Source organism: Ornithorhynchus anatinus, chromosome 4 (assembly GCF_004115215.2).
Source record: "Ornithorhynchus anatinus isolate Pmale09 chromosome 4, mOrnAna1.pri.v4, whole genome shotgun sequence".
NCBI classification, from domain to species: Eukaryota; Metazoa; Chordata; class Mammalia; order Monotremata; family Ornithorhynchidae; genus Ornithorhynchus; species Ornithorhynchus anatinus.
The window spans coordinates 109,921,333-110,043,228 of record NC_041731.1 but is presented as its reverse complement, the minus strand read 5'-3'; the positions used below and the strand labels follow the sequence as shown (position 1 = coordinate 110,043,228).

At 43.8% G+C, this 121,896-nt stretch overlaps 1 protein-coding gene across 1 annotated transcript; it reads left to right on the top strand.

Annotated features, from left to right (window-relative positions):
* The first annotated feature begins 752 nt into the window (after positions 1–752).
* GIPC2 (GIPC PDZ domain containing family member 2) lies at positions 753–79,661 on the top strand. The gene is made up of 6 exons (XM_029062027.1): positions 753–1,076; positions 22,760–22,945; positions 40,989–41,169; positions 64,344–64,450; positions 65,452–65,533; positions 78,823–79,661. Exons 1-6 carry the CDS (start codon positions 774–776, stop codon positions 78,975–78,977), a joined length of 1,014 nt encoding a protein of 337 aa, XP_028917860.1. The 5' UTR covers positions 753–773; the 3' UTR covers positions 78,978–79,661.
* The last annotated feature ends 42,235 nt before the right edge of the window (positions 79,662–121,896 follow it).

The following is a 121,896-nucleotide window of genomic DNA, read 5'->3' as shown; positions in this document are numbered from 1 at the left end:
CGTCATCTTCCTCCTCCTCCTCTTGATCCATCGAGTGGACGTACTGAGTGTTTAGCGTGCGCCGAGCACTGTACCGAGCGCTTCCCTCCTCCTCCCTTTCGTCGTCTTCCTCCTCTTGATTAATCAAGTGGACGTACTGAGTGTTTAGCGTGCTCCAAGCACCGTACCGAGGGCTTCCCTCCTCCTTGTCCCCCCCACCCCCGATCAATGGAGTGGACGTACTGAGCGCTTCCCTCCTCCTCCCCCCCTCCTCCTGATCAATGGAGTGGACGTACTGAGCGCTTCCCTCCTCCTCCTCCACCCTCCCACCCCTTGATCAGTGGAGTGGACGTACTGAGGATTTAGCGTGCTCCGAGCACCCTACCGAGGGCTTCCCTCCTCCTCCCCCCCCATCAATAGAGTGGACGTCCTGAGCGCTTCCCTCTTCCTCGTCCATCGCCCCTTGATCAATGGAGTGGACGTACGGAGCGCTTCCCTCCTCCTCGTCCCCCCCCCCCTCCTCTTGATCACTGGAGTGGACGAACTGAGCGTTTAGCGTGCGCCGAGCACCGTACTGAGCGCTTCCCTCCTCCTCCTCCTCCTCTTCCCTGCGGCCCCTCCTCCCCCCCTTCCTCCTCCTCCTCCTCCTCGTCGTCGTCCTCCTCCCCTTCCCCTTCCCCTTCCTCCGGCTCCCGGGTGAGCGAAGGGTCAGTCCTGAGCGTGGAGGTGGGGCCTCGGCCCGTAGGTAGCTGTTGGGGGCGGAGGGGCTTGTGGCGGGGGTGGGCAGGGGCAGGATGCCCTTGGGGCTGCTGGCCAGGAAGAAAGGGCGGGCCAAGGACCGGGCCCGGCTGGTGGGGTCGGGGCCGGGGTCGGGGCCGGGGTCAGGGCCGGGGTCAGGACCGGGGTCAGGACCGGGGTCAGGACCGGGGTCAGGACCGGGGTCAGGGCCCGGGGCCCCTCCGGGCCCGGGGCAGCGGCCGCTGGTGTTCCACGGGCAGCTGGCCCACGGCAGCGCCACCGCCCGCCTCCACCCCTTCGACAACATCCAGCAGCTCTACTGCAGCATCGCCCAAGCCTTCCACATCGACCCCTCCCAGGTAAGCCACGGACACGCCGACACCCCCACCCCCCACCCCTTCCCCCCCGGGACATTCACTCTTTCACTCGTTCGAGAGTGTTTATTGAGCGCTTACTAGGTGCAGAGCACTGGACTGAGCGCTTGGAGTGGACTAATCCCTGCCCAGTTGAGGAACAAATGATTCGTATATAGAAGAAAGGTTAAGAAGGGCTGTAATAGCTAAGACAGTGGCTATAATTACGTTGTCAGGTTTAATTAATTCTTGGATTACTAATCATTTTGGAGCAAACCCTGTAAGTGGAGGGCGGGCTCACGGTCCAATCGGACATCCAGGCCGGAGGGGACGGAGTCCGGCCACCCGGTCACTCCGGACAACCCAACCACCCCGGCCGGAGGGAAGGGAGTCTGGCCACCCCGGACACCCAGGCCGGAGGGGACAAAGTCCGGTCACCCGGACATCCCGGACACCCCGGACACCCCGGACACCCCGGCCGGAGGGGACAAAGGCCGGCCACCCGGACACCCCGTCATCGCGGCGGGCAGAGCTTTGCTAAGGACAAGAAGAAGAAGAAGAGTGCTTCATTCATTCATTCATTCATTCATTCATTCATTCATTCATTCATTCATTCATTCATATTTACTGAGCGCCTACTATGTGCAGAGTACTGGACTAAGCGCTTGGAAAGTTCAGTCCATTCATTCAGTTGTATTTACTGAGCGCTTCCTATGTGCAGAGCGCTGGACTAAGAGCTTGGAAAGAACAATCCATTCATTCATTCACTCAGTCGTATTTATTGAGTGCTTACTTTGTGCAGAGTACTGGACTAAGCGCTTGGAAAGTTCAGTCCATTCATTCAGTTGTATTTACTGAGCGCTTCCTATGTGCAGAGCACTGGACTAAGAGCTTGGAAAGTACAATCCATTCATTCATTCACTCAGTCATATTTATTGAGCGCTTACTATGTGCAGACCACTGGACCAAGCGCTTGGAAAGGACAATCCATTCATTCATTCATTCATTCATTCATTCATTCATTCATTCATTCATTCAATCGCATTTATGGAACACTTACTGTGTGCAGAGCACTGGACTAAACGCTTGGAAAGGACAGTCCATTCATTCATTCACTCATTCATTCAATCACATTTATGGAGCACTTACTATGTGCAGAGCACCTGACTAAGCGCTTAGAAAGAAGAATTCATTCATTCAATCGTATTTATTGAGTGCTTACTATTGTACAGAGCACTCTACTAAGCCTTTGGAATGTCAGCGCTTAGAACAGTGCTTTGCACATGCTAAGCGCTTAACAAATACCATCATTATTATTACAGTTCGGCAACAGATAGAGACAATCCCTGCCCAACAATGGGCTCACAGTCTAAAAGGAGGAGACAGACAGAAAAACAAAATAAATAGACAGGCATCGATACCATCAAAATAGATGAATAGAATCATAGATAGATACACCATCATTATTTCTTCAGTGCTTCCTATAATAATAACAATGATGGTGGTATTTCTTAAGTGCTTACTATGTGCCAACCACTGTTCTAAGCGCATGTGCCAGGCACTGTACTAAGCGCTGAGGCACTGTGCTAAGTGCTTTCTATCTCTCCTGTGGTTTCGGGCCAGGGCTGGGTGGAGAGGAGTCCGTCCGTTCCCCCCCCTTCCCTCCTCTCCCTCTCCCTGCACCCCGTGCCCACGCACTGGACGGTCCGAGCGCTTCCAGGAAGTTCCTGATGCCCAGGGAGTGGGAACTCGGGGAAGTGAAAGTTAGCAACAAGTGCCCCGGTTATTAACAACGTATAGATGCACAGGGACAACCTGCTCCAAATTGTGGAGTATTGAAGGAAAGGAGGCCGATATTTTCAGCAGAAAGTGGCAGTAATTAGGTTGGCAAAATGAGCCCTTGGCATTGAGGTTGACACACTTGTTTGGGTTGAGTCTTTGCCTTCAATGTCTCCACAGAGTGGGCGATGCATTTGTTGGAGTACGGAACTGGCCAACTGGAAATCGAATCACTAGTCCATTACTTGGAAAGATCAGAGAGGCTTTGACATTGACTTAGAGATTCTTTAGGAAAATAGGAGACTTACTGAAAGAAAGTTTGCCAAGAACTTTAACCTTATTCCAAGTTTTATTAAACTAGGGGAGGAGAGATCTGGGTCACAACTATAATGCCCACATCCCTTCTTTCTCGTTGTTTAATACTTTTGTTCAAGGTCAAGGCAAATTTCCAAAAAATAAGGAGTCAAAGAATGACAAGCCTCAGGGTTTATGTTAAAAATTAATTTGCAAATTTATAAACTCAGAATTGCTAACTCTATGATCCGTTTATGTGCAGCGCTGTAGTTTCGTAGTCACATTATCGACATAAACTGGTATCCCTCCAGTTTTGTTTATCAGTCTGTACTAAAGTAACTTTAATGGATGCAATTTCCATTTTTTCTAAAACAAAGATACTTTACCTTTAAGGAAGCAATTGGCAATTTTAGTGCTTAGTAAGTAACTGTAATTTAAAAGCATGGGGTATTTATTTTGTTTGTTTTGTGGCATTTAAGTGCTTACTATGGGTCCAACACTGTTAAACTCTGGGGTAAATGCATCTCAGTTAGGTGGCCACAGTCCCCATCCCACATGGAGCTCACAGTCTAAGAAGGAGGGAGAACTGTAACCTCCTTGTGGGAAGGGAATGTCACTGTTATTGTTGTATTGTACCCTCCCAAGCGCTTAGTACAGTGCTCTGCACATAGTAAGCGCTCAATAAATATGATTGAATGAATGAATCAATCAATACGATTGAATTAATGAAAAGGAGAACTGAGACACAGAGACGTTAAGTGACTTGCCCAAGGTCACACAGCAAACAGCTGGGAGTTCTGGAATTGGAACCCAGGTCCTCTGACTCGCAGACCTGTGCTCTTTCCCCCAGGCCCTTTTGCTTCTCGTTGGCCATGCTGCTTCTCATATTCCCATTTATTTAAGGAATGCACAGCAGGGGCCTCGCCTCCCATCTTCTTCCCCTGAGAGAATTCAGGAATTGCACTGGAGATGAAGCCTTTTTCTTGGGATTATACAATCAGTCGTTCAAGCGGAGGCCTAGTTTTTCTTCCCAGGGTGGTTGTCTATAAGTGCAAATAGATCCGTCTAGACTGTAAGCTCGCTGTGGGCAGGGAGTGTGTCTGTTTATTGTTATATGGTACTCTCACAAGCACTTACTACAGTACTCTGAACACAGTAAGCCCTAAGTAAATATGATTGAATGAATAAATGAATCTATCAATGATCTCATAATAGCTTAGACCTTTTACCAAATTTTCCCTTGTAAGGAACATTTAAAATGAGAACATAATAATAATAATGACATTTCTGAGGTGCTTACCAGATGCCAAGCACTGCACTGAATTCTGGGGTAGATACAAAATAAATCACTAGTTCATACCATTGGTCACCATTTTACAGATCTAGAAATTGAGGTCCAGAAAAGGTGTGACCTTCGTGAAGTAACACAGTTGGCCAGTGCTCCTGATACAAAATGCACCCTCTTCCCACTGAACCAACTTACTCTGTCTCCTGGTGTCCCCTATGCTTGCTATTTTCCCATCTTCTTTTACCTCTAGATGGTAAGCTCCTTGTGGACAGCGAATGTGTCTGTTCTCTTGTACTCTCCCAAGCGCTCAGTATAGTGCCCTGTACACAGTAAGAGCTCAATAAATATGATTAATTGATAGATACCTCTCCTCCTATCCTCTTTGCCTTGCACACGTGTCCTTTTTTGGCCTGGGCCCACGTGCTTCTGGCTTTTAATTCATTCACTCATTCAATCATATTTGTTGAGCACTTACTTTGCGCAGAGCACTGAACTAAATGCTTGGGAAGTACAGTTCAGCAACAAATAGAGACAATCCCTGCCCACAATGGTCTCACAGTTTAGAAGGTGGGAGACAGACATCAAAACAAGTAAACAGGCATCAGTAGCATTATTATAAATAAATAGAATTATAGATATATACACATCATTAATATAAGTAAATAGAATTATAAACATGTACATAAATATAAGTGCTGTGGGAGGGAAGGGGGTAGAGCAAAGGGAGAGAGTCGGAGTGATAGGGAGGGGAGGGGGCAGCAGAGGAAAAGGGGAGCTTAGTCTGGGAAGGCTTACTGGAGGAGGTAAGCCTTCAGTAGGGCTTTGAAGGGGGAAAGTGTGATTATTTGGCAGATTTGAGGAGGGAGGGGATTCCAGGCCAGAGGTAGGACGTGGGCCAGGGGGTCGATGGCAGGACAGTTGAGAACGAGGCACAGTGAGTAGGTTAGCACTAGAGGAGCAGCGGGCTGGGATGTTGAAGGAGAGAAGGGAGGTGAGATAAGAAGGGGCAGGGTGATGGAGACCTTTGAAGCCAATGGTGAGGAGGTTTTGCTTGATATGGAATTTGATAGGCAACCACTGGAGTTTTTTTTGGGGGGGGTGGCATGGGGGGATCACATGGGGGGAAGTGAGGGAGGTGACATGGGGAGTAAAATTAATCAAATTTACCAGTAACATACAGTTTATATTCTTCCTTTAATCCTAAGGACAGAGTTATTCTTGTGCCACCTGAAGGCACTAGGCTTATTAAACTTCCTTTGTGTCATGCCTGGTGGTTACATTAAGTCAAGCTAGCAAGGAAGGGAACTGGAAAACCATACCCTTCTTTTTTCTCCTAATTTTCTCCCTATTTTCCTCCTTACCCCATGCTAGTTTTTCCTCAGGGTTTATGCTGGCTTGTATAGTTTGAAAGGAAATATGCCAGCACATGGGGTCTATAGGTAATCCAATCCTGCATTGTCAGAATCTTGACAACATCTGTTATTACCAGTAAACATTCTTGTGTCTTTCAAGAAGACATGGCAAGGGCAAAACGTTTTTTTCAAAAAGATGCTTCTGCAGTGTGACTATATTTTTACTATATATATATATATGTGTATATATATTCTATTTTATTAAGTTCCTACCATGTGCAGAGTGCTTGGGGAGTACAATAAAAGTGGAAGATCCTGTCCCCCCCCGCCTCCAGGGAGCATGCAATCTAGTCCATGAGAGTGATTTTGACTCAGTAGAACTATAAATCATCTCAATTTCTTATGTTGAAGTAAGGCAAATCCAAAGGTTGAGGAAACATCATCAATCTCAAAATATGGACTTTATAATGTCTCTATCTTAAAAATAATTTGGATATAATTTTGGTATTTTCACACTTATTCTTGAAAATGCATGTAAGCAATCAAATCTTGTTTTGTACGTGAACCTTTAAGAATCATATTTATTTAAAATCTGTTACCCTGAGCCCTGTATTCTTGCCCGGAATCTTGAGGACGCTATAAGTCTGTGTGGGAGCTGCAGAGAGGAGAACAGCTTTTCTCTGAATCTTTCCTTTTTCTCCTCCTGAAGTATCTGCCTGATTCAAGTGGAGAATCATTTCCGGAAGGCAGTAGCAACACCGCTGTCTTTCAGTCATGCTAACAGGATGTCCAAACAGGAGGAGCTTGGCAGCAACCACACCCCTTCTTTGGTTCTTCTTCCCTCCTTTGCCCCTCTTGGTGCGCCTCTTCTCTTCCTCCCTTCAGCCATAAGAATGGCCCTCGTGCCCAAATAGAAACTCTCTGGTGACCATAAAGGTCATGGTGGTACACTCTTTTCTCCTCCGCCTAAATGAGTGCTCTCTCTTCTGTTTTTCTTTGCTCCTCTCCCACTACAACCCAGTTCTCACCCTTTGCTCCTGTCAAGCCACTCTATTTGCTGTGCCTTGTTTTCATGTCTCCCCCCTGACCTCTGGCTTCCACCCTCCTGTCTGGCTGGAATTCCTTTTTGCTTCACATCCATCAGGTAACTGCTCTGTTTATCATCCAGGTCCTTCTGAAATCACATCTCTTTCAGGAAGCCTCCCATGATTGAGCTCTAGTTCTTCCACCCTATTTCTCCTCTTTTGCTACTTCACCACTTCTGTGTCACCTAAGCACTTGCTAACTCAACACCTCCCCCCAACACCCTGCAGCACTTATGTCACATAAAGAATCCTTATACTCTGTTGTTTTGCCCTACCTGTAATTATTTTAGTGTCCCCCACTAGTTTGCAGGCTCCTTGAAGGCAGGGATCATGTCTAAAAATGTGGGAAAGTACAGTAAATAATAATATTGGTGGCATTTCATTAGTTAATAATAATAATAATAATTCGTATTTGTTAAGCGCTTACTATGTGCAGAACACTGTTTTAAGCGCTGGGGTAGATACAGGATAATCAGGTTGTCCCACGTGAGGATCACAGTTAATCCCCATTTTACAGATGAGGGAACCAAGGCACAGAGCAGTTAAGTGCCTTGTCCACAGTCACACAGCTGACAAGTGGCAGAGCTGGGATTCGAACTCATGACCTCTGACTCCCAAGCCCGTGCTCTTTCCACTGAGCCATGCTGCTTCTCAATTCATTAATTCAATAGTATTTATTGAGCACTTACTATGTGCAGAGCACTGTACTAAGAGATTGGAATGTACAATTCAGCAACAGATAGAGACAATCCCTGCCCTATAAAGAGCTCACAGTCTAAACGGGGGGAGACAGTTGGAATGTACAATTCAGCAACAGATAGAGACAATCCCTGCCCTATAAAGGGCTCACAGTCTAAACGGGGGAGACAGATGGCAAAGCAAAACAAAACAAAACAAAACAACATCATGAGGATCAGTAGAATCATGGAGATATGCACCTCATTAATAAAATAAATAGGGTAATAAATAATATATACAAATATGCACAGTGCTGAGAGGAGGGGAAGGGGGAAGAGCAGAGGGATGGAGAGGGGGGAAGGGGAGGGAAGGAGGAGCAAAGGGTGGGGGGGGCTCAGTCTGAGGGGTATTTCTTAGGCGCTTACTACCTGCCAAGCACTGTTCTAAGCTCTGGAGTAGATAGAAGGTAATCAGGTTGTACATAGTCCCTGTCCCACATGAGGCTCACTCTTAATCCCCATTTTCCAGATGAGGGAACTGAGGCACAAAGTAAAGTGCCCAAGGTCGGACAGCAGAAAAGTGGCAGAGCTGGGATTAGAACCCAGGTCCTTTTGACTCCGAGGCCTGTGCTCTATCCACTAGACCATGCTGCTTCTTCAAGTTAAAGAAACTTTCAAGGTAAAGGAGTTAATAAAGTTAGTAGACATGATCTCTATTAACTTTATTGTAGTTTCTCAAGCTCTTAGGACAGTGTTCTGCACAGAGTAAGCCCTCAATAAATACTGTTACTGATGGTCAATTTAGTAAGTTCTCTGCATACAGTAAACGCTCAGTAAATTCCATTTGTTGATTGGTCTGTATACCTGTTCCTGTTGCCATTAGCATCGTGGTAAGGAACTCTGCACTACCAAGCACTGCTTGCTAACTTTTAATCTGATTGAGATGGTTGTTGCATTCTTGTGGATGTGGTGTTTTGGTAAGTAAAGAGGTGGGACTGCTAAGTGATGACATTAGTAATGATTAAAGGAGGATCTGCCTCTGATTTATCATGGATCAGAAATCAGGGAAGGTGTTTTAGAGCTGGTGATTGTTGGCAAAATCATTTAGAAAACCTGGAAAGAGACCTGAGCTGTACTAGGAAAGATAAAAAGTGGATGGAAGAGGTCAAGCAGCCTGAGAATATATTTGCCATGTGTTAAAGCAAAATAACCAACAAAACAAAACCCCACCCTTTCAGGAGATAAATCAAGACACATGCATAGAAGCAGTTCCAACTTATTTTGAGGTCTGTGGCATAAATCCAGTAATCTGTTGTTTGTCCTGTAAAAGTCTACTTGCTACTGCCTGAAGTTCTAAGGTTATGGTTTTCAATTGTCCTGAAACAGACTCATGGAGGAAATTCAACAGGAAATGTCTGTTCGGCACAAGATCTTCTGGATTTGCACACTCCATTTCTATTACTGGGGATGTGGTGTGGACCCCTTTGATTTTTAACTTCAGGAGACAGTCCCGAGGAGAGAAAGTATAAATCCTTTTCACTCAGTGTCAGAAACAAACTTTTGGTACATGAATCTCTTCATAGCAGAGGTGCCGACTTTTTGTTTTCAAACACCAGTGCAAACATGGGGTGGGCTTTAGGAGGGGGCATGGTGGTGGGGCTCTGACTGGGAGAAGGGGGAAAAGATGGGGGAAGGAAGGTAAAAGGGGGAGGAAAAGACAAGGAAAGGGAGCAGGGGTGAAAATAATATCTAACCCGAATGCCCCACTGTTTATTCATTCATTTAATTGTATTTATTGAGCACTCACTGTGTGCAGAGCAATGTACTAAGCACCTGGAGTACAATATAACAATAAACAGACACATTCCCTGCTCACACAGAGTTTACAGTCTAGAGGGGGAGACAGGCATTAATGTAAATCAAGAAATTATTCATTCATTCAATAGTATTTATTGAGCGCTTACTATGTGCAGAGCACTTTACTAAGCGCTTGGAATGAACAAGTCGGCAACAGATAGAGACAGTCCCTGCCGTTTGACGGGTTTACAGTCTAATCGGGGGAGACGGACAGACAAGAACAATGGCAATAAATAGAGTCGAGGGGAAGAATATCTCGTAAAAACAATGGCAACTAAATAGAATCAAGGCGATGTACATTTCATTAACAAAATTAACAAAATAAATAGGGTAATGAAAATATATACAGTTGAGCGGACGAGTACAGTGCTGAGGGGATGGGAAGGGAGAGGGGGAGGAGCAGAGGGAAATGGGGGGAAAAGAGGGTTAAGCTGCGGAGAGGTGAAGGGGGGCGGCAGAGGGAGTAGAGGGAGAAGAGGAGCTCAGTCTGGGAAGGCCTCTTGGAGGAGGTGAGTTTTCAGTAGGGTTTTGGAGAGGGGAAGAGAATCAGTTTGGCGGAGGTGAGGAGGGAGGGCGTTCCAGGACCGCGGGAGGACGTGACCCAGGGGTCGACGGCGGGATCGGCGAGACCGAGGGAGGGTGAGGAGGTGGGCGGCAGAGGAGCGGAGCGTGCGGGGTGGGCGGCAGAAAGAGAGAAGGGAGGAGAGGTAGGAAGGGGCGAGGGGATGGAGAGCCTTGAAGCCTAGAGTGAGGAGTTTTTGTTTGGAGCGGAGCCTAAAGAGAAGCAGCGTGGCTCAGTGGAAAGAGCCTGGGCTTTGGAGTCAGAGGTCATGGGTTCGAATTCCGGCTCGGCCACTTGTCAGCTGTGTGACTTTGGGCAAGTCACTTAACTTCTCGGTGCCTCAGTTCCCTCATCTGTAAAATGGGGATTAAGACTGTGAGCCCCACGTGGGACAACCTGATTCCCCTGTGTCTACCCCAGCGCTTAGAACAGTGCTCGGCACATAGCAAGCGCTTAACAAATACCAACATTATTATTATTATTATTAGGTTGATAGGCAACCACTGGAGGTGCTTAAGAAGGGGAGTGACATGCCCAGATCGTTTCTGCAGGAAGATGAGCCGGGCAGCAGAGTGAAGAATAGACTGGAGCAGGGAGAGACAGGAGGAAGGGAGGTCAGAGAGAAGGCTGACACAGTAGTCTAGCCGGGATATAAGGAGAGCCCGTAGCGGTAAGGTAGTCGTTTGGGTGGAGAGGAAAGGGCGGATCTTGGCGATATTGTAAATTACAGATATATACATGAGTGCTGTGAGGCTGGGTGAGGCAGGAACAAAGGGAGCAAGTCAAGGTGACCCAGAAGGGAGTGGGAGAAGAGGAAAGGAGGAGGGAAGTGGGTGTTTAGTGGGTGGCGTAAGGGAAGAGGGCATACCAGCCATATAGCCCAGGCACTCCAGGCAGCGGAAAATTGGTCTTTGCAGCAGGGTCTGGGGCTGAGGCCTGGCACTCTGCAGCCCCTCCATGCCCTTGACCACCACCCATGTTCCTGCCACTACAGTAAAATCATTTTCATGTCATAATGGGCCTTCTGAGACTTTTTTTTTCTTTCTTAACAGAAATGGAGTGCATCCTATTCTCGGTCACTTTGAGCGCTGGAAGGGAGCAAGATGGGGGAAAATGGAGAAAAAGGAGCAGAACTAGTAGAGGGATGAGGTGGGGAGAAGAAGATCGGTTGGGGGGGGGAAGAGGAAGAAAAGGAATGAAGAGGCTTTGACTCTTCCTGCTGCATCCTCTCTGCTGCTGCCAGAGCTGTTGAAGGGGTTTCTCCTGGCCTCACCAGGGTTCAGGACCGTGTAAAGGATCTTCTCACCCGCAAATCTGGAGGCCCATGAGGATGAGCTGTTCACCCACCTCACCCCTGGCCCATCAAGTCAGGCATGGGGCATCCCCTGGGGATAAGTTTGGGGTTAGGCTTTTGGAGTCCTGCAGTGGCAGTTGAAACCCCCAGGGGTTCTCAGTTGTGCTTCCTCGTGACCGAGCTTCCACCGCTGGCTTGTTCATTCGGGATTCCCTTCCCCGCCCCACCCTCTCCCCTTTGCAGTATTGTGGATTTGGGGCAGTAATCCGAGCAGGGAGGAAGAGGTGGAGACAAGGAGCAGGAGGTGGGGACCTGCGATCAGTGATACATTCCCCCCCACACAAACACGCACACTATGACAGTGCCTCTCAGAAGTGCATCTCCTTTCCGAACACTCTGATTAAACAAACAAAAAGCTTACTTGATGCTTGGCTGTGCTAGTCAGTTTTCTCAGCACCCTCGGACAAAGGGACAGAACCTGGGATTGTTCCGGGAAAACCAGGAGATGTGCTCTCCTGAAGCTGTTAGCTTGCTACTACTGATGAAAATTGAGTTGCTTACTCACAGCTGTGATCCTTGGAATCACTGCTGCTTAGGAGATATTAGGGATGCAATTTCCGGGTATGTCCAAGAACAGTGGACTCAATGTTCAGTTCTATATCTGTGCACGGAATGAAATTGACCTGTGGCATTACTTTGTCCCAGCGTGTTAGTCTGCCAGAGTTGGCGAAAATATCTTTTGGTCTCTCTGAAAGAGAAGCAGCTTGGGCTAGTGAATGGAGCATGGACCTGGGAGTCTGAAGGATCTGAGTTCTAATCCCAACTCCATCTCTTTTCTACTCTATGATCTTGGGCAAGTCACTTAGCTTCTCTGTGCTTCATTTACCTCATTTGTAAAACGGGGATTAAGACCCTGAGCCTCATGTGGGACGTGGATTGTGTTCAGTCTGATTAGCTTGTATCTACCCCAGCAATTAGTACAGTGCTTGGCACATAGTAAGCACTTAACAAATAGCATAAAAAATGTCTTTCAACTGCCTAGAAAGACATAATCCAGTACCCTTGATTTTTCCTCTACTTGGGGACCTTTGAAACTTCTGACCTGAATAATCCTTTGGTGAGTTTTTCAGTGACTTTCAGGTGCCCCCAGTTAAACTATTCCAGAAGTCAGCAGTCACCAACACGGGTGCCCAAGGGTGCAGTCATTGCTGAAGCAGGCCAGCCTGTAGCCTGGCACGGCCTTGGGTTGCCTGGGTTCTGTACCACTTTTTGAACTGGGCCATGTCTCTGGAGTCCCCGGCTCCAACACTCTTTGGTCTCTGCTTGTTTAGTCTCCTGCTCTCAGGTTGCAAACAGTGACAAATGACCTTAGCAAGTTGTCAAAACCTCCATGGTTCTGCATGTTCTGCCCTGAATATCCTCTGGGTAGGCCTTTTTTTCCCCTCTCTTCAGTCCTATCCAGACCCTTAAGGCAAATAATAACAATAATAATGAGGGTATTTGTTAAGAATTTACTTTGTGCCAGGCACTGTACTAAGCTCTGGGGTGAGAAGCGGCATGGCATAGTAGATAGAACATGGGCCTGGAAGTCAGAAGGTCGTGGGTTCTAATTCTGGGTCTGCCACTTGTCTGCTGTGTGACCTTGGACAGGTCATTTCATTTCTCTGGGCCTCAATTACCTCATCTGTAAAATGGGGATTAAGATTGTGCCTCTCATGTAAGACATGGACTGTGACCAACCTGATTATCTTGTATCTACCCCAGCCCTTAGTACAGTGCCTGGCACTTGGAAAGCACTTAACAAATTCTGTTATTATTATTATTATTATACAAGCAAATTGAGTTAGATGCAGTCACTGCCCCATTTGGGGCTCGCAGTCTAATTCTCCATTTTATAGATGAGATAATTGAGGTACAGAGAAGAGAAGTGACCTGCCTAAGGTTTTACAGCAGACAAGTGGCAGAGCCGGGACAGGAACCCATGTCCTTCTGACTCCCAGACCTGTACTCTACTCACTACTCCATGCTGCTTCCCTACGACCTTCTGACTCTGCTCTATCCACTATGCCATGTAGCTGACTGTTCCCTGGGTGAATTACAGCCAACGAAAAGGATTTGCATTGCAGGGAGCAGTACTTATATGTATGTATACAGCTATAGCTCCCAGCCCTGCCTTGGGCCTTCTGCCCTGTTGGGAGCTATAATAATAATGTTGGTATTTGTTAAGTGCTTACTATGTGCTGAGCACTGTTCTAAGAACTGGGGTAGATACAAGGTAATCAGGTTGTCCCAAGTGGGGCTCACATTCTTCATTCCCACTTTCCAGATGAAGTAACTCAGGCCCAGAGAAGGGAAGTGACTTGCCCAAAGTCCCACAGCTGACAAGAGGCGGAGCAGGGATTAGAACCCATGACCTCTGACTCCAAAGCCCAGACTCTTTCCTCTGAGCCATTCTGCTTCTCTATGCAGTTTCCATTCCCTATGCTTCTTTAAAGGGGGGTTTCTCTCTCCCTGCATCTTCTCCTGGCAAGTGGCTTCACTAGTAATAGTAATTATGATAATTAAGGCATATATTAAGCATTTACTTTGTGGTAAGCATTGGAGTCGGTACAAGGTTGTAATAAGAATAGTGGTAATAAGTGGTAATAAGAATCTGTTAAATGGTTAGTTTGGGCTGAGCACCGGGGTAGTTACAGGTCAATCGGATCTGTCACAGCTTCTGTCCCATATTCTTTCATTCAGTCATTCAGTCATATTTATTGAGCTCTAAGTGTGTGAAGAGCACTGTACTAAGTGTTTGGGAGAGTACAATATAACAGTAAACAGACATAATTCCTGACCACAATGAGCCTACAGTCTATGGGCCCACAGTCTAATGGGGAGGGAGATCAGGTATTCCCCATTTTACAGATGAGGAAACTGGGGCCCAGAGAGCTTAAGTGACTTGCCCAAGGTCACACATCAGACCAGTGGCGGAGCTGGGACTTGACCCTGGGTTTTTTGACTACCAGTCCTGTGTCCTTTCTTTGAGTAGCACACTCCTTCCGTTTCCCTTCAGTTTCATTTATTGGTGTTTCAAGGAAAAAAAACCACCCAAACCTACAAGTTGCCTTTTGCATATTTTTTTCCATCTTTTCTCTAGCCTTATGTTGCAGGAGGACAAAGATGAGCAGGCAGGGAAAAGCAGTGTGGCCCAGTGAAAAGATAAAAAGAGCACAGACCTGGGAGTAAGAGGACCTGGGTTCTAATTCTGGCTCCACCACTTACCTGCTGTGTGACCTTGGGCAAGTCACATAACTTCTCTGTGCTTCAATTCTCTCATCTACAAAATGAGTATTCAGTACTTGTTCTTTCTAATTAGGTTGTGAGCTCCGCGAAAGACCTGATTATCTTATATCTGCCCCAGCCCTTAGTATAGTGCTTGGCATATAGTAAGCTTAGAACAGTGCTTGGCACACAGTAAGCCTTTAACAAATACCATAATTAATTATTATTACTAACCATTGTAAACTCGTTGTGGGTGGGGAACATACTGTATTTCTCTACTGTATTCTCCCAAGCACTTAGGACAGTGCTCTGCACAATGTACGTGCTCATTAAATACCACTGATTAATTAACAAATACCACAATTATTATTAATATAATTAATATTAATGATCTACAGAAAAAACTTATAATATGAAAATAGCAGATATTTCAAATATGCTGTTCTTCATCCATGATTACAAATATCCAGAACAAATATATGCTGCTGGAACACTATGTAAAATAATTCACCTTTACATATTCTGTTGTAAGACAGAACTGTTTAGAGTTAAGTGGCCATAAGATTATGATCCCATTGAGAACTGGACTGAATTTTAGTTATCCTTTATTGTATTCTTCCCATTGCTTAGTATGCATGATGAGAAGCAGCGTGGCTCAGTGGAAAGAGCACGGGCTTTGGAGTCAGGGCTCATGAGTTCGAATCCCAGCTCTGCCACTTGTCGGCTGTGTGACTGTGGGCAAGTCACTTAACTTCTCTGTGCCTCAGTTCCCTCATCTGTAAAATGGGGATGAAGACTGTGAGCCCCACGTGGGACAACCTGATTCCCCTGTGTCTACCCCAGCGCTTAGAACAGTGCTCGGCACATAGTAAGCGCTTAACAAATACCAACCTTATTAGACAAAAAATTCACTTGAATGAAATCCTACCTTACATTTTGCTATCAAGTTTAAATACACTTTTCCACTGTTGAAAACTTAGAGAATGACTCTTTGGAGGGTTGCAAAGTATAAAAAATGATCATGTTATGGTTCTTATGAGCTTCAATCATTGGTATTTATTGAGGACAGCCTGGGTGTAGAGCACTGTACTAAGCAGTTTGAGAAAGTACCATAGTGCAGGTTGACACGATCACAGTCCTCACTGAGTTTCTAACCTACATGGGAAGGCAGACATAAAAGTAAATTCTGGGTGTGGGGTAAAATAATTGTGGTATTTGTTAAGCACTTACTAGAGAAGCAGCGTGGCTTAGTGGAAAGAGCACGGACTTGGGAGTCAGAGGATGCGGGTTCCTCTTGTCTTCTGTGTGACCTTGGGCAAGCCACTTAACTTCTTTGAGCCTCAGTTACCTCATCTTAAAATGGGGATTAAGACTATGAGCGCCACGTGGAGCAACCTGATTACCTTATATCTACCCCAGCATTTAGAACAGTGCTTGTCATAGTAAGCACTTAAATACCATTATTATTATTATTATTATTATGTGTCAATTACTTTCTGAGCGGTGGAGTAGATGCAAGCTAATCAGATCAGATGTAGTCCCTGGCTCACAGGGGGCCTACCTAGTAGTCTAAGTAGGAGGGAGAACAAGCATTGAATCCCCATTGTGCAGATGAGGAAACAGGCCCAGAGAAATGAAATCATTTGCCCAAGGTTACACACAGAAGACGAGTGTCAGAGTTCTGACTGGAACCCAAATCCTTTGACTTCCAGGCCTGTGTTCTTTCCACTGGACCTTGCCACTTCCCCTAGAAGCAGTCAGGCAGCGAGTCTGTCATAAAGAGGAGGAGGAGGAGATGTGAGGAGGAATCGAGAGGAATGAGGAGTGCGAGCTGGAATGGAGTGGGAGAAAAGTAGGAGGGGGAGAACTGATTGCTTGAAAATCGTGCAACTCTGCTTCTGGTTTACTTCTGGGAGGGCTTTCTGCATGACATCCCAGAGACCAGCAATGTGGAAAGCAGCAGCTGAGACCCTCGATCTGATCCAGCCCTGCTGCTTCCCCACGTGGAATAACAAGAGCAAGGGAGGGAGCTGCAGGGACCCTGCACCTTTGGGGAATTTAGCACCCTTGTGACCACTCTGCATCTGCCAAGAAATGCCTTGGGTTAGAACTGTAGCCTTATAGTGGAATTCAATTTCATGCTTCTCCACGTTTTTATGCATAATTCATTCACTTATTCAGTGTCGTATTTATTGCGCGCTTACTGTGTGCAGAACACTGTTCTAAGCGCTTGGAATGTACAATTCGGCAATAGATACAGACAATCCCTGCCCAACAACACAGTCTAAAAGCGGAAGACAGCAAAACAAAACAAGTAGTCAGGCATCAATACCATCAAAATAGATAAATAGAATCATAGATATATACACATTATATATTGTGTAATATATATTATATACATCATTAATGAAATAGAGTAATAAATATGGTTGTACATTTACTGTTTGTAATATGTCATTTTCTAATTGTTCTGAATCTTTTTAAATCATTGCAGCATTTGTCATGCTGTTGACAAATTTGCCCATGTTCTTAGTGGAACTTAATTTGCTTTACACAAGAACTAGTCAACTAGAAGCAACATAGCCTAGTAGAAAGAACACGGGCCTGGGAGTCAGAAGGTCATGGGTTCTAATCCTAACTCAACCACTTGTCTGCTATGTGACTTTGGGAAAGTCACTGAACTTCTCTGTGCCTCAGTTCCCTCAGCTGTAAATGGGGATTAAGACGGTGAGCTCTATGTGGGACAGGGACTGCTTCCATCCCAATTATCTTTTATCTACCCCAGTGTTTAGAACAGTCCCTGGAACATAGTAAGCACTTAACAAATACAATCACTATTACTATTAGTTTTCCCTTTCAGCTAGTTCATGAGAGATGAACAAGAGGATGCTCTGTGCTTCGATCAGGATAATCCATTATCTCATCCTATGCTTTCTGGCCGTTTCTGACCCGTAAGGACTCCATGAACACATCTCTCCCAGAATGCCCCTCCTCCACATGCAATCGTTCTGATAGTGTATCCGTAGACTTTTCTTGGTAAAAAATACAGAAGTGGTTACCACTGCTTTCTTCTGCACAGTCAACTTGAGTCTCTTGATTCTCTCCCATGCCGCTGCTGCCCAGCACAGGTGAGTTTTGACTCATAGCAGATTGCTGCCCCTCAGTAGCCACTGGCCAAGCTAGGAATGGAATGGGTAGGCCTCTCTTTGACTCTCCCTGCCGTAGCTGGGATTGGTAGAGTACTGGAAACTCTCCAGGTATGATCCTGAGAGGGATAGTGTTTTATACTGCTGGAAAATTCAGGACTGTGCCTCACCCGAGAGGCAGCAGTGATTTAAACAGCCTGGAGAGTTGGCACATAAGCTTACAGTATTATTAGACAGGGATAAGATTCAGATGGCTTCTCTTTGGCTGAGAGGAAGAGGTTGGGAGGGGGAGGGACGCTAGAAATATGCACTGATAATTTATTTTACTGGGTCCTCATTTGTTGTTGAAATACCACCACTCTTTTCCTCTGAGCTAATAGCTCAACATTGTATTTCTTTGATTTGCTTTTCTTGTTGCAAGAAGTTGAATTTTGATTAGAATCCTGAAATGTATTTTGAGAGCAAATTTAGTTCACTTTTACATTTGATTATGTTGCACACTGATCTGAGATTTATAAAGAGGCATATCTGTCTATTTTTCCCATATTGTCTTGGTTATTTCGCTTGATTCCAAAGTACTGAATCAAAACAGTTGTTTCCCAGGAAAAGAAAAAGTACAAAGGGTGAGTCGTATTTTATTTCTGGCTCACCAACTCTGACCCAAGAAAGCTAATTTAGAAGTGATTCATTTGTTGAAAGTTCTATGTAGATATGGACTGGAGTTTGTACACTATCCTCACAAAGGTCTAAATGAAGTAATGGTGCATCATATTTCTAAATATCACATTTCTTATCTGTTGCCAACTTAATTTTTTTTAAAGATGTTAAACTTGTCAACAACTAACAGTAACAAGCTGAAGGTGAGGGCACAGTTTGTTCTTTTTAGAAAGCGACTTTATCATTAAATTGTCCTGAAAAAATAATAGACATTCATTTGCAAATGTCTGAGAGAATTATTATTTAGCTACAAAAAATGAGGCAACTACATATAAATTAAATTTCTGTAGTTTTTTAATAGATTTTTGATGCTAATGATTCTGAATTTTAACCTTTTTTTTTGCAGTTCTTAATATTTGAAGCTAGTCCTAAATCCCCACAACTGCATTCTAAAATGGCATGGCATATGTAGATAAATGAATGTGGAGTTAGGGCTGGCTCTATCATCTGGGCAGTTTCTTAGGGAATTCTTCTGCTAAGGGTGCCTTTTTTTTCTTTCCAACTTTCCCATCTCACCTTGTGGTTCAACTGCTTTTCATGTAATAATACTGATAATTCTGATATTTGTGAAGTGCTATGTGCCAGGAACATGAGTTCTATTCCCGGCTTCGCCACTTGTCTGCTGGAAGATTTTTGGCAAGTGTCTTCACTTCTCTCAACCTGTTACCTCATTTGTAAAATGGGTATTAAGATTGTAAGCCCCATGTGGTTCCACCAATTGTCTGCTCTGTGACCTTGGCGAAGTCACTTCTCTTATCTGTGCCTTAGTTATCTGTAAAATGGGGATTAGGACTGTGAGCCCTGCATGGGATAAAGACTGTGCCCAATCCTATTGTTTTATATCTATCTCATAGTTAAAGTGACTGGCACATAGTAAGACGTGTTTCTTTTTTAAGAAGAAAACAAATAAGGGTTGGAAACCATCCCTACCCCTCTTTAGGTGTCTCAGTCTAAGGAGGGAGAACAGATAATTCCTCTTTTACCCATGAGGAGCATAGAAGTTAAACGACTAGCCCCAGGTCACACAGCAGGCAAGGGGCAGAGCTGGGATTAGAACCCAGGCCCTCTGACTCCCATTCTATGCTCTTTCCCCTAGACCACACAGATGTTAAGATGTCTTCAGCTAGTCCTACACTGTGGTGTTAGCTAAGCACTTACTAACTGTAAACCAGCACCTACACTGGTATATATAGCCTAATAATTGCGGTATTTGTTAAGCATTTACTAACTGTAAGCTTGTCTTGGGCAGGGAATGTGCCTACCAACTCTGTTATTTTGTACTCTCCCAAATGCTTAATACAGTGCTTTGCACACAACAAGGACAAAATAAATACAACTGATTGATTATGACAAGCACTGTACTAAGTGCTGAGGCTAACTCAAGATAATGAGGTCCCACATAGGGCTCACAATTGAAGTAGGATGAAAACAGGTATCGAATCTCCATTTTGCAGCTGAGGGAACTGAGGCATGGAGAAATTGAGTGTTATGTTAGCTGTGGGCAGAGAAGATGTTTACCAACTCTGTTACATTGTACTCTCCCAAGCGTGTAATTCTCCCAAGCATGTAAGCACACTCTTCATTCAGTAAGCTCTGAGCAATGTAATTGATTGATTGATTTGCCCAAGGGCACACAAAAGACAAGTAACGGAGCCAGGTTTAGAACCTAGGCCTGTTTTCAATCACTCATTCATTCAATTGTATTTATTGAGCGCTTACTGTGTGGAGAGCACTGTACTAAGCGCTTGGAAAGTACAATTCGGCAAAAATAGAGACAATCCCTACCCAACAACGGGCTGACAGTCTAGAAGAAGGGAGACAGACAACAAAACAAAACAAGTAGCCAGGCATCAATAGCATAGTTGATCAATCAATCATATTTATTGAGCATTTACTGTGTGCAGAGCCCTGGGAGAGTACAGTTTAGCAAAGTTGATAGACACGATCTCTGCCCCCAATGAATTTACAGTCTAGAGAGACGGTGTTCTTTCCACTAGGCCACGCTGCTTCATTCTGAGACCACCCCAAGGTCTTCTCACCTTGGATACAGTCTGCATTTTCATGCCTCTGCGCTGTAACCCTAGTAAGTGGAAGTTGGCATTAGCCAAATACTCATGCCCCAAGGAGTCATCTTGGTAGTGAAACATTGATTAGAACTGAGAAGCCTGTGAAACTTGTTACAACTCTTCAAAATCCCCACCCCAAGTGCCCAAAGCTGTGTGTCAGACTAAGTTCTGAATCTGAATTTGTAGCCAACTCTTACCCCTCTGACCAGTCCCTGCCACTTCTTCCAAGCACTCAGAGCAGCTGAGGAGCATCTACTTCCATGAGTGCTTATGTGGGATTAAGGTGGCTATTTTTAATTTCTGTCTTTTGAGCTGTTTTATATTTTCCTCTACTTTGGTACACGGGGTATACAAAAGGCAATTTCTGATTCGATTATGTTTGATCAGTCAATCAAAAAATAGTATTTATTGAGTTCATCTATGCAGGACACTAGATTGTGAGCTCACTGTGAGCAAGGAATGTTTTTATTTATTGTACTCCCCCAAGTGCTTAGTACAGTGCTCTGTACTCAGTGAGCATTCCATAAATATGATTGAATCAAATGAATACTAAGCGCTTTGGAAAGTACATCAGAGTTAGTCCTCTAGACTGTAAACTCATTATGGGCAGGGAAAGTGTCTGCTGATTCTATTATATTGTACTCTTCCAAGCACTTAGTACAGGGCTCTGCACATAGTAAGTGATCAATAAATACCACTGATTGATTGATTAGTGGACTTGATCCCTGCCCTCAAGGATCTTACAATTTAGTAGGAGAGGCAGATACAAAATAAATCACAGATTGGGGGATGCAGTGAGTTTAAGGATATATCCGTGTGTGCTGTGGCAGGGAGGGACTAATAATTATAATGATGGCATTTGTTAGGCACTTACTATGTGTCAAGCACTGTTGTAAGCACTGGGGTAGATAGAAGCTAAGCAGGTTGGACAGAGTTCCTGTTCCACACGGGGCTGGCTCACAGTCTTAACCTTCATTTTACAAATGTGGGAGCTGAGGTTGAGAGAAGTGAAGTGACTTGCCCAGGGTTACACAGCAGACAGGTGGCAGAGGTGGGTTTAGAACCTGGGTCCTTCAGACTCCCAGGTCTGTGGCTTATCCATTAGGCCACGCTGCTTCTCTAAGTGATAAGGGTTTGAGGACTCAAGTGCATTAGTGGCACCACAGCGATGGGGATGGTAGGGATGAGAGAAGAGTTGGGAAAAGCCTTCTGGGAGAGATCAATCAGACCATCAGTCAGTCAACCAATGGTATTTATTGAGCACTAACCCTGTGCAGAGCACTATACTGAGCGCTTGGGAGAGTACAATATAACAGAGTTGGTAGACATATTCCCAACACCCAAGGAGCTGACAGTCTAGAGCACCTTACTAAGCATGCGGGAGAGTCCAATACAACAAAGTTGGTAGAAAATTTTCTGCCCACAAAAAGCTTATAGTCTAGAGAGGGAGGCAGACATTTTGGATATGTACAGAGGTGCTGTGGAGCTAAGAATGAGGTGAATATCAATTGCAGAAAGGAAAGGAAGTAGGGGAAATGAGGGCTTAGTCGGTGGAAGCCTCTTTGGGGAAATGTGATTTTAATAAGGCTATGAAGGTGGGGAGAGTGGTGGTCTTTGGTATATGAAGGGGGAAGGAAGTCCAGGCCAGAGGGAGGACAAAGGGCAAGGGGTTGACAGTAAGATAGCTGAGATCAAAGTATGATAAGTAGGTTGTCTTTAGAAGAGTGAAGTGTGTGGCCTAACTCGTAGTAGGAGATCAGTGAGGTAAGGTAGGAGGGGCAGAGCTGATTGATGCTTTAAAGCCGTTTTTTTGGTGAGAAGTATCTGATGAAGAGGTGGATGGGCAGCCCCTGGAGGATTTTGCGGAGTGGGGAGAGATGGACTGTGATTTTAATGGAGACGTGATTTTAATACAGCTTGGAAGGAGCAAATTCTGGTCTCGATGTCTTTGTGTCTGGACCCAAGATCACCCAGCATTTACGATGGGAGATGCCACCCTCATCAGACATAAATGCACTTAACTACTCTTTTCTTTCCTTTTTCATTAATTTTTGTTAATGTTGATGGGCAACTGATGGAGTTTTTTGGTTGTCTTTTCCTTTGGTAACACAGTATATTGTCTTGCGTGAATAACTTTCAAGCTGATACTTTATTTAAAATTGAAATGTGAAAATATTTAAAGAACAATAGTTAATACATTTTATATCTGTTTCAAATAATTTCCGCATTTTTCCATTTTTTCCTTCCTTGACATAGATTCGTTTTCTCTTACAGAATTTGTCCTTTTTTTTTCCCTCCAATGTAGATCTTGTTTTGCACTTTAAATACTCCCAAAATTAATATGGAAAAACTATTGGGAAGTCAGATTGGTCTTGAAGATTTCATATTTGCCCATGTGAAAGGAATAAAGAAAGAAGTGAGCATTTATAAAAGTGAAGATTCACTTGGTTTCACCATTACAGACAATGGAGTTGGCCGTGCTTTCATAAAGGTGAGTTTTCAGCTATGCTCTCAAAATACAGTTTGATGCTTTAGCAAAGAGTGCTTTGAAACCTGTAGCTCCTTGACAATTACCTTTAAAATGAGAAGTGGAACATTTAAAAAAACCATTAAAACTCAAGAGCAGTGCCTAGATGGGGAATATTTCTTCTTTTTAGTAACATTGTTGAACCTCTTTCTTTTCAAACTACCCCATTCAAATCTTATCAAGTTTTAACTCTCTTGATCAAAAGGGCAGTTCTCTGGGATCAGGAAGGAAATGAAATAGCTAGATGGTGAAAACAAGAACTCTTGAGGGCCCTGAATGGCAAAGGGAAAAATGACAAAAAGGGGCAATTGGGCTGGGTCACTAAAGCAGAGTGTGGAAAATAGCCCAATTATGTGGGGTTGAGATGAGAAAAGGAAACTCCGCAAAGGAGATATAGCTAGCACAAAGCATACAGGATGATAGCATTTTTTTCCAAATATTTTGGGAAGATCAGGGGAAAAATGTCATCCCCTCTGAAATTCAGGAAGGGAAAGCTGATGACTCTGCTTTTTTTAACGTCTGACTATGCAAGAAAGATGAAAGATGAACAGGTGATCAGGCCAAGTTGGGAAGGCCTAAAGAAGGCCTTCTTTCCAGATGTCTAAATCCAGATATATTTAAATCAGAAATGCAAGGGGTTTTTTTTACAGGATTAGCGATGGCTACTGCAGGATGACTGGCTATTCATTTTTGAGGACTTCTAAAAGGTGGGAGAAGTCTTTGATAGGAAAAGGGCAATTTCTGGTCATATCTTTAAAAAGGAGAAAAAGGAAAACCCTAGGGTTACTGACTAGTCAGTTAAGCACAGATTTCATGGAAGATATTAGAAGAAAGAGAAGCAGCATAGCCTAGTGGAAAGAGCACAGGCCTGGGAGTCAGAAGGATCTGGGTGCTAATTCCAGCTCCTCCACCTGTGTGCTGTGTGACCTTGGGTAAGTCACTTCACTTCCTCTGTGCCTCAGTTACCTCATCTGTAAAATGGGGATGGACTGTGTCCAACCTGATTAGCTTGTATCTACCCCAGCACTTAGTACGGTGCCTGGCACATAGTAAAGGCTTAACTCTCGCTCCACTAACCCACAGCCCTGGATCACCTCCTCTGTCCGCCTCCTACGCTCCTATGCTCGAGCTGCTGAGCGCTGCTGGCGAAAGGCCAAGCCCCAAGCCGACCTCACACACTTCAAATTTATCCTTTCCTGCCTTAACTCTGCCCTCTCCTCCGCCAGGCAAAACTTCTTCTCCTCCCTCATCGACACCCATGCCCGTCACTCCCGCCGATTGTTCCGGACCTTTAACTCTCTCCTTAGGCCCCCTGTTCCTCCCCCTCCCCCATCTCTCCCCCCCAATGATCTGGCCACCTATTTCCTCACGAAAATCAACACGATCAGGTCTGAGCTCCCCAAAGTCACCCCTCCGCCTCTCCCCTCCCCCCCCACCAACCCTCTCCCCTACTTTCTCATCCTTCCCTGCAGTATCCTCAGAGGAGATCTCCTCCCTCCTCGCAAGTGCCACCCCCCTCCACCTGCGCCTCGGACCCCGTTCCCTCTCACCTTATTAAAACCATCGCCCCTGCCCTCCTACCTTCCTTAACTTCTATTTTTAACCACTCAATCTCCAATGGCTCCTTCCCCGCTGCCTTCAAGCATACCCATGTCTCCCCCATCCTAAAAAAACCCGCTCCTGACTCCACTTCCCCCTCCAGTTATCGCCCTATCTCCCTACTACCCTTCCTTTCCAAAATCCTAGAACGAGTCGTCTACAATCGATGCTTAGAATTCCTTAACTCCCATTCTCTCCTAGACCCCCTCCAATCTGGCTTCCGTCCCCTCCACTCTACCGAGACTGCTCTCTCTAAGGTCACCCATGACCTCCTTCTTGCCAAATCCAATGGCTCCTACTCCATTCTGATCCTCCTTGACCTCTCTGCTGCCTTTGACACTGTCGACCATCCCCTCCTCCTCCATACCTTATCTCACCTTGTCTTCTCGGACTCTGTCCTCTCCTGGTTCTCCTCTTACCTCTCTGGCCGGTCATTCTCGGTCTCCTTCGCTGGAGCCTCTTCCCCCTCCCATCCTTTAACTGTTGGAGTTCCTCAAGGGTCAGTTCTTGGCCCTCTTCTGTTCTCCATTTACACTCACTCCCTCGGTGAACTCATTCGCTCTCACGGCTTTGACTACCATCTCTACGCAGATGACACACAGATCTACATCTCCGCCCCTGTCCTCTCCCCCTCCCTTCAGGCTCGCATCTCCTCCTGCCTCCAGGATGTCTCCCCCTGGATGTCGGCCCGCCACCTAAAACTCAACATGAGCAAGACTGAGCTCCTCATCTTCCCTCCCAAACCCAGTCCTCTCCCAGACTTCTCTATCACCGTGGTTGGCACGACCATCCTTCCCGTCTATCAGGCCCGCAATCTCGGTGTCATCCTTGACTCGTCTCTCGTTCACCCCACACATCCTATCCGTTACCAAGACCTGCCGGTTTCACCTATACAATATCGCCAAGATCTGCCCTTTCCTCTCCACCCAAACGGCTACCTTACTGCTACGGGCTCTCGTTATATCCCGGCTAGACTACTGTGTCAGCCTTCTCTCTGACCTCCCTTCCTCCTCTCTCGCCCCGCTCCGGTCTATTCTTCACTCCGCTGCCCGGCTCATCTTCCTGCAGAAACGATCTGAGCATGTCACTTCCCTTCTTAAACAACTCCAGTGGTTGACTATCAACCTCCGCTCCAAACAAAAACTCCTCACTCTAGGCTTCGAGGCTCTCCATCACCTTGCCCCTTCCTACCTCTCCTCCCTTCTCTCTTTCTACCACCCACCCCGCACGCTCTGCTCCTCTGCCGCCCACCTCCTCACTGTCCCTCGGTCTCGCCGATCCCGCCGTCGACCCCTGGGCCACGTCCTCCCGCGGTCCTGGAACGCCCTCCCTCCTCACCTCCGCCAAACTGATTCTCTTCCCCTCTTCAAAACCCTACTTAAAACTCACCTTCTCCAAGAGGCCTTCCCAGACTGTGCTCCCTTCTCCCTCTACTCCCTCTACCACCCCCCCTTCACCTCTCCGCAGCTAAACCCTCTTTTCCCCTCATCTCCCTCTGCTCCTCCACCTCTTCCTTCCCCTCCCCACAGCACTGTACTCGTCCGCTCAACTGTATATATTTCCATTACCCTATTTATTTTGTTAATGAATTGTACATCACCTTGATTTTATTTAGTTGCCATTGTTTTTACGAGATGTTCTTCCCCTTGACTCTATTTATTGTCATTGTTCTTGTCTGTCCATCTCCCCCGATTAGACTGTAAGCCCGTCAAACGGCAGGGACTGTCTCTATCTGTTGCCGACCTGTTCATCCCAAGCGCTTAGTACAGTGCTCTGCACATAGTAAGCGCTCAATAAATACTATTGAATGAATGAATGAATGAACAGATACCTTAAAAGAGGATGAAGTTTGAGGTTACCTTGAAGAATGTCAAAAACTATCAATTAGTAAATCAATCAGTGGAATTTATTGAGTTCCTACTGTGTGGTTGGGAGAGTACAATACAACAGAGTTCCTTTCCCAAAAGGAGCTTACCGTCTAGAGGAGGAAGCTGACATTAAAATAAATTATGGGCATGTGTGTAAGTGCTGTGGAGCGGAGGTTGGGGTGAACACCAGAAAGAAATCACCAGCTTACATTTTGCTGGTCAAACTTGATCTCCTTCTGAAAGTGGCAGATCATATAAACCAAGAAAAAGAAATAGTTGGAACAGTCTACAATTTTGAAAGACTATCATGGTAGCATTACATCCTGACAGTAATGATAGTTTCATTTACAAACTAACAAAGGGTGACCTTGATCACATTACTATTAGGTGCATAGCTGACTTGAAGGTCACAAGCAAAGTGAAGCCGTAAGTGGACTGATATCAAACTCTAGATGCATATTGAATGTTGGTTTACAGGATTTTATTCAAAAGCGGCATTGATGCCATAGATGAAGAATGCAGGATGATGCTTAACAGATATAAAGTTGACACTGAATTGGATGGGTAGCTAAAACTTTAGAAAGCAGGAGTTGAATTTTTTTTTTAAATAGACAAATTGGAAGACCAATCCGTAGAAGATAAAATTTAATAGGGGCAAAAAAGATGCAAGCATTAATGCTTTTAGAAATGAAAAACAAAACTCTTCTACATACAGGATAAGAAAAGATTGAAATCAAAGTTGGCAATATGACATAAGGCAATGAAATGTAAGGCAGATATTTAAAAAGCTTAGGGTTCCGGCAAGAGAGACTAAAATAATCGAAGGGTTGAAAAATAGGCCCCATGAAAAGGGGGAATTAGGGTTGTTTAGCCTAGAGAAGATTAGATACAGTCCCTGTGCACAAGAGTTTACAGTCTAGAGGAGGTGCTCATTCATGAATTTATCCAAACCCTTCTTGAGTTTATTGATTTTTTCTGTCTGCACACTTCCACTGGGAGACTATGGAGCAGACAGATACCCTGGGGATATTTAAGAAAAGAACAAATATCCATCTGTCTTAGATGGTTTAGTTATTCACCTTTCTGGAAGCAGGGGATTGGACCACTTGAACAATCAATCAAATTTATTAAGCGCTGACTGCATACACTTGGGGAGTAGAGTATAACAGTATAACAGACACATTTCCTTCCCACAAGGAGCTTACCCAAGTTCCATTTCAACTCTCGGTTATTCTTCCAGTAACTCTTTTCTAATTTTCTTCATTTGCCGTATTGCTTTTCCTTTATCTCTAGCTGCACGCTTCATATCTTTTTACTTTATTCTTGTGGGATTTTTTTCCCTGTTGTCTGTCACCTGTTTAGCAGGGCCTCTTTCTTTTTCTTTTGCTTTTTTGTATCTTTATGCAAAGATCTCCTCTTCCTTGAAAACATTCATGGACAAGAATCAGTTCTTGGAGCAAAGGAAAATGGTCTTGAATAAGAACTTCATATTGTGTGGATGGTGAAGTGGTGTGCAGTGACCATGCATTGACCACTTCTCTGGCTTGTATTTTTTTGTGTCATGTGGAATTTTGCACAGTTTTGTAGTCCTGTATAGGTGGAAACTATTTAAAAAAAAAATAAGGGCCCAGCATACCATTACCCAAGTGCAACAAAAATAATAAAAGATTGACTGTGAGAGCTAAATTTTTATCAAAAAGCCTCCACCTGGCATAATTCCTATTGATAGCACACACAAAAACAGAGATGACTGTTGGCTGAATTAAAGTTGTTGATCAAATGGAAAATCCTCGTGGTCCAAAAGTCATGTGGGATTATCCAGGGCAGGACACGAGGAAAGCAACAATGTCTCCTTAATATTGCCAGAAGGAGGGGGCTTGAAATTGGCGTCGTGGATGCAAACATTCATTACCGTTTGTGGATGTAGCCTTTAAAGGGCTTGGGGAGCTGCCGGAAGCTACTGATTCATTCTTGATTTTTTTTTTTTATGCCCTGTACAGTATGTGCCTGTCTCAAAGCTGCACCATCCCAGCAGTACCTCACTTTTCCCTCCTTGGATTCTCTCCCATGCACCTAGGAGGAAGTCGCAGTGGAGGAGAAAAGGGGAGCACAAGTTGTGATTTTTTCCACCTGTGGGTAGGATTGAGTGAAAACCAGGCTTAAAGCTCCCTGGGAACACACAGTAGGCTCAGAGGTTATTTGCCATTAAATTTGCTTTGGGCAGAGCTATAGGGAGGGGCGGAGAAGTGAAGCTAAGCCTGGAGGAAAGGGGAAGAAAGGAGCCACTCATGAGGGCAGAGAGCAGTTCAATGGTTGAGCTCTAAATAGACTGGGGGAGGGAAGGAAGCCTGGCCCAGCAAAGGGGAAAGCACTGCAACTGACTTGGTTCACCCAAATCGACGAGCTTTCACACGAGAGAACAAAGAAATGCTAACTTTAAAAAAAAGGAATGATCTCAGAAAAATAACAATATCTTTCCTGCCTCTCTGGAACAAAGTGGGCAGTGTAAAGAGCCCAGACAGCAAATTCAAATCCCTGAAAGGGAATCCACAAATTCCAAGAATAAGAAGAGACAGTCATTGGGAACTGACAAATGAAAACAAGGATTTAGAGAACTTATTGCCAGAACATAAAAAATGGCTTTAGTGAATCACATCACTAGTCCAACTGTGCCACGATTTTATTTATCCCTTGGCAGAGATGACACTGTCTGGAAGAAATAGGGGTGGTTGCCCTCTTGGATTTCAATCTGTGGATTAACATTCATAATGTTTTGTCTTCTTGCTAGGAGAAGCAGCGAGGCCTAGTGGAAAGAGCACAGGCCTAGGAGTCAGAGGACCTGGGTTCTAATTCCAGCTTTGTCACTTGTCAGCTGTGTGACCTTGGGCAAACCACTTAACATCTCTCTGGCTCAGATCCCTCTTCTGCAAAATGGGCATTAAATCCTATTTTCTTCTACTTAGACTACTTAGACTGTGAGCCCCATGAGGGACAGGGACTGTGTCCAATCTTATGATCTACTAGATACCCCACCCCTTAGTAAAGCACTCAACAAGTTCCATTATAATAAGAGTTAAAAAATTAACATTTTACCATACTCAAGGGTGTGAGGTTAGGGACAGATGTTGTGATTCAGGGGAACACTGGACATAATTCTCTGAAATTCCTTGGGTTCATGGTTAACCAATTTACAGAGATGTGCAACTTGGCAATGTCTCCTTTTCATTTCTCTAAAAGGATTTCAAATCTGGCAGAACATTTTCTAATAATAATAGTAATTTTTTACACGCTTACTATGTGCCAGGCATCATACTAAGCACTGGGATGGAGACAGGCAAATTTTGGTTGGACAGTCCCTGTTCCACATGGGGCTTACAGTCTTACTCCCCATTTTGTAGATGAGGGAACTGAGGCCCAGAGAACTGAAGTGACTTGCCCAAGGACACATAGCAGACAAGTTGTGACCTTCGGACTCCCAGGCCCGTGCTCTATCCACTATACCATGTTTCCTCTCCATTTCTATTCCTCCAGCTAAGGGTGTACAATGAATTATCATTCATTATCAATGTACAATTATCATTCATTGTACAGCCTGTCCAGTGGCTGAACAGAATCATCCAAGCACTCGCTGTGGGCAGGGACTGTGTCTGCTTATTATTATATTAACGCCTGACTATTTGTTTTGTTTTGTTGTCTGTCTCTCCCGTTTAGACTGTGAGCCCATTGTTGGGCAGGGATTGTCTCTATCTGTTGCTGAATTGTACATTCTAAATGCTTAGTACAGTGCTCTGCACATAGTAAGTGCTCAATAAGTACGATTGAATGAATGAATGAATACTTAGTACAGTGCTCTGCACACAGTAAGCTCCCAATCAATGCAATTCATGATTAACTCACTGACTCAGCAGCCCACCCTATCTTGGGTATCCTGAGTCTGTTGACCTTTGTGGTGGCTTTGGGAATGGGAGGGTAATAATAATAATAATAATGTTGGTATTTGTTAAGTGCTTACTATGTGCAGAGCACTGTTCTAAGCACTGGAGGAGATATAGGGTCATCAGGTTGTCCCACGTGAGGCTTACGGTCTTCATCCCCATTTTACAGATGAGGTAACTGAGGCACAGAGAAGTTAAGTGACTTGCCCACAGTCACACAGCTGACAAGTGGCAGATCTGGGATTTGAACCCATGACCTCTGACTCCCAAGTCCAGGCTCTTTCCACTGAGCCATGGGTCTAACTAGTAGTGTAACTGGTTCCCTGCTTTGGAGGCCTGGTGCTTCAATGCTGTCTCCAACCCCCTGCTGGGTTGCTGGAACAGGAAACACCATAATAATAGTGTTATTATCAGTGAGCCCCTGTTAATAACCTATTTGTTAAGCGCTTACTCTGTGTCAAGCACTGCTCTAAATGCTGGTGTAGAGATAAGCTAATCAGGTTGGAGACAGTTCCTGTCCCAAATGGGGCTGACAATCTTAATCCCCATTTTAAAGATGAGGTAACTGAGGCATAGAGAAGTGAAGTGAGTTGCCCAAGGTCACACAGCAGACAAGTGGCCAAGCAGGGATTAACACCTACTGGATTGTCAGCTTCTCGTTGGCAGGATTAATGTCTTCCAACACTATTGTGTTCTCCTAAGTGCTAGAGTAGTGTGCTGCATACAGCAGTTGCTCAACAAAAGCAATTGGTTCTTTGAATGGAGTGCACTGAACTAAATGCTTGGGAGGTACAACAGAAATACAGGATATATTCACTGTTTGTAAGAAGTATACACTCTCATGGAAGCCTAATAGTTGTTGGGACTGGGGTAAGCTGAGGAGGAATGTCACTGCACAATTGGGAGGGAACATGGGCAAAGAGAGATTACATGACCTACTTGGGAATGGCTAAGTGGAGTCAGTCATTCAATCATATTTATCGAGCGTTTACTGTGCGCAGAGCACTCTACTATTTGCTGTGGGCAGAGCTCTGTACTAAGCACTTGGGAGAATACATATTTTTAATTTTATTTATTAATACTAATGTCTGTCTCCCCCTCTAGTCTGTAAACTCGTTGTAGGCAGGGAATGTTTCTGTGATATTGTTATATTGTACTTGCCCAAGCACTTAGTACAGTGATCTGCACATAGTAAGGGCTCAATAAATATGATTGACTGACGGACTGAATACAACAGAGTTGGTAGACACATTCCCTGACCATGATGAGCTCACAGTCCCTTCCCCTTGCAAAGGCTCTTTTCAAACTTTCCCACATCTCACCTTCCTGAAATGATCTTCTCTGGATCCCACTGCACAATCCACCTTTTGGCCCACCCTTTTTTTTTCCATTCCTGTCCAGACTTCTTTAAAAGGTTGCATACCTTCACTTACTCTAACTACCTTTCTGATTTCCATTTGATTTCCTCCCCCTTGCACGCCACTGAGAATTCACTCCCCAAGATCACCTACCTTTTGCCAATCTAATGGACTTAACTATGTCCTCTCAGCTGCCTTTGACACTGTACATCATTTTCTTCTCCTGGAAGCTTTATATACCCTTGATTTTACAGGCAAAATTATCTTTGCTTCTCTCACTCTGTGGCCCGTCTTTCTCAGACTCCTTCTCAACTCTGCTCTCAAATCCTTTTCTCTAACTAAATTGCCTGTATCATCACAGTTGGCAACATCACCATCCCCCCTACCTCGACCTCTCAAACCTACAACGAGGTTATTATCTTTATCCTTACCACCCTCTGAGCTATAAACTTGTCCTCTAGACTATAAACTTGTTATGGGCAGGGAAGGTGTCTAACAAGTCTGTTGTTTTGACTGTACTCTCTCAAGCATTTAGTACAGTGCTCAGCACACAGTAAACACTCAATAAATACAATTGATTGATTGTCTCTTTCCTCTCTTTCATTCTCTGTATTCCGAATGTTGCCAAATGCCAGGTAGAGAATCAGTGTGGTCTAGTGGATAGAGCATAGGCCTGGGAGTCAGAGGACTTGGGTTCCAATCCCCTCTGCCACTTTTCTGCCATGTGACCTTGGGTAAGTCACTTAACTTATTTGTGCCTCAGTTACGTCATCTGTAAACTGGGAATTAAGACTGGGAGACCAATAATAATAATTGTAGTAATAGTAATATAGGACATGGACCGAGTCCAACCTGATTAGCTTGTATCTATCCCAGTGCTTAGTACAGTGTCTGTCACATATTAAGCACTTTACAAATACCATTAAAGAAATCCTATCTTTTTGTCCTATAATTCTCTTCTGAAAGTCTCCTCTTCCTCTCCAGCCAAACGTCCACTACATTAGTTCAGTTCAATTCATTAGTATTTATTGAGGGCTTTCTGTGTATAAAGCACTCAGCGTGGCTCAGTGGAAAGAGCATGGGCTTGGTAGTCAGAAGTCATGGATTCTAATTCCGGCTCCTCCACTTGTCAGCTGTGTGACTTTGGGCAAGTCACTTAACTTCTCTGTGCCTCAGTTACCTCATCTGTAAAATGGGGATGAAGATTTTGAGCCCCATGTGTGACAAACTGATCACCTTGTATCCCCCTGCCCAAGGCTTAGAACAGTGCTTTCCACATAGTAAGTGCTTAACTACCATTATCATTATTATTATTATTATTATTACTAAGTTCTTGGGAGAGTATAATATGACAATAAACAGACACATTCCCATTAATGCAGGTACTTACTCCATCAGGCTTCTCACTGCTCTCCCTGCTTCCAGTCTCACTCCTTACCACTCCCATCCCTTTCCATTCCATACTTCTCTCCATGTTCAGGATTGTTTTTCTAAAATCTGATTCTGCATACATTCTCCCCACTTCTCAAAAACCTCCAGTGGGTCCCCTTCCTCTGCATGAAGCAGGAACTCTTGACAACTGACTTTAAAAAACTCAATCAACTCTCTCCTATTTATCCTCTCTTTTTCCACTACACTCCAGCTCGCTACTATGGTTTTTCATTTATTCAATTATATTTATTGATTGCTTACTGTGTGCTGAACACTGTACTAAGCTCTTGGAAGAGTACAACAATAGTATACACATTCCCTGCCCCAGTGAGTTTACAATCTAGAGTGGGGAGACAGACATCAATGAAATTAAATTACAGATATGTACATAAGTGCTATGGGGCTGGGAGGTGGGGAAGAGCAAAGGGAGCAAATCAGGGTGACACAGAAGGGAGAGGGAAAAGAGGAAAGAGGGGTGAGGCTTAGCCTGGGAAGGCCTCTTGGAGGAGATGTGTTTTTAATAAGGCTTTGAAGTTGGGGAGAGTATTTGTCTGTCAGATTTGAAGAGGGAGGGCATTCCAAGCCAGAAGCAGGATGTGGGCTAGGGGTCTGTGGCGAGATAAGCAAGATCGAGGCACAGTGAGAAGATTAGCATTAGAAGAGCAAGGTGTATACAGCTGGGTTGTAGGAGGAGAGTAGGGAGGTGAGGTGGTGGGGGGGCATGGTGGTGGAGTGCTTTTTACAGCCAATGGTGAGGAGTTTTGTTTGAGGCAGAGGTGGATGGGTAACCATTGGAGTTTTTTGAGGAGTGGAGTAACATGTTCTGAACGTCCGGGCAGCAGAGTGAAGCATGGACTGGAGCAGGGAGAGACAGTAGACTAGGAGGTCAGCCAGGAGGCTGATCCAGTAATCCAGGCGGGATAGGACGAGTGATTATATTACTGTGTGCAGAGCATTGTACTAAGCACTTGAGAGTACAGTACAACTTCAGACGGTCTCTAGACTGTGAACTCGTTGTGGGCAGGAATGTATGTATTTGTTGTTATATTGTACTTTCCCAAGGGCGAGTGCTTTGCACATAAGTACTCAATAATTATGATTGAATGAATGAATGAATGAGTACAGCCACACTCAAGATGACTACTTGAGTTATACTTAAGCTACTCAAGTGTAGTAGCTTGTTCAGGGCTTTCCCATCACCAACCACTTGTTCTTGTCCTGCCCACTGCCTGAAACTGCCTCACTTTCATACCTAGAAGTCCCCATCTTCAAAGCTCTTCCAGAAGGCCCCAGTTAATATCCTGTCACTTCAGCACTTTAGCACCCCAAAGCACTTAAATTCCCTCAACCTTCCTTGGCATTTCTGTACATATCTTACCCACTCCATTCTTTCAGCATTTGGTCATGTGCATTTCTCTTTTCCTCCCTTCTAATCATAAATTCTTTTTGAGTCTCTCATTCATTCATTCAATTCATTCAATAGTATTTATTGAGTGCTTACAATGTGCAGAGCACTGTACTAAGCGCTTGGAATGTACAAATCGATAACAGATAGAGACAGTCCCTGCCCTTTGATGGGCTTACAGTCTAATCGGGGGAGATGGACAGACAAGAACAATAGCAATAAATAGAAACAAGGGGATAAGCCTCTCATTAAAACAATAGCAAATAAATAGAATCAAGGCAGTGTACATTTCATTAACAAAATAATGTTCCTCGAGGGAAGAGAGCGTGTTCATTAACTGTTGTGGGAAGGGAATATGTCTATAATAATAATAATGATAATTACGGTCTTTGTTATGTGCCAGGAATTCTGCTAAGCGCTAAGCTAATCAGGTTGGACACAGTCCCTGTCCCACATAGGGCTTACAGTCTTAATCCCCATTTTACAAATGAGGGAACTGAGGCACAGAAAAGTCAAGTGACTTGCTCAAGGTCACACAGAAGACAAGTGGCAGAGCCGGGATTAGAACCTAGGTCTTTCTGGCTCCCAGGCCCGTGCTTTATCCCCTAGGCCTTGCTCCTCATATTGTACTCTCTAAGCGCTCAGTAAATACAGTCGACTCATTGAGTCACACTTTTGTACTCACTGTCCCATGTACTTGGTTGATTGCACAAGTCATCCTCCAGGAACCTCTGCTGGGCCATTGGAGCTGCACCAGTTTGAATAGCAATACGCCAACCTAATCACTGATCTTGTCTTTTTTGCTATTGACGCTTTGCCTCTGTTCCCCTCTCTGGCCTAAAACTTCCTCCCGCTTCGGTGTAGCAGATAGGGCACAGGCCTGGGAGTCTGAAGGTCGTGGGTTATAATCCCGGCCCTGCACTTGTCTGCTATGTGACCTTGGGCAAGTCACTTCACTTCTCTGGGCCTTAGGTATCTCATCTATAAAAAGGGGATTAAGACCACAAGCCCCACATTGGACAACCTGATTACCTTGTATCTACCCCAGCACTTAGAACAGTGCTTGGCACATAGTAAGTGCTTAACAAGTACCATAATTATTATATACAACAGACCAGCACTCTCCCCATTTTCTTCAAGGCCTTCCTTCCTAAAGTCACACCTCCTTAAGAAGTAGCGTGGCTCAGCGGAAAGAGCCTGGGTTTGGGAATCAGAGATTATGGATTCTAATCCCGGTTTTGCCACTTGTCTGTTGTGTGACCTTGGGCGGGTCGCCTCACTTCTCTGTACCTCAGTTGCCTCATCAGTAAAATGGGGATGAAGACTGTGAGCCCACATGGGACAACCTGATTACCTTGTATCTACCCCAGCACTAAGAACAATGCTTGGCACATAGTAAGCGCTTAACAAATATTATTATTTCCTCTAAAAGGTTCTCCCTGACTAAGCCTTCATTTCACCTCTTCACCCTTCTCTTCACTGCCTATGCACTTGGCTGTGTAAGCACTCAATATTAGAGAAGCAGTCTGGCTCAGGGAAAAGAGCCCGGGCTTGAGAGTCAGAGGTCATGGGTTCTAATCCTGGCTCTGCCGCTTGACAGCTGTATGACTTTGGGCAAGTCACTTAATTTCTCTGTGCCTCAGATACCTCATCTGTAAAGTGGGGATGAAGACTGTGAGCCCTACATGGAACAACCTGATTGTCTTATGTCTGCCCCAGCACATAGAACAGTGCTTGGCACATAGTAAGTGCTTAACAAATATCGACTTTCTTCTTATTATTATTCTAATCCCAGCTCTGCCACTTAACAGCTGTGTGATTCTGGGCAAGTCACTTCACTTCTCTGTGCCTCAGTTACCTCATCTGAAAATGGGGATTAAGACTGTGAGCCCCATGTGGGACAACCTGATCACCTTGTACCCCTGTACCCCCAGTGCTTAGAACAGTGCTCAGCATATAGTAAGCGCTTAACAAATGCCATCATTATTATTATTATTATTATTTATCCCACCCACTAAGCATCCCATCCTCAGCCCCACAGCACTTGTGTACATAATCTTACACTCTGCCACTTTCCATATCTGTAATTTATTTGCATTTCTGACTCCCCCTCTAGACTGTAAAATCCTTATGGGCAGGGATCATGTCTACCAGCTCTATTGTATTGTGCTCTTCCAAGTACTTAGTATAGTGCTTTGTACACAAGCGCTCATTAAATACCATTGACAGATTGATTATACGCTGCTCATTTCTTTGATTACACACTACTCATTTCATGAATACAAATATGCCTTCCAGTTTGTTCTTGTGTATGTGAAAGAGTGAATACTGTTTAGCTGAATTATGTAAATTATGCCTACTATTTACCAAGCATTGTGTTAAGCACTGGGGTATATACTAAATAATCCCACCGGACACAGTACCTGTCCCACATGGTGCTCACAGTCCAAGACACAGAGAGAAAAGGTTTATTCTGCTTTTTCTCATTACCTTCTCCCTTTTGAACATCAGACTTGAAGGTTTGAGGGAAGAGGAAAAAATCTTTTTCAAAGCTTAAGGTGAATGACCACTTTGGTAGGCAGATGCCACTAATTTTGGGTTAGTTTTCTGCCCATTTTCCATTTACCCATAGTGACTTAAGGCCCTTTTTTTTTTAAAAAAAAAAGGCCTTATCTCAGCAACCGAGTGGTAATTTGTGTAAAATTCATATTTCATCAATCATTTTTCCCTCTGTCTGAACCTTTGCATCATTTGGCTTTGTTTATTTTTCTTTGAGTCATTATTAACCAAATGTAACTCAAGAGCCTGTTGACAGGCACATAGCCCATGTTATGTTTTACTGAACAGGGCTTCTCTAGGTTTATAATTTGATTTTAGTGTCCTAGGCATTGTTCTGGTTTTTTTTGCTTTAGAACCAGTTATCACCAGTGTAAATAATAAATACCCATCAAGCTATTTCACAGTCATTACAAAGCTCCATTTTCAAGATTTTAATAGTATCTTGGAAAAAATACCATAATGATTAGGGATTTGGAAAGAATGACTGATGGAAAAAAACCTTTTTTTATAGTATCTTGAGGATAGATTTTTGTTCAGAGAGCATTTTGGGGACAGTAACATGGAGGACATTTGTAAAATGTACCTTGCTGGTACATGACATCATACAAGCCCCTCTAGGGAAGATAAGAAAACAATAGGGCTCATATGTAATATTGATTTCAGCTAGATCCTCTAAACTTTCTACAACTGTAAAGTACATTAAAGAATGGAAAGTAAAGTTCACATATTTTTGTCTTGGAGGATTTACAATTGTGGAAGTTCTGATATAGTGGAAGAGTGTTGGTCTGGATGCCAGAGAACCTAGGTTCAAACCTGAGGTCTGCCATTAGCCTGCTGTGTGACTTTGGACAAATAACTTGACCTTTCTGCACCTCAGCTTCCTCAACTGCAAAATGGGGATAGTGTACTGTCATCTAATCCAGCCTGTTAGGCCCAAGGCTAGTCTAGCTAGTTCATTTACTAACTAAGCACTGTTATACTCTGGGCCCATGTAATTGTGTCTCTTCTTGACAATCTATGGATTTATTTTGTGCAGAGCACCTTACTAGTCTCATGGAGAACTTACAAAAAAAGCAAAACATATGAATTTGTTCTCAAGGACCTTAAAATCTAGTGAGGAAGACAGTGGACAGAAAGTGACAAAAATACCATAATTAAGAGTAAAGAGATAGAAAACTGCTGCGAGTGCTGAGGAAGCTAATGGATGATATGATCAAGACGTTTGGGGGTGACTAATCAGAAATATTTCCTGGAGGTGGTGACATTTTAAGAGAGGGGAGAAAGAGGAGAAAAATGTGGTCTGGTTAAGCTGAAGAAGATGGAAAAAAATCAGATCAGTGGGTCAGAGGCAGGAGAGTCAAGAGCAAGACACAATTAACCGGTTAGATTGAGAAGAGCTACATGGCCTAGTGACAAGAGCATAGGCTTCGGAGTCAGAGATTGTGGGTTCTAATCTAGGCTCTGCAACTTGTCTGCTGTGTGACCTTGGGCAAGTCACTTAACTCCTCTGTGCCTCAGTTACCTCATCTGTAAAATGGGAATTGAGACTGTGAGCCTCATGTGGTACAGGGGCTGTGTCCAACCTGATTACCTTGGATCTACCCCAGTGCTTAGAATAGTGCTTGGCACATAGTAAGCGCTTAACAAATACCATAACTATTATTATTATTCTTAGAAGAGCAAAGAAGAGAAGAGGGCAAAGAGGAAGGAGGGAGTCAACTGATGGAAAGCATTGAAGCCAATAGTTAAGTAATTTCTGATATAATAATAATAATAATGATAATGGGTGAGTTTGAGCTGAGACCCACTTGTTCAGGACTCAGGCTTCCAGCTCCAGGAAAATTGGAGGCAAATGAGTGGTCTCCAGGAAGGTGGTGGTGGTGGGTGTGGGGGAGTTGGGAGAGTCTTCTTGGTGGATTTTCCCTTGCTTTCCGTCAAAACCCAAAGGGTCTCTTCCTTGATGGCATGGTGGGTAGGTGGGGGGCTTCCAGGTCCAGGAAAATTGCAGGTAAATGGGTGGTTTTTGAGGAGGCCAGGTGATGGGAGAGGCCCTGGGGTGGAGGGAGCAGAACCCTCTCCCACCCTTTCTTCCCCCCTTCATTAAGAATGCTGAAATCGAGCCTTAGTAGACTCGAGAAGGGAATAATTGCTTTGTAAAGCCATCTCTGAATGATCATTCCTGGAGAATTCACCAAGTAGGAGGATTTTGGTGGATTAAGTCAGATTATTCATTCATTCAGTCAATTGGATTTATTGAGCCCTTATCTTGTGCAGAGCACTATACTAAGTGCTTGGAAAGTATAATTCAGCAACAAATAGAGACAATCCCTATCCAACAACGGGCTCACAATCTAGAAGGGGGAGACAGACAATGAAACAAAACAAGTAGACAGGCATCAATAACATCTAAATATAACTATATACACATTATTAATAAAATAAATAAAACAATGAATATGTACATATGTGCACAAGTGCTGTAGGGCGGGGAGGGAGGTAAAGCAGAGGGAGGGAGTTGCAGTGATGATGAGGGGAGGAGGAGCAGAGGAGAAGGGCGGCTCAGTTTAGGAAGGCCTCCTGGAAGGGGTGAGCTTTCAGTAGAGCTTTGAAGGGGGGAAGTGTGCTAGTTTGGCGGATGTGAGGAGGGAAGGCATTTCAGGTCAGAGGTAGGATGTGGGCCAGGGGTTGACGGTGGGATAGGTGAGATCGAGGCACAGTGAGGAGGTTAGCGGCAGAGGAGCGGAGTGTGCGAGCTGTAGAAGGAGAGAAGGAAGGTGAGGGAGGAGGGGGCAAGGAGATGGAGAGATCTGAAGCCAATAGTGAGGAGTTTTGCTTCATACAAAGGTTGATAGGCAACCACTGGACATTTTTGAAGAAGGGGGTGACTGGCCTAGAGCGTTTCTGTAGAAAGATAATCCAGGCAGCAGAGGGAAGTGTAGACTGAAGTAGGGAGATACAGAAGGTTGGGAGATCAGAAAGGATCCTGATGCAGTAATCCAGTTGGGATATGATAAATTATTTTACTAACAAGGTAGTGGTTTGGATGGAGAGGAAATGGTGGATCTTGGCAGTGTCGTAAAGGTGAGACCGGCAGGTTTGGTGACAGATTGGATATGTGGGGTGAACGAGAGAGCAGAGTCAAGGACGACACCAAGGTTGAGGGCTTGTGAGATGGGAAGGATGGTTATGCTGTCCACAGTGACAAGAAAGTCAGGGAGAGGACAGGGTTTGGAAGGGAAGATAGGGAGTTCAGTCTTGGATGTGTTGACTTTTATGTGGCAGGCAGACATCCAGGTGGAGATATCCTAAAGGCAGGAGGAGATGCGAGCCTGGACAGAGGGAGAGAGAACAGGGGAGGAGATGTAGATTTGGGTATTATCCATGTAGAGATGATAGTTGAAGCCGTTATCTTGATATTTCCTTCCTAAACCCATTCTGCAGTAAGGCAGGAGAGGAAGATAATAATAATAATAACAATAATAATGATAGTATTTGTTAAGTGCTTACTATGTGCTGAGCACTGTTATAAACACTGGATAAGATAAGAAGTGTGTGTATGTATGTGTGTGTACATGCATAAATTAACTCATATTTGAATGCATAATATTAGACTTGCTATTATAATTCTTATCATTTAACGTGAATTATCATGGTTTAGATACTTTTTAGATTATTGAGACAATAGTATTTTAGGGTTTCAGTTACTCCCTTCCTGTACGAGAAGTCCTATTTTTAATTACAGTAGATGAAAAAATGCATCTTTGACTACATTGACTTTTTGCTTGTGTATCGTGTATCATATGTATGAGAAATCATATTATCCGATTCTGTTAATTTTTTTGTTTTTGACAGAGAATTAAAGAGGGTAGCCTTGTTGATGCTGCCAAAACAATCTGTGAGGGGGATCATATAGAATTGATTAATGGAAAAAATATCGTGGGGCTTCGGCATTTTGAAGTTGCCAAGATGTTAAAGGAATTGGAAAAGGATCAGACGTTTACCCTGACGTTGATAGAACCTAAGAAGGCATTTGGTGAGTTTTTGAACTAAAAATTCCACTTTACTATTTTACCTTATTAATAGTAATTATTAAAATAATTTTGATAGTATTCTGAACTTTTTTTATCAAATAAATCAGCCATAGTCCACCAAATTCCACGTAGGTATATGTTAAGTGTTTACTATATGCCAAGCACTGTTCTAAGCTCTGGGGTAGTTAGAAGGTAATCAGGTTGTCCCACATGGGGCTCATAGTCTTAATCCCCATTTTATAGGTGAGGTAACTGAGGCACAGAGACTCAGCAGAAGGAAAAGAGCTGTGGAAGAATGTCCCCTATAAAAGATAAACTGCTGAAAGGGATTGGGGAATTGAGGAGTTCAATGACTCTAAGCATGATAAATTGATTCAACCCAGAAAGGGAATATACCATTCATTTTTGTTCCCCTGAGAAGGAATATTTTTGTTTGGACTTGACTCTTTTCTAATAACTTTCCTCCAAGGACCTGGATAAGTGTAAATATTCCATTACAAACAAGCTCCCAACACAGTTATAAATAGCCCCCAATATGGTAATTATTGTTTGTCCTTCTTCATGCCTGTTTCTGCCCTGGCATCAGAACTGGAGCTAGTGAAAACTGCATTTCTCTGGGGAGAGGAGTTGGCGTAAATAAAGTGATGAATTACTGACTAGTAGTTCCACTCTATCAGACAAACAATGAATAGTGCTTACTGAGCATTTACTTTGTGCAGAGCACTGCACTAGGCTGTTGGGACAGTACCAAAAAAGAGTATCTCTTCTGCCTCTTTCCCCCTCTGTGGTATGGCCAAGTGGAAAGAACACAGGATTGGGAGGTGGGACATCTTGGCTCAGGTCCCAGTTCAGTCACTGGCCTGCTGGGTGACCATGGCCAAGTCATTTAAAGTCTCTGTGTCTCAGTTTCCATATCTGTAAAATGAAAATAATATCTGTATGCTACCTTTTTAGATTGAGAAGCAGCGTGGTCTAGTGGAAAGAGCATGGGCTTGGAAGTCAGAGGTCTTGGGTTCTAATCCCGGCTCTGCCACTTGTCTGCTGTGTGGCCTTGGGCAAGTCACTTAACTTCTCTGTCCCTCAGTTACCTCATCTGTAAAGTGAGAATTAAGACTGTGAACCCCACAGGGGACAACCCGATAACCTTGTATTTACCCCAGCACTTAGAACAGTGCTTGGCATATAGGAAGCACTTAACAAATGCTGTCATTATTACTATTATTATTGTGAACATCCCGAGAGGCTCACAAACTACACCACTGTAAATCCAGTGCTTTGACACACAGTAAGCACTTACAAATCAATTAGATTATCCCACGTGGGGTTCACAGTCTTCATACTCATTTTACAGATGAGATAGCAGAGGCCCAGAGTAGTGAAGTGACTTGTACAAGGTCACACAGCAGACAGGTGGTGGAGCCGGCATTAGAACCTATGACCTCTGACTCACAAGCCCGTGCACTTTCCACTGAGCCATGCTGCTTCTTACCCACTCTGACAGCCTGGGGTCGGGAAATATTGTTTGCCTGGAGTTGCTTTGTTAGCCCCCGGCACCCAGAGGCAATTTTATTCATTCAATCGTATTTATTGAGCAAGCGCTTACTGTGTGCAGAACACTGTACTAAGTGCTTGGGAGAGTTCACTATAATATTAAACAGACACATGCTCTGCCCACAACTGTTTTAGAGGTAGCCCCTGGATAGGATGGTGACACATGGTTTTAAGATGATAAATGCTCCCCCTCCTCCCACATTTGAGTCCCCATAAAAAATGTACTGGGTCTAGGTAACTGCTTATTTTTCCTGGTCCTAAATGCTGGCTCCAGTCTGACTGGAGCTCAGACTGGCAGTTAGAATACAGTAGTGTGGAATGAAGGGAAAATAGAAGCTTCCACTTTGGGGTGGCAGCTGCGCTTACTCTGCTTGGCAGGGCAGTTGGATTCCATCTGTTTTTCAAACCCCGAGAGGCCTCCTCATGAAGGGAAACTTTCTAGCCGAGCTTTGACAGCTGCCCCCTCCCCACCCTCTAGCTTCCCAACAGTGTTTATGTGGAAGGACACTGATTTTGGCCTGTATTTTGTTAGGGTGGACATCATGGCCATTGGTAGCCCATAAGGGAAGGATCCTTATAGCTTACACTTCTAACTCTCCCTCCCTCCCCACCACCTATCACCAGATAAAAATACTTTATTTGTGCGCCATCTTTCAGACTGGTTCCTTATCGCTGAGATCGGAGGCTTGACCATTCCACCCTGGAATGTTAGCCTGGGTTTAGGGACATTGGAAAGATCAACGTTTTTCCGGCATGAAAATTTTTTACCTGCCATTCCAGATATTCTGTTATTGAGCAGAAATACCACACTCAATATGGTATTGCCCCATCTCCCTCCTACCATTCCCTCCAAACTCCTTGAGCGAGTTGTCTACACCCACTGTCTCAATCAATTGTATTTATTGGGCACTTACTGTGTGCAGAGCACTGTACTGTACGTCACAACAGGGGCTGCTGTTGGAGATACTCCAGCTGCTATTGCATAGCACAGAACTTGAACCAGGTTAAACTTGTCTCTGAAAGGAGCTGGGGCAGCTAGCTCAGTAGTTGTGCAGAGTCCCAAGTCCTTTAGAGAGTCGTCAGGGAGACAAGACAACACAGGTGTCTGTCTCAGGGCTTCTTTATGAATAGCAAGATGTAATTATCACTGCAGATTGGATAGGAGGGCTGAGGATAGGGTCAGAGAGCTAGGGTGATTTATTGTCCTTTTAGTCGCCTCTGTTTTGTGCACACCCTCAGCAAAACCACCAGAGAGCCATTTCTTCATTTCCTTCACTTGCCTCAACCACTACTCTTTTCCCATGCTTTCATTTAAACTTTTTTTATACTTTTATTATGTCTGTTTCCTTTCCCCCCTCCCCCTGGCTCCTCGTGGACCCTCTTGTTTAATGGAAAGTTGCTGTCAACCTGACCTACAAGGCAAATACTTTCCATGATGTCAGCTTAGTACAAGGGAGGATGATGACTCTCTCTTCTCTCTAGCCTGTTCAAGTCAGCAGCTAGGCTGTTCCAGGGGGAGAGTGGTACAGACATTGTGTTTCTTTATGACCTTTGATGGCTGATGTTGTGGGATCTTAATAATAATAATGTTGATATTTGTTAAGCGCTTACTATGTGCCGAGCACTGTTCTAAGCGCTGGGGTAGACACAGGGGAATCAGGTTGTAATAATAATAATAATGTTGGTATTTGTTAAGCGCTTACTATGTGCCGAGCACTGTTCTAAGCGCCGGGGTAGACACAGGGAAATCAGGTTGTCCCATGTGGGGCTCACAGTCTTAATCCCCATTTTACAGATGAGGTCACTGAGGCACTGAGAAGTGAAGTGACTTGCCCACAGTCACACAGACGACAAGTGGCCGAGCTGGGATTCGAACCCATGACCTCTGACTCCAAAGCCTGGGCTCTTGCCACTGAGCCGCGCTGCTTCTCTAAGATGGCCAAGTGTTGGGGTGGTGGAGGAGTAGTGTGGTCTAAAGAATATACCATGGGCCTGGGAGTCAGAAGGACGCAGGTTCTAGTTCTGGCTCTGCCACTTGTCTGGTGTGTGACCTTGGGCAAGTCAGTTAACTTCTTTGTGCCTCAGTCACCTCATCTGTAAAAGGGGGATTAACAACTGTGAGCCCACAGTGGACTATGTCTAACCTGATTACCTAGTATAACAATAATAATAATAATAACAGTATTTGTGAAGTGCTTTCTATGTGTCAGGCACTGTTCTTGGCACTGGGATAGATGTAAGATAATCAGGTTGGACATAGTCCCTGTCCCACAAAGGGCTCAGTCTTAATCCCCAATTTACAGATGAGGGAACTGAGGCACAGAGAAGTTGTGACTTACCCAAGATATCTACTGATTTGGTTCTGAGACATCTAAACCAGATCCCGGCTAGACTACTGTGTCAGCCTTCTCTCTGATCTCCCTTCCTCCTCTCTCGCCCCGCTCCAGTCTATTCTTCACTCCGCTACCCGGCTCATCTTCCTGCAGAAACGATCTGGGCATGTCACTCCCCTTCTTAAACAACTCCAGTGGTTGCCTATCGACCTCCGCTCCAAACAAAAACTCCTCACTCTAGGCTTCGAGGCTCTACATCACCTTGCCCCTTCCTACCTCTCCTCCCTTCTCTCTTTCTACCGCCCACCCCGCACGCTCCGCTCCTCCGCCGCCCACCTCCTCACCGTCCCTCGGTCTCGCCTATCCCGCCGTCGACCCCCGGGCCACGTCCTTCCGTGGTCCCGGAACGCCCTCCCTCCTCACCTCCGCCAAACTGATTCTCTTCCCCTCTTCAAAACCCTACTTAAAACTCACCTCCTCCAAGAGGCCTTACCAGACTGAGCTCCTCTTCTCCCTCTACTCCCTCTACCACCCCCCCTTCACCTCTCCTCAGCTTAACCCTCTTTTCCCCCCATTTCCCTCTGCTCCTCCCCCTCTCCCTTCCCATCCCCTCAGCACCGTACTCGTCTGCTCAACTGTATATATTTTCATTACCCTATTTATTTTGTTAATGAAATGTACATCGCCTTGATTCTGTTTAGTTGCCATTGTTTTTACGAGATGTTCTTCCCCTTGACTCTATTTATTGCCATCGTTCTCGTTTGTCTGTCTCCCCCGATTAGACCGTAAGCCCGTCAAACGGCAGGGACTGTCTCTATCTGTTGCCGACTTGTTCATTCCAAGCTCTTAGTACAGTGCTCTGCACATAGTAAGCACTCAATAAATACTACTGAATGAATGAAAGGTGAGCAGAACTATGGAGTGACCACTTTCATGACTCGCACTGGTTGAAGGCCAGTGGCGAGGACAGCATGGCTGATGAGAGAAGAGGTGGGAATCTGTTCGAGGCCCCCAGACCGTGTTGTATTGGTCACGTCTGGGTGGCCGCAGTCCAGTTCAGGCAGGAGGGGAAAGGGTCCTGCCAAACATGTTCTCAGGATATCCTGTGTTGGCTGAAATTCTACTGACGCTTTTTGTGGAAAACATTTCCCTTAATGGATTATTTTATGCATGTTTTAAATGGCTTATTCTCCATCTGGGTGAGTTCAAGTCAGCTGCATTCTGATGTGATATTTTCCAACTCCCAGCCATGAGTAAATGGCAAATTTCCCAGCCCTTATCAAATAAGCACTGGAATTTCTCTGAGATTATTCTGAAGGGTATTGCACACTTCCTTTCTCCTTCCTGCCGTTGATGATAAGCAAGGCCACTTCTTGACACACTCAGTTCTGCAAAGCTGGTGTATTAATCCTGCCTATGGCACCCTTTTTTAAGGTCTCTTACAGGGCTGGCTTTAATGGCTTGGTTTCCCAGCAGGCCATTTGTTAGCAGAAAACCATGAACTCGAGATCCTTAAGGATTTGATAAAGCTTCTTTAAGGAGCCTAGAATGCTATCAAGTTATAGGCTCCTGTTTTCATTTTTGAAATATCATTAAACCCACTCAGGTTTTAAGTAATAAAGGTTCAAGCCAGATATGTTTACTCTTTAAAAGTCAGGCAAGTCACAGAAAGGAAAGTTTGATTTTCAAAATGGACTCTGAAGATTTAGAATAGACTGGGAATTTGTTTTCCGCATTTCTTTTCTTTATGCCTACCGGGCCAACTTTATCCACTTGAAGTTTATCCTTGCATCTTTTAACTCTGCCCTCTCCTCTGCCTGGTAAAATTATTTCTCCACCCTTATTGATGCCCATGCCCATTGCCCTTGCCAGTCGTTCCAGCTATCCAACTCCCTCCGCAGGCCCCCTGCCCCCCGTCCCCCCAATTCCTTGCCCCCAGTGACCTGGCCACCTTCTTCATCAACAAAATTTATGCTTTCAGGTCTGAGCTCCCTAAAATCTCCCCAGCCTCTCCTCAATCCTTCCCCCATCCTGTCCCCTCTTCAGTTCTACCATCTTTCCTGATTCCTCTCAAAATCTACCTCCTCCACCTGCATATCTGACTCCATTCCTTCGCACCTTATCAAAACACTTGCCCCCTCCCTTCTTCCCTCCCTAAAAGCCATCAACTGTTCACTCTCCAATGGCTTCTTTCCCATTGCCTTCAAACATGTCCATGTCTTTCCTATCCTAAAAGAAACCCTTCCCTGACCCCACAGCTCCCTCGAGTTATTGTCCCATCTCCCTCCTACCATTCCTCTCCAAACTCCTTGAGCGAATTGTCTACACCCACTATCTCAAATTCATCTCCTCCAATTTTCTCCTTGACACCCTCCAATCTGGTTTCCGTCTCCATCACTACACAGAAACCACCCTCTTAATGGTCCCCAGTGATTTCCTTCTTGCCATATCAAATGGCCTCTTCTCCCCTCTACTCCATCCTAATCCTCCTCTACCTCTCAGCTGCTTTTGACACTGTGGACCACCCCTTCTCTTGTAAATATTATCCAACTTTGGCTTCACTGACAATGTCCTCTCCTGGTTCTCCTCTTATCTCTCTGGCCTCTCATTCTTGATCTCCTTTGTGTGCTCCTCCTCTGCTTCCCACTCCCTAACTGTGGGGATTCCTTAAGGTTCATTTCTGGGTCCCCTTCTATTCTCCATCTACACTCACTCCTTTGGAGAATTCATTTGCTCCCATGGCTTCAACTACCACCTCTATACATATGACACACACATCTACATCTCCAGTCCTTATCTCTCTCCCTCTCTGCAGTCTCTCATTTCCTCCTGCTTTTTAGACAGCTATACTTGAATGCCCTTCCATCACATCAAGACTAACATGTCCAAAACAGAGCTCCTTATCTTCTGTCCCAAACCCTGTCCTCCCCGTTACTTTCCCATCATTATAGATGGCACCACCATCCTTCCTGTCTCTCAGTCCTGTAACCTTGATGTTATCCTTGACTCCTCTCTCTCACTCAACCCACATATTCAATCCATCACCAACAGTGCCAGCGTTCTGAACAGTGCCTTGCACATAGTAATCACTTAACAAATGCCATTGTTATTATTATTATCATTAATATTAAATCCTGTCAGTTCCACCTTCATGACATTGCTAAAGTCCTCCCTTTTCTCTCCATCCAAACTGCTACCACCTTAATACAATAACTCATCCTATCCCACTGGGATTACTGCATCAGCCTCCTTGATGACCTTCCAGCCCCCATTCTCTCCCCACTCCAGTCCATACTTCACTCTGCTGCTCGGTTCATTTTTCTACAGAAGCGTTCAGAACATGTTTCCCCAGTCCTCAAAAATTCCAGTGGTTGCCCATCTACCTTTGCATCAAACAAAAAACTCTTTATCATTGGATTTAAAGCATTTAATCACCTTCCTACTTCACCTTGCTACTCTCCTACTACAACCCAGCCTGAACTGGGTTCAGCCTACTCTAATGCTAACTTTCTCATTGTGCCTTGATCTCATCTATTTTGCTGTTGACCCCTCGCCCACGTCCTGCCTCTGACCTGGAGAGCCCTCCCTCCTCAAATCCCAAAGACACTTATTCTCCCCACCTCGAAGTCTTAATGAAGTCACGTCTCCTCCAAGAGGCCTTCCCTGCCTAAGTCCCCCTTTCCTCTTGCTCCCTTTGTTCACCCCCACTCCCAGAACCACAGCACGTATGTACATATACGTAATTTATTTGTATTAATGTCTGTCTCTCCCTCTCTAGACTGTAAACTTGTTGTGGGCAGTAAATGTAGATGTGTCAGTTTATTGTTGTATTGTACTCTCCCAAGCACATAGTACAGTGCTCTGCACACAGTAAATGCTCAATAAATATGATTGAATGAATGAATGAAAAAGAGGATAAGAATGATTGTTGTTATTAGTAATATTACTACTGCAATTGCAGGATGCCACTGACGAACACAGTAGTGTTGTTAAAAATTCGAAACTCCCCCCCCCATCCAGCTAATCTTTGATCATAAGCTAGTAAATGAGTAACCCTATATGGGAAGAATGAACCCTAGAGTGTACTGGAAAATAGCTACTATTAATCCTGAGGTACCCTCTTAGGATCACACTTGGGGAGTATCCAGTACTCTAACAGTCTCGGTTATGGAAGGGAAAGTCAAGCAGAGGCATAACCATTCCATTCCTAGTTTGGGCAATGGCCAGCAATTGGAAGGCAGTCTGCTACAACTCAAAACTCACCTGTTCTGGGAAGTAGTGAAGTGGGAGAGAGTCGAGGGCGGAGACTCAAGTTTACTGCACGGAAGAAAGCAATGGAAAACCACTTCCCTATTGTTACCAAGAAAGCTATGGATACACTACCAGAACGATTGCACATGGAAGAGGGGCAATCTGGGAGAGATGTTTCCATGGAGTCGCTATGGGTCAGAAATGACTCAACAGCATTGCACAAGACAATACTGAGGTGGAGTTGCACATTCTTTGGGCAATAGACCAACCTTTTTGCTTTAAGTAAACCTGATAAACTTTTCCCTGCATGTACTCTTGTTATATTTTGTGACCAGAAAATTAGGAAACCCATGAGTGCATTAAAAGGTCTGAAATAAATGTGGAGAGTGAAGTATGGTGAAGTAAAGCCAATTATTATCTCAACCAATAGGGTGGTGCCAAGATCCCAAATCACTAGGTAAGCCTCTGAAGGACTTGGGAATTTATGGTATCCTGGCTTTAATTCACCGAATGCTGAATACCTGCTTCATAACCCAGAGATTTTTACCTCAACAATTCATAACTCTGTTGTAGTGTTGAAATCCTAGAAGCAAAATCCCAAACATCTTAACAACTTGGTTGCCTCAGCGAATCACAGCCGGAAAACCCTGGAACTTTCCTTAGGAACCTAGCCTACTAATTTCAAAATCTAAGGTCAATCAACTGGTGGTATTTATTGAGCGCTTGGGAAAGTAGAAAGGAACAGATTTGGTAGGCACAATCCTATCCCTCAGGGAGTTTACAGTCTACAGGGGGAGACGTGCATTATAGTAGATTCGATTCGGGGTAGGAGAAATAGTAGAGTACAAGAATGTCTGCATAAGTACCGTGAGGCTAGAGTGAGTATCGAATTGCTTAAGGGGTAGACAGCCAAGTGCGTAGTTTAAGCTGAGGGGAGTTATTCAAAATATTAAAAAATCCAATTATTTTTCTAAATTAAAAAAAGTATATAAACATATCACACACACGTACAAGAAAAAAACCTCCATATTATACATAACAGTATGTAACATATAATGCTTTGATGGATTTCACCGTGCTCCCAGGGAGGATGAAGAGCGATCACTTATGCCAAATTTGGGTCAAATTTAGGAATATTTCAGGTAGGATAAATTGCTCTTCCTGAAAGTGATGACATCCATTTTAGTATTTGCATGCCTTTCAATGCATTGTTTTTGAATTTATTATAAAGACTTTATGATAAGATAGAGAGGAGCAGGCAGTCTCTCTTGGGGCTCAGAGAAGTCTTGGCCGATATGTAGTTTAGCTGAGGAATTTATTTTGCTGAGAATCTTAATATGAGGATTGAGGCAACCCAAGTTCTTAAATTTTACTATTTTTAGATTTCCCATTCAAAAACATGATTATCTTTTTCTGCCTAAAATAATATAATCAACAGGAGTTGGAATTCAGTAAAAACGAATATTATTTTGGACTCTTTTTGCATATAAATACTTAAATCGATCAGCTCTGGAAAAGTGCTGGAAGCTCTATATTTTAAATAGTGTTTTAATTTTGACAGGTTTATTGACACCCTAATACCTCTTAAGGGGCAAATGTCTTCAGAGTAAATGCTCTAATTGAGGGGGGAGTAGCGGTGCTTTGGGGCCAGAGGTAGAAGAGACAGCTGCCAACAGGGCCTGTTTTAGGAGGGGAAAGAGAGATGGAAATCTGTGTGTGGCCTTTCAGAGGCTGGGAAACAGTGAGGCTGAGTGAAAGAGACTGGCCTTGGGAGTCAGAAGACCTGTGTTCTAATCCCCACTCCACTACTTGCTTGTTGGGTGACCTTGGACAAGTCACTTCACTACTCTGTGCCTCAGTTTCCTCATCCGGAAAATGGGGGTTCAATACCTGTTCTCTCATGGCCTAATGTAAAGCACCATAGCCTACTGGATAGAGCAGTAACCTGGGAGTCAGAAGGTCATGGGTTCTAATCCTGGCTCTGCCACTTGTCTCCTGTGTGACCTTGGGTAGGTCACTTCACTTCTCTGAGCCTCTTACCTCATCTGTAAAATGAGAATTGAGGCTGTGAGACTGTGAGCCCCATGTGGAATAGGGACTATGTCCAACCTGCTTTACTTGTATCCACCCCAGTACAGTGCCTGGCACACAGTAAGCGCTAAACATATACCACAATTATTATTATTATCATTATCATTGTTATTATTATTATTCCCCTTATACTGTGAGTTCCATGTGGGAGACGAACTGTGTTCAAACTGTTTATCTTGTATTTACCCCAGCAGTAAAGTCCCAGCTCTGCCACTTGTCTGCTGCGTGACCTTGGGCAAGTCACTTCACTTCTCTGTGCCTCAGTTACTTCATCTGTAAAATGGGGATTAAGTCTGTGAGCCCCATGTGGGACAAGGACTGTGTCCAACCAGATTAACTTGTATCTACAGTACAATTCAGTACAGTAAGTGTCTGGCATAAAGTAAGTGCTTAACAAATACTTTTAAAAAGTACTTGGCTCATAGTGCTTAAAATTATTATTATTATTATTATTATTACTATTGTTTTGTTATGCAATTGCAGTGTATCCTCTGGCCTTTCTGGGGCCATTATTGGGAAGAGACATTGTGTTCAGGGAACATGTCTACCAACTCTGCTGTACTCTCTCAAGCATTTAGTACTGTGGTCTGCCCCAGTAAGTGCTCAATAAATACCATTGATTGATTATTATGACTACTATTACTACTAATAATAGTATTTGTTAATCACTATGTTCCAAGTTATGTAGTAGTTACTGGGGTAGATACATGATAATCAGGTGACACATGGAGCTCACAGTTTAAGTGGGAGGGAGAATAGATTTGAATCCCTATTTTGTAGATGAGGGAACTGAGGCACAGAGAAGTTCACTGACTTGCCCAAGATCACACAGCAGTTCAGCGATATTTACCCTGCCCTCAAACCCTCAACACTTATGTACATATCTTTAAATTGTTTATTATAAATTATTTATTTGTATTAATGTATGTCTTCCCCTCTAGACTATAAACTCGTTGTGGACATGAAACTTGCCTGCCAACTCCCAGATGCTTAGTACACTCTTAAGTGCTTAGTACAGTGCAGTGCGCATAGTGCTGTGAACATTGATGATAAAGTGGTGGAGTCAGGATTAGAACCCAAACCCTCTGACTCCCAGGCTTGTGCTCTTTCCACTAGGCCAATTGATTCCATTTCCTAGGTGAAAGTAGAAGGCGATATTTAGTAATCACCTGCTATGTGCCAGAGTCTGGGGAAGATACAAGATAAGAAGATCAGGCATAGTCCCTTTTACAGATGAGGAAACTGAGGCCAGAGAAGTACAGTCATTTAAGCTCCTTGTGGGCAGAAAACATGTCTACCAACTCTATTTTATTGTACTCTCCCAAGTGCCTAGTACATTGCTCTTCAGTGCCCAGGCAAGTGCTGGTCAGGCAGCAGACAAATGGTGGGGCTGGGAAAAGAACCTAGGTGCCTTGATTCCCAGGCCTGTGCTCTTTATACTCTGCCAGGCTGCCTCCCTTCGCTACACTATTCCCTCCCTTCCTGACTGCAGACCCATACTTCTCCCTGACACTAATAGAGCTATTTTAAGTGTCAGAGTAGTGTCTCTGGAAGAGGGGAGAATAGGGTTACTTGGGAAGAAATCTGTTGGAGTGACACCACGGCCTAGCAGAAAGAGCATGAGTTTAGGAGTCAGGGGACCTGGGTTCTGATCCCAACTCTGCCACTTGTCTGCTGTGTGACCTTGGGTAAATCACTTAACTTCTGTGTGCCTCATTTTCCTCATCTATTTATCAATTATATTTATTGAGAGCTTGCTGTGTGCAGAGCTCTGTACCAGGCACTTGGGAGAGTACAACTACAACATAAAAGAGTTGGTAGGCACATTCCCTGCCCATAATGAGTTCACAGATTGTAAATGAGGATTAAATGGCAGTTCTCCATTCCCCAGAGACTGAGTCCTTGGGACTGTGTTTATCTGATTGTCTAGTATCTAGCCCAGAGTTGAGTATAGTGCTTGGTATATAGTAAGCACTTAACCAATACCACAAGGATCATTAATTATTAAGTCAGTGGTGGGCTACCCTGGGGGGATTATAAACCATGGACAGCACCACAGGTATTTTATTGGTCAATCAAGTCCTGGACCTCATCAAATATTTATATGTCAGCCAACTGTATTTATTAAATAATAATGTTGGTATTTGTTAAGCGCTTACTATGTGCTGAGCACTGTTCTAAGCGCTGGGGTAGACATAGGGGAATCAGGTGGTCCCACGTGGGGCTCACAGTCTTAATCCCCATTTTACAGAAGAGGGAACTGAGGCACAGAGAAGTTAAGTGACTTGCCCACAGTCACACAGCCGACATTTACTATATGCAGAGCACTCTACTAAGCTCTTGGGAGAGTACAATATAACAACAGACACATTGCCTGCCCACAACCAGCTTACAGACCAGGGGGGAGACAGATGTTAATATAAATAAATAAAATTACAGATCTGTACATAAGTGCTGTGAGGCTAGGGAGCATTTGAATAAAAGGAGCAAATCAGTGTGACACAGAAGGGAGTTGAAGAAAGGAAAAGAGGGCATAGTCAAGGCCTCTTGGGAGAGATGTGCCTTCAATAAGGTTTTGAAGCTGGGGAGAGTAATTGTCTGTTGGATATGAGGAGGGAGGGTGTTCCAGGCCAGAGGCAGGACGTGGGTGAGAGGTCCGGCGGAGACATAGACAAGATCGAGGTACAGTGAGAAAGTTAGCATTAGAGGACTGAAGAGTATGGGCAGGGTTGTAGTAGGAGAGTTGCGAAGTGAGGTAGGAGGGGGCCACAGATGGTGAATGTAGCAAACAAGAAACCAGAAGTAGAAACTTTTTATATATCTGTAATTTAAATATCACTTTGCTTTCTCATCTGATAAATCAACTTCCACGAGAGTTGTTTGAATGTTTTAGCAACAGGAATTTTCATTTCATAATGTTAGTCTTTCATTTGTTTCTGCTTTGGCAGGCACATTTATGGACAGTGGGCTAAATGCAATACAAAAACATTTTAGAAATCAAGTTTGGAAAAAGTCCATTGGCAAATTTTAGCTCCATGAATTTTTTCACCCTGATGAAATTTAACAATTTTTGTTTACTTGAATAGGGAAGAAATCTTAGGTTTTGAAAATAATTTTTGACCCTATTTAACTAAAAAGGGCATTGTACATAAAACTTTAAATCAAATTAGTTTAAAAGTAAAATCTGATTATGTTGAATGTTTTAAGTGAAGTATATTTTTTAAAAAGGATGGTTTCAGCATTATAATTTTGGTACTTGTAAAGCGCTATGTGTCAAATACTGCACTAAGCACTGGGGGAGATACAAGATAATCAGGTTGGGCACATTCCCTGTCCCAAATGGGGCTCACAGTCTAATTAGGAAGGGATATGATTCAGTCCCCACTTTACAAATGAGGAAACAGGGACCGAGAAGTGAAGTGATGTGCCCAAGGTCACACAGCAGACAAATGGCAGAGCCGGGATTAGAACCCAGGGCTGTGGATTTTCAGGCCCGTGCTTATTACACTAGGCCACTGCTTCCATACATCTTCCCTACATCTTTCAACATCTTAAGGAGAAAAACGTAATGCAGTAAACATTTTATCTGGCACTTCTATCCCCCATACGAGTGCAATCTTGGAGTCCTTGGAGAGAGGGAGTCCTCTTTTGGGAAAGTGTTGCTATCATGGAGCGTAAACTTTATGCTAAACTGCCCAGCCCCTCCCATTCCTGCATTCATGCTGGATAATGAAGCATTCGTAGTACTGTAAGAAGTAGGCTGGACAGTGCTGTAGGAATTAGACTTTGTTCTAGAGATTTTTTGATCTTAAAGAAGCAGATAAGAAAGGTGAACTTCAGTGTAACAGTCCCACTTGTTTCGCTTTCATAATATGACCCTATAGGACACATTAAATGCTCAGTAAATACCAGTGATTGATGACTCATTTATTTGTTCAATCGTATTTATTGAGTGCTACTAAGGGCTTGGGAGAGTACAATATAGAGAAGCATTGTGGCTTAGCGGAAAGAGCACGGGTTTGGGAGACAGAAGTCGTGGGTTCTAATCCCAGTTCTGGCAATAATGTTGGTATTTGTTAAGTGCTTACTATGTGCCGGGCACTGTTCTAAGCGCTGGGGTAGACATAGGGGAATCAGGTTGTCCCACGTGGGGCTCACAGTCTTAATCCCCATTTTCCAGATGAGGGAACTGAGGCACAGAGAAGTTAAGTGACTTGCCCACGGTCACACAGCCGACAAGTGGCAGAGCTGGGATTCGAACTCATGAGCCCTGACTCCAAAGCCCGTGCTCTTTCCACTGCGCCACGCTACTGGCATTTATCAGGTGTGTGACTTTGGGCAAATCACTTAACTTCTCTATGGCTCAGTTACCTTATCTGTAAAATGGGGATTAAGTCGATAAGTCCCATGTGGGACAACCTGATTACCTTGTTTCTACTTTAGCGCTAACAGTGCTTGGCACGTAGTAAGTGCTTAACAAATACCATTATTATTATTATTATTATTATTAACAGACTTATTCCCTGCCCACAACGAGCTTACAGTCTAGAGGGAATAATTGATTGGAGTTCTCAGAAACTCTTTTGAAAAAAATATGTATGCATTACCCATCAGGGTAATAAAAATAATGTTGGTATTTGTTAAGCGCTTACTGTGTATTCATTCAATAGTATTTATTTATTCATTCAATAGTATTTATTGAGCGCTTACTATGTGCAGAGCACTATACTAAGCGCTTGGGATGAACAAGTCGGCAACAGATAGAGACAGTCCCTGCCGTTTGACGGGCTTACAGTCTAATCGGGGGAGATGGACAGACAAGAACAATGACAATAAATAGAGTCAAGGGGAAGAACATCTCGTAAAAACAATGGCAACTAAATAGAATCAAGGCGATGTACAATTCATTAACAAGATAAATAGGGTAATGGAAATATATACAGTTGAGCGGACGAGTACAGTGCTGTGGGGATGGGAAGGGAGAGGTGGAGGAGCAGAGGGAAAAGGGGAAAAAGCCCCTGTTCTAAGCGCTGCGGTAGATAGAGGATAATCAGGGTGTCCCATGTGAGGCTCACCGTCTTCATCCCCATTTTTCAGATGAGGTAAGTGAGATACAGAAAAGTTACCCACTTATCCACGGTCACACAGCTGACAAGTGGCAGAGCTGGGATTCGAACCCATGACCCCTGACTTCCAAGCCCGGGCTCTTTCCACAGAGCCACGCTGCCTCTCTAGATGTGTAGCCACTGACCAGCTCATATGATTTTATTTTCGTTATTGTTTTTACCCTAGTCTTACATTGTGAACCCCGTGAGGCAACATGATCCTATCTTTCACGAAACCTGAAAGGGTTTAACTGTCATTTTGGTGCCACCAAGTGGTTAGTTAGTTATGAAACATCTTTCTCCACCTCACTGGTTATAGTTACAGTCCAGGCCTGCAGATTTTCCCTGTGTTTTATTAAGGTAAAAAGACCTGCCTTTTCAATCAGAAGTCTGGGCCTTGGGACTTAAGTACTCCACATCCTTTGAATTGCCTTCCATTGCAATGGTCCACTGCCTCGTGTTGTCCAGTTGGTCAAGGAAACACTGACAATTTGATAGGTTGATAGGTTCACTCTTTAGAGAAGAGTAGGGAAGCCAATATTAATGAATATTCATGAATATTAATTGAGAATCAGTGTGGCCTAGTTGAAAAAGCACGGGCCTGGGAGTTAGAAGACCTGGGCTCTAAGCCCAGCTCTGCCACTTGTCTGCTGTGTGACCTTGGGCAAGTCGCTTTGCTTCTCTGTGCCTCGGTTCCCTCATCTGCAAAATAGAGATTCAGTAACTGTTCTTCCTGGATTCAATACATGTTTTCCTCCTCAGACTTTGAGTCCCAAGTGGGATGTGATTATCTTGTATCTACTTCAGTGTTTAGTACAGTACTTGGGAATTAGTAAGCAGTTAAAAACTACCACAATTATTATTATCATAATAATTCTTATTAATTGCTATTATCACTCTTACCACTACGACTAGTAACAATTCAGTCTGCCTGACTGTGTCTCACCAAGGATGGCAGATAGTCCCCAGAAAAAGCTGGTCCTTGGATTAGATATCTGGGATGATTTTGGAATGATTACTCCCTTAGTGGTTGTAATCTGTGCCCCAGCCTGTCCAGAAGGATTTCCTACTTGGAGAATTCCTGAAAAAATCCAGGAAATAAATCAGTCCCCTCAAGTCCCCTTAGGGACTAAGGATGTATCCTGCACTGGGGTTCAGTGAAGACCTAAGGGGAATGCTAGAACAATTTGAGTACGGTCCACCTGTAAAAGTCCGTCTGTAGGCAATCTCCAAGTGGTGCTCTCCAAGCTGTAATAATAATAATAATGGTATTTGTTAAGTGCTTACTATGTGCCAAGCACTGTTCTAAGCACTCAGTGCTGCTGGGTCCCACACCAGCCTAGTTACCGGGATCCAGTCTTAGAGTCATTTGTTCATTCAATCATATTTATTGATAATAATAATAATGTTGGTATTTGTTAAGCGCTTACTATGTGCCGAGCACTGTTCTAAGTGCTGGGGTAGACACAGGGGAATCAGGTTGTCCCACATGGGGCTCACAGTCTTAATCCCCATTTTACAGATGAGGGAACTGAGGCACAGTTTGTTTGCTTGAGTGCTTGATGTGTGCAGAGCACTGTACTAAGTGCTTGGGAGAGTAAAATACTGCAGAGGTTGATAGATTCCAGTCCTTAATTCATTCTGCTGCCTGGATCTTTTGTCTAAAAGTTCAGTCTATGTCTCTCAACTCTTCAAGAACCTCTAATGGTTTCCCACCCACCTCTGTGTTATGATTGTGATTATTATTATTGTTATATTAAGCACTTACTGTACAGATACAAGTTAATTGAGTTGGACACAGCCCTGTCCCACATGGGGCTTACTGTCTAAGTAGTCTCCACCAATAGAAACTCCTTACCATCGGATTTAAAGGACTCAATAAGCTCACCTTCTCCTACCTTACTTCAATAATCTCCTACTACAGCCCAACTTGCACACTTAGCTCTTCCAGTACTTGCTTGCTAACTGTGCTTCGATCTCATCTATCTTGCTGCAGACTCCTTTCCCATGTCCTTTTCTCTGACTCAAAACTCCCTCCCCCTTCATAATGATAATAATAATAATAATAATGATGATGGCATTTGTTAAGTGCTTACTATCTGGCTTCCGTCCCCTCCACTCTACCGAGACTGCTCTCTCTAAGGTCACCCATGACCTCCTTCTTGCCAAATCCAATGGCTCCTACTCCATTCTAATCCTCCTTGACCTCTCTGCTGCCTTTGACACTGTCGACCATCCCCTCCTCCTCCATACCTTATCTCACCTTGGCTTCACGGACTCCGTCCTCTCCTGGTTCTCCTCTTACCTCTCTGGCCGGTCATTCTCGGTCTCCTTCGCTGGAGCCTCTTCCCCCTCCCATCCTTTAACTGTTGGAGTTCCTCAAGGGTCAGTTCTTGGCCCTCTTCTGTTCTCCATTTACACTCACTCCCTCGGTGAACTCATTCGCTCTCACGGCTTCGACTACCATCTCTACGCAGATGACACGCAGATCTACATCTCCGCCCCTGTCCTCTCCCCCTCCCTTCAGGCTCGCATCTCCTCCTGCCTCCGGGACGTCTCCACCTGGATGTCGGCCCGCCACCTAAAACTCAACATGAGCGAGACTGAGCTCCTCATCTTCCCTCCCAAACCCGGTCCTCTCCCAGACTTGTCTATCACCGTTGATGGCACGACCATCTTTCCCGTCTCTCGGGCCCGCAATCTCGGTGTCATCCTTGACTCGTCTCTCTTGTTCACCCCACACATCCTATCTGTTACCAAGACCTGCCAGTTTCACCTCTACAATATCGCCAAGATCCGCCCTTTCCTCTCCACCCAAACGGCTACCTTACTGTTATGGGCTCTCGTTATATTCCGGCTAGACTACTGTGTCAGCCTTCTCTCTGACCTCCCTTCCTCCTGTCTCTCCCCGCTCCAGTCTATTCTTCACTCCGCTGCCCGGCTCATCTTCCTGCAGAAACGATCTGGGCATGTCACTCCCCTTCTTAAACAACTCCAGTGGTTGCCTATCAACCTCCGCTCCAAACAAAAACTCCTCATTCTAGGCTTCAAGGCTCTCCATCACCTTGCCCCTTCCTACCTCTCCTCCCTTCTCTCTTTCTACCACCCACCCCGCACGCTCCGCTCCTCCGCCGCCCACCTCCTCACCGTCCCTCGGTCTAGCCTATCCCGCCATCGACCCCTGGGCCACGTCCTCCCGCGGTCCTGGAACGCCCTCCCTCCTCACCTCCGCCAAACTGATTCTCTTCCCGTCTTCAAAACCCTACTTAAAACTCACCCCCTCCAAGAGGCGTTCCCAGACTGAGCTCCTCTTCTCCCTCTACTCCCTCTGCCACCCCCCCTTTACCTCTCCGCAGCTAAACCCTCTTTACCCCCTTTCCCTCTGCTCCTCCACCTCTCCCTTCCCATCCCCATAGCACTGTACTCGTCCGCTCAACTGTATATATTTCCATTACCCTATTTATTTTGTTAATGAATTGTACATCGCCTTGATTCTATTTAGTTGCCATTGTTTTTACGAGATGTTCTTCCCCTTCACTCTATTTATTGCGATTGTTCTTGTCTGTCCATCTCCCCCGATTAGACTGTAAGCCCATCAAACGGCAGGGACTGTCTCTATCTGTTGCCGACTTGTTCATCCCAAGTGCTTAGTACAGTGCTCTGCACATCTGCACATAGTAAGCGCTCAATAAATACTATTGAATGAATAAATGAATACTATGTGCCAAGCACTGTTCTAAGCGCTGGGGGGATACAAGGTTATCAGGTTGTCCCACATGAGGCTCACAATCTTAATCCCCATTTTACTGATGAAGTAACTCAGGCACAGAGAAGTTAAGTGACTTGCCTAAAGTCACAGAGCTGAAAAGTGGCGGTGCCGGGATTAGAACCCATGACCCCTGACTCCCAAGACTGTGCTCTTTCCACTGAGCCACGTTGCTTCATATTCCACAGATCACTACTCTCCCCACTTCCAAAGCCTTACTAAAATCACATCTTCCCTCCAAGAGGCCTTATCAGGGCGGGGAGGGGAGCACTCCCTCTTCCACATGGGACTCATATGGGAGGGAGAACTGACATTGAATCTCTATTTGACGGATCAGAAAACTGAGGCAAAGAGAAGCCGGCATCTGGCTTAGCCAGGACTAGATCCCAGGTCCTCTGGCTCTCTCAGTCCTGTGCTTTTTCCACTAGGCTACCCTGCTCCTCTGGGACCTACCTGGGTTCTGGGACCTGGGAACTAACTAAGCCTTCCCCGACTAAGCCCTCATTTATCCTACTCCCTCTTCCATCTGCAACGCCTGTGCGATTGGATTTCTACCTTTTATGCACTTGATATTCACCCCACCCTCAGACCCAAAGCACTTATTTACATATCCATAATTTATTTTAATGTCTCTCTCCCCCTCTAGACTGTAATCTCCCTGTTGGCAGGGACATGTCTACCAACCCTGTTGTATTGTATTCTCCCAAGCTCTTAGTACAGTTCTCTGCGCTAAGTGCCTAATAAACATCAGTGATTGATCCATCGATTAAAGAAGGGTTGAGGAGAGGAGGCATCAGAGATTCAGAGGCAGAAAGGAACAAGAGATTTAAGAGTTTGTGTGGAATAAAAAGTGAAAGGTTCTAAGGACCTAAGAAACATCATTACTAGATCATATCGGGGCCATCCAGCCCAGTATTCTGACCATGACAGTGGAAACAGGGTGCTTTGAGTAGCCATGTGGCATCCATCTTACTGTATAGGAATGTAAAATCTCATGGAAGGAGCATGGGCTGGGGAGTCAAACACCCTGGAGTCAGTCTTGGCTCTGCCACTTGCTTGCTGTGTGACCTAGGGCAATTTACTTAACTATTCTGTGCCTCAGTTTCCTCAACTGTAAAGTGGGGGTTAATTAGTTGTTCTCTCTTCCCCTTAAGCTGCAAACCCTATGTGAGATCTGGTTATCATGTATCTCTTAACCCAGCGCTTAGCACTGTTCTTGGCTAGTAAGCACTTAACAAATTCCACAATTATTATTATTATTATTCAATAGTATTTATTGAGCGCTTACTATGTGCAGAGCACTGTACTAAGTGCTTGGAATGTACAAATCGGTAACAGATACAGTCCCTGCTCTTTGATGGGCTTACAGTCTAATCGGGGGAGACGGACAGACAAGAACAATGGCAATAAATAGAATCGAGGGGAAGAACATCTCATTAAAACAATAGCAAATAAATAGAATCAGGGTGATGTACATCTCATTAACAAAATAAATAGGGTAATGAAGATATATACAGTTGAGTGGACGAGTACAGTGCTGAGGGGAGGGGATGGGAGAGGGGGAGTAGCAGAGGGAAAGGGGGGAGAAGAGGGTATAGCTGCAGAGAGGTGAAACGGGGGCTGATAGGGGGAGCAGAGGGAAAGGGGGAGCTCGGTCTGGGAAGGCCTCTTGGAGGAGGTGAGCTTTAAGTAGGGTTTTGAAGAGGGGAAGAGAATTAGTTATTAGAAATTTGGTTCCAGTCCTGGCTCTGCTACTTGCCTGCTCTGATGCTAACACAACCATCAACAGTCCAGTCCCAGCCAAAGCTTCCCCCAGTTGTAAAGTGAGTAGACAGAGGCTGCGTGTTGCTGCTTCTGTTGCTTAGACCCCTCATGTTAGGGCCAGGGCCTTGGCTGCCTTGGGAAGAAGGCCGCAGGGATTCCGGGAATTTCTCTCGGCAGACCAGTGGGAAGACCAGTGAGAAGCAGCATGGCCTAGTGGAAAGAGCATGGGCCTTTCTGTCAGAAGGCTCTAGGTTCTAATCCTGACTCCAGCGCTTGTGTGCTGTGTGATCTTGGGCAAGGCTCTTCACTTCTCTGGGCCTCAGTTATCTCACACTACACTTCTCTGGGCCTCAGTTATCTCATCTGTAAAATGGGGATTAAGGTTGTGAGCCCTATGTGGGACGAGGACTGTGTCCAACTGAATTAGCTTGTATCTACCTCAGAGTTTAGTACAGTGCATGGCACATAGTAAGTGCTTAATAAATACCATTTAAATGAAAAAAAAAGAGACAGAGAATTAACAACTGCTGCTCAGTTAGTAAATATTGACTCTGAACATTTTACTTGAAGGTTGTTTTGCCTCAGGGATGCTAAATTCCTGAGAAGCAGCATAGCTCAGTGGAAAGAGCATGGGCTTGGGAGTCAGAGGTTATGGGTTCGAATCCCAGCTCCACCACCTAGCTGTGTGACTGTGGGCAAGTCACTTAACTTCTCTGTGCCTCAGTTACCTCATCTGCAAAATGGGGATGAAGACTGTGAGCTTCACGTGGGACAACCTGATTACCCTGTATCTATCCCAGCGCTTAGAATAGTGCTCTGCACATAGTAAGTGCTTAACAAATACCAACATTATTAAATCCTTCCCCCTTTAACTGGCTCCAGAATATCCCTTCCCATCTGTACTTTATGTCTGTTATAATAGTTTCAGGGTCTTATGGCCTTGTGGAAAAAGAACGGGCCTAGGGCCAGAGGACTTAGGCTCTGCCACTTCCCTGCTGTGTGACCTTAGACGATAACTAATTTCTCTCTTCCTCAGTTGTCTCTTCCTCAGTTGTCTCATCTGTAAAAGAAACTCCATGTGGGGCAAGGACTGTGTTTTCCCTGATTAACTTGTGCCTCTTCTAGAATTTAGCATTGTGCTTAGCATGTAGTAAGTGCTTAACAAATATCACAATTATTATTATTATTATCTACTAGCTGACCTATCAATCAATGGTATTTATTGAATGCTTAATATGTGCTCTACTAAGTGCTAGGGAAAGTATATGAAAGCAGTGTGACCTAGTGGAAAGAACATGGGCTTGGGAGTCAGAGGATCTGGGTTCTAATCCTGGTGCCACCTCTTGCCCACTGTGTGACCTCGGACAAGTCACAGGTCCTTGGTGCCTTCATGTCCTCATTTAGTTCTTTGTGGTCAGGGTATATGTCTACCAACTCTTATATTGTATTCTCCTAAGATAGTGCTCTGCTGCTGCTGCTGCTGCTGCTTAGACCCTTCGTGGGGTGGACTGCACAGGGCATGCTGGGGCCGGGGCCCTAGGTGACATGGGAAGAAGGCCACAGGGATTGATTTATTGATTGTAAAATGAGGATTCAATACTTGGTCTCTCTCCCTTTTAAACTGTGAACTGTCCCATGTGGGACAGGGACTGTGTCTGACCTGATTATCTTGTGTATATCCCAGTACTTTGTATATTATTTGACACATATTATGCTCTAAACAAATTCCACAATGATTCCAATACAGCAGAGTTAGAAGAGTTAGAAGCAGCACAACTTAGTGGATACAGCACGGGCTTGGGATTCAGCAGGACCTGGTTCTAATCCTAGCTTCTGCACTTGTCTGCTGTGTGACCTTGGGCAAGACACTTCACTTCTCTGTGCCCCAGTCACTTCATCTATAAAATGGGGTTTAATACTGTGAGCCCTATGTGGAATATGGACTATGTCCAATATGATTACTTTGTATCTACAACAGTGTTTACAACAGCGCCTAGCACACAGTGAGCGCTTAACAAATAGAGTTGGTAGACCTGCTCCAGAAGAAGAGAGATGAGGGACTTTTCTGAATATTCCCCTTCATTCTTCACATCCCTCCCCCAGCTTCCTTTCACCTCCCAACCACAGTGCAGCCCACTCTTGAGAGCCATGGACAACAGTGTAGAAGAATACAACCCTTCAGAGTTGTGCAATAATTTGGGGCACTTTCTATGCAAATTTCCTGTAAGACCATCTTCTTCCAGCAGGTACCAATTCTAGGAAACTGTAGGCTGAATGCATACTGCATATACTATTCTCTATATCCTTTTTCCTAGAAATAGAACCAAGAGCAGTGGATGGAAATTCTTCAGGAGGAAAAATCTCTAGAGGAAGGGGAACTCTTCGCCTGAGATCTAAAGGACCTGCCACAGTGGAAGAACTGGTATGTTCATGCTGGTAGGGTGGTTAGGAAGAATGGGTAGATGTCGATATCTATCCAATGAAGTGGGAATGTGTACAATCTTTTGGCAACACTGAAGTGCTTTCTCAAAAATATGACCCATTCCATGAGATGGAGAAATTATTTCTAAAAATTTAGTTTAAATTAGCTAATTGTGAGCTCACTGTGGGCAGAGAATTGTTTGTTTGTTGTTATAAGGTGCTCTCCTAGTGCTTAGTACAGGGCCTTGCACACAGTAAGTGCTCAATAAATACGATTGAATGAATGAATGAATAATTGCTAGTATGCCCTTCAGAAGAGGCAGAAAGGTGATTGAGAAGCAAATGAGAGTGCTCCAAAATAATATAGTTTGCTTTCCACTGTAGATCAAAAAAGAACTAATGCAGGCTGTCTCAGTCAGGTAAACCCATATATTCTTTGGGATACCTCCTCACTGATTCCCAGAAGTTGCTGGTTAAGTTGCCAGAATGTTCCAGGCTTTTATAGCTCCTGTTTTTATGAGTGCTCATGTGACAAGAGGTGGGACAGGGGAAGAAGAATGAACCTCAGCTGGAAAGAGGTCAGGGTGGAGTTGGAGGATGCATGTGTATCCAGTGTTCTGGGCATTTTCCTCTGCCAATCCAGTCCTTCCCTCCATTTGAGAGCTGAGTTGACTCCTCTTCTGATTTTTACCACACAGTGAGGTGGTGGCCAACTCCTGTATCTGATTCATTTGGAGAATTAGGAAAGGGTTCTAAGAGACTTATATTTGTTTCTGAGCCAGGCTGTATCACTAAGCACTCTCCAAGATGTAAGGAGATTTGCGCTATTTGTGTGCTAGAAGAAAGTTAGTCTCCCACAGATTTCATTCATTCATTTAGTCGTATTTATTGAGCACTTACTGTGGGCAGAGCACAATTTGAGTCTAAGAGGAAAGAAAAATAAAGCACCAGCACTGTCACACTCCAAGTAACATTTCATTTTGTTCTTATTTCGGTTTAAAGCCCTCTGAAACTGAAGAAAAAGCAATTAAAAAACTAGATGATCTTCTTGAACTCTACATGGGGATCAGAGATATTGAACTAGGTAAGAATTGACAACTTTGGGAGGGGACGTTTAACACATGGGGTTACATTTCTTCGCTTTTTATATATTTCTCTCCCTCATAATACTGTACAGGCAATTCTGTTATTCAAAGTAAAGAGGCAAGCCTTGTTAATTTACCAAAACACAATTAATTCAGAAACTGTAATTTTTATACAAATGTATGGAATGTATTAAAATATTTTCCCAAAATAATGAAAAATAAAATTGAGAAAGACAAGCAGCGTGGCCTAGTGGATAGAGCACAGGCTTGGGAGTCAGAAGGACCTGGGTTCTAATCTCGGCTCAGCCGCTTTTCTGCTCTGTGAGCTTGGGCAAGTTACTTAACTTCTCTATGCCTCAGTTCCCTCATCTGTAAAATGGGGATTAAGACTGTGAGCCCTAAGTGGGACAGGGACTATGTCCCACCCGATTATCTTGTATCTACCCCAGCATTTAGAACGGTGCCTGGAACACAGTAAGTGCTTAACAAATATCACAGTTTTTATTATTATCATCAACAGTGTCCCAGGTTAATAGCAACAACAATAATAATAATAGTAATATTTGGTAAGCACTTTTATTATGTGCCTCTGGAGTACTGAGGTAGATACAAGGTAATCAGGTTGGACACAGTTCCTGTCCCACGTAAGGCTCACAGTCTTAATCCCCATTCTACAGATGAGGTAACTGAGGTACAGAGAAGTGAAGTGACTTGCCCAAGGTCACACAGCAGACAAGTGGCAGATCCAGGATTGGAGTCCTCTGACTTCCAAGCCAGTGCTGTCTCCACTAGATCACGCTGCTTTCAATATATCTATTCTTTAAGCAATCTGCTCTTTTAATTCCCAAGATATTGCTGAAAATATTAATTTGGACCCTGTGAAAAGACTGATGAAAATATTAACTTGGCCCCTGCTGCCTTCCCCCTCATTACTTTTGGCAGGAGCCTGGGCAATATCATCATGCTTGTCAGAATGAGACATTTAAGAAGTGTGGGAGAGTAGTTATCGGTGCAATAAAATGATCTGATGTCTTCATTCAGTCTAACACATTTATGACACAAAACAATTCTCATAGGACTCTTCTTCTAAATTAAAAATGTCCTTATAAACTGAATTAATCATCCCTAGTCAATCGCTGCGGCTGATATGAAATGTCAATTATCATTTCACACCAATTAGAACTATGACCGGCCATCCTTGCAGGTAAAGTGTAGGGAAGTAATTATCTTTAAAAATGTCAGACATCATAAAATTAAGAATTTTGTCACAGTATTCTTAACAGGCTTGTGAGAACAATATATCAAGACTAGTGCAGTGTATTAAATCACACATGTACAAGCTTTTGCAGTGCTGTTAGCCATTCTGGACTTTCAGAGGTTCTAATTATTATTGCATTATTGTGTCCAAGGATGGAAACACAATTGTCTCCTAAGCATTTTTACAGTAGGTCATCAAACTGTGAAAATATATGATTGCTCTTTACTATTCATTCATTCAATTAGTTAAGTAAATCTAAACTACACATTTAATCATTAATTAGTAACTAGTTTAGTTAAGTCAATCTAATGTGTTTTGGCATATTTTGAAAATACTTAAAACATCCTGGAGAATTTAGGGTTATGTATACTCAATATTCTTTATGATTAAACATTTTTGAATTGTGATTCTGGATTAAACCTATGCTTATTATGGGTTGCTCCATTGAAAGTTATTCCTGAAAACTTTATCACTGCATGAAGGTGATTATGGAAACTTTCCCTGGATGAACTTACAAATTTCACTGAAAAGAGGTCGGGCTATGGGAGTTCCTGGATGTTTGTTGATTATGTGCATATCTTTAAATTATATGTTTTATGTTATTTACATTAATGTCTGTCTCCCCTCTTGACTGTTAAGATAGTCGTGGGCAGGGAATATGTCTACCAACTCTGTTAGATCGTACTCTCCCAAGCTCTTGGTACAGGGCTCTGCACATAGTAAGCACTCAATAAATACCATTGATTGAATGATGGTGGATGTTGTCAGAGGCACCATTTCCCTGATGGCACTCTTATTTGTGTTGAAAGTTTCTCTTGAATGCTTCATCTTGTAAAGACTTAACAGTATGTGGATCCTGTCCTCCTGCCTCCCTCATCCCTGGCCTCTAATAACCTAACCCTACCCTGTCCCTCAACCCCTGACAGGTCAGCCCAACGCAGGCCTACCTCCTCCAAAACTCCCCCTCCTTGACATAGCTTCAGCCAAGTGTGGCTGGTGGAATAACGCCTCCATCATGGGGAAGCTTTCCTTCATCCATGAACTGTTCCTGATCCAGTCATTGCTCCTCCTTGCCATCACTGAAACCTGGGTCTCCCCAGATGACACGGTCTCCCCTGCTGCTCTCTCCAGCGAGGGCCTCATCTTCTCCCTCTTCCCAAGACTCATTAGAAAAGGGGGAGGTGTTGACTTCCTTTTCAGGCCCCAGTACTGTTTTCATACCATTCCATCTCCCCCATCCCTTTCTTTCCCTTCTTTTTAAACCCATATCATCCTCCTCTACCACCCACTCAATTCTAGTAACGGTCATCTAACGCTCCCCCAGGCCCCACTTCCAACTTTTTAACACTATTTTGATTCCTTTCTCACATTCCTTCTCTCTTTCTCCATCCCTACATTGGTCCCTGGGGACTTTAGTATTCACACAGATTTTCCTGATGGTCCTTCTGCTGCCAGCCTTCTATCACTCCTCAATTCCACTGACCTCTGGTTCCACCCCAGATTGCCCACTCACCCTCACCAAATTGGACAACCACTCAACCCCGTCATCCCCCGTCATCTCTAGCCGCTGCACAGTCTCTGCACTCACCAACTCTAAGATCCCTGTGTCTGACCACAACCACCTCCCCTGCCTTCTTTCTCACACACCTTCTCCTCACAAATCTATGCTGTTTCTCCATAGAATGTTGTTTCTCCCTGGATCACCTCCTCCGTCCGCCTCCTACGCTCCTATGCTCGAGCTGCTGAGCGCTGCTGGCGAAAGTCCAAGCACCAAGCCGACCTCACACACTTCAAATTTATCCTTTCCTGCCTTAACTCTGCCCTCTCCTCCGCCAGGCAAAGCTTCTTCTCCTCCCTCATCGACACCCATGCCCGTCACCCCCGCTGATTGTTCCGGACCTTTAACTCTCTCCTTAGGCCCCCTGTTCCTCCCCCTCCCCCATCTCTCACCCCCAGTGATCTGGCCACCTATTTCCTCACGAAAATCAACACGATCAGGTCTGAGCTCCCCAAAGTCACCCCTCCGCCTCTCCCCTCCCCCCCACCAACCTCCTCCCCTACTTTCCCATCCTTCCCTGCAGTATCCTCAGAGGAGATCTCCTCCCTCCTCGCAAGTGCCACCCCCTCCACCTGCGCCTCGGACCCCATTCCCTCTCACCTTCTTAAAACCATCGCCCCTGCCCTCCTCCCTTCCTTAACTTCTATTTTTAACCACTCAATCTCCAAGGGCTCCTTCCCCTCTGCCTTCAAACATGCCCACGTCTCCCCCATCCTAAAAAAACCCGCTCTCGACCCCACTTCCCCCTCCAGTTATCGCCCTATCTCCCTACTACCCTTCCTTTCCAAAATCCTAGAGCGAGTCGTCTACAATCGATGCTTAGAATTCCTTAACTCCCATTCTCTCCTAGACCCCCTCCGATCTGGCTTCCGTCCCCTCCACTCTACCGAGACTGCTCTCTCTAAGGTCACCCATGACCTCCTTCTTGCCAAATCCAATGGCTCCTACTCCATTCTAATCCTCCTTGACCTCTCTGCTGCCTTTGACACTGTCGACCATCCCCTCCTCCTCCATACCTTATCTCACCTTGGCTTCACGGACTCTGTCCTCTCCTGCTTCTCCTCTTACCTCTCTGGCCGGTCATTCTCGGTCTCCTTCGCTGGAGCCTCCTCCCCCTCCCATCCTTTAACTGTTGGAGTTCCTCAAGGGTCAGTTCTTGGCCCTCTTCTGTTCTCCATTTACACTCACTCCCTCGGTGAACTCATTCGCTCTCACGGCTTTGACTACCATCTCTACACAGATGACACGCAGATCTACATCTCCGCCCCTGTCCTCTCCCCCTCCCTTCAGGCTCGCATCTCCTCCTGCCTCCGGGACGTCTCCACCTGGATGTCGGCCCGCCACCTAAAACTCAACATGAGCAAGACTGAGCTCCTCATCTTCCCTCACAAACCCGGTCCTCTCCCAGACTTCTCTATCACCGTTGATGGCACGACCATCCTTCCCGTCTCTCGGGCCCGCAATCTCGGTGTCATCCTTGACTCGTCTCTCTCGTTCACCCCACACATCCTATCCGTTACCAAGACCTGCCGGTTTCACCTCTACAATATCGCCAAGATCCGCCCTTTCCTCTCCACCCAAACGGCTACCTTACTGTTACGGGCTCTCGTTATATCCCGGCTAGACTACTGTGTCAGCCTTCTCTCTGACCTCCCTTCCTCCTCTCTCGCCCCGCTCCGGTCTATTCTTCACTCCGCTGCCCGGCTCATCTTCCTGCAGAAACGATCTGGGCATGTCACTCCCCTTCTTAAACAACTCCAGTGGTTGCCTATCGACCTCCGCTCCAAACAAAAACTCCTCACTCTAGGCTTCAAGGCTCTCCGTCACCTTGCCCCTTCCTACCTCTCTTCCCTTCTCTCTTTCTACCGCCCACCCCGCACGCTCCGCTCCTCTGCCGCCCACCTCCTCACCGTCCCTCGGTCTCGCCTATCCCGCCGTCGACCCCTGGGTCACGTCCTCCCGCGGTCCTGGAACGCCCTCCCTCCTCACCTCCGCCAAACTGATTCTCTTTCCCTCTTCAAAACCCTACTTAAAACTCACCTCCTCCAAGAGGCATTCCCAGACTGAGCTCCTCTTCTCCCTCTACTCCCTCTGCCATCCCCCCTTTACCTCTCCGCAGCTAAAGCCTCATTTTCCCCTTTTCCCTCTGCTCCTCCACCTCTCCCTTCCCATCCCCACAGCACTGTACTCGTCCGCTCAACTGTATATATTTCCATTACCCTATTTATTTTGTTAATGAATTGTACATCGCCTTGATTCTATTTAGTTGCCATTGTTTTTACGAGATGTTCTTCCCCTTGACTCTGTTTATTGCCATTGTTCTTGTCTGTCCGTCTCCCCCGATTAGACTGTAAGCCCATCAAACGGCAGGGACTGTCTCTATCTGTTGCCGACTTGTTCATCCCTAGCGCTTAGTACAGTGCTCTGCACATAGTAAGCGCTCAATAAATACTATTGAATGAATAGAGACTGCCGATCTTTTCGTGCCATCCAATTTTCTCAAGTCATCATTCCCCATTCAGTTTCCATACCCAAACTACTTTCCCACGATAATCAGATTGACACTCTCAACACCACTCTCTCTACTGAACTCAACTCACTCGCTCCCTTATCCCTCCATCAATCTCATACCACTAACCCACAGCCCTGGGTCGCCTCCTTCGCTCTTGTGCACGAGCCGCTGAGTACCACTGGTGGAAATCTAGATATCAGGCCAACCTCATCTACTTCAAGTTTATCCTTATGTGATTTAACTCTGCTCTCTCCTCTGCCTGGCAAAACTATTTCTCCATCCTTATGATGCTCATGCCCATTGTCCAGTTGTTCCGGATGTTTAACAAGTAGCATGGAGTAGTGGATAAGAACATGGGCCTGGGAGTCAGACTGTCATGAGTTCTAATCCTGATTCTGACACTTTTCTGCTGTGTGGCCTTGGGAAAGTCACTTCACTTCTCTGTGCCTCAGTTATTTCATCTGTAAAGTGGGGATCAAGACTATGAGCCCCACATGGGGCAGGGACCGGGTCTAACTTAATTTGCTTGTGTCCACACCAGCGCCTAGTACAGCGCCTGGTACATAAGTGCTTAACAAATGCCATTATTCTTATTATTAATAAACCCCGTCTCCCTGCTTCCCCCATCACTTTCCCCTAATGATCTGTCCACCTACTTTATTGAGAAAATTGAAACTATCAGGCATGATCTCCCTAAAGTCTCCTCTGCTCCTCCCCAATTTCTTCCTGCTCCTGCCCCTTCTTCAATTTTCCCATCTTTCCCAGCAGTATCTCAAGTGGAGATCTCCTGCCTTCTCTCACAATTCACCCACTCTACCTGTGCATCCGACCCTATCCCTTTGCACCTTGGCAATACCCTTGTCCCCTCTTTTTTGGCCTCCTTACCCTTCATTCATTGATTCAATAGTATTTATTGAGCGCTTACTATGTGCAGAGCACTGTACTAAGCGCTTGGGATGAACAAGTCGGCAACAGATAGAGACAGTCCCTGCCATTTGACGGGCTTACAGTCTAATCGGGGGAGACGGACAGACAAGAACAATGGCACTAAACAGCGTCAATGGGAAGAACATCTCGTAAAAACAATGGCAGCTAAATAGAATCAAGGCGATGTACAATTCATTAACAAAATAAATAGGGTAACGAAAATATATACAGTTGAGCGGACGGGTACAGTGCTGTGGGGATGGGAAGGGAGAGGTGGAGGAGCAGAGGGAAAAGGGGAAAATGAGGCTATAGCTGCGGAGAGGTAAAGGGGGGATGGCAGAGGGAGTAGAGGGGGAAGAGGAGCTCAGTCTGGGAAGGCCTCTTGGAGGAGGTGATTTTTAAGTAAGGTTTTGAAGAGGGAAAGAGAATCAGTTTGGCGGAGGTGAGGAGGGAGGGCGTTCCAGGACCGCGGGAGGACGTGACCCAGGGGTCGACGGCGGGATAGGCGAGACCGAGGGACGGTGAGGAGGTGGGCGGCAGAGGAGCGGAGCGTGCGGGGTGGGCGGTAGAAAGAGAGAAGGGAGGAGAGGTAGGAAGGGGCAAGGTGATGGAGAGCCTTGAAGCCTAGAGTGAGGAGTTTTTGTTTGGAGCGGAGGTCGATAGGCAACCACTGGAGTTGTTTAAGAAGGGGAGTGACATGCCCAGATCGTTTCTGCAGGAAGATGAGCCGGGCAGCGGAGTGAAGAATAGACCGGAGCGGAGCGAGAGAGGAGGAAGGGAGGTCAGAGAGAAGGCTGACACAGTAGTCTAGCCGGGATATAACGAGAGCCCATAACAGTAAGGTAGCCGTTTGGGTGGAGAGGAAAGGGCGGATCTTGGCGATATTGTAGAGGTGAAACTGGCAGGTCTTGGTAACAGATAGGATGTGTGGGGTGAACAAGAGAGACGAGTCAAGGATGACACCGAGATTGCGGGCCCGAGAGACGGGAAAGATGGTCGTGCCATCAACGGTGATAGAGAAGTCTGGGAGAGGACTGGGTTGGGAGGGAAGATGAGGAGCTCAGTCTTGCTCATGTTGAGTTTTAGGTGGCGGGCCGACATCCAGGTGGAGACGTCCCGGAGGCAGGAGGAGATGCGAGCCTGAAGGGAGGGGGAGAGGACAGGGGCGGAGATGTAGATCTGCGTGTCATCTGCGTAGAGATGGTAGTCAAAGCCGTGAGAGCGGATGAGTTCACCGAGGGAGTCTTCAACTATTCGCTCTCCAGTGACTTCTTCCCCCCTGCTTTAAATCATGGCTGTTTCTCCTCTATCCTAAAAAAAATCCTCTCTTGACGCCATGGCTCCCTCCAGTTATCGCCCCATCTCCCTGCCACCATTCCCCTCTAAACTCCCTGAGCAAGTGTTCTACACCCACTGTCTCATTCCTTTTCTCCAGTTCTCTCCAGACTGGCTTCCATCCCCTTCATTTCACAGAAACCACTTTCTCAAAGGTCACCAATGATCGCCTTCTTGTAAACTCCAGAGGGCTCTATTCCATCCTAATCTTCCTCAACCTCTCAGCTGCCATTAGCACTGTCAATTATTCCCTTCTCCAGGAAACTTTGGCTTCAATGACATTGTCCTCTCTTGTTTCTCCTCTTATCTTTCTGGCCCCTCAGTCTCAGTGCATGGGTTCCTCCTCTGCCTCCCCTCCCCTAACTGTGGGGGGTCCCTCAAGGTTCAGTTCTGGGCCCCCTTCCCTTCTCCATCTACATCCACTCCCTTGGAGAATTCATTTGCTCATGTGACTTCAACCACCATCGCTATGCAGATGATTCCCAAATCTACATTTCCAGTCCTGACCTCTCTCCCTCTCCGCAGTTTCACATTTCCTCCTGCCTTCCAGACAGCTCTACTTGGATGTCCTGCCGTCACCTCAAACCTAACGTATCTAAAACAGAACTCCTTATCTTTCCACCCAAACCCTGCCCTTTCCCTGACTTTCCCATTACTGTAGATGGTACCACCATTCTTCCTGTCTCACAAGCCCATAACCTTGGCATTATCCTTGACCCCTCTCTCTCGTTCAACCCACATATTCATTCCATCATTAAATCCTATCAGTTTGACCTTCACGACATGACTAAAATCTGTCCTTTCCTCTTCATCCAAACTGCTACCATGTAAATCCAAGCACTTATCCTGCCTTGATTACTGTATCAGCCTCCTTGCTGACCTCCCACCCTCCTGTCACTCCTTGCTCCAGTCTAAACTTCACTCTCCTGCCTGGATCATTTTTCTACAAAAGTCTTCTGCAAATGTTTCCCCACTCCTCAAAAAAACTCCAGTGGTTGCCCATCCATTTTTGCATCAAACAAAAATTCCTTATCATTGGCTTTAAAACACTCTATCACCTTGTCCTTTCCTACCTCACATCATTACTCTCCTATTACAACCGAGCCTCCACATTTCTCTCCCTCTAATGCTAACCTTTTCACTGTGGCTCCATCTCTTCTATCTTGCCGTCGACACCTCACCCACGTCCTGCCTCTGTCCTGGAGCACCTTTGCTCCTTAAATCTTACAGACACTTACTCTCCCCGCCTTCAAAGTCTTACTGAAGGCACATCTCCTCCAAGACGCCTTCCCTGACTAAGCCCTCTTTTCCTTTTCTTCCACTCCCTTCTGTGTCACCCTGACTTTCTCCCTTTATTTATCCTCATTCCAGCCCCACAGCACTTACATACAACCTGTAATTAATTTTTTTATATTAATGTCTCTCTACCGTCCTCTAGACTGTAAGCTTATTCTGGGCAAGGAATGTGTCTGTTTATTGTTGCATTGTACTCTCCCAAGCACTTAAGTACAGTGCTCTGCCCACAGTAAATGCTCAATAAATACAACTGACTGAATGAATGAGCAGGGAATGTGTCTGTTATATCATACTCTTCCAAACACTTAATATAGTGCTCTGCACCCAGTAAATGCTCAATAAATACAATTGATTGACCTAGTTAATGTGGTTTCAGTGTACACATGTTTGTGCCATAACAGTGCTTCATTTATTTGAAGTTAAAGATGATTTCAGTGTAGATTGTATTTTTATTCTCTCTAGTATTGTCTAAAACATGTACAGTAATGCAATACTTCTGGACTTGAGGATTCCAGAATTTTTAAAATCCAGATTTGAGGAAACATTGTAATTGTGATTAGCAGAACTAGAAATGTTATACAAAAACAAATTCACCAAAATAACCAGTAGAGGTCAGCACTTAACAATTTGGCATGTTATAATAAAAATTAAAATGTTCATTTGAAATCATCTTGAATCAGACACTCAATGGTACTTATTGAGCGCTTACTACGTGTAGAACACTGTACTAAGCACTTGGGAGAGTACAGTGTAACAGAACTAGCAGACACGCTTTCTTACATTGCCAAGTCAGTCAGTCAATTGTATTTATTGAGTGCTTACTGTGTTCAGAACACTGTGAAAAGCACTTGGGGGAGTGCAGTATAGCAATATAACAGACTCATTCTCTGCCCACAATGAGCTTTTGAAGCCAGAAAAAATGTATTTTTCATGTGGTGAAAACTTTTGCTAAAGTTGATTAAATACTATATTTCAACTTTAATAATGAAATCTCAACATTTGGAAGGGACCTAGAGATCATCTGACATGGATTATGTATTCTAACATTATTGTATTCTTCCAAACACTTATTTCAGTGTTCTACATGCAATAGACACTCAGAAAATGTTATGATTGATTGATTGACTGGTATAGTGGTTAGAGCACACGACTGGGAGTCAGAAAGTCATGGGTTCTAATCCCATTCAACCACTTGTCTGCTGTGGGACCTTGGGCAAGTCACTTCACTGCTCTGTGCCTCAGTTACCTCATCTGTAAAATGGGGGGTGATACTGTGAGTCCCAAGTAGGACAGGGACTGTGACCAATTCGATTTGCCCGTATCCACCCCAGTGCTTAGTACTGTGCCTGGCACATAGTAAGTGCTGAGCAAATACCGTCATTATTATTATTATTATTATTATTATTTTTAATCTGCTGCCTTCAAGCAGGAGAGTAGCCAAACAATCTGGGATCCTAAAGATCTCCTGCTGTGGAGATCCACAACTGATTATATTGTGAAGTGTAGGCTTGTTGTGGGCCGGGAATGTGTCTACCAACTTTGTCATATTGTACTCTGCACAGAGTAAGAGCTCAATAAATGCAATGATTAATTGATTGAAGTTCACTACCTTCTGGGTAGTGAATGCATGCTTTGCTTTTGTTTTACTTTCCAGGAGTTTAGTACAGTGCTTTGAGTTCAGTAAGTACCATGGATTGAACCTCCCTTGTTAGCCTCTTTCTAAGGAAACAGGGATAAGGAAGCTAAAGAGAAAACAGAGCCAGTACTGCAAATGGTAAATGAAACACACAGTGAGGGCTAGTGTGCATAGTGAGGCACAGCGTGGAGTATGGATCCAGTAGCCTTTTTGGCCATCTGTGCACTCACAGGTGAATCTTGCTCATCTCAGCTCTGCCACTTGCCTGCTGTGTAACTTTGGGCAAGCCACTTAACTTCTCTGTGCCTCAGTTACCTCATCTGCAAAATGGGGATTAAGACTGTGAGCCCCACGGGGGCCTATCTGATTACCATGTAACTACCCCAGAGCTTAGAACAGGGCTTGGCATATAGTAAGCACTTAACAAATACCATAATTATTATTCAAATACGGACAACTGTGTGTATAGCCCATTTTATTGTCTTATCACCCAAGTTAAGAAGTTCTTCCTTTAAATCCAAATGAAATATCTTGCACTTTAATTTAAAGTAATTTATGTAGATTTAGTTCTCAGTGGACAGGGAGGACCAGTAATTGGCAGTAATGCTCAGTTAGTCACCAGTCCTGTTAATTCTACCTTCAAAATATGGCTAAAATCTGTCCTTTCTTATCCATTCAATCTGCTATTATGTTGATCCAAGCAATAATAATAATAATAACAGTAATAATAATAATAATGTTGGTATTTGCTAAGTGTTTACTATGTGCCGAGCACTGTTTTAAGCTCTGGGGTAGATACAGGGTAATCAGGTTGTCCCATGTGAGGCTCACAGTCTTAATCCCTATTTTACAGATGAGGTAACTGAGGCACCGAGACGTTAAGTGACTGATCCAAATTCACACAGCTGACAGGTGGTGGAGCCGGGATTAGAACCCATGACCTCTGACTCCTAAGCCCGTGCTCTTTCCACTGAGCCACGCTGCTTCTTTTATCCTATCTTGCTTTGATTACTGCATCAGCCTCCTCACTTCCTTCCCTTCTTCTTATCTCTTCCCACTCCAGTCCATACTTCATTATGCTCTCTGGATCATTTTTCTAAAAAAACTGTTTAGTCTGTGTCTCCTCATTCTTCAGAAGTCTCCAAAGGTTGCCCACCCACCTCCATATCGAATGGAAACTCCTTACCACCAATTTTAAAGCACTCAATCAGCTTGCCCCCTCCTAATTTACCTCACTGATCTCCTTTTGCAGCCCATCCCACCCATTCTGCTTCTCTATACCAGTTTACTTACTGTGTCCCTATCTCATCTGTCTCACCAGCAACCTCTTTCCCACATTCTCCTTTTAGCCTCTAACTCTCTCCAGACCACCACTCTCCCCACCTTTAAAGCCTTATTGAGGTCACATCTCCTCCACAAGGCCTTCCCTGATTAAGCCCTCTTTCTCCTGGCTCCCCTTCCCTTCTGCATCCTCTAGGCCTTTGGATCTGTGACTTTTGGGCATTTCATTCATTCATTCAATCGTACTTACTATGTGCAGCGCACAGTACCAAGTGCTTGGAAGGTACAATACAGCAATAAAGAGAGACAATCCTTGACAACAACGGGCGTACAGTCTAGAGGTGGGGAGAGAGCCATCAAAACAAGTAAGCAGGCATCATTATAAATAAATAGAATTATAGATATATACATTTATATATAAGTGCTGTGGGGTGGGGAGTGGGGGAGCAAGTCAAAGTGACATGGAAGGCGGGGGAGCTGAGGAAAAGGGGGCTTAGTAATAATGTTGGTATTTGTTAAGCGCTTACTATGTGCCGAGCACTGTTCTAAGCGCTGGGGTAGACATAGGGGAATCAGGTTGTCCCACGTGGGGCTCACAGTCTTAATCCCCATTTTACAGATGAGGGAACTGAGGCACAGAGAAGTTAAGTGACTTGCCCACAGTCACACAGCCGACAAGTGTCTGGGAAGGCCTCTTGGAGGAGGTGCGCCTTCAGTAGGTCTCTGAAGGGGAAAAAGTGAATGTTTGGTGGATTTGAGGAGGGAGGGTGTCCAGGCCAGAGGTAGGACGTAGGTCAAGGGTTGGTGGCGATACAGGCGAGATTGAGGCACAGTGAGAAGGTTAGCACCAGAGAAGAGGAGTATGCGGGCTGGGATGCAGAAGGAGAGAAGGGAGGTGAGGTAGGAGGGGGCAAGGTGATGGAGAGTTTTAATGCCAAGAGTGAGGAGTTTTTGTTTGATATTTGACATTTGATATTTGCTCCATCCTCAGCCCCACAGCAATTACGTACATACCTATAAATTATATATTATAGAGCAGTTTATATATTATAATTATATATTATAGAAGAGTTTCCCCTTCTAGATGTAATCTTGTTGAGAGCAGGGAACATGATTACCAACTCTGTTGTACTGTTCTTTCCCAAGTGCTTAGTACAGTGCTCTGTACGCAGTAAGTGAAAAATAAATATCATTGATGATGATGATCATGCTAAAAAACTCTTTATACATTTGAAAGCAGTTAGCAAGGCATCCTTTCTAATGCTACTAAGACTTATTGAGCTATCAAATGTGCATGTAGTAAGAGGGTTACAGTCTGATAATGAATGGTTCTGTACTTATAAGTATTCAGCATTCCGCTTAGTTTCTTCTTGTTTATTTCTCACGTCTTTATATCTGAATGAATTTATTTTTCACTTTGATTCATATATGCCACTTTTCTTTCAGATCACTTATTTTCTTTTTTCTTTTTATACTTCTTTGTAGCTGCTACAATGTTTGAAGCTGGAAAAGACAAAAAAAATCCAGATGAGTTTGCAGTAGCACTTGATGAAGTTGTTGGGGACTTCGCATTCCCTGATGAATTTGTCTTTGATGTGTGGGGAGCGATAGGGGATGCCAAGCAAGGACGATTGCAGTGATGAATGGCAGCACTATGGGTAATGGATGTTGGAGGAAACACCTTCTTTTGTTTTTCAGTTTATGGAGTCAGATTTTAATCATCATTAGGTCTGAACTCTGGTTTGCTTTTGATAATGTGCAAAAAACTTTCCCATTGAAAATGTGCCCCTCAGTTATTCTGGGAAAATTTTCTGAAGACCTTGTTTAGGTTGCATAGTGGAGCTGAAAATCACCAAGCACAAAACTCTTCAAAAAAGTCGTTGATTGTCATAAACATTAGGGAGCATTTTAGGCAGATTAGCTCATAACTGATGGGAAGTCTAGCCCATATTTTTCACAACTTTGTGAATGATACATTTTGACTATTAGTTTATACTTGTTTAGCACTTTTTTATTGCTTGCAAAAACTGCTTCTTGTGTGATTGGGTAATCTGGGAATTTGTGAAGATTGCAGCTTCAAATTAATTATCTTGGTGTTTGAATGGGCAGAGAGGAGAGCCCTCTCATTTTATAGAGGATTTATTTCAAAATGTCTACGTTCAGTTCCCTGCCTTCTCATAGTAGCCACATTTCTCTGACAGTTGATTAATAAAACTTTTCCAACAGTTTACTCTTTGCATTGAAGAGCGTAGGTCTGGGAGTCTGAGGGCCTGGGTTCTAATCCTGACTCTGCCACTTTCCTGCTATATGACCTTGGGCAAGTCATTTAATTCTCTGTGCCTCAGTTTCCTCATATGCCAAATAGGGATTCAGTTCCTGTTCTTCATCTTTCTAAGTCTGTGAGCCCCATGTGAGTGAGGAACTGTGCCAGGCCTGACTAAACCCAGCAATTAGTAAAATGTTTGGTACAAAGTAAGCACTTAACAATGTCCACAATTATTACTGCTATTAATTATTATTATTGCTATTATTATTTAATTATCCATCCTCAAACTTTCTTGAAGCTTATAAGCAGCATTCTCAAACAACAGTTCATGACTTTTGTGTCTTTTGAATCATCTCCTTATTTAACACTTAGCCAACAATTGATGCAGAAAGAAAATTTTAGTTTTGTTTATGGCCAGTATTGACAGTAAGGTCTGTCTCATAGCTCTTGGATTGGTATCTGGGAATAATAAAGTTACTTTTCTTTCCCTTTAGCAAGGAATGGAAGTGATGCTTGGTAATGAATTTGATATCTTCCAGATAAGGGTGGTAGACTTTGTATTCAATACATCATACATTCATGTCGATAATTAAAAGTGGTGTCATCACACTTACATTTTATTTCATAAGCATAACTGCAAATGGAAAAATTGCAACGCATTATATAAGTAGTAATTAATTTACTTTCAGAATTTCAGAATGTGATTGGTTCCATGAAGGATCATCATCATTTTGAACTATGACTCAAATCTGGCTAAGTCCTTCTTGGTGATTGGATAAGCTTTGCAGTTTTTCACTGTCTCATCCATTTTCTAGGTGGTTTAAATGATATTAGTTGCTAGCCTAGGGACAGGGGGGCAGAAGCGGGGAGAAGAGAGAGGTGGGACATTTGATGAGCCTGGCTTCTATCACTGCTGGCTCCTCACTCGACCCATTCTTTGTCCCCTTCCATGGCTCTGTGCCCGTTCTGGCCCCCTGACACTACTCCCTCTCTGTCCCCCTCTCTGGCTCTGGGCACCCCCTCCACCCTTTCTCTTTTTTCCTTCATGGTTATGTGCCCTTCCTGGGGCTTTCCTTCTACCCCTTCTCTGTCCCCCTCTGTGGATCTCTGCCCTTTCTGGCCCCCATCTCTACTCTCTCTCTGTCCCCCTTCATGACTGCACCCCAAAGAGCCAGTGTGGCTATGGGCACAGAGATGCAGCACTTCAGTTCCCTCCCCTCCAAGAGCAGGGACAATGGGGCTGGGGATGGGCAAGGATACTGATTTTGATTTTTCAGAAACATTCTCTCAGTCTCTTTGTCCTTTTTTTAAAATAGTATTTGTTAAGTACTTACTGTGTGCTAGACATTGTACTAAGCACTGGGGTAGATACAAGCTAATCAGGTTGGATACAGTCCCTGTCCCCCATGGGGCTCACAGTCTTAATCCTCATTTTACCGATGAGGTAACTGAGGCACAAAGTGAAGTGATTTGCCCAAGGTTACACAGCAGACAAGAGGTAGAGCCGGCTTTAGAACCCAGATCCTTCTGACTCCCAGGCCAGTGGTCTGTCCACTAGGCCGTGTTGTGTCCTACATTCATTCATTCAGTTGTATTTATTGAGCGCTTACCGTTTGCAGAGCACTGTACTAACCACTTGGAAAGTACAATTCAGCAACAAAGAGAGACAATCCCTGCCCACAGTGGGCTCACTATTCTCTCACAATTACCCAAGAATGGGAGGATTTTAATAAAGCATCAGAGCCCCCTGACACCATCTGCTGAAACGTGGCTGTCCCAGCTCCAAACCCATCCTGCAGTAAGGGGCAGTGAGGCTGGGGAGAAAGAAGGGTACTTTAATTTTTCAGAAACATTCTTTTCGGCTCTTGGCTGGATTGTAATAAAGCATCAGCATAGTTTCCCTCCCCCCACCATCTTCCAATCAATCAGATCTTGTCAGCAGGAACTGTCAGTGTGGCCTAGTGGAAAGAGCATGGGCATGGGAGTCAGACGACCTGGGTTCTAATCTCAGCTCTGCCACTCATGTACTCGTTGACCTTGGGCAAGCCACTTAACTTCTTTATGCTTCAGTAACCTCATCTGTAAAATGGAGATTAAATTTCCTCCCTCCTGCTTAGACTGGGAGCCCCAAGTGGGACAGAGACTGGGTCCAACCTGGTATCTACCTCAGTGCTCTGCACAGTGCCTGGCACATAGTAAGCACTTAACAAGTGCCATAAAAAAAATATGAAGATGCAGCTCATGTCAGCAGGAACCAATCAGAAGAGTGAGGGAAGGTCAGATGGGGTCCCTAGGGATGCTGTTATCCAATCAGATGTAGTTTAGTCAGTTCACACCTATATTGTTTACCCTTTCTGATACACATCTGGAGTTGCTGATTTATTAAGATTATTACCTGACTTGTCCCAGATGAGGGAAGGCAAAAACCAAGGTTCTTCATTCCCCACTCAAAGTGCTAAGCATTAACACCCTGTGAAAAATGTAGCTTCATTATATTCTTGACACAGGTCGAGAGTTGTAAAATCTCGCAAGTCCCTCTTCATATAAAATGTGTCTAAAAATCTGAAGGGTACCAAGTGGTACAGCCTGTACTAGAAACTGAAAATTTAATTCTGGAAAATCATCTGTGGCTCATTTGTTAGGAAGAGGAAAGTTGAAGAAGTATGCAGGGTTGTATTTGGGTTTTCAGTGAAAGCTTCATTTCCTTTCCATAGCTAGACTCTGAATCAGAGGCAATCTGAAGTAAGCCAAAAGCTTTTTAAGGTGGAGGAAATAGAGGTTCCTAAATGTAGTTTTAGGTTGAATCTTTGTATTTTCAACTGTTTACTTCTACTGCAGGAGTGACTGGACCCTAATGTGTGTGTTACTGGTTGGGGGTGAGGTGTGTATATATATGTATATACGTGCACACACACACACACGCACACACACACACACACAGTTGAAGAATGCTTTGTGAGGAGAAAATTGTACTTTTATCCACAGAAACCACTATTCAGATTACTCAAGTCCTTGAATGAACACATTCCACTTTACTGTTAAAGAAGGAAACCTTATTTTGAATATATTTTAAGTATATATTTTTTAAAAAGTGTATTTGCTTAAATATTTTTAAAGTGGTTAATTTTGTTATACGCTAAAATCAGGACTGTATTCATCTTTCTATCTGTCTAAATAGAGATAATCTATTTTGTTCCATGTTTAAATGCATTCAGAGAAAATAATTTGGAAATGTATGTTCTTTAAATGGCAAAATCTCACCCGTAAAGTGTGTTTGAAATTCCATGGAAGTACTTTTGATTTTTGAACTTTGTGTTTCTTGTACTTTTCTCAAAATTAAAGGAAATGATTAAAATGAGATATTTTATGTTTGTGAATTCTTTAGTGAATTTGATAGTCATATTCACTGAACATCCACTGGGTGTAATGTACCATTCTAAGCTCTTGGGAAGTTCTAAACAAGCAAGTGACACATTCCATGCCCATGAGGAGATTGTACTTTAATAAGGGAGAAGACATAAAAGTATTTTCTGACTAATCAAGATAAACAATTGAATATACAATTGAAGGTAAATATAGGTAGATGCCTAAGTGCTAGATAGTGAGCCCCGTGTGAGACAGGGACTATCTCCGTTCTCCTAAGCTTATGTCTACCCCAGGATCTAGCATGTAGTAGACAATAAATTCCATAATTCTATCCCAAGATCTTTTTATAAGTGTGATCTTGGATTTGAGTACATTTGTTTTTGTTTACAAAAATGAGCCGGATAATATGGACAGTAGGCTTTACTACAAAGCAAGGTGAGACAATTATAAGAGGCTCTGCTCCATTAGGCAGGGCCAAGAGACTGAACTTCCTGGGCATCACTGGGTAGAGTTAGGTTGCACTCACCCATCTTCTGTTCTCCTCTTCCTGCTGCTTTCAGGTTCTGAACTGAGAGACATTGCTGGATCTCTGGAGAACCTCAGGGATTCACCTTTTCAAAATGAAAAAAGGAACTCTAGTGGCTCTACGCGGTGATTATTCCCTTAGAGAGGTGATAGTTTACTTAAGAGAAGTACACTGTGACATTATGAATTGACTGGCCCCAAGAGAGGTTTTATTTTCCTTCAGAGAACTTTACTGCTTGTAGATTTCGCATTGAAGTGAAGGCAGTGCCTTACAAAAATGAACACAGGTTTTATGTCCTCCAGCAACTAATTCCTAAGTATTCATCCTGCATTTATAGACAATAATTCTCAGGAACAGCATCCTTCAAAGGCACATTCTGCTTAGAGAAAAATTGACATGCTTGCAGGGAAACTGGCTTCTAATTGTTTTTCTGAAGATATAATTGTTTCATTTGGGAACAAGAAAGTTAAAATACTCTAACTGTATCTACTGAAAAGAAATGATATTTTATCCACCTGCTCCTTTTGACTTTTCTTTGTAAGATATTTCTATTTACTGTATTCTTTCTTCTTCTAGTCTCTTTAGTGATATATCATCCTGGAATTCAAGCTTTATTATCTTATGGGTTACCTAAGTTAGGTAGTGATTTTTGAACACGATTTCTTGCAGTAATGGCTCTAATAGTTCCAATAAATGCAAACAGAGAGCTCTGTTTGCCAGGTAGGTCAGAATACAAACCTGCTTCATTCGTTTTGGAGCCTTTTCATTTAAAGCAAGTATGGCTCCATGATTTCTGTGTTTCAGTATGGTCATGACAGTGCAACACAGGATTGTCTCTGTGTATGCACAGTGTAGTTGGGGCTTTGGGTCCCCTCCCTGGCTCCATTACTTGCCCCCTCTCTTAAAATGGAAATGAGATAGTTGTTCTCCTTCCTTTAGACTGTAAGCTTGTTGTGGGCAAGAAATGGGTCTGTTTATTGTTATATTGCACTCTCCCAAGCATACAGTGTTCTGCACACAGTAAACACTTAATAAATACGATTGACTGACAGACTGTAAGCCCCATGTGGGACAAGAACTGTGCCTGACATGGTTATATTGTCTCTACCCCAGATGTTTAGCATAGTGCTGGACATATTGTAAGTGCGGTGGTCACTCCTACTAGCTCTCACACTCAGTAGAGGGAAAAGGAACACAGGAAATAATAATAATAATCATTGTGGTATATGCCAAGCACGGGGGTAGGCAGAAGATAATCAGGTCAGATGTGAGGCTCACAGCCTAAGTAGGAGGGAGAACAGGTATTGAATCCCCATTTTACAGATGAGGAAACTGGGGCACAGAGAAGTGAGGTGACTTGACCAAGATCACACTATAGGTAAGTGGCAGAGTCAGGATTAGAACCCAGGTCCTCTGACTTCCAGCCCCATGCTCTTTCCACTAGGCCAAACTGCTTCCCTCATTTCCACACTGCTTCACTTGCTGATTGACTCTTAAGTGCTTCCTTCCCAAGAGAACTTTATTTAATGCTTTATATGACATTACCTTGTAACCAAACCAATCTGAGGGAAGGATTGGAAAACCACAGCAGGGCCAGGTAGTCTATGGGGGAGGAAGAAGACCTTTTACCATTTTGGAAGCAGTGCATTTGAAGTCTTCTCTGTGAGTTTCCTGTAGCCAACCTCTGGAAAGGGATGGTAGGCTAGACTCGGAATGATAACCCTTACCTTTGGGTGGTGGCAGTGATGGGGATGCAGGGATTTGGGGTTCATTAGGCAGAGATCCCCAAATCCAGCAGTCCTGAGAAGGGAAGAACTGAAGGGATTTAGACTCAGCAGAGGCTAGCAGGAGCTCCGGTGATCCTAAAATGGCTCCAGGGCTATTTGTCAGGATTTAGTGCTGAAAGTCCCCCCAAAAAGTCACTGTAAGCACTAAACAAATGTCACAATTATTATTACTGCACCACTGCATGCTGTTGGCCTGTTAGTCAGTGGGACATTGTGCCAGTTTCATAGGTTGGTAGTCTCATTTGGAGTGGCCTACCCCCTCTTGGGAAGTCGAGGGGCTAATATTAATTAGATCTGCCTGAACTTCACTCGGCAAACTGGCAAATGGCCCCCAGCTAGGGCTAGTCCTTGAGATTCCATTTCTGGGGTGAGTTTAGGGTGGTTCTCTGGGTGCTGGTTTTACTTGGGGTGTAATTGTCTCAGCTTGTCCTGAGGGATTTCCTACCTGGAAACTCCCTGAAAAATTCCAGGCAATAAATCACTACCTCATGCTCCCTTAGGAATTAAGGGATGGATCCTGAGTTGAGGCTCCTTACTGACAGATAGACCAACTGAAAACTGGACTGACTGATCTAAAACTGGACTGAAAGTCACCCTAGTTGTAGGGTTCCCACACCTATTCTGTAGCCAATGGCTTAAATGGCCACAATTCTCCCACAACACGAAGGGAACTTGGAAGGTATTTTTTGCTTCAGATTTAGGGAAAAAAAACCCTTACCTAGGGAATTAAATTTGATTTTTCTGTCTCTGGGTGTGCTAACTTGAAATAATAGGTTTTGCAGTTAAAACCTGATGATCAGTTAGGGGACTCTATATCTGACCAAACATGTCCCTGACCCTCATGGTGAGATACTTGGAAAGAGCACGGGCTTTGGAGTCAGGGCTCATGAGTTCGAATCCCAGCTCTGCCACTTGTCGGCTGTGTGACTGTGGGCAAGTCACTTAACTTCTCTGTGCCTCAGTTCCCTCATCTGTAAAATGGGGATTAAGACTGTGAGCCCCACGTGGGACAACCTGATTCCCCTGTGTCTACCCCAGCGCTTAGAACAGTGCTTGGCACATAGTAAGCGCTAACAAATACCAACATTATTATTATTATTAACAATCAATTGTATTTACTGAGCACTTACTATGTGCAGAACACTATTAAATGCTTGGGAGAGTACGATATACCAATATAATGGACACATTCTCTACCCACAATGAGCTTACAGTCCAGAGGGGGAGATAGACATTAATTTAAATAAATAACTTATGGATATGTACATAAGTGCTGTGGGACTGAGGCGGTGGGGGGACAGTGAGTAAAGCAAGCAAATCAGGGCAACACAGAAGGGAGTAATCTTTGGAAAAGGAAATATAATAATAATTGTATTTGTTAAGCGCTTACTATGTGCCAAGCACCATTCTAAGCACTGAGGTAGACACAAGGTAATCAAGTTGTCCCACTTGGGGTTCACAGTCTTAATCTCCATTTTACAGATGAGGTAACATCTGTAATGAAATGAAATGAGGGCTTAGTCATTTTAGAGCATTTTACTTTACAGCAAAAGCCTTTCTGTGTTGTGGTACAGAGAGCAGGGGGTGCTGGTAATGATAATAATAATAACTGTGAGATTAGTTAAGCACTTACTATGTGCCAAGCACTGTACAAAGCACTGGGGTAGATATAAAATAATCAGGTCAGACTCAGTCCCTATTCCACATTGAACTCAGAGTCTGAATAGTAGGGAAAGTAGGGAGTGAATCTCCATTATACAGATGAGGAAACTGAGGCAAAGAATAGTAAAGAGATTTGCTCAAGGTCCCATAGCAGGCAAATAGCAGAGCCAGGATTAAAATACAGGTCATCTGATTCCCAGGCCTGTGCTCTTTCCACTAGGCCACACTGCTCCGGACTCCTTTTTGCTTTTACCCCAATTTCCAAGGACTGAAGAAATTGAAGTATACATGAATTGAGAAGCAGTGTAGCCTAGGGAATAGAGCATGGGCTTGGAAGTCTGAAAGACCTGGATTCTAATCTCGACTCTGTCATTTGTCTGCTGTGTGATCTTGGGCCAGTCACTTCTCTGTTCCTCAGTTACCTTGTCTGTAAAATGGGGATTAAGACTGTGAGCCCCATGTGGGATGTGGATTTTGTTTAATCTGATTAAGTTGTATCTCCCCCAGTGCTTAATATAATGCCTGGCACATAGTAAGTATTTAATAAAGACCATTAAAAAAATGAGTGATATTGCTAGTACTTCATCTGAAGCAGTACCTGGAGAGACCAATGCACACTCTTATAACTTCCCCTCCACCTACCTCCATGGCTGAGCTAACCCTGAATCCAGGCCTAGAAATGGTTTAACTACACAGGCAGTGAAAGTCCTGGTCACTAGACCATTAAGAAAATGTTTATTAGAAAATAAAATGTCTATTAATATTTAGTTTGGCCTTCTTTGAATTTCTCTACTATTAAAATAATAAATTCTTCCTGATTATATATGCCATGTAAAACCCAGAAAGACAAAATGTTTTCCCAATTTAAAATGCTTATTTTACATTAAAAAACTAGAATCATTTGGACATTTGAACTGCATTTTTAATATTCCACAATCGTTTCAAGAGCCAAATGGTGATTTTATGAAATTAACTATTCTGTAAGCATTTGAGGATTTATTATTTGGCGTAGGGAGCCCATTTCTGAAAGCAATCCTTTGTCATGTGAAAATATAAAGAGTAAACATCAATAAAAATGATTGAGGAACTCAGGGTAGACAAAAAATGTGCTGAATTAGCCATTTCATTAAATACACATACTCTATAACCATTCTCCCTGAATTTTTCCAATTTTAAAACATCATGAGTTGAAAAATGAGTGCATTATGGCTTGGCAATATCAATTTGTTGTTTGACTTTATATACAATCTTCAAATTGACAACATTATATGCATCAAAAACACTGTTTTCATCAAGTGTTGCCCATATAGTTTATTTATGTTCATTCTTCTAATGCACTTTTACGGGCAGATAGAAAATTCAGTGTCTTAACACCTGTGAATTTTTTGCAATTCAATATATACTCAAGTTTCCCACTGGTTCGGCTACTGCAAATGAATGCAGATGAAAGCATATCAAAAATATGAGGGTTGAAATTTCCTGATTACATCAAACATGTTTACTCTGAAATCACAAAATTTAAGAATTTCAAATATGTACTTTAGAGTTAAAATGGCTTTTGTAAAGTTTCTAGAGTAAAATAATTTCTTAAATAAGGCTCATTAAGTTATACTGGACTTTGGTTGCAAAACAGTTGGAGCTTTAATTCTAGGGAGCCAACAATTACATAGTTTTAATCCAGGTTGTTGACTCTACTATAATATAGGACATTTCCCCTCAGATTTGTTAGATTGTAAACTCCTTGAGGACAGGGATTGTGCATCTACCTCATTGGTACTCTTCATTCATTTGTTTATTCATATTTATTGAGCACTTACTGTTTGTAGAGCACTGTACTAAATGCTTAGAAAGTACAATTCAGCAATAGAGACAATCCCTGCCCACACCAGGCTTACAGTCTTCTGAGTGCTTTGTACCTCTACAGAGTATAGATGGTCAACAAATATTATTGATTGATTGATTGATTGGCTCCAGAGCAAGCATGAAGCCACAAGGGAAACAGAAACAATGTTAGTATTTCTTAAATGCTTATCATATGAGAAGGATTGTGTGACAAGGTCTAGTCCAATCTGCTTATATAGTATCAACCCCAGTGCTTAGTACAGTGCTTAGTACAGTGCTTGGCACAAGGTAAATAGTCCTTGGTACATAATAAGTGCTTAACAATTACCTTTACCATTGTTATTAGTAGTTATAATAATACTACTAATAATAACAATAAAACACTCTGGTAAGGGCTGGGGAGACAGAAGATTATTAATATGTATCATGGGGCTTATAGTCCAAGAGGAAAGGAGAACAGGCACTTTATCTTGATTGAACAGATGAGGAAGGTGGGGAACAGAGAAACTAAGTGATCTGTCCAAATTCACATAGCCGGCAAGTGTGAGAGCCAGCACTAGAACCTGGTTTTTGTGATTCTCAGTCCCATGCTCTTTCCATTAGGCTATGCTGTCTCCACAGAACTTGGTTGCTAATTTTAAATAACAACTTATTGATGTTTTCTCTAGTAATAATGATAATAATAACAATTGTCGTATATGTTAAGCACCTACTATGTACCAAGCACTGTATTTAATGCTGAGGTACATACAAAATAGGTGAACTGTCCCTTTTCCACATGGGTCTCATAGTATAAGGGGATGGGAGAACAGGTATTTAATCCTCATTTTACAATCAGTGAATCAATAGTATTTATTGAGCGCTTACTATGTGCAGAGCACTGTACTAATATCCTGACTGGATTGTGTCACCCTCCTCTCGGATCTCTTTCCCTCCTGTCTCTCCCCACTTGAGTCTATTCTTCATTCCGCTGCCTGAATCATCTTCCTATAGAAACGCTCTGGGCATGTCACTCCCCTCCTCAAAAAGCTCCAGTGGTTGCCTATCAACCTTTGCACGAAACAAAAACTCCTCATTCTTGGCTTTAAAGCTCCCCATCCCCTTGCCACCTCCTACCTCTCCTCCCTTCTCTCTTTCTACTGCCCACCCCGTACACACTGCTCCTCTGCCGCTCACCTCCTCACAGTCCCCCATTCACGCCTGTCCCACCGTCGACCCCTGGTCCACGTCCTACCGCTGTCCTGGAATGCCCTCTCTCCTACCCTCCCCCCAACCTTCTACTCTTCCCCCTTCCCTTGCCCTCAGCACTGTGCTCATTTGTATATATTATTTATTACCCTATTTATTTTATTAATGAGATATATATCTCCTTGATTCTATTTATCTTGATGTTGTTGTCTTGAATTTGTTTTGTTCTGTTTTGCTTTGCTGTCTGTCCCCCCCGTTTAGACTGTGAGCCCGTCACTGGGCAGGAATTGTCTCTATCTGTTGCCGAATTGCACATTCCAAGCAGTTAGTACAGTGCTCTGCACATAGTAAGTGCTCAATAAATACTATTGAATGAATAAATGCTTGGGAGAGTACAAGATAACAGGATTAACAGATGTTCCCTGTCAGGAACAAGCAAATGAGAAAACTGAGGCCCAGAGAGGGTTAATTAGGTTATGCTACAGGCAAATGGCAGAACTCGTCAGTTAGTTGTATTTATTGAGTGCTTACTGTGTGCAGAGCACTGAACTAAGTGCTTGGGAGAGTACAATACAGCAACAAACAGACACATTCCCTACCCACAATGAGCTGGTGTTAAAATCCATGTCCCCTGGCTCCCAGACCCTGCTCTAGAGACACTAGGTCATGCTGTGAAATTTGTCATTATTTTCCATCTAACCGGATTGTCAGACACTTGGCAGAATTTGGGTTTACAATTCAGAAATAATAATAATTAACTATTTTGGTAATTGTTAAGCACTTACTATGTGCCAAGCATTGTTCTAAGCTCTGGGGTAGACATGAGTTAATCATGTTGGACACAGTCACTGTCCCAAACAGGGCTTACAATCTAAGTAGAACGACAAGTTCACTGCGGGCAGGGAATGTGACTACCAACTCTGTTGTCTTGTACTCTCCCAAGCCAGCCTTAATACAGTGCTCTGTACCCAGTAAACATGCAGTAAATGCTGTTGATTGATTGAGGTTAGAGCACAGGCCTGGGAGCCAGAAGGACCCGAGTTTTAATGCTGCTCCACCACATGTCTGCTGGGTGATCTTGGGTAAGTCACTTCGCTTCTCTGCCTCATTTACCTCATGTGTAACAGGGGGATTCACACACGGAGTCCCATGTGGGGAGGGACTGTGTCTAATCTGATCAATTTGTATCTAGGCCAATGCTTAGAACAGTGCTTGGCGAGTAGTAAGTGCTTAACAAGTACCATAGTTATTAATTATTAGAATAAAAATTAATTTAACTTGTTTGAACTGTCAGATAAATAAATCATAGCTTTTTTAAAAAAATATTAACTTGGGTAAGCAGCTATTCCTTCAGGATTATTCAATTACTTCTTTAAATAAATTGGGCATTGAAGATTTTATGTAACAACAAATGGTTGTGTTATTGATCCTTTGAATTCCTTTTAGTCAGTTTCTGCTGCAGCTCACATGTAAGTGCTTAAATAACAGAGAATAAAATGTGGTTTATCTGTATTTCTGAAGATAATTCATCTTGGATCTCTACACCTAAGGTAATTTCCCTTAGGCTGTTTTAGTGTTTTGTTCTTTCATTGCTCTGGCTATATATATCTCCAGTCCTCTCTCCACCAACCACCTATATATTCATTCAATTGTGAGCCCCTTGAGGGCCAGGGTCAGTGTTTAATTCCTCCTCTTTCCCAGTGCTTAATACAGTGTTCTTCACACAGTAAGTCCTTAACAAGTATTATTACTATTAAATTTCAAACCCACATCCCACAAATTTCAAGCACAATCTCAATGACCTTCTGGCTACAGTATTTTAGGCCATTATCTGTGGTGATCTTGCTGTCCTTCTACTGATCTAAGGGAATGTGTCTACCACCTCTGTTGTACTGTATTCTCCCAAGCACACAGTAAGCATGTCCATACAAACCACTGATTGATTGATTTGGAATCCTGGATGACCAATATACTTAGTTTCACCATCCCCCTCAAGCTTTCCTACTTCAAACAGGAAGCCACTTTCTACACTTTGTGGGGTGAAGATGTGGGATAATTTCTGGGGCATTTGTACTTTTTTATGGTATTTGATAAGCACTATATGCCAGGTCCTAAGTGCTGCGGAAGATACAAGTTAATCAGGTTGGGCTTAGTCCATGTTCCACATCTGGTTTACAGTAGTAATTGCCGTTTTACAGATGAGATAACTGAGGTACAGAGAAGTGACTTGCCCAAGGTCACACAGCAGTAAATGGCAGAGCCAGGATTAGCATCCAGGTCCTTTGACGTCCAGACCAGAGGTCTTTCCACTAGGCCACACTTCTTTCCCCTAAAAACACTCCCTGTCTCACATGAGTAGCACAGTCCAAGTAGGAGAGAGGACTGATATTGAATAGCCATTTTACAGATGAGGTAACTGAGGCACACAGAAGTTAGGTGACTCGCCCCAAGTCACACAGCAGACAAGTGGCAGAGCTGGGATTAGAACCCAAGTTCTTCTGACTCCCAGACCCATGCTCTATCCACTAAGCCATTCTGTTTCTCTGGCATCTGGGTGAAAATTCCTTAATCTGCCAGTTTCCTGAGACAATTCATACCTTTATTTGAAGGTTCATTGCAGTCTTGCAGCATTTTTAACGTATCTGAATTTTTTGGTGAAAAACATTCTGAAAACACATCAAAGAAGGAAAAATGTGATGTGGGATATTTACAAGAAAATGGTCTTTTGAATGTTTTCTTCAGGTTGCAGGGTGGGATTCTGAGAAACAGCATGACCTAGTGGAAGAAATACAGGACTGGGAGTCAAGAGACCTGGGTTCTAAATCCAGTTCTGCTAATTGCCTGCTGGGTGACCTTGGGAAAGTCATTTAACTTCTCTGTGCCTCAGATTCTTCATCTATATTGGGGGTTAAATACCTGTTCTCCCTTCCTTTTACACTGTGAGCCTCATGATTTGCTTTTCTTATATTGTATCTTCCCTAGTGCTTAGTACAGTGCTTTGCATATAATAAGTGCTTAACAAATATTACAACTATAATTATTCTAAATTTGGGGTCTACAACTTGGGTAGGTTCATGACACAGCAACAATCTGACCCAAAGATTGGGAACTAGTTTAAAGGAAGAAGGATTCTACCAATTGAACTAAAGAAGACTGAGGAGTAATTCTACCAGCCATCACATTCAGTCCATGCCTACCCACTCCTCAAAAGCCTCCAATAGTTGCCCATTCACCTCTGTATCAAACAGAAACTCCCTACTAATGACTTTAAAACTAATGACTCAGTCAACCTCCTCCAACCTTACCTCACTGATTTCCTTCTACAGCCCAGCACACTCACTTTGTTTCTCAACACCAACTTACTCAGTGTACCTCGATCTCGTCTATCTCACTGCTGACCCTTCACCCACATCCTGCCTCTGGCGAGGAACTCCGTCTCATTTCAATCCCATCTGATAGATGACGATAATAATCATTATGGTATTTGTTAAGCGCTTACTATGTGCCAAGCACTGTCCTAAGTTCTGGGGTAGATACAGAGAAGCAGTGTGGCTCAGTGGAAAGAGCCCAGGCTTGGGAGTCAGAGGTCATGAATTCTAATCCTGGCTCCTCCGCTTGCCAGCTGTGTGACTTTGACTTCACTTCTCTGTGCCTCAGTTACCTCATCTGTAAAATGGAGATTTAAACTGTGAGCCCCACGTGGGACAATCTGATCACCCTGTATCCCCCCAGCGCTTAGAACAGTGCTTTGCACATAGTAAGCGCTTAACAAATACCACCATTATTATTATTACAGGGTAATCAGGTTGTCCCACGTGGGGCTCACAGTCTTAATTCCCATTTTACAGATGAGGTAACAGGCACAAAGAAGTGAGGTGACTTGCCAAAGGTCACACGGCAGACAGGTGGTGGAGCTGGGATTAGAACACACATCCTCTGGCTCCCAAGCTCGTGCTCTTTCCACTAAACCACATTCTCCCCACCTTCAAAGCCCTGTTGAAAGCACATCTCTTCCAAGGGGCCTTCCCCTACTAAACTCTCATTTCCTCTTCTCCCTCTCCCTTTTGTGTCACCTTTGCACTTGGATTTGTAGCCTTTATTCACCCCAACCTCAGCCCCATGGCATTTATGTACTTATCTGTAATTTATATTAAAGTCTGTCTCCCCCTCTAAACTGAAACTCCTTATGGGCAGAGAACATGTCTATCAATGCTGATATATTGCATGCTCCCTAGTGTTTAGTGCAGTGCTCTGCACACAGTAAGTGCTCAATAAATGATTGCTTGTTAATGACTTTCATAGTCAATGATAATAATAATAATAATAATAATAATAATGGCATTTGTTAAGCGCTTACTATGTGCCAAGCACTGCTTTAAGCACTGGGGGAGATACAAGGTCATCGGGTTGTCCCACATGGGGCTCGCAGTCTTCATCCCCATTTTACAGGTGAGGTAATCGAGGCACAGAGAAGTTAAGTGACTTGCCCAAAGTCCCACAGCTGACAAGTGGCAGAGCTGGGATTAGAACCCACGACCTCTGACTCCCAAGCCTGGGCTGTTTCCATGGAGCCACGTTGAGGTGTGATGGTCAGCAGTTTTGTCTTTGACTCAAAGGACAAGTTACTGCATAATAGGTGATGACCAGTTGAACTCCGTCTTCAAGAAACCAGGAGAAAGGGAAGAGGTTTTCAATTGCAGTAGAAGGGATGGAGGTTAGATATGAAAGGGATTTCTGTCAGTGTTAGGGAAGCAGATTGTGGAGCCTCCAGTAGTGAATACTCTTTGGGAGCACATGCCCCCTAATAAATGTGAGAAGCAGAGTGGCCCAGCAGACAGAACATGGGCCTGGCTAATGAGAAAGATCTATTTTCTAATCCCAACTCCACCACTTGTCTGCTGTGTGACCTTGGGCAAATCACTTCCTTTCTCTGTACCTCAGTTACTTCATCTGTAAAATGGGGATTAAGACTGTGAGCCACATGTGGGACATGAACTTTGTCCAACTTGATTAGCTGGTATCTACCCCAGAGCTTAGTACAGTGTCTGGCACACAAAAAGAGCTTAATGAAGACCATAAATAAATGATTGAGTGAATGGCAGGAGCTGTGAGCATGTGGGTAGTTTACAGATGAGGGGTGGAGAGGAATAGCGAGGCAGAACACAGGCTAGGCCTCCCCCAACTTCCCCAGCACCTCTCCCTACAACTTTTCTTTACTCCCCCTAGATTGACTTTATAGTTCCCAGCTTCCCTGAGGAGGAGTCCCTGAAGTTGGGGCTGGGGTTTACCGATTGGGTCTGAGACCAGAGGACTGGACAGGGAGCATTGGTTCCGACCTTCCACTTCTCCTCCTTAGGTACCTTCCTGTCTGGAACTATATCTTCTAACAGTGGGGTATGGGAGGAAGTAACGTGAACTCTGTGCAGTCACCTGATCCTGGTGCTGCTGGATTTTGGACTCCATTCAACTCCCCACAGACTTCATGGGGAGTAGGGAAAAGCTGAGGGTTTAGGTTTTCTCCCACCCCTAATGCTACTGGAGCAACTTCCCTTACCCCTCAGAGCCTCCTCAGCTGCAAGGAAAATCAGCAGGCTGGGGCCCTGCTTTTCAGGCTTTGCAGACAGAGAACAGAAGGTTCCTAATAATAATAATAATGATGCTGATTGTGATGAGCCCACAACAAGCTGCCTTGTTAGAGACTGTTTGTGATCCTGTAAAACAGCAACAAGGAATAGACTTTGCAAAACCACTGATGGGCTTCTACCTGAGACAGGTGATTGCTGGCCTGTGGGATGGAGCACGGAGGGAGAGGTGGCATTCTCTCCTTGTTCTACCCAGTAATGGGCTTGGACCTGTCAGTGACTGCCAAGTAGGGTCACAGCTGCCATGCCCAAGGCAGATAAAATGCACTCATTTTGAACTACCAGGAAGTACTAGAAGAGGAGCAGAAGTATGAGAGAAGCACTTGGAAGCAACAAGAAGTATTGGCCTAACAGGCTTTTTTGACCACAGATTGGAACTGAACTCTTGGGTGATGGAGTGAGTGTGTGTATGTGTCACTACCTTGCACATTAGTAAAACTAACTTTCCACAGTAACCTTGGTGATCAGAGGTGTGGTTTGACTTCTACAGTCTTTTAGACTGTGAGCCCATTGTTGGGCAGGGATTGTCTCTATCTGTTGCAGAATTGTACATTCTAAGCTCTTAGAACAGTGCTTTGCACATAGTAAATGTTCAATAAATATGATTGAATGACTATGTGTCACTAAGGCTCCCTTGGTTCAGGAGGGTCCTGGTTGATATGAGCCGGGGTCTTGTGGCACTGGTGGCATTTAAGTGCTTACTATGTGTCAAGCTCTGGGGTAGATAGAGCTAATCAGTTTGGGCACAGTCCCTGTTCCCAGTACGACTGCTCACAGTCGTAATCCCCATTTTACAGATGAGGGAATTGAGGCACAGAGAAGTGAAGTGCTTTTGCCCAAGGTCACACAGCAGACACATGAGGGAACTGGCATTAGAACACAGGTCCTTCTGACTCCTGGGCCCATTCTCTATCCACTAGGCGTTGTTGGCCTACTACTCAAGTTTTGGTAGAGACCCACTCTCCATCTGGAGTTCAGAAGAAGAATCAAACCCAGGCTCAGGAGGAAGGAACCAGGACTCTATTCCCTCCTGTAATCTCCTTATTGCCAGACCTCAGAGAGACTGGGAGAATGAGGGTATGAGAGTCCCTCCCACCCCCAGCATCTGTTGGATCCAGGAACAGTCAGAGGTGGAATCAGATTAATGAGGCTCCAGACACCTTTGCTCAGGGAACAGTGGGCCAAGTGTCTCACTGTCTGGTTTTCCCTCCTTCTTTCCTGAGGCCACAAAAATGACCTTCAGCCTGTTTTAGAGTGACTGAATAGAGTCACTAGCATTGACAAGCTAAAGGCTGTATTGATTGGACAATAATAATGGTACTTGTTAAGTGTTTACCATATGGCAAACACTGTTCTAAATGTTAAGAACAAGTTAATCAGGTTGGACACAGTCCCTGTCCCAAATGGGGCTCACCCTCTTAATCCTCATTTTATAGCTGAGGTAACTGATGTCCAGAGAAGTGAAGTGACTTGACCAAGCTCACACAGCAGACATGTGGCAAAGTTGGGATTAGAACCCAGGTCCTTCTGACTCCCACCTCGCTGTACCAGCAAACTGTGCTGCCTCACCTGTTTTGGATTAGGTAAATTTGGCCTAAATTTGGCCCTCTATAAAAGCGGTGTCTGTGGATGGACTCTAGGGTCCTTCTAGGCTTGTAATTTGGGAATCTTGATGCTGGTGAAGTCATTTAGAATCTATTCATGATGAAACAACTTGAAGTTAGAACTTCTAACTGTATGATGAATCAAAAGCTGGGTATTTTCTTCAGGTTTTCTTTAGTGATCATTATTTAAAAAGAATGTCTGAGAATTTTAACAGAGGAAGCTCCAGGCCTTCTGGAATTTGTGTTCATTTTTATAATTAATAATAAATGGCACACACCTACTAAACACTAAGTATTGGGGTAGCTACAAGGTTATCAGGCTGAATAACAGACCCTGTCTTACATAATGTTCATGATCTAAGTGGGAGGTGCATTCAATTGTACTTATTAATTGCTTACTGTGTGCAGAGCACTGTACTTAAGCACTTGGGAGAGTGCAGTATAACAACAAACTGACACATTCCTCCCCATAATGAACTCACTGTCTACAGGGGAGACAGACATTAATATAAATTACAGATATATACATATGTGCAATGGGGAGGGGAGGGAGGATGAATGAAGGAGCAAGTAAGAGAGGCACAGAAGGGCCTGGGAAAAGAGGAGAGGAGAACTTAGCCAGGGAAAACTTCTTGGAGGAGAGTTATTGAGGAGAGGGAGGTATTGAATTCCCACTTTAGGAAACTGAGGAACAGAGAAGTTTAATGACTTCCCCAAGGTTACAGAGAAGACAAGTACTAGAGATAGGATTAGCAACTAGGTCTCTGACTCCCAGGTTTGTGCTCTTTTCACTAGGCCCAAATTTTAATTCCTGCATTTGAAATTTTTTTTTCTTTTTGCAGTTAAATACAGTGGGTCTTATTTTATTGGTATGTAATCTTGTGACAGAGAGCCACGGTTGAAAATTAATATTAATATAGAGGCTGTGTGGAGCATGGTTTGCAATAATGAACTACTTAAAAAAATAATATACTTGAGTTTACAAGAAACTTTAATTGTAAAATTATATGGCTCAGGAAGAATTCTCAGGACTAAAGCTCTACTTGCACACCCATGGAGTGTGTTTATTTGAAATGACTATTTCCCATCCTATTCCTACTCATAAAGATGATCGATTTCAATAGATTAACTTGTGAGGGGATGAAAAGGGAATATTTGCGCCAGTGGAGAGCTCCTCTAATACTAAATACATGATTACTGTGCCTCGTTTCTAACCAGAGTGACCCTTAAAATGGAATCAATCAAGTTTTCATGCAGAGGGATAAAATGTTCATGTGTTAATCATGAGGAACTGGTTAAATCCAGTTGTCAGTATTGTCTAGTAGAGCTTAGGCTGGGAGTCAAAAGGACCTGGGTTCTAATTCCACTCTGCCACATGTCTGCTGGGTGATCTTGGGCAAGTCACTTAATTTCTCTGTGCCTCAGTTACTTTATCTGTAAAATGGGAATTAAGACTGTGAGCCCCCAGGTGGGACAGGGACTGTCCAACACAACAACTTTTCATCTACCCCAGTGCTTAATACAGTGTCTGACAAATAGTAAGTACTTAACAAGCACCATAAAAATAATCCCTAATTATATCCAGTATTAAATCTAAAGTAATGTAGATGGGGATAAATTAGTTGGGGATAAATTAGTCCTATATGAAATGGTAACTGGGTATACTTCTGGGTAGAGCTCTTTGTAATTGAGATCACTCTTGAAGAATTATACCTTTTGGCTTTCTGCCCAAACCCCTATATTGGCTGATTGTTTTTCTTCACTTTTTATGCTCTTTGTCTGATTAAGCATTTCACAGCAAAAATCAGTCGGTGGTATTTGAGTGTTTACTTTGTACAGAGCACTGAACTAAGTGCTTGAGAGGGTACAGTATAGTTGGAGGACACAATTTCTGCCCTGAAGGAGCTTACAGTCTAGTGAGGGAGACAGTAGGATAAGCGAAACAACCAGGATAAGGATACATACCTATATGCTGTGGTGGTGGTGGGGGGATTACTTAAGTTTTTAGAGGGTAAAACTAAGTTTGTGGGTTAAGCAAAAGAGAGGGGAAAGACGGGGGATGAGAGGAACGAGAATTTAGGTAGGGAAGCCATCCTGCCAATGTAAATGTCCCTCTAATAATAATAATAATAATAATGTTGGTATTTGTTAAGCGCTTACTATGTGCAGAGCACTGTTCTAAGCGCTGGGGTAGACACAGGGGAATCAGGTTGTCCCACGTGGGGCTCACAGTCTTAATGCCCATTTTACAGATGAGGGAACTGAGGCACAGAGAAGTTAAGTGACTTGCCCACAGTCACACAGCTGACAAGTGGCAGAGCTGGGATTCGAACTCATGAGCCCTGACTCCAAAGCCGTGCTCTTTCCACTGCGCCACGCTGCTTCTCGTAGACTACAAGCTCTTCATGGGGATGGAGTGTGTTTACCAGCTCTGTTGTACTGTACTTTCCTGAGTGCCTATCTCAGTGCTCTGCACACAGTAATACCATTAATGACTGATACTACCACCAAGAGATATCAGCCTCCCTACAGATACTATCTACTTACAACTCAAGACCACACTCTTCCTATGTACCCCAACTTTCAGTTTGAGGAACACTGCCATCAGGTGCCATTATTCAAAAGATCTATTCCATGAAGAAAGATCAGGTGTCTCTAATCCCTAGCTCTTGAAGCAGAATTTTAAGATTTTTAGATAGATTCTCTTAACTTTTCTGGAATTTTGGTAGGGGATGATGTGAGTGGTGGGGAGGGTTTGGGTAGGAGCTAGCTGATTAGGGTGCTGCTGAGCAGGAGAGTTAGGTGTGGGGTGATGAGAGGGCATGGGGAAACTAGGGTAAAGATGGATGGGCAGCCACTTTAACATTCCAATATCTTTTTTTTATTTGCTCCAAATAGATAATAATAATAATAATGTTGGTATTTGTTAAGTGCTTACTATGTGCTTTCTAAGCGCTGGGGTAGATACAGGGTAATCAGGTTGTCCCACGTGAGGCTCACAGTCTTAATCCCCATTTTACAGATGAGGGAACTGAGGCACAGAGAAGCTAAGTGACTTGCCCACAGTCACACAGCTGACAAGTGGGAGAGCCGGGATACGAACCTGTGACCAGATAGATCTGCAAACATTTCATTCTCATCCATATTCCTAACTTTGAAAGATGCTTAGAAAAGTGCTGTGTGTGAGTGACTGTACTGGTGCCACTAGGGTGCAGCAGGGGGGTGTCTCTGCTGTAAAACTGTGGTTTAATTACATAATATTAATCGTATTTGTTAAGCACTTTCTACGTGCTAAGCATTGTTCTAAGCATGGGGGTAGATACAAGGTAATCAGGTTGGACACAGTACCTGTCCCACATGGGGTTCAGTCTTAATCCCCATTTTACAGATGAGGTAACTGAGGCCCAGAGATGTGAACCGACTTGCCCAAGGTCACACAGTAGGCAAGTGGCAGAGCTGGGATTAGAACTCATGACCTTCTGAGTCCTAGACCTGTGCTCTATCCACTAGGCTATTACATCCTGCTAGACAACACTCCCCCAGTCACCTCTTCAGACAGTCGTGGGGACAAATTCTGTGATCTCATAGCACTCTCCAGTTAATTAGAACAAATCTAAAGTTCTTCTAGAGAGGAACTGAATCACCAAGGTCCCTCTGAAGTGATCGTGGTTAATATCCAGAGAAAGCTATAGGCATGATATTGAATAGGTGGATTATATCCCTTTAAAAGGTTGTAATTGATTTGAAAGTCATTAAGGGAGTCTTCTTTTATTATTCAGTCATATTTATTGAACACTTTATTGTGTGCAAAGCACTTGGAAGAGTACAATATTACAATTACAATTAAATTTTTCCAACAGACACATTCCAAGCTCACAGTCTGGGCGGGAGACAGACATTAATATACATAAATAAATTACAAATATATATATTTGTGCTATGGGATGGGAGGGAGGATGAATGAAGGGAACAAGTCAGGGCAGTGCAGAAGGGAGTGGGAGAAGAGGAGAGGAGGGCTTAATCAGAAGGCTTGTGCAAAATACTTAATTGGAACTATTTGCTCTCCTAGAATTGAGTATATTCCTATGACTTTAGCTTATTTTACATTTAATGCCACTTATTTTACACTTATTTAGTGACAATTATTTGGCATCTTCTTTATATTTTATTTCCAGTTCTATGTGGGAATGGTATACCTTGGGAGGGAAAAAACCCACAACAAAACAGAAAAACCTTTGTACAATAGACATGCAATCCTGTGCATACTTCAGTTGATTATACCATTACTTCAACTTGCTCTACTTGGAAGTTAGTTTCTCCTAAATCTTGATTGAAAGCCTAGGGAGGTTTGAGGTGATAGTTCTTATCTCCCTTTGAACTTGTTCTCATCTCAGTGAGCGCCTAGCTGCTGTGCGGCACAGTCATTCCTTGAGTTTATCTGGGAGCAGTTTTCATTGTTTTCTGCACATTACTGGATCTGCTTTTTGTCTCTACAGCCCACTTCCCATTAGGGAAAACCATCTTGCCACTGGAAACAGAGGAGGTAAAATGTCTTGGTTCATGCTAATACATAAAATATTGGACGAAGTTTGGTAAGATAAAGTTTTTTTATTTGAAAAATTTTAAGGACAGAAATGAGAATAGGAAACTCAAACTCTTCAGATATGTAATTTTGATCATATTTAAATTTGCAGGTGAAAATTTTCATCTTGTTACCACCTTGGTGATTTTCAAGTGAAAAAGTCATACATATTAATACACTGAAGATGTTTAAATTAGGAAATATCTCTTCTATCTGGTAGGGAGAAAGTATAATATACCTCTACATATCATTATTTCTATATATTGATCATCCACAGTTCATTCAGATGGACACAACACACACACACACACACACACACACACACACACGAGGTAGTCCAAGATGGGGGCCTCAATCAGTGATGTTTATTGTGTTCAGTGCATTGTGTTAAGTGCTTGAGAAAATACAACATAATAGAGTTTGTATTATAGAAGAGAGTCCTTGCCCACAAGGAGTTTACATTCTGTAGGGAGGAAAGAACATTAACTTCTCTGAACCTCAAATTCCTCATTTGTAAAATGGGGATGAAGTACACGTTCTCCGTCCTACTCACACTGAGAACCCTTTGTGGAACAGGACTCTGTCCAACCTGATTAACTTGCATCTACCCCAGTACTTCAAACTGTGCTTGACACATTGACACATAGTAAATGCTTAACAAATATAACAATAATGATAATATGGTAATAATGCTCTATATCTTCCCCCCCGCCCCCCCCGCTGCAGGCTGACTTATTGGGGCGGGGGTGGGGAGTGGGGAAGACTCCAGAGCCTAAATTTACAAATGAACAGTGCATAATGTAGAGACAAGAAACCAAATGGGGAACTAAAGCTGTGAGATGCCAAAGTGGATTGGGTGAGTGTCTCTTGGAGAAGAAGATGGGGGTTGGGTCAGAGTCAATGGGAAATGCAGAATAAGATTGCGGTGTGGTAGTGGTTGGAGATAGGAAGATGGATATAGTATAGAGAAAGGTGGTGGTGGTCATAATAAACATAAAAACCTCATAGACTCAGAATGAGAGTAATATCAAGGTTGTGAGCCCCATGAGAGACAGGGATTATGTCCAGTCTGAATATCTTGTTTATTCTAACAGTACAGTTTTTGGCAAACAGTAAGCATTTAACAAATATTACTATAATTATTGCTACTATTAATAATAATAAACTGATAACTAAGAAGGTCATCTTCGTGGGAATTTAACTGTTGCAGTTACTAAAGGTAAGATGGTACGTAGGGTAAAGAAACAACTAAGCATATTTTGGAAAAGCAAAATAAAACTCCTCCAAGCCTCTGGGGTGGGGCGGGGGAGGGGGGGAGGGGGACGGACCTCTGATCTGGAGGATGTTTTTAAAGAAGTTGGTCACAAAAACAAATGGCCCATTTTAAGAGGCTGAAGTTGACAAGTAAAATAGAGAAGAGGTGCCAGAGACCCGGGAGGTGACAATGTCACTTAAATAGAATGTGCTTCTTAGACCACTGAGTAATCAGAGCAGCCTTGAACGTCAGCCTGGGTGGAAATATTTAGGAGAGGGTGTGTCAGAGGACCTTCTTCTGGAAAAAAGGGTGAGATAAAGGACTTGATAAGAGGGCAGGAGATTTTAAGTAGCTAAAGACTGCAGGGCAGAGGAAGATTCTAAAGAAAGATATTAGCAAGATGAGGGAGGGGAATGATGCAAAGAATTTCAGGGGAAAGAACAAATATGACTTGTTGAAGAAAAAGAGTGGAGGACTCAGAAAAATGAGAAAAGAATGGGGAAAGGAGTTAGGAGGTTAAGGACACAGAGAACAGGGCAGGTGAGGTTGAAGACTTGCCCACAGACATTTTAGATTGTGCAGGAAGGAGGAAAGAGGAGAAGGTGGAGTTGGTGCTCAAGGGCAAGGATGTGCAAGTCGGAAGGGAAAGAAATGAACCAAATAGTTATTTAGAAAGGAGGAGGGAGAAGTGCCTGGGGGTGGTCTGTGGGAAGACGTGGGCCTAAAATGAGAATGATGGATGAACAGACAGAATTTAGGAGACATTATGGACAAAGAGGTGGTTACCATTATAAGTTCTTTAAATAAATGGAATGCCCCAGGTCCGGATGAAGAAAAAGTGGAATTTTCCAAGAATTCATAGATGTGCTTAGTGAGCCCTTACAATTTAAAGTTTGCAATGAATAGAGAGAGAGGGCTGAGTGGAAATGCTAATGAATCCCAAGCCTATCCACAGACATTATGAATAAAGAATAATGGAACACATACAGATTTGAGGGCTACTCCTGCACGAACACAGTTGAAATATATAGAATACAGAGTTAAGGAAAGGGTAGAAGTATTGTGGCCTACTAAGAACATTTAAGAGACTTTTATATCCAGGGAAAGAAAGAATAGAGGGGTAAATAATAATAATAATAATGTTAATGATAATAAACTGGAGAAGGTCTCTGACAGGGTGAGCCTTGACTTCTTGATGAAGTTGCTGGAAGTGAAGAGGATCTTTGATGGGATGCTAAAGCACATGAAGTCAATGACTGAAATGACTCACATGCAGTGAAGAGGGGATTGGGAGAAGACTTATAGGTAGGAAGAAGTGTGCCAAGGATATCTAGAGCTCCTATAGCTTGCTACACAAGCTTGGAAAATAGATCACTCCTCTTCCCAATGACATTCCAGGGCAGGGGTGGGAAGGCAAAGTGGAATTTGGAGCCAGTTATAGCTTAGGTAAAAAGACTTCATGCTACAGGCTGAAGAGGAAGAAGTTGAATTTGCTTTCAGATGTTAGGGAAACATATCAATTGATCAATGATTGATATTTATTGAGTGCTTACTGTGAGCAGAGCACTGTACTAAATGATTGGGAAAGTACAGTATAATAGAGTTGGTAGATGTGATCCCTGCCCACAGTTTATAAAGGAGCTTACAATCTACAGACTACATACACATTTATATAAGATGCAAAGATTATTGAAGAAATTCATTCAATCATTTATTGAGAGCACTTACTTTGTGCAGAGTACTGTATGTGAACCCTTGGGAGAGTGTAATACAACAATAAACAGACAAAATGCCTGCCCATAGTGAGGTCACAGTCTGTAGAAGAGTCAATCAAAGGAGGTGAAAAAAGAAACTATTGGAAGAGAAACAAGAAGAACCAATCAAATTATTAGGGCTTTCAATTGGGGGCCAATCAATCAAAAGTATTTATTGAGGGCTTATTATAGGCTATATACTAACACCTAGTACAGCATAATAGAGTAAGTAGATAATCCCTGCCTTGAAGGAGTTTACAGTTTAGGAGGCGAGAGACATAAAATTAATGAAGAGAAAGAAGGAAAAGTGGAAAAGTAGAAAAATAGATACTTCAATAATCAGGTTTTTAAGATAAGTATAAAAATGCATGTCTCAAGTGATTGTGATTAAATAAGGGAAGAGTTTGTGCTTGACTCAGTGAGGAATGGGTAAACATTAAAAGTTTGTGAAGAGCAGAGTGACATGCAAAGGACATTTTAGCAAAATGAAGAGTGAAGTATGGACTAGAGAAGGCAGAGAGGTCAGTAAAAAGGCATACTGCAGTAGTCAAGCCTTGATATGAAAAGTGCCTAGAGCAGGTGATGGCCATTTGGACATAGGAAGGAGTTTGGAGATTTGGAGATCAAACCTAGGGCAAGAAAAAGAGGTCAAAGAAGAGTATGGTGAAAATTGTCCTTAGACAATAGAGTGAGGCTGATAAAGTAACTCTTGGGTCAGTATTTCATCTTCAGACCCTGAGCATATATATATACATATCTGTAAAATATTTGTTTTAATGTTTAAATCCCCCTTTAGACTGTAAGCTCATTGTGGGGAGGGAACATGTCTACCAGCTCTGTTGAATTGTACTTTCCCAAATGCTTAATGCAGTACTCTGCATGCAGTAAGCACTCAATAAATGTCGTTGATTGATTCCCCATCAGTCCCCTCACTTGATCTCCCTGCCTCCAGCTTCTCCCCATTTGGTGGAGAGCACTGGATAGAGCAGAGCCCTGGGAGACAAAGGGTTGTGGGTTCTAATCCTTGCTCTGCCACTTGTGTGGTTGTGTCCTTGGGCAAGTCACTTCACTTCTCTGGGCCTCAGTTACCTCATCTGTAAAATGGGGAATGAGATCAGGAACCACACGGTGGACAGGGACTGTGTCCAACCCAATTTGCTTCCATTCACCCCATTTTTAGTACAGTGCCTGATACATAATAAGTGCTTAACAAATACCACAACCATACATCACTCATTTTTCTAAAAAAATCATTCTGCCCACAACTCCCCACTCCCCAGAAAGCTCCACTGGTTGTCCATCCATCTCCACATCTAACAGAAACTCCTTGCCATCAGTTCTGAGGCACTCAATCAGCTCTCCCCACCCTATGCAGCCTCACACTTTACTCCTCTAACTGACAGCAAACTACTTACTGTGCCTAGATCTTGTTTGTCTTACCAACAGCCCCTTGTTCATATCCTCTCTCCTGCCTGGAACACCCTTACCCGTCATATCTGACAGATCACTACTCTTTCCATCATCAAAGTCCTACTAAGACTGCATCTCCTCCAAGAAGACTTCTCTGGCTAACTTCTTATCTTACCATCTAATTCTCCCTCCCTTTTGCATCTCCTAAAAACTTGGTTCTGTACTCCCACAGCACTTATGTAAATATGCTTATACTCTGCTATTTCTTCTATCTGTAATTTATTTTAACAACCAGCTCTGCTACTAGAGTGTAAATGCCTTAAAGTCAGGCCTGGGCTGGGGAGAGGCACATTTGGGACTGATAAACCCAGAAGTGTTTTACAGATTTACTGATAGAGACTTTAATTTTCAGAAAGCAGGACGTGCAGGGGACTGGCAGCTGAAAATTTTGGAACATCAGCTGTAGGAGAAGATAGGGAAAGGGTCATCCAAGCTGGGAATAATAATATATACGGTAATTTTTCTGGCATGGTATGTCTGCAATGCAGAGATGGAGAAATCCCAATAAAGACAATAATCTGCACCAGATGTTGGAAGAATTGCTCAGTCCTTCAGTGTTTTACCCGGAAAAGATAATAGAGCTCTCAGTCAACCAGGGGCTGAGATATGCCTGACTCCTCTGAAAATCAGTTCCCCACACTCAGCTAATGAAAGGTCACATATCCTCCAAGAGGTCTTTCCTGATTAAGTCCTCTTTTTCCCCAACTCTCTCTTCCTTCTGCTTTGTCTATGCACTTGGATCTGCACCATTTGGATATTTTATATTCTCTCAACCCTCAGCCGCATGGCACTGATGTACATATGTGCAATTAATTTATTTATATTAACTTCTGTCTACCCCCTAGACTGTAAGCTTATGGTGGTCAGCGAATGTATCTACCAACTCTGATGTATTATCCTCTCCCTAGCACTTAATAAATACACTGCTCTGGATACAGTAAGTGCTCAATAAATTCCACTGGTTGATTGAAAAATGTTGCCCTATGTTCTAGCTGGTCTAGTACCTGGCCCCATTGATCACTGGTTCTTCTGTGGCTTCTGACAGTTCCAGAAAGGCTGTAGTGACACTGGCACATACTCTTAGACTTTAGAAAGGGACAAGGTATCTTTGAAAGCTCTTTCAGAGGACTGCAAGAATTTCTCCCCCGAGGACTCAATGACTTTACTGAAATCAGGGGGACTGTCTTTTGAGACCAGAGCTATTCCTCTTGTATTTACTCATGCTGCTTAGCCAGACCCTGGCTATCCCTTGCTGAAAACTCCCCACTGCCTTAAAAAAAATAATTCTGGAATTTTAGTGCTTACTAAATGCCAAGCACTGGGATTGATACAAGCAAATTGGGTTGGACATAGGCCTCTCCTCCATGGGGCTCACAGTCTTAGTCCCCATTGACAGATGAGTTAACTGAGACACAGAAAAGTGAAGTGACTTGTCCAAGATCACAACAGACAAGTGGAAGAGGTGTGGCACTGTTATGATTGTTGTTTACAGTATTTGGTGGTGTTTGCAGTTTTGTCTTCCTGCAACTTTTACTTGGAGAGCCACCCCTCCCAATCAGTCAAGAGGCAGAAGCCAGGTCTTTCTGACTCCCAGGTCTGTACTCTATCCTCTAGGCCATGCTGCTTCTCTAGAGTAGTCACTGCTGCAGCAGGTGCAGGTCCTCTGTTTTTCATGAGGGTCCCTTCAAGCCAGCTCTTCATTTGTTTGGGTTAGCTTTTTTACAGGTTTCTGGGACCATCACACTTTAGCTCTTCATATTGGCAGGAATTGAGGGGGAGGAGGAAGGAGTACTAAGCCATCCTAGCCGTGCTTGGCCATCCCAGAGGGAGCAGGCGGCTCTTAGGATTTCCCACCCAAGACTTCTTGGTGGTTGTATGAAACAAGTTTTCTTAGTTCCATCGGTTCACCGTATTTGTTTTCTCTAGGCCCACCACTGGGTGGCAGAAGAAACTCCCTTTACCAGCTCCTTTTACACACTTTATACAGAATACATGTCGGTGACCTCTTTTCCCACTATGAGCTTGTCCCTTAAAATTCCAGTTGATTTCACAATTTTTCTAGCCTCTCCTTAGTTTCTTTCCTTTTCTTTGGTCTACACTAGCCCATTCTTTCCATGTTTCATAGTAATTGGTCCCTATGAATCTGTTGAAGATTTCCTCTTTATTTTCAGACGATGACTTGGAAGACTGGTTTCCTATATTTCTCATAGTCTTGTTAAAAATTTGAAACTCATGCTAATTTCAGGTGAATATTTTTTGAATGGTACTTTTAGGTGCTTACTACGTGCCAGGCACTCTACTGAGCTCTGAGATAGATGCAGGGTAATGAGGATGGACACAGTCCCTGTCCCCATTATATAGATGAGGGAACTGAGGCACAGAAAAGTTAAGCGACTTGCCCAAGGTCACAGAGCAGAATAGTGGTTCACCTGGGATTAGAACCCAGGTCCTCTGGCTTACAGGCCTGTGGTCTTTCCACTAGGCCATGCTGCTTCTCAAAATTTCTTTCTTACCTGATCTGACATATTTGCTGGTTACGAAAATAATGGCAGAGTGATCAGAGATGAAATGATCTAATGAGCATTGAATAGGTTTGGTACTAATAATAAGTCTTTACTATGTTTAGAGCATTTTACTCAGCTCTGTGAAAATACATGGGTGAGAGTGAGAGGATTTTGGAGATGAACTTCATTCTGTACACAGGGGGATGATAGACAGTCCCTTCCACAAAACAAGATTAGGCTCTGTGGCACTGTCATGATTGTTGTTTACGGTATCTGGTGGTGTTTGCCGTTTTGTCTTCCTGTAACTTTTACTTGGAGAGTCACCCCTCCCAATCAATCAATCAATCAATTAATGATATTAATTGATTGCCTACTGAGTGCAATCCACTTTACTAAGCACTTGGGAGAATGTAACAGAAGCCTTTCCTAAAGGCTCTTACAATCTGGTGGGGGAGACAGGCTTGCAGAATGATTTTTGCAAATAGAGGGAGCATAAGGAAGAAACAGGGAGCATAAGGAAGAAACAGGAAGTAGTACAACTATATATCAGAATGAATTAGCTGATTATAGATATTTTAATCATCATAATACATATTATAATTGATTATACACCCTAAAAACATACATACATTCATTCATTGTTGTGCCCTCTTCTGTTCTCCATATATGCTCACTCCCTTGGTGAACTCATTCACTTCCGTGGCTTCAACTGTCATCTCTAGGCAGATGACACCCAAATCTACATCTCCTCCCCCTCCCTACAGGTTCGTATCTCCTACTGCTTCCAGGACATCTCCACCTGGATGTCTGCCCGCCACCTAAAACTCAACATGTCTAAAACTGAGCTCCTTATCTTCCCTCCCAAACCCTGTCCTCTCCCTGACTTCCCTGTCACTGTGGACAGCACTGCCATCCTTCCCGTCTCACAGGCCCGCAACCTTGGTGTCATCCTTGACTCAGCTCTCTCGTTCACCCCACACATCCAATCTGTCACCAACGCCTGCTGGGCTCACTTTCACAATATCGCCAAGTTCTGCCCTTTCCTCTCCATCCAAATGACTATCTTGCTGGTACAAGCTCTCATAATATCCCCACTGGATTATTGTTTCAGCCTCCTCTCGGATCTCCCTTCCTCCTGTCTCTACCCACTCCAGTCTATTCTTCATTCTGCTGCTTGGATCATCTTTCTACGGAAACGCTCTGGGCATTTCACTCCCCTCCTCAAAAACCTCCAGTGGTTGCCTAACAACCTTCACATGAAACAAAAACTTCTCACTCTTGGCTTCAAAGCTCTCCATCACCTTGCCTCCTCCTACCTCACCTCCCTTCTCTCCTTCTGCTGCCCACTCCATACACTCTGGTCCTCTGCCGCTCACCTCCTCATGGTCCCCCGTTCGCACCTGTCCCACTGTCAACTCATGGCCCACGTCCTACCGCTGTCCTGGAATGCCCTCCCTCCTCACATCCGCCAAACTAACTCTCTTCCCCTCTTCAGGCCCTACTGAGAGCTCACTTCCTCCAGGAGGCCTTTCCAGACTGAGTCCCCCCTTTCCCTCTGCTCCTCTTCCCCTCCCCTTACCCCGTCTCCTGTCCTCTACTCGTCCTTCTTCTCTTTTCCTCAGCACTGTGCATATTTGTATATATTATTTATTACCCTATTTATTTTGTTAATGAGGTGTATATCTGCATGATTCTATTTATCTTGATGATGATGTCTTGTCTTGTTTTGTATTGTTTTTCTTTGCTGTCTCCCCCGTTTAGACTGTGAGCCCGTCACTGGACAGGGATTGTCTCAATCTGTTGTCAAATTGTACATTCCAATCGCTTAGTACAATGCTCTGCACACAGTAAGTGCTCAATAATTCATTCATTCGATAGTATTTATTGAGCACTTACTATGTGCAGAACATTGTACTAAGCACTTGGAAAGTACAATTCAGCAAGAGAGACAATCCCTGTCCACAGTGGGCTTAGAGCTGAGAGGGGAGACAGACATCCAAACAAGTTAACAGGCATAAGTATAAATAAACAGAATTATAGATGTATACATATATATCTATATCTATAATTCTATATATAGATATATATGTATACATCTATAATTCTGTTTACAAGTTAACAAGTTGTATATATCTATAGTATATATCTATAATTCTGTTTACAAGTTAACAGGCATCAGTATAAATAAACAGAATTATATATATATATATATATATATATATATATATATATATATATATATATGTGCTGTGGGGTCGGTGGGGGGGACAAAGGGAAAGAGTCTAGGTGATGTGGAAGGGAGGGGAGCCTAAGAAAAGGGCTTAGTCTGGGAAGGCCTCTTGGAGGAGGTGTGCCTTCAGTAGGGCTTTGAAGGGGGGGAAGAGTAATTGTTTGGCAGATTTAAGGAGGGAGGGCATTCCAGGCCAGAGGTAGGATGTTGGCCAGAGGTCAGTGGCAAGACGGGAGAGATGAAAACCCATTGAGAAGGTTAGCACCACAGGAGCAGAGTGTGCAGGCTGGGATGTAGAAGGAGAGAAGGGTGATAAGGATAAGAATAAAATACCTGAGTGCCAAGCTTGGCTATTGAGTAGATGTGACTCTCTCCACCTTCTGAAGCAGCTTCACTCAGGACTTGTTTGAAAATGATAAATATTCTGGATTGCTCCCACATGATTTTTGGCTAGGTTAGTTGTCCCTATTTTAGCTTTCAGCATTTCAACTCTGAGACCCTTGCTCTCTGCCAGGTATAGCAAATTACATTTAGTTATTTAATTCCAATGAACCTTGTGTGCAGAGCTGTACTGAGGGTTTGGGAAGTAGAGTAACTTTAGTAGATATACTCACTCCCCTCCTGAAGCTTACAATCGGGCAGGAGGCAGTCTATTCACAAAATTTACAGATTATAGAAAAAGGAGAATGTTAAGATGGAGATGTGAAGAAGTAGGGCTTACATGGAACCTAAACTGAAATGTACAAAAGTGCCAAGAATAGCTTTGAAGACATTGATTGTGAGGTCATATTTGGGAAACTATGGCCTTGGGAGAAGAGCAATTAATCAGGGAAATCTTTCTGGGGCAAGTGGAAAAAGTTAATCCATTCCATCAGTCCCTTAATGACCCTCGGAGGACCCAACTCGCTAGCCACAAGAGTCAGTTGGGCAACTACTACTCTCTGTCACAATGCAGTAAGGCAGGGCTGGAAAACAATAACAATAAAAATAATAATGTTGGTATCTGTTAAGCACTTCCTATGTGCAGAGCACTGTTCTAAGCACTGAGGTAGATACAGGGTAATCAGGTTGTCCAACGTGAGGTTCATAGTTAATCCCCATTTTACAGATGAGGTAAATGAGGCACAGAGAAGTTAAGTGACTTGCCCACAGTCACACAGATGACAAGTGGCAGAGCCGCGAGTCGAACCCATGACCTCTGACTCCAAAGCCCAGGCTCTTTTCACTGAGCCCTGAAAGGCAATGAAAAGCAAGAAGGAGGCAGTAGGATAGGAAGGGAAGTGCTTAGGACAGTAATCATTCATTCATTCAATGGTATTTGAGAGCCTACTCTGTGCAGATCACTGTACTAAGCATTTGGGAGAATACAACAGTGTCGATAGATGTGTTCCCTGCCCTCAAGGAGGTGCTTACTACGGGGAAAGCACTGGATAGAAACAAGATAATCAGGTCCCACATTAATTTCTCTGTCCAAGTAGGAGGGAAAACAGCTACTGAATTCCCATTTTGCAGATGAGGGAACTGAGGCAAGAGGAGTTAAGAGACTTGTCCAAGGTCACACAGCAGGTACACGGGAGAGCTGGAATGAGAAGGCAGGTCCTCTGACACCCAGGGCCATGCTCTTTCTACTAAGTCACAGAGGTTAATAAATGCCATAATTTCTTAACTGGATCTGGATCTCATGTCAGCGCCTTTTTTCAGAGATGAATTTCATTCTCTCCCACAAATTTTCCCATCCAACTCACTTAGAACCAGCTGTCATTTTAGGCCTCTCGAGGTGGCAGGTGGGCAGGACTCTTCTGAAAAGCCCTAATCTTCATCCCATCTCTCACCACCCTCACACCCAGCTACCACTCATTCCTCATAGGTACTCCACTCCCACAATTTGGTTTCATAGCAGTCCTCAAAAAAATTCCCCAACTAACCCAACCAAGGAAACACACATACATGTCTATTGTTCAATAGAGATGCAGCTTGACTTAGTGGAAAGAGCACATGCCTGGGAGTCAGAGGACCTGGGTTCTAATCCTATGTCTGCCAGTTCTTTGCTGTGTGACCTTAGGAAACTCCCTTAACTTCTTTGTGCCTGTTTCCTCATTTGTAAAATGGGCAATTCAACAACTGTCCTCTCTCTTACTTAGACTATGAGTTCTGTGTGGAACAGTCCCATGTGTGGCCTAGTGGAAGGAACATGGGCCTAGGAGTCAGAGGACCTGGTTTCTAATCCTGAATCTACCACGTGTCTGTTGTGTGACCTTGGGCAAATCACTTGAGTTCTCTGTGCCTCAGTTTCTTCATCTCTAAAATGGGAATTCAATTCCTGTTCTCCCTCCTACTTTACGATTGTGAGTCCCATGTGGACTGTGTCCAACCTGGGTATCTGGAATCTTCCCCAGCAATGAGTTCAGTGCTTGGCATATAGTAGTAGGTGCTTAACAAATACAATTATTGTTATTGCTATTATAGTATAATCAAATAATTATAATGAAACATCATCTCTTGGGCTCTTGGTGATCTCCGCTGCTACAAGGACCCACCTATCATGACACAGGATTCCTGACCCTTTCCCTTACTCTCTACAGTTCCTGTGTAACTTCACAGAGAGTTGGCTGATTTCTTTCAACTCCCAGTGGGAAAGGAAAATTTTCCAATCTCAATAATGAAAACTGTACATGTACTTTCCATAAATAATAAATCAGCATGTGACAGTTCGTTATGGTCAGTGAACATGTCTGCTAATTCTCTGCCGACCCCTTGCCCATGTCCTCTCTGCCCTGGAACACCCTTCCTTCTCAAATTTAAGCGACAATTACTCTCCTCCCCTTCAAAGACTTACTGAAGGCACATCTCCAATAGACATTCCCTGACTAAGCCCCTTTCCTCTTCTCCCACTCCCTTCTGGGTCTCCCTGACTTGCTCCTTTTATTCATCCCCCCCTCCCAGCCACACAGCACTTATGTACATAGCTGTAATTATTTATACTAATGTCTGTCTCCCCTCTAGGCTGTAAGCTTGTTGTGGGCAGGGAATGTATCTGTTTAATTATATAGCGTCCTCTCCCAAGTGCTTAATACAGTACTCTGCACATAGTAAGCACTCAATAAATATGATTGATCAAGGTAATGAGAGTTATTAAATTAAAAAATACTCCTTATATGCTTGATCTACCTGAGAATGATCAGAACGACCTTGCGTTTTGTTCCAATGATGCTGTCATGGCCTCTTGCAATGAATCTCTTTACTCTAGGACATGCTTGTTCCTTATTTCACTTTTAGTAGGACTAGCCTGATAAATAACTTGCTACTGTTGGCTGGTGGAGATTGGAAGGACATGGTCAAGGGGTTTGATTCACTAAACTTGCTGGAAAAGAACAACTTCAGTTCCAAAAAAGCCTCATGAAATCTTTCATATTTAGTCTGTTAGCTGGAGTATTATGCAATTATCTATGCTGTATCTATTCAGATGAGATTTTAGAACTACTGTCTATTCTTAGATATAGGCGACCCCGAAGATCCTTTCTTAAATTCTAAGGCCTCTTCCTTTATCCTTGACCAAAATTTGTCCTCTCCCTGAAGCACCCTGAGGAGGTGGCCTTCTTTAATTGGTGAAGTGATTATTGTTCCCTCCAGACATTGGACAAAGTCAAAATATTGGCCCTCTGTACATCTCTCTGTGGGAGACATCCCTTGGTTTTGGAGAAAGTCTCAATTTTTGTTGCACAGAATTCCCATAATGTTACACAAAAACAAACCCAATCCTGTTTTCCCTTGGAGCTGAAGATGATGGAATGGTTCCTTTTTCTTTCAAAAAAATAATTTTAAAGACGATTAACCACAAAAGAACTTGCAATGTCTGAAAAAGCAACTCCTCATATGTTGGGTAAGGTTGCTTACTTTAGAATCCTTTTTGAATTCACCCAAACTATCTCTTGAACCTTATTTAAAGATATCAGGATAGGTACAGTTGTCATAAATCTGAGACAAAAAACAAGAAGGGGGATAGGCAAGAAACAGGATTTCTCTTTAATTGAGGGAATTAGTCAACTTGTGCTGAAATTCTAAACAAGTTATGAATCACAGTTCTCAAAGACATTTTTCTTCCTGGTAAGCCTTAAATGAGAATTAGCAGGAAAGCAAGTCTTATCAAATCATCCTTTTCTATGACACTTTTTTTCCTTTAATGATCAGTGATCTGACTTCATTCAGACAGTAAAGAAACTTGCCTTCCCATGGAATCTTTCTAATGCAGGAAAAGAAATCCCAAGGCAAATCATGCTCTCCTGTACTTGAATTATGGTGATACCCTTTGGATGGGAAAACTGGAAGAAAAGACAAACAAGATGATGAAGGGGAAGGAGCTTCTGTAGGGCCTGAAAAAAACGAGATTCATCAAGCTGGAAAGGTGAAGACAAAGAAAACATGATGAAAGTTTTCAGAATCATGACAGGTGAGGTCAGGGAAAACACAGAATCACTGTTAAATCAGGCAGTCAGTTGTATTTATTGAGCATTTACCATGTGCATATCATTACAAAGTGCTTGATAGAGTACAGTACAACAATAAACAGACACATTCCCTGCCCACATTAAGTTTACAGTCTAGCAGACTGTTCACCCCCATCCCTCCCCTGCCACCCCACCACCAAGAGTTGGGGGCACTGGTCAATGACACACCGTGAGAAGCAGTGTCCTAGTGGAAAGACCACAGATCTGGGAGACAGAAGACCTGGGTCCTAATCCCAGCTCTGCCAGTTGCTTGCTGTGTGATCTTGGACAAGTCATTTAAATTCTCTGGGCCTCAGTTTACTCAACTGTAAAGTGAAGATTAAATCCTATTCCCTTTTACTTAGACTGTGAGCCCAAGTGGAACAGGGACTATGACCACACTCATTAACCTGTATTCATTCATTCGTTCAATAGTATTTATTGAGCACTTACTATGTGCAGAGCACTGTACTAAGCGCTTGGAATGTACAAGTTGGCAACAGATAGAAACAGTCCCTGCCCATTGATAGGCTTACAGTCTAATCGGGGGAGACAGGCAGACTACCCCTGTGCTTAAAACAAATGCTTGACACATAGTAAGCACTTAACAAATGCAACAGCAATAATAATAACAAACCAAATAAAATATATTCACACTCTTTATAGTATACATATGAAATTCATTACTATGGTAACTTGTGCAGGCAGAAATTATAAGGGAACTCAAGAAGGGTTTAGGATGAATTCATGACAAGAGGTCCCTAGTTTATGAGAGGGAATGTTAGGGATATTAGAGGAAGATTCTGACCAGTGAAGGTGGATATCAAGGAAAGTAACCACCCGTGTCAAGTCCCCTTGATATCACTGTCAGAGACGGAATCTTGGATTAGGTAGAGGATTGTTTTCACTCAGCAATGCCCTGACATATTTTTATGAGATAAATACACATGTTCATATCGAAGTTCTGCTAGATTGCAGCCTTCTTGAGGGGAGAAATCATGTTCACTAATTATTTTGTGTTCTCCCAAACCCTTAGTTGAAGGCTCTGGGCATAGCAGGCACTCTATATGGGGTTGCCTGGAAACTGAAATTCCATTTGTAATTTCTACTCAAAATTGCTGGACCACTGCCTCTTTCCCTCCCCTTCTTCCTTCTCAGCTTGAAAAAAATCGTGTGATTTCTCTTTCTTCTTAGGTTTCATCCAGTTAAAAGATTCATAATAAGGAAGAAGGTTTAGCTAAACTCTCATTTCCCCTAACCAACTTCCTCTCACCTTCGACTGTGTACTTGGCTGTGTACCCCTTAAGCACTTCACCCCAACCCCACAGGACTAATGCGAACACCCTTATGCTCTGCTGTTTCCTCCATCTGTATTTTATATTAATATCTGTCTGTAAACAATCATATTTATTGAGCACTTACTGTGGGTAAAGACTGTACTAAGCACTTGGAAGAGTACAATATAACCGAGCTGGTAGACAGGTTTCCTGGCCACAAGGAACCTACAGTCTAAAGGGGAAGACAGACATTAATATAAATAAATTACAGATATGTACAAAAGTTATGTGGAACTGAGGCTGGAGTGAATATGAAGTGGTTAAAGAATACAGATCCAAGTGTATAGACAATTCAGAAGTGAGAGAGAGTAGGGGGAAAAGGGCTTAATGGGTGAAACCTCTTGGAGAAGATGCATCTTTAACAAGGCTTTAAAGGTGGTTAGAGTGATGGTCTGGCATAATTGGAGGGGGAAGAATTTCCAGGTCTGAGGGAGGACGTGGATGAGGGGTCAGCAGTGTGTTAGAGAGTAAATCGGCATTAGAGGAGGAAAGTGGACTGTTACGGTAGGAAGTCAGCAAGATAAGGTAGGAGGGGGTGAGCTGATTGAGTCCTTTAGGGCCTGTGGTAAGGAGTTTCTGCTTGAAGCAGAAAGTGCTTGAAAGCACTCAATTAGCTTGGCCCCATCCCACCTCACCTCACTGATCCTCCTACTACAGCCCAGCCTGCACGCCCGCTCCTCTAGTGCTCTGATCTCATCTATCTCTCCACTGACCCCTTTCCCAAGTCTCCCCCTTGCCGGGAATCCCCTCTGCCTCCATATACTCCAGACCACCACTCTCCTCACCTTCAAAGCATTATTAAGGTCACATTCCCTCACAGAGGCCTTCCCCTATTACGCCCTCTTTTTCCTGGCTCCAGGCTTGCCTCTAGACTGTTACCTCATGGTGGGCAGGGAATATTTGTTCTTTTTTTTAAATTGTACTCTTCCAAGCACGTGTTACAGTACTCTGCACATGGTATGCATTCAGTAAACATGATTGAATTACTGGCTGATTGGCTCACTCACCCTTCTGTGTCATCTATGCAGTTGGATCTGCATCCTTTGGATATTTGATATTCTCTCCACCTCCAACCTCCCAGCACTTATGTACATATATTTAAATTATACATTATAAATGATTTATTTATATTAATGTCGGTCTCCCCCTCCAGACTGTAAGCTCATTGTGGACAGGGAATGTGTCTGCCAATTCTGTGATATAGTACTCTCCCAAGTGGATAGAATACACATATCAGGATCAGAAGGACCTGGGTTCTAATTCCAGCTCTGCCACTTTTCTGCTTGGGCAAGTCACTTCTCTTCTCTGTGTCTCAGTTCTCTCATCTGTAAAATGGGGATTAAGAGTGTGAGTCTTATGTGGGACAGGGGCTGTGTCCTACCCCATTATCTTGTATCTACTCTAATGCTTAGTACAGTGTTTGGCATATAGAAAGTGCTTAACAAATACAATTGTTATTATTGGTCTGCACATAATAAGCATTCAATAAATACCACTGATTGACTGATTGGTGCAGAGGTAGATGGGTAAGCACTGAAGGTTCTTGAGGAGTAGGTAGTCATGGACTGAACTTTTTTTTTTTTAGAAAAATGACCCAGTCAATAGAGTGACGTATGGATTGGGGTGGCGAGAGACAAGAGGGAGAGAGGGCCTTGGATGCAGTAGTTAAAGTAGGATCTGATAAATGCCTGGATCAATGTAATAGCAGTTTGGATGGAGAGAAAAGGATGGATTTTAGTGACGTTGTAAGGATAGAACTGACAGGATTTGATGACAGATTGAATCCATGGGTTTAATGACAGAGATAGGTCAAGAATAATGCCAGGGTTACAGGCTTGTGAAATAGGGAGGATAGTGGTGTTGACCGCAGTATGAAAAAGTCAAGGGGAAAATACAATTTGAGTAGGCAGATGAGAAGTTCTGTTTTGAACATGTTTTGTTTGAGGTATTGGTGGGACATCCAGGTAGAGATGTCTTGAAGGCAGGAAGAAATGCAAGATTGCAGAGGAGAGTTTAAGGCTGGAGAAGAAAATTTGAAGATAATCTGTTTAGAGATACTAGATATAGTCATAGGAATGAATGAGTTCTCTAAGGAAGTGGATGTAGATGGAAAACAGAAAGGGACCCAGGTTTCAATCTTATCACAGCTAGATGATAAAGGAAAAGAGATGGGAGGGGGGCAGGGAGGACAGGGGGCTTGAGAAGGAGTTAAACATCTGTAATAGCTAGAGAGGGCAGTGGGTATGCAAGTCAACAAGGATGGAGAGGGATTGCTGTTGGGCAGAGGTGAGGGTGGAATTAGAGCAGGTAAAAATGAAAATGAGATGGATGAGGTCAGCCAGACATCTGGATTTCCACCAGCAATGTTTGGCCACAGTGACTGAATCAGGAACAACTCAAGGATGAAAGGAAACTTTCATCATGATGGAGCAGGGTTTCCCCAGGCCACACTTGGATGAAGCTGGAGGGGGAGTATGAGGGATGGTCCAAGGGCAAGGAAGAAATTTGAATGGAGTGAGGTAATGGGGGTCAGTGTGTGGAGAGGAGGATGAGGAAGGGTGACCAGAAGGAGGGACTGAGAGGACATGAGGAATCTAGGACATTCAAAAAAGAGAGTCCAGAGCTGCAGCACCCTCTCCTCCAAGAGGCCTTCCCTGACTAAGCCTCTTTCTCCTCTTCCCCCACTCCCTTCTCTGTCACCTTGACTTGCTCTCTTTATTCTTAGCCTGCTCCCAGCCCCACAGCACTTATGTACCTATCTGTAATTTATTTATTTATTTTAATTTCTGTCTCCTCCTTTAGACTCTAAGCTCTCTGTGGGCAGGGAATGTGTCTGTTTATTGTTATAATGTATTCTCCCAAGAGCTATTCACAGTGCTCTGTGCACAGTGAACACTCAATAAACATGATTGAATGAATGAATAAGTGAATGCATCTGGAGCATCCAGTGACCAACACAGGTTCCTCTAGTAGGTGGGGGCCCAGCAGCTCCCAGCTGGGGGGCATCACTACAGACATTAGCGGTTGTCCAGCGTGAATGGATGGGTGACAACAAGTTGTTAGCTTCTAATAGACAAACGACTACATTGTTAGCTGCTGGGTTGATGTGCGAGGTCTTGTTTGTCTTTCCTTGTTGGTGTGTCATAATAATAACAATAATAATAATGATAACTGTGGTATTTGTTAAGCACTTACTATGTGCCAGGCACTGTACTAAGCTCTGGGGTGGATACAAGCAAATTGGGTTGGACACAGCCGCTGTCCCACATGGGGCTCACAGTCTTAATCCCCATTTTACAGATGAGGTAATTTAAGTACAGAGAAGTGAAGTGACTTGTCCAAGGCCACAAAGCAGACAAGTAGAGGAGCCGGGGTTAGAACCCATGGACCTTTTCTGATCCCCAGGCCTGTACTCTATCCATTACACCACTGAGCGCTTTCTGTTGCAGAGCAACAGAGCTATAGCCTAGAGGGTCCTGCCCCTTTGGTTTCGTCTTTGGCTCCTAGTGTGCAGAGAGTGGGTGGATGAATGGGGGGCGGTCTGTTTTCTTTCCTGTTTGGGTAGGCTCATGCCCCAGGCAGGTAGAGGAGATACTGAAGGGGCAGGGTCAATGTTCCCTCCCTGGGTGCAGTCCCGGACCCTCAGTGCATGAGGAGGGGCTTCATATTAACGTCTCTCTCCTCCATCAGAATAATAATAATAATAATAATTTTGGTATTTAAGTGCTTACTATGTGCCAAGCACTGCTCTAAGTGCTGGGTAGATACAAGGTGATCAGGTTGTCTCACCTGGGGCTCACAGTCTTAATCCCTATTTTCCAAATGAGGTAACTGAAGTACAGAAAAGTTAAGCGACTTGCCCAAAGTCACACAGGTGATAAGTGGAAGAGCCGGCATTAGAACCCACGACCACCGACTCCCAAGCCTGTGCTCTTTCCACTGAGCCATGCTGCTTCTTAAATGTCAGCTCATTTTGGGCAGGGAGCATGTCTGCTAATTCTGTTGTATTGTACCTTCCCAAGCATTTAGAACAGAGCTCTGCACTTTGTAAGAGTTCAGTAAATACCACTGATTGATTCAAGAGGCTTGCTTTACCTTCCTCTTGGCAACCTCTCAGGCCCTGGGCATGTGGCGAGGGAGAGCCTGGGGTCGGGGTGGAGAGGTCAACATCCCCCTCCCCCCAGGGCAGTACTAGAATAATAATGACAATAATAGTAGTTTGTTAAGTGCTTATTATGTGCTAAGCACTGTTCTAAGCGCTGGGGTAGATACAAGATAATCAAGATTAAGACTGTGAGCCCCATGCGGGACAGGGACTGTGTCCAACCTGATTTGCTTGTTTGTGTCCATCCCAGCGCTTAGTACAGTGCCTGGCACATAGTAAGCATTTAACAAGCACCATTATCATTATTATTAGGTTGTCCCTTGTGAGGTTCACAGTCCTAATCCCCATTTTACAGATGAGGTAACTGAGGCACAGAGGAGTGAAGAGGTTTGCCCAAGGCCACATAGCAGACAAGAGGCAGAGGCAGGATTAGAACCCATGTCCTATGTCTCCCAAGTCCGTGCTCTTGCCATTAGGTACTTCTCTGTGCCTCTTACCACATCTGTAACATGGGGATTGAGACTGATCCCCATGTGGGAGAGGGACTGTGTCCGACCCTATTTTCTTGTATCTACCCCAGTGCTTAGTACAGTGCCTAGTGTATAGTAACTTAACAGATACCACAATTATTGTTATTATTATTCCTCCTGGCACAGTCTCAAGCCCCCAGTGCATGGAGAAGGAGTTGGGGGTTCCCCTGGCATGGTCTCCAGCCCCTGGGTGCAGAAGGGTGAGGGGCTGCAGGTGTCGGTGTTCCTTCTCCTGGAACAGTTTCAGCCCCCTGGTATGGGGGGGGAGGGACTGGGAGCATATGGGCTGCCCCACCCTAGACCCCCGGCATTTTTCTGGGCAAAGTCTATTTGATGGAGGAGGCTGATGACAAGTGTGTGATTAGAAGTGAGGTAGTTTTGCGAACAAAATCTAACTGTGGAGGGAAAAAATCCAATCTAATAAA

What these genes read in the sequence shown, in the direction of transcription:
- GIPC2 (XM_029062027.1), top strand. Translation starts at nt 774, where the DNA reads ATGCCCTTGGGGCTGCTGGCCAGGAAGAAAGGGCGGGCCAAGGACCGG. An exon ending in TTGGCCGTGCTTTCATAAAG is followed by an intron (nt 22,946 to 40,988) that starts GTGAGTTTTCAG and finishes TGTTTTTGACAG; the next exon opens with AGAATTAAAGAGGGTAGCCT. An exon ending in GATCAGAGATATTGAACTAG is followed by an intron (nt 65,534 to 78,822) that starts GTAAGAATTGAC and finishes ACTTCTTTGTAG; the next exon opens with CTGCTACAATGTTTGAAGCT.